At 43.1% G+C, this 144,179-nt stretch overlaps 3 protein-coding genes across 10 annotated transcripts in view; all 3 read right to left on the minus strand.

The window, feature by feature from the left end:
- Positions 1-11,253: 11,253 nt before the first annotated feature.
- On the minus strand, positions 11,254-37,403 carry RCC1L (RCC1 like). Its single transcript, XM_075120819.1, has 11 exons — positions 36,188-37,403; positions 31,715-31,844; positions 25,756-25,884; positions 24,768-24,834; positions 24,203-24,254; positions 22,344-22,428; positions 19,240-19,421; positions 15,805-15,889; positions 15,025-15,198; positions 13,183-13,268; positions 11,254-11,817 (listed from the first exon to the last, which is right to left on the minus strand). Exons 1-11 carry the CDS (start codon positions 37,226-37,228, stop codon positions 11,740-11,742), a joined length of 2,109 nt encoding a protein of 702 aa, XP_074976920.1. The 5' UTR covers positions 37,229-37,403; the 3' UTR covers positions 11,254-11,739.
- An 841-nt stretch (positions 37,404-38,244) lies between these two features.
- On the minus strand, positions 38,245-72,441 carry NCF1 (neutrophil cytosolic factor 1). 2 transcript variants are annotated; one of them, XM_048824040.2, is made up of 11 exons: positions 67,529-72,441; positions 61,626-61,706; positions 60,188-60,263; positions 55,208-55,373; positions 54,183-54,238; positions 52,844-52,966; positions 50,880-50,987; positions 49,690-49,807; positions 44,699-44,806; positions 42,590-42,726; positions 38,245-40,414 (listed from the first exon to the last, which is right to left on the minus strand). In XM_048824040.2, exons 2-11 carry the CDS (start codon positions 61,698-61,700, stop codon positions 40,296-40,298), a joined length of 1,086 nt encoding a protein of 361 aa, XP_048679997.1. In that variant the 5' UTR covers positions 61,701-61,706; positions 67,529-72,441; the 3' UTR covers positions 38,245-40,295. The 2 variants fall into 2 exon arrangements, with proteins under 2 accessions (XP_048679997.1, XP_048679996.1); XM_048824039.2 differs by lacking the exon at positions 67,529-72,441 and adding an exon at positions 63,068-63,273.
- Positions 72,442-80,546: 8,105 nt separating this feature from the next.
- The window catches only part of GTF2I (general transcription factor IIi), an 81,213-nt gene continuing 17,580 nt past the window's right edge, over positions 80,547-144,179 (minus strand). Inside the window, exons 4-36 of one of the 7 annotated variants that reach the window (XR_012665355.1) lie at positions 136,966-137,100; positions 136,090-136,273; positions 135,843-135,871; positions 133,617-133,671; positions 132,818-132,861; positions 131,556-131,633; positions 119,721-119,777; positions 118,814-118,870; positions 115,816-115,878; positions 113,729-113,830; positions 108,671-108,736; positions 104,984-105,167; positions 103,342-103,400; positions 101,018-101,089; positions 100,058-100,241; positions 99,667-99,725; positions 96,811-96,882; positions 96,074-96,257; positions 95,533-95,591; positions 94,658-94,741; positions 94,071-94,166; positions 93,156-93,221; positions 92,413-92,596; positions 91,670-91,722; positions 89,414-89,524; positions 88,487-88,570; positions 87,489-87,672; positions 86,170-86,198; positions 84,533-84,616; positions 83,951-83,989; positions 83,298-83,373; positions 82,732-82,768; positions 80,547-81,774 (exon numbers count right to left, since the gene is read on the minus strand). Coding sequence is in view for 2 of the 7 variants with exons in the window: in XM_048823981.2 (XP_048679938.2) it covers positions 83,315-83,373; positions 83,951-83,989; positions 84,533-84,616; positions 86,170-86,198; positions 87,489-87,672; positions 88,487-88,570; positions 89,414-89,524; positions 91,670-91,722; positions 92,413-92,596; positions 93,156-93,221; positions 94,071-94,166; positions 94,658-94,741; positions 95,533-95,591; positions 96,074-96,257; positions 96,811-96,882; positions 99,667-99,725; positions 100,058-100,241; positions 101,018-101,089; positions 103,342-103,400; positions 104,984-105,167; positions 108,671-108,736; positions 113,729-113,830; positions 115,816-115,878; positions 118,814-118,870; positions 119,721-119,780; positions 131,556-131,633; positions 132,818-132,861; positions 133,617-133,671; positions 135,843-135,871; positions 136,090-136,273; positions 136,966-137,100 (2,819 nt within the window). In the remaining 5 variants the exon portion in view is untranslated. Of the gene's footprint in view, positions 81,775-82,731; positions 82,769-83,297; positions 83,374-83,950; positions 83,990-84,532; positions 84,617-86,169; positions 86,199-87,488; positions 87,673-88,486; positions 88,571-89,413; positions 89,525-91,669; positions 91,723-92,412; positions 92,597-93,155; positions 93,222-94,070; positions 94,167-94,657; positions 94,742-95,532; positions 95,592-96,073; positions 96,258-96,810; positions 96,883-99,666; positions 99,726-100,057; positions 100,242-101,017; positions 101,090-103,341; positions 103,401-104,983; positions 105,168-108,670; positions 108,737-113,728; positions 113,831-115,815; positions 115,879-118,813; positions 118,871-119,720; positions 119,781-131,555; positions 131,634-132,817; positions 132,862-133,616; positions 133,672-135,842; positions 135,872-136,089; positions 136,274-136,965; positions 137,101-144,179 lie in introns of all 7 variants that reach the window. The other 6 variants (XR_007353155.2, XR_012665357.1, XR_012665358.1 and 3 more) reach the window with 6 other exon arrangements.

Raw genomic sequence — 144,179 nt, forward strand, 5'->3', positions numbered from 1 at the left:
AGGATTTGCAGGTATGGAAGTGCAGAAATGAATAGCTGGAGCGGAGCACAAATGAAATAGTCTTCCCGCCTGGGTAGCAGTCATTTTAATAACAATCCTGCAGCTGACGTTACTCGGTTCCCATGCCCCAGCTGATTCGCCATGGGCTGCGTGAGTCAAGGAGACTAAATTCCCCTCACCCTCAGAGATCGGCCATGTGCTGTACAGTATCTGTTGTAGGAATAGCTGAAGGACTTGAGCTTATAGGGCTATCAGCCCATTGTCTTACCCAAGGATTAAACTCAGCTGCGCGGACCCTGGGGTAGCACAAGCCAGGATTTGGATTTTCAAAACCAACTGATATCTTTGGGCTCTTCAAGTTGTTGGTACAGTGTAGTATTAATGATTAATAACTGTATCACTGGACAATCCAGATTGGGGCCCCGTTGTGCTCGGAGCTGTACACGCACGGGGGGACTGTGTTTCCTGCCCTGAAGAGTTTTCACTCTATTTTCAGCCAAAGCTGATAGCACGGTGGTATTTGTAAGGCAAATGACTCGTGCTAATCAATGCGAATCAAGTAGGTTATTTTTGTTCTAATTTAAGATGCTCCCGATGTGCCTTCCCTGTTCTCCCTCTCCTACCCCTTCCCCTTTACTGCAGGTATATTTATGGCTGTCTAATTTGCTACTTTGAAGGACAAAGTGCGCAGAGATTCCTTCCATTGTACTACTTCTCAGCTCCCTACCGTGGGACTAGATTGTTAATTATACTGACAGCTGTGTTCCTAAACAGATGTAATCTGTCATGGGGGGGGAGGGGGGATGTAAACTTTACAACCCCTGGATGCCTCCAACAGGTAAAATCTTTCTGATTTTCCTCGTATCCAACAGTTTTATCCTCTACTGTCCCTGCATGGGACAGTAGAGGATAATAGAAGAATATTGAAAATCAGGCATTTTAGTTACTGAGTGGGTGGACAACTGAAGGAAAGAAAAGGAATCCTCTGGAGACATGTTTATAACACATACCTGCTACAGGATACGGGATTTACAGGAGGATATAAAGCCTGATCTATAATCATGGCCTGGAGCTTGTGCTGTGGCGGAAAGTGCTGCAGGGAGATGCAATCTGAACAGCGTGCTCTGTGATGTGGGGAGGGGACCGTGCGTATGCAAATCAAGAGTGGCATGTCTCAATTCAGCAAGATGCTAGGAAAGGCATTTGCCTTCTTTCCACAAAACATGACCCGAGCCATCAGCTAATGCCGCCCTAGCCAGAGTTGGCAGAGACGATGCCAACAGGCCTAAAGGGGAAAGCACCATTACAAAGGACCCACCGGTCTGCAGCAAGAAAGGGGATTTCTCTTTCCAGGTTAGTTTTCTTTTATTATGCGCTTTTAACTCCTTTGCCTGTTAACACGCTGTAGCGGAGGGGAGAACTTCTTGCTTTGTTCAAGTTTAACCCATAATTGGTACCGTAGATGCTGTGACTCAGCTGTTCATTCTAGTCTGAAGAGCGTACGCTGGCTTGTTACAAATGCACCCCCTGAAAACTAGAGCAGAAGCCAGGTTGTCTAGAGGTTAGACCAAGGGATCGGGAGTCACCAAGGGATGGGGAATTCCTGGTTCTGTCACCTACAGACTGTGTGACCATGAGTTAGTCACTCAGCCTCCATAGACTGCTTCCATATCTCACAAGGGCCTTGTCAAACTTAATTCATTAGTGCTTTAAGATCCTCCATTGAAAGGGACTATAGACGTGCAAAACTATGGTGTTTTGTTATTAAGCAAATCTCTGAACTTCAGCCTGGAATCAACACAGATACATGCAGTGACTTCAACTCATAGGTCCTGCCCAAATCCCACTGCAAATTTTATAAAGATATAATTACATCCTTTATGTGTCCCAATGAGTTTATTTTGAGCTTGAATAGCTGGAAGATCAACTCAGTCAGTTGCAGCTTCAGCACTAACCATTAAAGGCATCACTTCAAGGAGCACAGGGTTTAAAAGTTTAACCAGACTCCCTCAGTTCATTGAAGTCGGGTTTTCTTGGAGCAACACTTTTAAAAAGATTCCTCCCCATACCTTCCCCCGTCTCATATAAGGAAAAACTTGCTTCTAACAGAATTTTAACAAACGTATTTTTTAAAAAAAACAAAATGACCATATTTTACAGAAGCGTGTCTGTGTGAAATTCTTCCCTGAGAGTTTCTTAGATACCTGCACTGAAGAATTTACTGTAAAGCTTTTGGGATGCAATGGATCTGATTGATGTGTGTGTAAATTTAGTGGGCAAGGTGCCGCAAATCAACAGCACTGGGAAATGATGCCCTGGTCTTCCACAGAAGAGTTCACGCAACATGAGGAGCAGCAATAAGAGTGGTATCAAGACACTCTCATTTAGAGACACTGCCTCATTATTATTTTGTTTGTCTTCATGTTTATAGTAGCTGCTAGATTAAGGCCCCATCATGCTATGTGCTATGCAAACTCATAGTAAGAAACAGGGCCTGCTCCAAAGTGCATAGAGTGTAGGTGTAGACAGCCTCAGATAAAAGTAGTATGACATTTCCTGTTATGCAAATGGCGAAACTGAGGCACAGAGTGATTAAGTGACTCGCCCGGGGTGTCACAAGAAGTCTGTGGCAGGGCCAGGAGTTGAATCCAGGGCTCCTGAGTCCCACTGTACTGCTTTAACCACAAGACCACTCTTCCTCACTACGTCAAGGCCATTCAATGGCTGATGAGCATGCTAGTTTGGATAAATAGTGGTTTAAGTGAGGTGGACACCTGTCCACTAGAGATGAGTCTGAAACCATCAATCCATTTCACACAGGCCAACACACCTGGGTGAGAAGGTAACAGCTCTCATTCCCGTAGACCTGCAGGTAGTGACCTGAAGGTAGCATGAGCTATAATCTCTGTGAGCCATCCAGGTGGGTACAAGTCTAATCTCACCGATTCAGGGCCAAGCTCACAACTGCAGTCAAGGGGCAGTGAAGAGGAAGTGGCAGGGCTACGCCCTCTCTCTCTCTCTCCCCCTAAGGAAAGGCTTCTCTCACACTAGAACACTGGGGTTTGTTTGCACTGTCTCCACATCCATGGCTGTGTTAACCAGAAACACCAAAGGAGCTCTTAGAGTATTTGGAGCCCTCATCGCTTTTTCCCAAGCACATTAGACCCAAGAAAAGTCCCACTGCATCTTAGCTGCCAAGTCCTGTGGCCCCCTGCGATGTTTGCCATCCTTTGTCCTCCCTTCTCCTGCACGGCACAAGGGGGGTTGGGTCAGCTGTGAAAGGTGTTTCACAAAGATGGATCTGTGTTTATCCTGACAGTGTATCACTATGAAAAATTGCCCTCCACGGACAAAATGAGTCAGTGCAACACTTAATTCAGCTAAATAGACCAGAGGTCTGTAAATGATCTGACACCAAAATGTGTATATATAGCCTTATTCTCTGTTGTGTTAACACCCTGGGCTTAGTAGCTACTGTTCTATTAATCATTCGTAATCATTATCTGTTTGGTTTTTTTGACCTCTGAAATATGTGATGGGCACATTGGGATTTAACCAGCCTGTGGCTTTTGTGATCAGCTCATACAGACTAATAGCTGCTTTTCCACATCTGACTGGCAGGTCTGTATGCAGATAACCACAGACGACATGTTCTTGTTTTAACTCCTCCTGTTGTGATGTCTTGTAGAGAGCGACACCGCAGCATGGGGGAAAACTAGACTCATCAGCAAGGGACTGGCCGTTCCTTCAAAGCCTGGCCAAACACACCATGCTTACCGAGGAACCAGGTAAGAGGCTTATCCCCATCCTGAATTCCTATATCATGAAGGCACCATGCTGCTGTGGTTAGATCAGATTATGACAGACGGTTCTCTTCCCAGCTGTGCTTCTACGATTGAGGGTCCATTGTGCTAGGCCATTTACACACACAGACAGTCTCTGCTGCAGAGAGCTTACAATCTAAGTGCATGCTGACAGTACACAGTATTATTATTATTTGTAGAGCCTAGGAGTCCCCAGTCATGAACCAGGGTCCCGTGGTGCCAGGTGCTGTGCAAACACACAACAAAAAGGAGCTTATGGGATTCTAATAAACGCTCTCTGAGAGTGTTTTGTCAGACAGGAAACAATTCCTGGCTCGGAATGACTCTCAAACTTTGCTTTGTTTCCGTCATTCAGGCCGAACAGCACCAGAATGGCATCATGCCCAGACTCAAGTGTGCAGTTCCATGGATATGCATCTGGAGGCACAGTACTGACCACTGCTGTGGGGAGACATTACTGAATGATATATTGCCAGTAAACACATTGGGTGAAATTCCTGCAGGCATACAGAAGATGTGACAGTGACAAGACCACTGAGCCCCCACAATGAAGTCTCCCTTAGCTTCTCTTCTGTAACTCTTCCCCAGCAGGGTTGTTGCCAAAGATTGTGCTGTAGGAGCTGGATAAATTATTCCAGGCGTTCAGTTCTTTGAACAACACCTCGCGGAAAAGAATTTTCTTCTTTTAGATGTTTCAGTTGAATAAGGGAGGCGTCCTTACCTTTATGGATTTATACCCCTGCCTGCCTTCCTACAGATCCACTGCCTCCTGGGAAATTGCAAGCATCTTATAAAGGCCAACTCAGAAAGATCTGAAGAGTCTGTACACAGAGAATTCTTTCCGATGTCATCAATGCAGTTTTAGACAATAGCCTCGGGTAAATCTGAAGCCCTTTGGCACTGGATGTCTGAAAAGGCAGAACATGTAGAAATGAGACCTCTTCAACCTCAGTGGCTCAGCCTACAAGATTACGAAGGAAGGGTAGAGTCAGCGGTGTCAGAGTACAACCCAGGAGTCCTGACTCCCAGCCCCCCTCCCCACCCCCCAACTGTGCTCCCTCCAGAAAATAACTCTCCAACAAAAATACTTTTAAACTAAACTTTGCTACATGTTTAAAAACAGTAACAGTAACAAACCCACCCCTTTCCCTCAGAAAAGAAACTCAGCATCTTATGTACCACAAAACAGATTGTAGTTTAGAAAACCGGCAGCAAAATCAAGCTCATAGTACTGCAGGAATAACCTTTAATCTTCCAGAACTGCTCTACAGGTGTCATAGGGGCCTTTTTCAGATGATTTATGCTTGTGTTCTTTGCAGAGTTTCTCTGGGATGAAATATAATGGCACTTGGAAGGAGACGTTGAGTAACACAGACAATGACTGGAATGAATGAGAAGTGCTGAGGAGAGATGTCCCGATCCTGAAGTGATCTTGCTACCAAGTTAGTCGAACAAGAAAAACAGCTTTCCTCTGCATCCTGGCCTGTTCTGATGAAACAAGCCCATGGTCACATCCCTTTGTGGGGACAAAGGTTGGTTCTAGCTCTCTGAATATGCGGTGTGGCCTCTCTCACGTCTCCCCTCCAGAGCAGCCAGTCTCCAGACTGCTTATTTTGAAGTGGTTTGGAGAAAGATGGGGGCTCTCTTGTTCTCTTGCCTTACGAGGACACTTAAGTCTGTGAAATATGTGTTGAATGGTTCTTGTCTGGGTAATATTCCACTGAATGTTCTGAAAAGAGCAATGCCAACATGTGCTGAGGGTGGTATGCAGAGGGGGATTTGTTGAAGATGTAGTGAGGAGGGGCATAGAGCTGGGAACGGGAAGATGTTCCCCTGGTCCTCTCTGCTGCTTGCTTTCTTCCTTCACCTTTATTTCAATAAAAAAGTGGGGTGGCTCATGAAGGCGAGGCTTGAGCCAGTCACAGCAAAGGCAGGAGCTGGGTGTCTCCCACCACACAATACACTTTTAACCATGAAGCATGCTGCCCTTTTCTGGAGAAGGGCCTCCTAGGAGTGGGCTCCCACTTTTGCCAGTAGTGTTGTAACGTACACAAGTAGGGGATAGGGTGAGGCCCAAACTATCTTGCATGTGTGAGAGAGGATTTGAAGTGAAAGGTGATAGTCACGCTTTTGGAAAACTTTTCCTATTCCTGGGACTAGTGCCCAGGAAACCCCCTCTGCAAACCCTTAAAACACCCTATGTTAAATCTCAGAAGTGCAGGCCTGGAAGGGACCTCAGTAGGTCATGTAACCCAGTCCCCTGCACTGAAGACAGGACTAAGTAATAAACAGACCCATCCCTGACAGGTGTTTGTCTAAACCATTCTTAAAAACCGCCTGGAATCTGCTCAGCGCCGTGTGGTGTAGGAGCCTGAACACAATGCAGGGAACTAGCAATGGTGCAAGCCATATTTTCTGAGCCTCAGTTTCTCTATTTGCAATATACGGATATTTACCTCCATCACAAGGGTGAGGATATATTATGCACTGTCTCCAATGCTGTAAGTGTGGCTGTTATTGACCACTGGAAACAGGCCTTGATCCAGACACCCCTGTCCTTGGGAAAGTTTGAATCTAGAGCAGAAATTTGTGGTGCCAGCAGTTATTATAATCGGTGATACTAAGGATGACCTGTCCCCGTGCAAGGAGCTTAGTTTTGCATTTCTTATGTGAAATGTCCTATCATCCCTATCCTGGAATTCCAGCCGGCCTGGCTTTGCTGTACTGCTCCCAGAGCAAACTGCATGGCTCTTCCTGGGGCATGCTCTGATTTCCAGGGCTGGCCCTTTCTCCCCTCCCCTTTTGCAGATGTACTTGAGAAGTGTGGACATGCCAGAAATACCAGTGTGCAAAGGTTTGCGCTGACCTCCAGCTTGGGAGGGGAAACATTATATTAAACTCAATATGGTATAAAAGTAGAATTGAAATAAATCTAAACAAAATGCTTTTACCATATCGAAATGAAATGTTTCAATGTTGTTTCAAAAATTTCCCATCAAGAATGTTATCGAAATCAACACAGTCCCCTGATTTCAGCAAAACTGCATTTTCCAACAGCAAACTGTTCCATCGTTCTAGTGAGTATCTGCATGTCTTTTTTATACAAGTCTCTGCACTCGCTAGCGGAAGCAGAGCTGGGCAGTGGCCTGGGGAACATCAGAGGTCTGTTTAAGGTGCTGTGTCCTAAGATATCGGCACACGTGTTAGACTTAGTGCAATGGGTTGAAATCCTGGCAGCATCCCCTCCACCCTTCATAAATGGAGATCCATGTGTTTTGCTGTATGGGGTGGTATTAGATGAGCCCTTAAAAACCAAAGCCTTGTCTGCACTGTGTGGGATGCGGAGGAGGAAAAATTTCAGGGGCATGGGGCACCCACTTTGCATTGACTTTGTTGCCATGGGGGATTCTATGGCATGTCCCCTAAGAAAAGGGGGTTGTCAAGATGTCTTTGGCCAAAATGTCCAATCTCCCATTGCTGTTGTGCTGTCTGACTAACTTCACAGTCTGCCACTTATTGCTCTAGCAATATCCCCCAAGCCTTGACTGTTCAGGCGAGCAGTTGTCCTGGGAACCCAGCTCCGTTAGTAACATGCCTTTGGATTTTACAGAGTGAGCTTGAAGGCTCCAAATATAGATGTTCCGGTTCACTGGCAGCTGTCCCTGCCTGTCTCACAAAGCTATAAAACAGTGTATTTACATCCTCCCCACACCTGGAGTTGGGCTGCCGATGATCCTTCACACATCAGCCTCCAACCAGGACTCTCCTTTCCTCACCTGCATTTCAATATTCACAGCATGGTGCCGTTAATTAGAACACAAGGTATTGCAAATGAGGACTCAAGCTACCTTCCACTCGGGGGTAACCTCCTGTCACTCAGATTTATTTCCCCAGCAGGCAGAATAGAAAGCTTCAGTGTTTCCCCAGCGCGGCTGTCACTGCTGTTTCACGCTCCCATCAGTACAGGACACCAGCACGATGAGCAAGTGACCTAGGAAATGCAGATCCTGGCCCAGCCAGTTCCCTTTCTGGCACTTAGGAAGCTGGTCTAGGTAGACAGTAAAGAGGCTGGAACGGCACTGCAAGCTTAGATAGAGAGACCTTGGCTGTATACTGTTGCTTTGTGTGCTCACATCTGAATGTTGGCTTGGTGCTTGGACGCTCCTGCCGTCTTATAAGCTGATCTGTTTAACTCCTTGTTTGTTTTCAGTAAAGGGAGGGGAGTAAGGAAGTCTGTTCTTTGCCTGCTAGGGTTACAACCAGCTAGTGGGCGAGAGAGAAATTTTAAAATCCAGGTTAAAGAGGGACCCCTTAATGAAAAGATCTTGTTATGGCTTAAGGTAAGTTCTGGGCCACTTGCGCTCATTAAAGATCCAAAAAGGAAAGCTTGTTCGTCCGGGCATCCTGCCTAAATGTTAACACTGCCTTCCTAAATTTCCCTGTAGTCGCAATAACATGTATTAGTCTGCCTGCTTCCCGTCCTGACCTGTTGCGTACTGTTGCTGCACACTGTTAAGAGTTCCCTGTTTGAACCCAGAGCGGGCTGCATTTCAGCAGTGAGGGAAATGACCCTCCCATATCGTTTGCACAGCAATTCATTCGCAAAGTGCAGTGACACTCTTCAGCCTGAATAGAGCTATCTATGAACGTACAGGGAACAAAAGCAACCCCAGTTACTATGGAGGGGTATCTGGGAGACTGCAGTGTTTCCCTATATTTAGAAAAGGAAGTAACTGAGGTATTTCAGATAGTGATTGCTGGATTTTTGATGGGGGAAGCTGTAAGGATTTGTCTACGCTTGAATTTTCAGTAGTGGTTAATTCACGCAAGTGTGAATTCTAGTGTAGCTGGACCACCAAAGTTAGTGCTAGGATGAAAACGTTCATTGCTTGTTGAGTTTAACCACAGACTGCAGCTTAACGCTCCTTACAAGTAAGTGGATAGCAAATCCTCTTGAACATACTGGGGATTTTAGGAGCATAGCATGTTTGTTAGTAACCCTAATTCAAACAGTCCACTGTTAGCTATGACTAGCAATAAACGTGTGTCTACACTTGTGTTAAAACATGACTGAAAAGTCAAGTGTGGACACAATGGGTAAAACTTTCAAAAGTACCTAAATGACCTAGAAGCCTAAAACCCAGTGACTTTCAATGGAGCTTAGTCTCTCTTGAAAACTTGAACCACCCTATATGATTTTTTATTTGTATTACCATAGCGTTTAGGAGTCCCAGTCATGGCGTATAAGCGTACACTGTTCCTGCCCCAAAGAGCTAACCAGAGCTCCCCTCTCTATAAAAAATTATACTGAAAAATACTCATCATCTTGCTTTTCTTATTTAATTCAATAGCACTGATGGAGTGTTGGATTAACACGACCTTAATACCGTTTCTGGATCAAACCTGTGCCTCTCTAAACTTGTTAAAGCATTTAACTGAAAAGAATAAATAGAGACTCATGTACCTGAAGTTTCCAAAACCTTTCATCATTATGACGGCTCACTAAGGAAGATATTTAAATAACTCCACATGAGTAGGAGGCAAAGTTTTGTTGTGGATTATAAACTGGATAATGACAGGTTTCAGAGGAATAAACTGGATAATGGGACCCTACCAGCACACCAGCAGCATGAATACACTGCTGTAGTCTAGTATGAAAGCTCCTATGGGAATCTGTCATTAAAACTCCCATTGACTTGCAATGGGAGCTGAGCACCTAATTAATTTAAGCTCCTTTGAACTCCCAGCTGAAAATGTCTTGATTGCCTGAAGCTTCATTACCATTCAAGAATGGTAAAGCCATGTTTTCCTACCAAGGTGAGAGGAAATGTTAATTAAATATAGCAGTAACCTTCTGCAACTCTTTCTGAGAGCTCCCTGTGGTGCTGGGACACTACAGCAACTGTGTGCTGAGACCCCTCCTATCATGCTGCCCAATACTGTTACCTTGTCAGTCTGTTGTCTTCCTCTGGTCTTAGATGTAGAGTGTCTTTTAGTACAGCACATAGGAATCCTGATTCATGACTGCAACTCTTAGGTACTATGATCTACTACTATTACAGTTATGTTACAATAGTGTCTTGATGGCCCCTTCTGACCTTAAAGACTATGAGTTATCTACTAATAAAAAGAGAGAATGCTGGTTCTTGTCCCTCTCAAACCTATTCCTGTAATAATGTCTTATTCCCCTCTAGGATTTTTACCCCCCTTGGAGATGGCAGTATCTGTTGTTCTTCATGTTTCCTAACTGTGCCACCTTTTGGTTGGCTGCCACTGAAGGACTAGAACATGGTGAGTATCCCCATTGGAGGGGCTTCATGAAATCAGCTATTTATGCCTTGCTGCTGGTCTCTGTTTATCCACAAAGAACTGAGAGGCTGATGCTGTTGGCTAAACAACTGCAGTGACAGCTCTTTGAGGTCATGTACAAAGAGGGAAGGTTGGTGTATGTTGGACACTAGCAGGCATTTGGAAGTATGTGGAGTCCATGCTGACAGGGTTGAATGGCATCAAAGCACATGAGCAGTCAGCATCCCCATAAAAACTGGAGCTGGGGAGAGTAGCTTAGATATGAGCGCTAGCTGGATGGACAGATGCATGGTTGTTTACTGGCAATTGCCTGAAGGGTTACAGCGTGGGTAGGGTGGAGACAGGACCCGCCAGTTGCAGAAGGGACTGCTGCGCTCACTGATGTCATGCCCTGCCACCTTCCTCTCGGTCTGGTGTGCCCTCTAGCATATCCAGAGGTACAAAGGTTGTGTCTCTGCTACCCTCACACCTGGGCTTCTGCAAAGATACTTCTACCAAGCTTCCCAAATCCACTCTATTCCATTACATTTGTGATTTCACTGCCATCTTCTCCCTCTGGACCTAGATTTTCAAAAACAGGAGTCTCTAGTCAGGAGGTAAACACTTTTGGAAATCTCACCATCTATTTAGGTTCCTGTCACTCCAACTGGGGGGGAGGGCAAAGGCAGTGTATAGTTAGCACCCATTGCAGCAGTTCTGCGTGGAGATGCATGTTAGGGTCTGGGGTAAAAGGCAGCATCCCATGAGATGAGTAGGAGGAGTTAGAACAACTACACTCATCCTGAACCCGCTTAAGCATCATACCTTTGCTGCTGTAGTGCAGACAAGGTATAAATTAATGTAGATCACTGCTCATTTCACTTTCACCCCACACTGCAGCATATAAATCACATGGGCAGGGGATCCCACTCTCTGGAGGAAGGCACTCTTATCTACCTGCACGGGGCTCTGCCTTCATCTACTCCATTTTTCAGTATAATTGAGAGGGGAGCTCTGTAAGCTCTTTGGGGCAGGTGAGTGAAACTGCATAGTGCAGCTCTGCTTCCAGTGTAACTCACAAGACATTGGCTCAAACACTGTATGACTGGTAATATTGCTGAAAAACAGTTCTGCCAGGGTGTATTAGCATATATTTATTTCAGCCCATACTATAACTTTCCCTTTCAGAAACATGGTTGGGGAAGACCATCACGCCCTCGCAGTGGCGTTTAAAGTTCTACTGCCATGTGTACAAGTAAGTGCACATAGCGTTACATCCTGCAATTTCCTTATGGAGGAACACAGTAAAATGGGCATCAGAGTATTGCTGCCTGGGAGTTTGGCAGCAGGACAGTTGGAATCTTTTCAGCAGCCCATTAAAAGTGTTTGATATGCACATCCCTATGGGAGAGAGCCTTACGTTCCTCCCAAAGAGTCACTGGAGGCTCTGGAGAAACAGTTAAAGTTCCAAGCATAGCCGTGGTTCTTCACACGCCAAGTGCGTGCAGTCAGTGCCATATTATATCCACTGAACATGAGCACAAAGGGTTCTCCTTCCTGAAAGAGCCGTCATGGGTGCATCTTTTACCATCCGTTCCCAATGTGTAGCTGAGGTACAGCACAGCTGCTAGATAAATGATTTAACCAGAGTTACCATATGATCAACTCCACAAGCCACATCAACTACCTCACCTGGGACTGTCACCTGAAAAGAAAAAAAAATTTGCTTTCAGGCTCTTTCTGCCACTTATGTGCACACACCCATACCAGCCAGGCTGAGCGCCTTTTAAAGTGCAAGCCTTTAGAACACCTTGGTGATGTTTCTTCAGTCTAATCTCCATCAGCTCCAACTGCAGGCAAAAAAGAAAAAAAAGCACAGAAACAGCCAACCCTACAGAATTCATCAACATACTGAAAAGCCCAGTGCATGCTCATGTACTGATCTGTTAGGAAATGCAGGGGATTGTAGCCCCAGCCCATCTGTTCAGAAAGCAGCACTGACTCAGCAAGATGATTTGTTAAAGCCTGGGAGATGCTTCACGTTTGGTCTCAGTTCAAGGACAAGGGTGGATTTTTGAACTGGGAGCATGAACAGGTTAGTCATTAAGTTACACTGAGGTCTTTAAGAACAGCTGAACACTAGCATTTCAAATGTGTAGTCCTCAATGGAGGACTGAAATAGCTGCTAGGTGGTGGAAAAGGCAACCAGCCACGAAGGGTAACAGATCCTCTACACTATATATGGTGCCCTATGGGAGCTCATGCTGCTGCTCTTTTAAAAGAACAGTAAGGTGCATTGCACCCTAAGATTCCTGACCATTTTAAATGGACACACCACTGCCATCTACTTTCCTAGTAGCTATGTCCACGGAGAAATGGGATAGTTAAAATTTATGCACTTGGCATTTGTGCCGTTTAATTTAGCAAATCTTAAATTAGGAAGAAGTATTCACAACTTTGATAAACTACACTTCTGTATGAAATTGCCCCTGCTTTAATGTTTTTTCCTTCTCTCCCTTTTTAAAAAGGATGTTTTATGTGCCTGTGACATGAAAGTTGAGAATTCAGGCAATTAAGTTAGACAGTTGTGCCAGAGAGGGTGATAGCTTGGCCCCCAAAATATATGAAAATCTTGTCTGAAAGGTGCGGACACTTTCAAACTCAATGCTCCATGAACATAGGTGTGGGGATTTTTCTTCTTTAATTTAAATGAAGTTTGACATAATCTTAGTGAACACAACAGATGCTGGACAGGGCTTGGGCTCTGACACTTGGTATACAGAACACTTAACTAGAGCCCAAGTCTCTCAGTTCTCCTGGTTCAGTATAGGCTAATTATAAAATGCCAGAACAATACTGGAGACAACATCTAGCTCTGACCCAACTCCATCCCTTCTGGTCAGGAAGTCCAAGGAGGAAGTGATAAGACCATCTTGCATTTGAAGTTTTCATGTTACTTTCAGTGCCAAAATCAACAACTAGGCCTAGTGAGTGGGTGAGACCTCACTCCTCTTTGTTATACAATACACTAAATACAGGGCATGTTTGTGCTTGAATGCTGTGTACTTACCCTCCATGGGAAATACTGGTCTTCCATTCTTCCAATCCCCAGGCACCCCCTTATATTCTTGCCCCACACAAACAGCTCTCCTCTGTCTGCAACAAGCAAAAAACCCAGGTCAGATTGCCTATGAACTAAGTAATTTTATGTACAAGGAAAGGGGTTGCAGCTATGCTGCTTATGGAGGTATGGCCTTCTAGTCAATCACCAGTAGGTCCTGTAAGTTTAGTTAAGAGAACACTTGATAGAGCAATGTTGTCTTCACAGAAGCGCTCAGGGAACAGAAGCAAACAAGAAGTTTTTGGTCTGAATCTTTTCTCCTCCACCCAAAGTGCAGGATTTTGTTTAAAGGAACAGAGTCCACCAGAAAGTTCTGAAGTCAGTGGAAGCTCCAGGTGTTCATTTTCAAAACTCAGGTTCAACATCCTCCATCTAGAGTCAAAGCAGGAGCAGCGATGTGACTTTCAAGATGTTTAACTTCATGCGTCAGAGCACACAGTGAGCCAGATAAGCAAAGATAGTGAAAGCCACCACTCCACATCTGATAGAGTGGTGGCTTCCAATCAGGGTAGGGCAAAACTGCATTCAGTACATCTGGAGAGGTCTTAGGCTTCTCAGTCACTGGAGGTGCTCTTAAACATTTTACTTGAGTCCCAATTTCAAAAATGATTTATACCAATGAAAGAACTCTGGGTAGACAAGGCCTAACTGTTTGTTTCAGCAGGGGGTGAGATTTTTTTTTTTTAACTGAAAGAGAGGAAATCGTCCCTGCAGGGACACAGTTCTACTGGTAAAAAGAAAAGGAGTACTTGTGGCACCTTAGAGACTAACCAATTTATTTGAGCATGAGCTTTCGTGAGCTACAGCTCACTTCATCAGATGTAACTACTGGTATATAGCTATTCCCGTATGAGCCTGGAAACACCAGTATAAAGCACCCTACACTGCTCTGACTATAGTGGGCAGTAAGAACAGTACAGCCTGTGTGCATGGACGAGCACTTTATCCACCTTGGTACAATGACATACGCTCTCCATTTCTTGGGTCAATGTGCCTCCACCATTATGGAAAGTCACTTCAAGGAGATGGGGTAAATGTTCTCTAATCCTTCCCATTTGGCTACAGCTCAATTCCAACATTATTTTACCTATCATTGAGGGAAGCTTTTACTCTTGAGATAGAGTACCTACTTCAGCTTTCCATGGTGCTGCCCTCTGCTGGGCATTGTCAGACTCCAGTTATTTTCTTCACATACAATCTTGATGTATTATAGTTACAGCTGCCCTAACAGTGCCGCTAAGATTGTCAAGTCAGTATTTGCACTGTAATGCCATGGTTTTTCTGCTTCAGACACTAGGTTAGTTAGTTCAACTTGCATATCTGGGCTGGTTGCAATTTAGAAAGCAAAAGGAAGGGGCACAGATTCGGGGGGGAGGGATAGCTAAGTGGTTTGAGCACTGGCCTGCTAAACCCAGGGTTGAGAGTTCAATCCTTGAGGGGTCCATTTAGGGATCTGGGGCAAAAATTGGGGATTGGTCCTGCTTTGAGCAGGGGGTTGGACTAGATGACCTCCTGAGGTCCCTTCCAACCCTGAGATTCTATGATTCTATGATCTGTTTTACTGAACCCAGATTAGGAATTTATCATCAACAGAGGCCAGGCTGTCATCTGTCATTGACATGGTCTGACTGAAAACATGATCCAAGCCATTGCATTGTTTCAGCATGGTATTTTTGAGGTTCACATTTCACATTTAAAGAGTGTTTTAGAAACAAACATCTCAGTAAGATTTTAAAAGGGGAACAAATTGAAAAGACACTTTCCCCACTGATCCATGGCCTGGAAACTTACTGTTAAGTGCAGCAAATTGGCTGAGTCCGCAGCGAATGCGAGAAACACGGGTGTCTGGACTGAAGTCTGACAAGCCAAAGAGGGTGGGTGGGATCATTTCTGGAGTTGCTGTTTCCATCAGGTTTGGTCCTTTCCCAAGAATTCCATATCCCCAGACAAAGACATTTCCTCCTTCTGCATTACAATAAAAACAAATTCTGTGAGTACATTCACTCTTATGAAATTAATACAGCCTCAGAAATCTAATTAGATCCAAATGGCTATTTTCTTTGGGCTTGGCAAGTCATTCCGACTATTTAAAAAAAAAAACACAATGTGTTTCCATTTGGCTCCTTCCTGCATTTGAATTCTCTCTAACTTTGCCGTCAAAGCCAATTTTCCTTGGATCATGTTTCCCAAATGTAGTTCTGCCTCTGCATTATTAAAACTGAGCGTTTTCAGTTTGTCTCTGAGAGAGAACAGGCCCACAGTGCCCAAGGTACAGAGACACTTATGTCCCAGCATTCCTACCCTCTTGGATTTGTGACTAGCCAGCTCTCTTTCTGGTGTGAGACTTCAAAAAGAATTCTTCAAGTTCAATACTCGTGAAAGCTGCCAGATGGACAGCGTGGGAGAATTAAATCATATCGACACAGCAGTGCATGCTCCCTGTGCCAACATGCCTCAGCTCTGACCTTCAGGAACAACTTCTAGGGCTAAGTATTTCATTCCTAACAGCCTGTCTCCTCACCCATCTTATTAAATCCAATGGGAGCCCTGCAACAGCAAAAATGAACTCACCATTTACAACAGCATTGCCTGTCCCTCCACATGCAGCATCCTTTATCTTCCCAATCTTGAATGGTAAGTGCCTCGGAACATTCACCTATTGAGAAAAAACAAACAATTCTGACCTCAGAGAATGCATACGCCAGCGATGAGAACCTGGACATTCACTGGTGTTTTTGGAAGTTTCTCTTAGGACAAAGAGAATGTAAACAATGTCTACAGAATGTCTATTGTTGTAAAAGTCACCTTTCTCCCCTGTATCTATAGGATTGTTCAGGCGGTTACATAAACTATGGATGCTTCCTCCATCTGCTGGACTGAGGTCACGGTGAATGTGATCCCACAGCAGGAAAATGAACTGTGTTCAGCTGAATGAGGCCAAAGGTGAAGACAACTGATTGGGGAAAGTGGCAAAGCTGAAAAAATCCACCTTGGACTACAAAACTGAAGAATGTTAAGGGGTGCACACCTAAAGGAATCCATTCATTCCAGAGCTGAAGAACTAGATAGGACAAGGAAGCTAGCCGCTCAACAGGTGTTTGCAAACAATCACAAGAGAGACCAGAAGGCCATAGGCTGTAGCCCTTTTGTGACAGAGTTTAAAAGGCACTGGAAAACCTATAGTTTAGTGGGTGTGAATGCTGAATGTTACAGATAGTTGAGCATTTCCTTTTCCAGAACAGTCATTACTCAGACTTGGCTCAAAGGCAACATCTTTGGTGACCAAGCAATCTAACCCCATTTCCAGTCGTTCTCAGTATCCCCTCCAGGAAGCCTCATATTGGAACAGTCTGACCCCATGCTATTTAACCTACTAATTATCTCAAAACATCCTTCCAAACTAGATAATTAGCCCTAAACTGGGGACACATCAGGATTAGCAAAAGGAACTAAACTAAAAGTTTACTAAAATGGCATTAATTTGATGGTCTGCTCTTAATTTTCCTTCAAATATAGCTGAATATTGATGAATGAGGCAAACATCTGCTTAATTGCCACATTCTACCTTGAGTCAGCATTTCAAATCTATTTACCATAAACATTTGCTCTAAGAAGAAATTTACTTTTGTGAAATGACCCTGTGGGATTTTTGTAGAAGGCTGTGTTTGAGCCAGTAGGGAGGAATGGATGCAGCTTGCACCTTTTATCCCATAAGTTTGAATGCGGCTAAATTTGTCAGATTACTTTTTGCTTGTGCATTTGAAAGCAGATTACAAATAAATTTGAAATGGATGAATTCTTTTAAAAAACTGAACTGTTCTAAGTATTTGGTCACAATATAATAGAGTACTCTTTATCACCAGGTCTCAAAGAAGATCAGTGTCATCATCCCCATCTTACAGATGGGGAAACTGAGGCAGCGAGCAGGGACATGCCTTGCCCAGAGTCATCCAGCAGGTGAGTAGCAGAGTCAGGAACAGAACCCAAGTATCCTGAGTCCTAGTCTAGTGCTCTCCGCACTAGGGTATACTGCCTCAGAAGTCAGTTTCCTGACTGGATGCCAAAATACACCCCACACCCATGACTCTGAGGCTGAGCTTCCTGCAAACCTTTGTCTCTGTACAAGCCATCTGCAGAAAGCCCATGTACATGAGAAGCAAGTTCAATTTTAAAAAGCAATTGCATGTCTGGACTTAGTCTGTTTTTTGCAGTCTCTGCTGTAGACTCAAACCTTAATAAAAAGGTTAATTAAAGGACTGCATTATTTGCACAAGGAATATTTTTCAAAAACTACAGATTAACAGCACAACTGTCCACACTACAGATTGCCTACCCCACTTAAAAGAGATTTATAAAACATTCACCATGAGCCTTTATGGTCCACTGAGTCATGGTATAATGAAAAATCTTTGTGAGCTTCTGGCACCCTGCAGCGATTGTTTATAATCTGACAGAGGAGAATTCCCCACTCTGTGGCAGGCAATAAGTGCCAATTCATCTTCTGTGGGGATTTCAGCAAGCCAGTGTCAAAATTAAGCTATGATGTTATCAGATGTGGCTATTTTAAGAGATGACTTTGTACTGAATTAGACTGACACTATTATTTCCTGCCTTAAAATTAATGATGGGATGTTGAAAAGGACTTCACTGTTATATATAAAAACATAGCTTAATTTATTTTACACATTTAATGGGTTTTGGCAGCTATATTTTAACATGCTTAAGTATTATTAATCAGGAGTCTGTGCATGCTATAGGCTATATAGGTTCATCTAGGAAACCATCAGCCCTGACATCAGACTAACTCAAGTATAAAACAGAAAAAAAAGTGTAAATTGAACACTTTGAACTTCTCTATCTGCAGATTTCAAAGTGTACCACAAAAATGATCCAAATCAATCTCCCCCTAATCCCTGTGAGATTCATTCAGTCACCCCAAAATATATTCAGTGAAGTTGGGTCCACACAGCCACGCCCTCATATGTTCTCCTATAGGTATAACATGCCCACTATAAGCAATGCAGTTACCTGGGCTGTCTCTCTACCCTTTATGGCTAGGAGTTTCAGAATTGCCTGAGGGAATTAGGTGCCCGACTCCTGTTGAAATTCCCAACATACAGCCTTCCAGTTGGATGCAGTTTTAAATCAACTTTCCCTCTGGGACAGAGCAACAGCAGGGCTTTGCAGAAAACTCAAGACCAGTGAGACACAACTCATTTGACAGACTTAGGTATTTAAAAACAATATTTTAACTACATTAAATTGGCTCCTTTGAGTGGGGCCATCTGCCACTTGTTATTCGGTTCACAATGTGAGGGGTGTGGCTGGATTCCCAGTCAGACCAGGAAGCAGCAATGATCAGGACAAGTTAAAGATCATTTGCTTCAAGCCCAGAACTCTCACTGCTGTTATCTTTGGGGACTTAGTACAAGTGGAGCTACACCTTAAATCCACTGAGAGACTGAAGCTAGAGCAGAATGTGGCCATCTATCTCCTCTGAGAGGGATCCTGCACTGAGCACATGATTCCAGAGTTCTCATCTTCTGTGGCTGCCTACTAGGTTTCAGAGAGGAGTTCAAGGTGTTGCTCTTTTTCCTGTGAAGCCCTAAATGGCATGTGACCTACCTACTGGAGGGGCTGATTACTGCCAGAAGAGGCACTCCAGTCAGACCATCCTTGGTTTGCAAGCTGGCAGGGCCTTCTCTAGGACACAGGCCCTCAACTTTAGAACATACTTCCCTTGCTTGGCCTGAAACAGCCCTAAACCATGGGCTTTCAGGGCAAAACACGAATACAAGCAATACGATTATTCCCAGACAGTAGGACTTAGTAATTGTGGGTGAAGATACACTGCTAGTTGTGTCACTTTACAGTGATTGTGTTATCAAAGGCACCTGGAGCAGGGAATAGGTGCTTACTTTATAGCTTCATGTACAGAACAGTTATTTACATAGTGCCCAAAGGTTGGCAGGCGAGTTGCAGATGGAACATCCGACCTAACCTAACCTGTGTCGTCTCTGTGATGGAAGCCAGCTGCATGTATTCAGAGTTTCCCCATCCAAAGAGATCTCCTTCATCAGATACAGCCAGACAGCTGTCCCCATAGGTGGCAACCTGAACGATATTTACTCCAGCAATATCTCCGCCCAGTTTGGTGGGCACGCTGGTGATATTGTAATGGCCAAGACCTGATAAGGGGAGAGAGAGATGTGCTGTAATGAAATGCTGTACTTGTTCATATTAGAAAAAAGGTAGATACCATGCGCCTCATGGTGCCAGTCATTCAAAGACTGGATCTTTTGAAGCAACAAGAAAAAAGTGCACCTGCTTCTGGGGATGTGTTATCTCAAAGCTAAAGCAAGATCTGACTGATGCATGCCTCCTGTGTTCTAGCAGCTTGGTGGCACAGCTCAAGAGCCCACCATGTATATTACAAAGATCAAACAGTTTGGTATCCTATCTGTCTCTGTAGAGGAGATAAATAGCAGAGCACTTCAGAGCAGGCTAATGCTACATTAAAATGCTTGATCTAAGAGGATGGTTAAACAGGAATTAACTCAGGGAAGCCCTGTGGTCTGTGTTATGCAGGAGGCCAAACTTAGATTATCACAATAGTCCCTTCTGGCCTTAATCTATGGAAGAGTTGCTGATGCTCAACATCTCCCAGGATTTGGTGCCAACAGGGCTATTTAAAAAAAGGCTCACCATGCTTTACCCATCTCAAGACAACAGTGGTGAGCCCCCCAGTGATATTTTTATTATGACTGGGCGGCTGTGAATCATTCTTGTACCAGCCCCACACTCTTGTTTCATGTTGAGCAAACAAGTTGATTTCTTACCTTAGTACCTAATGATCCAAGCCGAGGCCTATCACCCCAAAACATGCATTGGGAACTAACACAACTATCCCGAGCAAATTGTGTTGCAGCAGTTCTTCCTCTATCTGCTATAAAGCCAACCAATTCCTACTCCCTGACTGGTGACTATCAGCTCCGATGTAATGCAGAGGAATCTTTCTGCTCACAATTCAGACTGATGCGTGCCACCCTGTATTTTGGAGGTGGCTGTTAAAAACAGTGAGGCTAACATACAGTGGATTATGTAAAGCATGCATACTCCCATTCACCACTTCCCCTCCCTACTTTACACTCCTAAAGGTCCTTCATTGCTGTCACCAAACAATCAGGTTTCCCTCCAGAGTCAATTAACTCCACTACAGAGTGGGAGAGAGACCTGTTCAGCTGTCCTGTGGGTTGAGCACATTGAAACAATACTAACTGCACAGAAGTCCCATTCCTCACAACATCACACTGACCAATTGCCTAGAAAAAAGTAAATAAGCCTTCTTGATAGTATGGGTCTGGACAATTCAGGAACGAGACTAGGAACTGGATCAAAAATAAAATGACTCAGCATGAGAACTCCTGGGACTTGACGTGACTGGTCATCACGCTGTCTTCATTTACCTCAGCAGGCTCCAGAGCTAACGCACATGCCAGCATATCTAGGGCTCCTATGGGACCTTTCCCCCTGCTGTGGAACAATCTGCTCACACACCACTTGTGATTAATGCTGTGTGTGTACTTATGAAAAGATGCAAAAAAACTTGACAACATCTACTTAGCAGACGTTCGGTCCTGCTCTGCAGAAGCGGCTAAGACACAATCCACACTATCTAAAGAACCAGGTTTAATCAAGGCTGTGAAACATATTGTGACCCCCACCATATTAGAACATGGGTTTATCTTGCCTGTGCAGACAGATGTGTTAGTGAATGCTCTTTCAAACCCAGCTGAGACCCATGCTAAGATAGGGTCCCTAAAACCAGTTAGGTTTCCTGTGCCCTCAGAAACACAGCTGGGTCACAACATATTTCACAAGCATAGGTGGGGCAAGGTGAAGAGAATGGGCTGCCTGGGGCCAGATGGAAAGCTAGTCTGGGAGTAGGGGGACACAAACTGGGGAGAGCAGTAAGAGGACGCAATAGGCAATATGATGCAGCCAAATAGGAGGGAAAGAAGAAGGACCTTGGCCAAAGCTTCCTGCCTAGGACAGCAAAAGCAGCCAGGAAGGTGGTCTCAGTAAAGGCCGTTGTCAAGAGCAACAGGAACAGGAAATGTGGGGGGGGGGGGGGGGAGGAGGAGGAGTCTGGAAGAAGGACAGCAGCAGTAGGTAAAGACAATATAGAGCTGGATAGGTAACCCCACATCGGCGCAGACCTCCCGGTGAGGGGGCACAGACTCACTCAAGTGGATAATGAACTCTTCTGGGCTCAGCCAGCACTGACCAGACCGAGCTGTCAGCCTTGCTGTGCCTGGAGATTAGCATAGAAGATGACAGCCACAGACCTGGATGCCCCTGAGACTGCATGGACCAGGTACAAAGTGGGGGTGACCAAAAAGAGGAGTGGATTTTCCCTCTCTCAGGGGAAGGAGAGGGAAACGGACCTTGCTTTTGTTTGTTTGGAGAATCTCTTGTGTGCCAAACACAGGAAGGACTCTGTAAGCAACTCCAATCAAGGTCTGGTGGGGACACCTACCTGCCACACCCCAACCAGAGTCCTTCCCCACTGCCACTTCTCACGTGTCACCATGGGTGTGGGGGGAGTTTCAAGGTCAAACAGGGTCTAAAACTCAGCAAGGCCAGGGGACATTCAAACTTCTTCTCTAATTGCTCCCATCCTCCAAGAAATAAAAGGAATAGGCTTGGCTCATTCACATGAGCATGCAGAGTACTGTCTATACAGAACATGTTTTTATCTTGCATGTGCGGACAGAAAAGCATGTCATGGTTCAAGTCAAGGCTCACCAATACATCGAGATGGGATCGCTATGACTATTTCAAGCACTATACAGCAATCCCATACCTATGCACTGGAGATAAATGGCTTGAAATATTCTCAAACAGGTTTTGCTGGCAAGACAAAAACATCCTCTAACACAAGTGAGTTGCAATGTACCTTATCTCAACTTGCTGCCACTGTTAAATATCTGACATTCTGTCTTCCAGTCAGTTGATCAGAGCAAACACTGTTCCAAGCTTTTACTAGCACTTGTTGGATTTTCTGCACAGCAACTTCAGCTCAGCTTCTACTTTTCTGAAAGGCCTACCTGTTTGTCCATCAGCTCCCCATCCACAGGAGTAAACATCGCCTCTCTCCGTCCTGAACAGACTGTGATCCTGCCCACAGACAATCTACATGCAAGTGAAAAGCTAAGTCAGATCATGTTGAGAATTAGTGCACCATGACATCATGTGCGGACTTATGAATGTGAACCTCTTGTACTCAACATGCCTGTTCTCTTTAGCCAGAACTTGCCAATTTTGGGGCCTTCTGTCCAGAGCAAACAGAACAGCTACATGTACAAGAGGGAAGGTTAAAACCACCCCAACACAGGCCTTGGTGAACACAGTAGAATTTTGGCTTTGTCTGTAGTGAGCGCTCCCGAAGTGGAATTCCAAACAACATAGTGAACAACGAGGCCCAAGCAAACCATAGCCCAACATCATAAAATGGCATCAATGAACGATGGAAGAGAACTCTCATCACAACCTCCCTTCCAAGAATGATTATTTCCTGGTTCACGTGATGTCAGCTACACCTTGCAATTTGACTCTTTGACTTAAGAACTACAGCAACCCGGAATGTCCCTCTGCCGCTCCACATCTGTTCTTGGACTGATAATGTTTTACGCAATACGCACGCCTGTCGTGAGCTATTCCAGTGATACTCAGACTGGGATGCGCAAGCGGCTCTTTAACATGTCCCCTGCCGCTCTTTGCTGCACATGACATGAAAACACGGTGGGATTTAATTATTAACCCGTCAAAGTTATTAACCCATCAGGAGGCTTTTACTATGTTATTAACCAATTAAGTTATCAACTTGCACTAAGTTATTAACTTGTTTGCTGTGAGAACATATAACTAAATATTTTATTACCCTGTCATACTGTTTTAAATATGAATATCTAGTACTATAGTAAATGAAACAATGAATTCCCATGACTGTGGCTCTCTTGGGGAATGCTGATCGCTAATTTGGCTCCTGAACCACTGAGGTCTGAGTATCACTGAACTAGGGCCAAAATTTCCAAAGGTGAGGCTTAAAGTCTCTCCTAAATCACTGGGTAAATGTTCAAGAACAGCGAGCACCTAAGAGCTGACACCAATATCACAGGGAGCTGCTAGGTGCTCGGCCCACCTGAAAATCTGGCTAGTGATTTTTAAGAGCCTAAATGAGGATTTAGGCTTTTAACGTTAAAGGACTTATTTTGGAAAACTCTGGCTGAATATAATGCGGGCCTCTCCCATCCCACTGGCCTGGATTAGTTACCTTGCTTTCTAGGAGATCACTGGGTGGATTTTATGGGCCAAATTTTCTCAAGTGCGTACATGCAATCCAGGCAAATGAACACGCAAATGGCTAGTTGTGCAGTTTAACTGCAGCTGCATGAAACAGCAGGGCGATCGTGTGTGCTAATTAGGCCTCATCCAATCCTAGAAATCCTCATCTAGAATCTGACCGTATGTGAATCTAGCTGGCAATTTACAGGGAGAATGGTCTCATGGTTAAGGCATTGGATAGCACTTGGGACTTCATAAATAAAAGGTCTCGGTGCCCAACTGCTGCAAATTGGTGGTAAAAGGAGAGGTAGCAGACGCAAAAGAGAAGGCCGAGATGACTGAGAAATGGTCAGGGATAGGCCTCTCAACAGATAATACTCAAATGCAGCCAAAGAAATTCAGCAGCAGAGGGTGCCCATCAGCTAAGGTCTCATGTTTCCTGATCCTCCCAGGAATTCAGACCCAGCAAAGTCAATCACACTAGCTGGGAAGTGGTATAGGATAAGGGGCAATTGTTCAAGCCCCAAAGAATCAAGCAGTAGGGCCTCTTTCCCATTTTAGAAGACATCTGTTGAACGACCCCCATCCTCAGACAGGTTTTAGATTGAGAAAAGGCTCTTACCTGCACAACCCTGCCTTCAAACTTTCGCAGTCGGTGAATTAGATGGCTCTCACTGCATCACCAGCAGAGAAAGAGAAAAGGTAAAACAAAGGGAAGATTTCAAGGGTTTGCAACTGAAACTTCCAGAGGCTTGCGCTCTTTGCAAAATATCTGGGGAAGGGAGTCTTCACATGTACTCAGAACACTTAACACTATAGAGCACTTTCCATCTTCTGAAGGGAGAGAAATGATTTCCCCTTTCTATAGGTTAGTTTAAGTGACTAATCTAAAGCAATAGGAGTTCTACTTGGTAGAGATGGGACTTTTCTCTCAGGAGCTCCTGATTCCAGTCCCTGGATTATACCCAAACCACTAGATTATACTGCCTCCAAATTAATTTAGCACTAGTCTACCCGTTCTCACAGTACATTACCTGGCACTACATTAGTAGGGATGGAGAAAAGCTGTACTAAAAACCTTCACTGGGGAAGGGAGTATGAAAGTAAAGAAAATAGACCTGTAATTAATTATATGAGAACTTCTATTATGCAAAAATAAAGGGTATGAATTCGGGGGGTAGTCTCACCTGTAAATTTCACCTTCAGTAACTTTTCGGCCGCACTGCCCATAGGAATTGTTGCCCATGCTGAAGACTGAAAAAACAACAACTGCATGCATCTGACTTCCATTTAGCTATTCAAGTTAATATCAAGCATTTATTCTCTCTCATAGATGTTGGCTCCTAACTGCAACACGGCCTGCATAATCCCAACATACACCCAAAATGCTTAGTTCTCAAGCACCTACAAGATGATCTTGAACCTTCTCACCAGGGTTCACCTAAATATGAGAGATTCAAGACATTTCAGGCAACAGTATCTAAGCAGTAATGTCATATGCACTATACTAGTACCTGGAAGCTAGTGGCCATTCCTCCATAATTGACTAGCTCCTTCGGCTGTTGCCTAGGAGACTTAGAAATAAGATCAGCATTTCCACAGAAGCACCAAATCAAGTGATCAATTCTCTCAGCGATCAATAGCTGCACTGGGATGCTAAATACTGCACTGAAGTTGGTGTGCTAAAGAATTCTCAGGGCATTTGAGAGCCAGTCAACACAGGTTCCTCTCTATATAAGCCTATTAATTAATTACCTTTATGAATGCAACATTCTACCTAGCCAAGTAGCACTTAGAAGTTTCACAAAGAAAATGCCATAAGGTATTGGCATACCTGTCCGAAACCTGAATTAGAAAATACATCCAGCTGAAAGAGACAAATACCCTACACTTAACAAGCCCCAGGGCTAGACAGACAAACCATATTTTAGAATACTTGCAGAACAAAAACATCTACAGCTTGGGCCAGATGGAACGCAGAATGTGAAGAAGATTTAAACTTAAGAGTTTTCCCTTCACTGAACAATCCTGCTTTAAGGGTTGAAAAAACACTTCCATGTGCCATATTTATACAGTCAGGTTTGGGTTCAGCTTTTAAGGAAAGAAGAAAAGACAAGACTTGACTTGAGCAATCAGACTCTGTTGTCCCTTGCCACACTATAAGTGATACTGTACCTCCTTCCTTGTCCGTCAGGATCAGGGAATGAGCTCTCCCGCAAGACACCTGCAAGATCCGAGTCTCCTGGGGAGTGTCCAGTGGTAATGGAATGGGAGATGGTTCCAAGACACATTCATAGCTTTTAGCTTTAAGAAAGAACAGACAAATCAGAAATTACCAACTTCTACAAAGTGAACTTGGTGTGTGTTTGCTCGCGGATCGTATTTATGAACACATTGCCAAACAGATTCCTGTATTAGGTAAAGGACAATTTATGATCCAGAAAGCAAAGATCCTAACCAGAGTCCAGGGGTGACCTGGATCTATCTCACACTAATTGCTAATAGGGAAGGCTTGGAAACAGCAAGTGCTGGATTCTGCCCAGTGAGCAATTCACAGAATGCAGAAGTTTGGTGGCATTAGATTTCAGGCAGCCACATTCAGGGAATTTGAAAATTTCATTTCAGCAAAGCAGTTAAGCATGTTGGATGGATTACTGAAGAGCTTGAAGTTAAGCATGTGCTTAACTACTTTGCTGAACTGGGGGCTTTGTGACTCAGGCACAATGGGAGGAAACATTCAAAGTCAGTGTGCAAGGTGAACAGGGAACCTCACAAAAAGAAAAGGAGTACTTGTGGCACCTTAGAGACTAACAAATTTATTTGAGCATAAGCTTTCGTGAGCTACAGCTCACTTCATCTGATGCATTCAGTGGACCTCATGACACCATACTTAAAGCACAGCAGATTAAAATTCCTCTCGGAAAAAGGAATGCAGGAACAAGCAGCAGCAAATGTGGCTTCACAAGGGATCAAAGATCTAAAGTGTTTTTTTAAATATTGTACTAGAAATCAAAGAGTTGGTAACTCAACAGAATATACAATTAGTTAAGGCCATCAGGGAAAAGAAAAGAGCAGCAAAAAAGCAAAATATAATTAGCGCTAGACAAAAGGTTAAAGGGAGATGAGCTTTTACAAATGTATCAAAGGAAGAACTTATACTAGAGGGAAAATGGCTCCCTTAAGATCAGACGGCGATCTCTTTACACACAGTGAGTAGAAGTACTTTACGCCACAAGACATCCCACTGATTGCCTAGGATCTCTTGTGCGGCAAGGTACCCTCTTTGTAGGTATCAACAATCTGGATCTTAGTGACTGGAGGGAGCTTGCAATGCAAACAACAGGAAATGCAATCCAGGAGACTGCCTACACAGAGGCAGGTTTCACTGGGAAATAACAGCCATTCTATTGCTCTCTAATGCCGCTACATCTGCCCCTCAATACCAGAAAGATATTGACAGGCTGGAGGGAGTTCTGAGATTTAAACTACACTACAAAGCGAGCTCAGCCAGAAGTGTGTAAAGGAAAAAAAAAAAAGCACAACCCCTAGTGAATGTCATGACACTGGCAGAGCAGGTGCTAGCTCATGCCAAAATCCCCAGGTTTCAATTGAACACTGACACAAACATAGCTGGAATGAGGCTGGCTCACCTGTGTGTTAATATTGTTAAAATCATTCCAATACCTATAAGAATGTATTTCACAACCATTTCATAAATACTAGTTCCTGCATGCATTAATATAATTTACAGCATCTGTATCCCATACAGTAAGGTAATATTTGAGCAGTTGTATTGTAAGCCTTTGTGACTCTGTGTAAGTCACCAGACAGGAAAGAAACATTAATTAGTATGAAGAGCTGATCTGCAACACAAGATGTTACGTCTTTCCCAACAGGAAAGGTCCATCGACACCAGACAGACTATTGTGGGATGTTAAAGAGGACAAGAGACTACTGTTCTGCTCTCCTCCCATGAAGATGAATCATGCAAGTGGATTCCTCCCATCAGCCGAGTTTGCAGCTCAGAGCGCATGGCAGCAGGGGATGAAAACACCAAACAAATGGAACTAGGCATCTCTATGCTGCTTCAACTCTGGTGGTGGGGTGTGGGTGTGGTGGTGGGGGAGGATTAGGGATAAGAGAGCCGGAGATGGTTAGCTCTAAAGGACATATAGAGCTTGCTTATTGTAGAAGCATCTATTACCTTTTGATACATATGACTAGTATCAGAGGGGTAGCCGTGTTAGTCTGTATCCACAAAAACAATGAGGAATCTGGTAGCACCTTACAGACTAACAGATTTATTTGGGCATAAGCTTTCGTTTTCACTCCATGCATCTGAAGTGGGCTTTTTACCCACGAAAGCTTATGCCCAAATAAATTTGTTAGTCTGTAAGGTGCCACCGGACTCCTCGTTGTTTTTTTGAAACATATGACTGTTCCTCATTTGTGTGTGTGTGTATCTTCATCTGCTTTAACTTTACAAATAACTCTTTTCCTTTTCCTATCTAATAAATCTTATAGTTTTTATGGGATTGGTTACAAGTGTTGTCATTGGTGTGAGATCTAAGGTGCAGGTGACCTGGAGTAAATGACTGGTCCTTTGGACTGGGAGTAACCTGAATATTTCTGTGATTCTTGCTGTAAGGAACCATCTGTATCAGAGACATGCTCCCGTGGGTGGCAAGACAGATCAGAGTACCAAGGAGACTGACTGTGACTCCAAGTTAAGGCTGTTATAGAGCCTGAGGAGTTTACACTTGACAATTGATTGGTGAAATCTAAGTATATAAGTCACAGCCAATCTGGGGTGTGTGTCCTGGTTTCTAAAAATCTGCCCTGAGGTTGGTGCCCCCACTCTTGACCCACGACAGGCAGCATGACAGTTACGTCAGCTAGAAGTGTGAAAAAAAAATCACATGCCTTGGTCAGTGTAACTTTGCTGGCAAAACCTGTGGTGTAGACACACCTGCCACCAAAATAGTGATACTTACAGTTTAGCAGATATTGTTCGGAGAGATGACATACCTAGGCCAGCAAAAAAAAAAATTCGGCCTCCATTAGGGGGCTCTGTCAGCAAAGTTATACCAGTTCTGTTGTGTAGACAAGCCCAGAGAAGAGCAACCAAAGTGATCAGATAGCTCAGCATTTACTTTCTTTGGCCCAATTAATAGCTAATTGAAGTGGAACGGCTTCAAGAGGAAAGCCTGAGGGAGCCCCACACCAGGACCCCGCCTAGCCCAGCACTTAGGTGATGGCTGCTTACATCCCACCAGGCAGGCAGAGGGGGAATTGAACCCCATCTCCCACATCCTGAGCAACACCCCAAACCACTGGGCTATAGAACATTCATGAGACTAGCTATCGGTGGCCCAACTGCTATGTAATTATTTCATTAAAGTGGCCCAGCATCAACAAGAGAAGAAGAGTAACCCACATCACAAGATCCCTTAGATCAGCACTCAGGGCACGCACTTGCGAGATAGCAGATCCCTATTCACATCCCTTCTCAGTGGGCAGAGTGGGGAATCAAAGCAGACTCACCCCCACCCCAGGTGAGTGCCCTAACCAGTGGGTAAAAGTCAGGAGGGAGAGTGGTGCCCCCCGCTGAGGACACTCATTTAAGAAGAAGTGACAGATCGCTGTTCAAATCCCAGCTCCTCCTGAGGCCATGAGAGGAAACTGACCCAGGCTCTGCCAGATCCCAGATGAGTACCCTAACCATTAAGCTAAACATTGTAAGGGAGGCCCTGGCCTCCCCAACCGCCTTGTGTGGCATTAGGCGCCTACCCAGTTGAGCCCCCCAAGGGAAGATAGGCAGCACAATGGTTGGAGAAACATGCTGGGGTTTAGGCATGAGGATAAGAGGGAAGGTCCTCTCATAGATCAGTAACTGGCTAAAAGATAGGAAACAAAGAATAGGAGGAAATGGTCAGCTCTCAGAATGGAAAGAGGTAAATAGCGGCATCTCCTAGGGATCTGTACTGGGACCAGTACTGTTCAGCATATTCATAAATGATCTGGGAAAGGAGTAAACTGTGAGGTAGCAAAATTTGCAAATGATACAAAATTACTCAAGATAGTTGAGTCCAAAACAGACTGCAAAGAGATCTCACAAAACTGTGAGACTGGGCAACAAAATCACAGATGAAATGCAGTCTTGATCAATGCACATTGGAAAACATAATCCTAACTATACATATAAAATGGGGGGATCTAAATGAGCTGTTACCACTCAGGAAAGAGATCTTGGTGTCACTGCAGACAGTTCTCTGAAAACATCCACTCGATGTGCAGCAGTCAAAAAAAAGAACAGAATGTTGGGAACCATTAAGAAAGGGATAGATAAGGCGACAGAAAATATCATGTTGCGTCTATATAAATCCATGGTACGCCCACATCTGGAATACTGTGTGCACATGTAGTCGCCCCATCTCAGAAAAAATATTAAAATTGGAAAAGGTTCAGAGAACGGCAACCAAAATGCTGCGGGGGATGGAACGGCTTCCATATGAAGAGGAATTAAAAAGACGGGGACTGTTCAGAGTGGAAAAGAGATGGCTAAGAGGAGATAGGACGGAGGTCTATAAAATCATGACTGGTGTGGAGACAATGAATAGGGAAGTGTTATTTACCCCTTCACATCACACAAGAACTAGGGGTCACCCAATGAAATTAACAGGCAGCAGGTTAAAAAAACAAAAGGAAGTATTTCCTCACACAACGCACAGTCAACCTGTGGAACTCTTTGCCAGAGGATGTTGTGAAGGCCAAGACTATAATGGGGTTCAAAAAAGAACTAGATAAGGTCAGGGAGGATAGGTCCATCAATGGCTATGAGTCAGGATGGGCAGAGATGTTGTCCCTAGCCTCCGTTTGCCAGAAGCTGGGAATGAGCGACAGGGGATGAATCACTTGATGATTCCCTGTTCTGTTCATTCCCCCTGGGTCACCTGGCATTGGCCACTGTCAGAAATCAGGATACTGAGCTAGATGGGCCTTTGGTCTGACCCAGTATGGCCGTTCTTATGTTCACATGCACAGAGGCAGAAACGTAGGTGGCTAGGGAATTTTTAGAGCAAAAACTTAGGCACCTACAGGGTTGAGCAGCAGCTGTGCATGGGTTTTGTGAATTGTGGTGGTGCCTAAACTTGGGATTTAGGCACCGAGTCCCTTTATGGATCTAGCTAGGTGTGCCCATGGTGTGGAGTAAGTGTACCCATTCTTAGCTCCCCTGAATTCCACTTTGCATGCCTGTAGCAAGAACTGAGCACACTCCCCAGCTCAGCACTGCATGCCTGAGGCATCAGCACTATCTGCAGCTCCAATTGCTGGAGTTCTCAGGGTAGTTTGACCCATTGTAAAAACAGATCGGGGGAAGGGGAGCTCTAGTCACCAAGGGACCCCAGAATTGTAGCCCAGATGCTACTCTGGGTCTTCATCTGGCAGAGAAGTTGTCAAGCCAATCTGGCTCTGCATTTGCATGTTAGAGCACTTTACAATTAAAGACAGCTCATTTGCCAGGAGAGAAAGGGAGCTGGATCTCAGGAGCCCCTTAACCATGACCCCAAATTTGCACCACAAATGGTACCCAAGGCCTTCTACCAGCATACAAATTTACAAGCTAAGCTGCCAATTTTGGTAAAAATTTAACTATGTTTCCATGAGTTAAGGCCCATTTTGTGATTTTATGATTTGTTTGGATTGGATGCCCAATAACGTTAAAACATTACATGATACAGAAAAACTGCACCACTTCCAGCATCTATATCCACCCGGGCGATGGCAATGACCACCAGATACGTGCCTAACATGTGGTAGCAAAGACATTTTCCTAGCTGATGGGTTACCCCTTAACGCCCAAAATGGGTCTGGGCTGGTACACTACATACATTTATAAAACCACTCCATGGACAAAACTAAATTCTTTACAAGACAGAATTCTCAAAAACCCTCTCAGCCACCAACACTGCAACCCAACCCCACTGGCTCTCCATCCCCAGGAAATGCCTAGGACAGTTTGTCTTAAAGGTCACCCAACACCCTTGGGATTTAGACTTCTAGAAACATCTGCAATGTTTTCCAATAGCTTATTTATGATCCCTCAAATCCCTACAAGAGCTGAGATGCTTACTTTGATCCTTCCTGCTTCTCTGAAAGCCAAGCTGAGAATCCTTGTTCAGCCCCATGCCCCAAACTTTGGTAATGTCAGTGGTTTTTGAGGATATTAGAGTGAAGCCATAGCCACATGCTGCAGAGGATATCTTTAAGAAAAAGCAAAACATTGAGTTATAAATCTGTTTTGGAAAATTGAAGCTTATTTGATTTTATAAACTCAGAATCATGTTTATTTAGATTACTTCCCCCAATTCATGGCAAAGGAGTCTTCTTGGTACAACCCTTACAAGAGGGTCATCAGTAGTCCTTATGCTGTTGTGTTTTAAGAATAAAGCTCAAACAGCTGCTAGACAAGCTTCTAAACACTTGTTCTTTTTAGCAACTAGTCCAAAAACTTGGTTTGTTTTTAAAGACACAGCCTGATCTAAACTTAAAAATTAGATCAACCTAGCTATGTCGCACTGGGCTGTGAAAAATTTCACACCCTGATCACTGTAGTTAGGGTGACCTAACCCCAAGAGTAGATCAGAAGAATTCTTCCGTCATCTTAGCTACCACCTCTCGGAGAGGTGGATTAACTACACTGATGGGGGAAAAACCCTTCTGTCAACATGGGAAGTGTCTACACTAGAGTTCTACTGTGGCACAGCTGCACCACCATAGCTCCACCACTGTGGCAACTGTAGTCTAGACATGACCTAAGCAGTACGTATAACAACTCAGCAAAACCTATCACGTCTGTGGATATACGAGACAACCCCAAAGTAGTCCAGACTAAAGAGAGACTATGCACTGCTGACCCGATTCTTCTGGCTTCTTTTCTGAATAAAATCCAGGATGGAAATTAATTCTAAACTGTTTTTTTTTTTTTTATGCTTTCAGTAATAGCACGCATGGACACAGCACTCAGGTGCAAGTTTAGCACTCCACGAAGTAATGACTAGTCCCGGACTCTGGGCAGCCCTGGAGAGATTTAAAACCAAAAAGCTGTTCATCTCGATGAGACTACAGAGCTCTATCAACACACCTAAATTCACAAATGCAGCAACCCCTGCAATCCGTCCTGGAACATGTCAGTCATGCAAAAACTGTGCGGTCTTCAGGGTGGATAAAAATCAATGATTTTTTAAAAAGAAATAATCAAAAAAATTGGATTTTTTTTTAAATCGGATTTTTTTTTATAAAATGCTTTTTGAGGAAAAAACTTATCTAAAGATAGTTTTAATTAAGATACATTATAGCTCAAAGATATCTCATCATGGAATAGGGATTTACATTCTAATTCTATAGTATGAGACAATATATTCATGTAACGTTTGAGAAAAGTTCTGTAAATGAGTTCCAATAGTTCATGGATTAGAGACCCAATCTTATGGGGTTCCACGGGCTTCTGTATAAATTATTTAGGTTAATCTTTCTATCTACCGAATGGCAGTCTAGAAGATACCATCCGAGATGCTTAGTTTTGCAGTTCTCAAACTGTGGATTTGTGTCTCCAGAGGTAACGTGCTTGTTAACAGCAAAAAATGTTTTAAATAAATAAATAATATACAGAGGTGAAAAATAACAGACCTCAACTCTATTGTCCCTCTGCAAATTTGTGTACATAGAGTCAATCCCTTACCTCTCTCTTAAAGTGCAAAGTTTCAAAAAGTTCAATGAATAGAAGATTGTTGGGGGTGGAATAGATCTTGTCAAGGAGAAGAAGTCTAGAGACAAATGTGAGAAGTGAGGGACGTATGCTTGTTTTGTTAAAATATTGTATGTTTGCTGTTGAAGAAAAAAATCCAGAATACTTAACATTGTTGTTCTAGTTAAATAAAACCATTTAAATGTCTGTCTGGTGATGTTCTCCTCCTAATACAGCATGGCTAGAAAATCCTCCAAATATTAATGATTAACCTGTTGAATTGGAGATAGTTCACCTCCCAGTTTACCTTTGGTAAATGAAATAACCAAACAATCATTTGTTTTCTGATATAGTTGTAAAACTAATCTGAAAAGTTTTCAAAATAAATCACTGTTTAAAAATGTATAATGTGTACCTTTTAAAAATGAAACCTACATCTATCTCTGAGTTGTGAAGATTATGTATTAAGGTTATAACAACCAACAAGAATGCACTTTTATGTAGAAAACCATGATTAAATCGAGTCTTCCTGACTAGTGATTTAAATCATGATTTAAATCAATTTGATTTAAATCAAATCCACCCTGGCAGTCGTTTTGCGAAATAAAAGAATGAGAAGCAGGACACAGAACACTAAAACTTTTCCACTTCAGCACAACTTGAATAACAAAAATGAACAAGATTTTGTTTTCTAAACTAGTAAGTTGTTGGGTTTTTAAAAAAAAATAAAAATAAAGACTCTCAATTTACATAAATTTCAGCCCTCCTCAGGCAGAGTGCAAGCCACCAAGAATTAGGCTAAAGGAGACGAATGAATTTAAACTATTTCTTTAAGATGGGTTTCTAATTTGTTCAAAGTGCAAAGGTACAAAAGAGCAACCGACTTTGGGGATACTTTTCTTCTGTGGGGAGTTAAAGGAAATCGCGAGCTCTCTAACATTGTCATTTTCCCCATCTCGGTTATGGTTCTGGCAATATAGTACATACCAGAGGTGGGCAAACTATGGCCCGCGGGACCGTCCTGCCCAGCCCTTGAGCTCCTGGCTGGGGAGGCTTGCCCCCCAGGCCCTCCCCTCCCCCGTAGCATGCTGCCGCACAGGCAGCATGTCTGGCTCTGGCCGGGTGGTGCGGCTGCCAGTCCTAAAGCTCTGAACAGCATGGTAAGGGGGCGGGGAGTTGGATAAGGGGCAGGGAACCGGGGGGCGGGGGGTCAGGGGACAGGAAGCAGGGGGCAGTTGGATGGGGTGAAGGTTCTGGGAGGGCAGTCAGGGGACGCGGAACAGAGGGGGTTGGATAGGTGTGGGAGTCCTGGGGGGCCTGTCAGAGGGCGGGGGTGTGGATAGACGTCGGGCAGTCCGCAGATAGGGAGCTGGGGGGTTGGGTCCCAGGGTCCCATTGGGGGGCGGGGGTGTGGATAGGGGTCGGGGGGAAAGTTTGGGTACAGGGGGGTTTGGTCCTGGGGTCCTGTCAGGGGGCGGGTGGGTTGGATAGCAGCTGGGGTCCTGGGAGGTGGCGGTTAGGGGCGGGGGTCCTGGGAAGGGGAGGTCAGGGGACAAGAAGCGGGGGAGTTGGATGGGTTGGAGGTTCTGAGGGGGGCAGTCAGGGGGTAGGAAGTGGGAGGGGGCGGGGACCAGATTTTTTGGGGGGCACAGCCTTCCCTACCCAGCCTTCCATACAGTTTTGCACCCCAATGTGGCCCTCGGGCCAAAGTTTGCCCACCCCTCCTATATACCATGCTTAAGCTCTCTAGAGCAGGGGTGACCAATGTGTGGCTCCGGAGCCACATGCTTCTCTTCAGAGGTTAATGCAGACACCAACTTTCCAATGTGCTGGGGGGTGCTCACTGCTCAACCTCTGGCTCTGCCACAGGCCCTGCCCCCCACTCCACCCATTCCCACCCCATGCCCTCACTCCTTCCCCCTTTTCCCCAGAGCCTCCTGAAAGCGGAGGTGCGGGGGGTGGGGGGAGAGAAGGTGCTGATCAGTGGGGCTGCCTGCAGGCAGGAGGCGCTGGAAACCGGGGGGGGGGGGAAGCTGATGGGGGACTGCTGACCTATTACTGTGGCTCTTTGGCAATGTACGTTGGTAAATTCTGGCTCCTTTTCAGGCTCAGGTTGCCCACCCCACTCCCCCCACAGCGTACAAGCTCCTGTGTGTTTGCACAGGTCCGAGAACAATGGAATCCCATTCCTGTTGGGAGCCTCTAAGTATTATCACAGTGCAAATAATAAACAATGATTGTTATGACGACACAAACTCTCCTTAGGCACATTGACTCAGCTACATTGACAACAATGGAATTAAGGTAATGCTGATAAATTAACCCCCAAAAGCTTTATATTTTTGGACAGACACCTGCCAAATCTGATTCATTGAGATAAATGCTAAAATCAGTGGATAGAAGGAAGTTTTTTTAAATCACCTTCTTAGAATGAATATGTTGCTCTGCATTTTTCGACATGACATTTAAAATCTCAGACCTTGTTCTCTTTCATTCAAACAGGCTTAGAGTCCTGTTACACTGAGCTCACATTGACAGTCATTTGAACTTGGAGATTACGTCTCGTTAAAACACAGAAAAAAATCCTCATCACCAGAAGAAAATACTTCTTTGAAATGAATCCCCCTGAAAAATATCAGAGACAGGCCTAAACAAAATGATTAGACCAAAGCTTCGGAAAGTTCAGGTGCTAATTTTGCAGCTGGTCCCTCTCACTATAATGAGCTGAACCAAACATCCAAGCCAAAACACCTGTGATCACGGGGAAAGTCAGGATCTGAAGAGTTGACTTGGATGCATCTCCACTCCCAAGTGTCCTTCCAATAATACTTAATGAGTCTCCCAGCTGTTTTCACCCACCTTCTCAGCTGTTTCTAGGCGGTAGGGTGTGGGCTGGATCCTCCGGCGCTTTTTCCAGCCTGCATCAGGCATAACGAAGCTGGGGATCCCCAGGGCCCCAGCATAACAGAAACCCCAGACAAACACCCTCTCCTTCCGCTTGGCCCTCTCCCCCACATACTGAAAAACTGGGGCAGAGTCCTCAGTTTCTCTCACTTCTCTGCTGCTCCTGGTCCTGGCTACCTTGCCAAAGCCTCTGGACAGACCTTGCAGCGGCAGTTCCCTCTGGGGCCCCAATAACCCCCTGTGGGGCCTCAGCACCTGCAGCCTCCTCTGACCTACCTGGGACCCCAACACCTGCAGCCCCTTCTGGGCTACCTGGGACCCCAACATCTGCAGTCCCCTCTGACCTACCTGGGACCCCAACATCTGCAGCCTCCTCTGACCTACCTGGGACCCCAATAACTGCCCCTGGGACCCCAGCACCTGCAGCCCCCTCTGGGCTACCTGGAACCCCAATAACTGCCTCTGGGAACCCAACACCTGCAGCCCCCTCTGACCTACCTGGGACCCCAATAACTGCCTCTGGGAACCCAACACCTGCAGCCCCCTCTGACCTACCTGGGAACCCAATAACTGCCTCTGGGACCCCAGCACCTGCAGCCCCCTCTGGGCTACCTGGAACCCCAATAACCGCCTCTGGGAACCCAACACCTGCAGCCCCCTCTGACCTACCTGGGACCCCAATAACCGCCTCTGGGACACCAGCACCTGCAGCCCCCTCAGGGCTACCTGGGACCCCAATAACTGCCTCTGGGACCCCAGCACCTGCAGCCCCCTCAGGGCTACCTGGGACCCCAATAACCGCCTCTGGGACCCCAGCACCTGCAGCCCCCTCTGACCTACCTGGGAACCCAACACCTGCAGCCCCCTCTGGGCTACCAGGGGCCCCAACAGCCCCCTCTGAGACCCCTGAAGTCCCTGCACCAGCAGCTCCCCCTGGGGCCCCAGGAGCCTCTGCCAGCCCCGGCCCGCAGCGAGGAGCAGCGGAGTCGGGGCCATTGGCCCAGCAGAGCCCGATACGCCCCCCGCCGGGCCGGCAACGCCAACCGCCGCTCTACCGCGGCAGCACGAGCCGCGCGGGAGACGCCACCTTGGCGACCCTTCCCCTTTGACCTCCCGGGGCCCGCCCCCGAACCCGGGAGGACGGACTCGCCGCGCGACTTCAGCGCCGGGACGCGGGGCAGCGCGTGGGTCACGTGGGCAGAACGTGCGGCGGCCATGACAGCCGAGGCACGAGCACTCCAGCGGCCTTGGTCGAGACCTGCCAAATCTCGCGATGTCTGCGATTTAAAGGGGCCCGGCCCATAATTTGGCGGGGCCCTAAAGAGAAGCCCAGAAGCAGCCTGCAGGGGCCCTGCTATAGCCACCCACAGCAAGCCCTGGGTCCCTACTGGGGTGGTGCAGGCCCTGGTGCCCAGCCCCCTAAGCGCTGGGCATAGGCCCCCCAGCGCCCCTGCCACGGCGGGAGCAAGCCCTTGCCCCTCGGTCCCTGAACAAAGGCAGGAGGCCTGGGCCCAGCTGCCCCCCAAGGCCCCTCTGCCCCCCAAGCACCCCCGCTCCCCTTTTCTCCCCTCTCTAACCTACACCCCTTTGCTTCTTTTTCCACAGAGACGGGGACTGCGTCCATGGCTGCTCTGCACCCCGGGCACACCCTCTCCCCTGAGCTTCTCCCTCGGCCCATCTCGCTCCCGGCCTCCGATGCCGGGGCAGCTCAGAAGCAGAGAGTCTGAAAGGGTGGTGGAGAGGACCCAACGCAGGGAAGAAAAACAAAACACTGAACAGAGACTGAAAATACTTGGAAAGAGCCCACTGGCTCGCTCCCTCAGACCTACATCGCATGGGGAAGAAAGGGCCTACGTACTGACACTGCAGGCTCAACGGGGCAGGCACTGGCTTTTGGTTATATGCATAAAACAGCATCTATCACATTAGCTTATCCTGTCTGTAACTGAGGTCTGTAGGTGCTACCGTGCAGTTCTGCCAACTCTCGCCAATTTATCACAAGTCTCATGATATTTGGTGTTCGGTATTTTTTAATGAAAGCTGAGGTTCTTATGCAAAGTAAGCTTCTAGCCTTTGTGACTGCAGAGAAAAGCTTGAAAACTCAAAGCCTAAAGCCTCAAAAATCAGAAGGCAAATCAAAGGAATCTCAACTTTGTTGTGGAAAAATCTCATGATTTTTAAGACAATCGGTGATTTTCATGGGGCTGACTCACTGTTTTTAAACCCGGTACAAATAATAAATAAGAGTCTCTACACGTTTTTCTGTTTTCCCACTAGAAGGCAGGAGGGAGCCAAATTTTGTTAGACCATAGCAGCCCTTGGACACTTAGCAAAAGCTATCAGTTACAATTACAGCCATAGATTGTTACTGTAGATAGCCAGATGGAATTTCCTCTTTGATATCAACATCTTTTGTAAGATTTCAGAGTAGCAGCCTGGTAGTCTGTATTCGCAAAAAGAAAAGGAGGACTTGTGGCACCTTAGAGACTAACACATAAATAAATTTGTTAGGCTCTAAGCTGCCACAAGTACTCCTTATCTTTTGTAAGAGGCCTGTGGTAAACCCACTGTGCAACAGCCACTGCGTGTTGGAAAGGATCTGTCAGGAAATCCCTTTCTTCAGCAACTCTTGCAAAATGCCCCTCAACTTTTGTTGAACATGTAGCGTCTCTTGGCTGCAGGAGACAGACTGCAATTCAGCAGCTTTTTTCTCTGACTTGTTTATCAATCAGTCATTTAGGCACCATAAGTGTATTACAACCATAAAATGCCTTTTCAAACCACAGACGTATTTAGCTAGTAAAACACTGTAATGGATTAAAAGAGATGTATGTATTAACTTTACATGGGAGTCTCCTACAATAACAGTCACCAAAAATGGCTATATTACAAAGCAAGATAATAAGTGCAAACCGTATCATCTAGGTTCCAAGTACAAATGGTGGGAAAAGAATCAATTAAGAATCTCTTATTGCTCAATGCAATGGAATGCTGAGCACCTTCCTCTACCTTGAAAAAAAGTCAATGAGAGATGAGTTCACCCAACACCTCATATGATCAGTGCCATGATCAATTGTAACGAGGAATCCAGTGACATGTTAGCCCTGGTCTACACTGGGGGCGGGGGTTGGAGTGGGGGGTGGTCGACCTAAGATATGTAACTTCAGCTACACGAATAGCATAGCTGAAGTCGGAGTATCTTAGGTCAACGACTTACCTGGCCATGAGGACGGGCCCACATCGACTCCGCTTCCGCCTCTCACAAGCTGGAGTTCCGGAATCGACGGGGAGCACGTTTGGGGATCAATTTATCGCATCTATACAAGATGCGATATATCGATCCCCAATAGATTGATCACTACCAGTTAGAGACTAACAGATTTATTTGGGCATAAGCTTTTGTGGGTAAAAAACCCACTTCTTCAGCTGCATGGAGTGAATCTCCTCATCAATTATTGGGAGTGGACTACATCCATCCTGTCTAAATTGGCCTTTAACATTGGTTCTCCACTTGTAACTCACTTCTCTTCATGTGCCAGTATATATTTATGCCTGTATCTGTAATTTTCAGTCCACGCATCTGAAGAAGTGGGTTTTCTACCCACAAAAGCTTATGCCCAAATAAATCTGTTAGTCTTTAAAGTGCCACCGGACTCCTTTATTTTTGTGGATACAGACTAACACGGCTTCCCCTCTGATACTTGATCAACCGTATTTTGTGTAGTAGATCATAGTAAACTTTTTTTTAAAATGTAATCAGTTACTGAGAATATCTTGCCGAATTCTGTCCTAGTGCACCAATTCAACCTCATTGTACTCCCTGGGATTGCACAAGTATAAATGAAAACTAAATTTGGCCCATCAAGTTTAGAACAATTCATATTTGTTGAGAGACTGAATTATATGTGGAACCTTAATTTGAAGTGCCATAACCTGTAGCTCTGAGAAACTCTGTGAGAACTGCCACTCTTGTAGAGATGCCGAAATTTACCAGAACTGTCCAGTCTGGCTACAGAGTCCTGGCAGAGAATAAGCATCAGCTTTATTTTTTTCCCCAGTGGGATCATTTGATCTTGTTCTTCGTGCTCTCTGTACAACGATTCATGATCAGGTCCTTACTGGGTCGTGGTGGAACGGCCGGTTGGGCCTTGGACACATTTTCTACCATTTCATTTTTCTCTCCTACAAATGACAAGACATAAAAATATGTGAAAGTTCCATGCCAGGCCCACTTTAATATCTGTGCATATTGGTCTGGGACTTTCAGAGGAGGCCAAGTGACATAGGTACCCGAGTCCCAATGAATTTGATCCCAGCATAAAAGTGTTTGATGTCAGTGGGTCCAGATCAAGTACTGGATTGGCTCCTTCTAAAGGGAGCACAGCGGCTGAAAAAATGGTTTAGAATCTGTGAGGGATTTGTTAGTATCAACCCCCATAAAGCCATCACTCTCTTGTTCTAAACATTCAAAAACTTCCATCTGGGGAAAGTATTTTTCCCTTCCTCCTCTCTACGTTTTTCTGTGGTTTGCTTTATTCCTGGATTTCAAGGCTAGACAGGACCATTAGATCATTAGTCTGACCTCCTGTGTAACACAGGCCAGAGAATTTCATCCACTTATATCATATGATAATTTACTAAATATGGGCCCAATCCTATACGAGGTGAGGAGCGCATCTTGAAAGGTACTGAGTATCCTCAATTAGCCTCTAGTCAAAGCAAGAACTAAGCGCATACTTAACTTTAAGCACCTCCATTGAGTTCTATGGGAATTAAGCAGGTGCTTGTAGTCAGGCTCATGTTTATATGTTTTGCTAATAGGGATGGACACATGCTTAAAGCTCTTTGCTAAATCATGGCTGTAATGAGGTGCTCAGCGCCTTGTAGGATCAGGCCCTAGATTAGTTGAGGGGGGCTGATGTCACAACATTTAGATTCCAATACTACTTTTTGATGCACCAAATTGCAGGCAAAGGAGCCAGCAGCAGAGTTTGGATCAAGTTTCAAGTTGTCTCTTGGGTAGCTGGTTCTTGCTCAGAATCTAGCTGATCGCTGGATGTGGGGTCGGGATTCAGGAAGGAATTTTTCCCCAGGTCAGATTGGCAGTGACCTTGGAGGGTTTCACCTTCCTTTGCAGCATGGGAGTATGGGCCATTTGCTAGGTTCATTTGGGTATATCACAATCAATTCACTGCCATTGCAGGGGGCTCAGGCACTGGGTGCACCTGGGTCCCTCCTGTTCTCTCTCTGTGGCTCATGATACTCTAATCTCTCGAAGGCTATAACACTTTGGTTTAATTTCGGTTGTTGTGTATGGAGTGCGGGTGGCCTGTGTTAGACAAATCAGATTAGATGATCTGCTGATCCCTTCTAGCCTTAAACTCTAGGCCTATAAAGTCTGGATCCAGAGGTTTGGTGTAGGTCTCTCTCTGGCTAACTCAATGTGTCATTTAGCTTGCTATGTTGCTTCAAGATCATTGTATAGCTTCCCATTCACTAGGAATGTCACAAATGCATCACTGGGCTTTCCATACATTGCCTCCCATTATTTGCAGGCATTTAAGACATTTCAGAAATCGGAACTCACTAGTTTCAGCCCTTTGGGGGTTAGTACCTGCCCTTCTGGGGCCTGCCCTATTTCCACCTCCATGATTTTTCATTCGCTCAATGCCCTGCTATTCCAGAAACGAACCTATGCATCTCTTGAACTCATTCCTTCTGCAGTCTTTGCTTCAGTGGCCTTTCCCTTTTACTTTTTCCATATATGTCTAACGCTTTGTATGAAACCCACTTCCCTATTTACTACTTGTAGAAAACTGCTTTGTCAGGATTGCGAGAGACTGTAACCACCATCAGATTCATCGGGCCATTTCATAATGAAGACAATTTCTCTAGAGCCCCTCAGTCTGTACTGTTCTAAAGAGAATAAACCCAACTCCTTTGTAGCCTGATGCTTGTAAGCACTGAGTACCCATAGCCATCAGTGAAGGCAATGGGAGGTGCACATGCTTGGCTCCTTGAAAATCTGACTCTTGGCCACTCCTTACAGTCTGGATTTACCTGGCATCGATTTGGTTGCCTGTCACTGCTGTAGAAGTGCTGTCTGCAGCTCAAAATTAGACCAAGTGGCCATCATTAACTCTGGTGTGTGGATTCTCCCACTGCCACAAACACCCCTGAGCAACCTCAGCAAGGTATGAGGACTTGCCATGTGGTGGATAGACTAGGAAGCGTAGTGATGTCCACCAGCCCGGAGACCTAATGCGCATGAGGGTCTCCTTGAGTACAACCGTCCTCACCCCCTACCGTACATGACACGGGCTTTCAGTCTAGTGGGTACATCAGACTGAAACTTACTGATCATGTTGGACTTGTTCTGGAGATTGCTCTGCATCTTCATCTTCCTATACTTCATGCTGTTCCGTCTGTACATCTCCTGGCTGATATGCTTCCGGATTTGGTTGTGGATGCTCTTGACATTTCGGATGGTCGACCTGCGTAGAGAAAGAGTGAATCTTTCAGCTTTTGCCATTTTAGCTATCTATGCTTTCTTACTTACATGTCCCCACAGTGGGAACTCTCCCCTCTTGTAGGCCTGGCAGAGTCTCATCCTGAGGAGAGCATTCTCACTGGATGTAGCCTATGATTGCTTTTGATTATCCCAGGCAAAAGGACCATGGATTAATGTCAGCAACTGTGAGCAACCTTATGTGGTTTGTTCTGTAAAACCTGAGTCAGGCAGCATCTAGCTGCTATGAATGAATGGTTTAAAAATGAATAAATAAGTGTGAAGTCAGAATATAATTACAGTAAACAACAGTGACGCTTACTTAGTTCTTCCATCGAGCTCAAGTACATTGCAGAGGAAGGCAAGCATCAGTTACTTGCCCTAGATCAAATAGCAGGTGAGTGGCAGAGTGCCCCATCCATTGGGCCACACTGCTCACCTATGCCTATTTATATCCATTGTTTCTGGTATACCACCAGTGTAATTCCGATGTAGGAATTCATGGCTATCAGAGCATTCAGATTGCATGTGTCTGAGGGTGTGTGTCATACACACACTAAAATACTGGTCCATTTGATGTCAATGGTGAAATTCCCATAAATTTCAGTGGGATCAGAACCTGGCCCATAGAATGATCAGATTACATGATTTAGGAAGCCTGGTTTCAGCCTGTTTCCTGAGCTACACCTATCACACACAACTAAAGTACTGTACAAAGTGAAAATAAACACGAACACAAAGACATGGGGCCAAATTCCCAGCTGGAATAAGATAGCATGCTGCCCCTGGGAGTTCTGAGCAGGTGTTTGCCTCTCTTCTGGGATCTGAACTAAGACCAACTCATTTTCATAACCAGCGCATCAAACAGCTATGAGCAGATGGTCCCTACTATCTATCCCAGCTATTTTTTCACACTGGGTTCATACTGTTTACCTAAGTGTAAGAAGCTTCACACTCCATTACCATACCTCCATTCACTCCTAAAATTTCAACACTCTTCACATCTGTGAAATTACATGCACCCATTTCATAGCTGCCCTAAGTAGAAGGAATTATCTTCACAATGGGAGGTATGTGTTCCTTACAAGGGCTACTTTGTTTGACTAATGCAAGTCAACAGCAGAGCTTTTGGGTGCTTATCCAGATTGAACCCAAACTCATTGCTTTTCGTGGTTCATCCCTCACTTATAATATCTTTAGAGTCTCTCTCTCTGTGTCGTGACAACTGCATACTCCAGTGACTGGTGCCCTACAGATATTATAGCTTGACTAAATATTTACTGCATGGACATCAGTGAGGCTATGCCAATCCACACCAGCTCGGGATCAGACCACAAACTGGATTTGGGAGCTAATGTATGAAACCTGCCTTGGAATGATGCAGAAATGAAAAGAGAGGGTTCAACTCTGCACTTTGCAGCCGTATCAGCACCGGGGAGTTTTATTGCCTTTTATCTTCTCAATCAAAACAAAATCCCTTCCATGAGCTCAAATTCTCCCATCAGATTAGCTAGTTTGGCAGCTCTGATTCTTCAAATCTCTGCTCGCTTTTCAAAGCGAACGCAGTGAGCACAGTTTAAAAACAGAATCCAATCTGAAAATGAACCAAGATTATCCCCAGAGAAGAAACTTTGCATGTGGACACCTAGAAGTAAATCCAAGTAGAGAGAGTGCTCGAGAGAAGTCTGCATAGGCCTGTTCCGAAAAGAGTTTAGCATCCTCAGATCCCAGTAATGTCAATGGGAATTGAAGTTACTCAGCAGGCACCTTGCAAGATTGGGTCCTTTGTCTTTCTTTTCAGGAAGGAAGCCTTTTAGCAACCCTCTTCCCCCACCCCTCACATAGCACTTAGGTAGTTCCTCATTTCTAGGGAAAGCGATGGGCATTCCAAACCACAGTCTGGTTTGCTTCATCACACTGTCTCCACAGGGCAATCAGACCCTGTTTGCCCACCCTACCTTCGAGGAGGGGCGCCTTTGTTTCTCAGCGTATTCTTCACAGGGTTGTTCTCTTCCCCAGATTTCTGCAGATACATGGAGGGGTAGTAACCGGTGATTTCTTCCTTCCTGGGGTACAAAACAACATCACTTACACCTACAACTCCTTGACCAGCATGACAACATGTCTGCAAATCAGGGGAACAACTTACCAAGGGATTCGTGGAGGAGTCTCCATCACGGACGATTTTTAAATCGAGATGGGATGTTTGTCTAACAGGTCTGCTTGAGGAATGATTTTGGGGTAAGTTCTGTGGCCAGGGTTCTACAGGAGGTCAGACTAGATGGTCCTTTCTGGCCTTGGAATCTATAAATCTACCATCCTGGCAGTTTAGCAGTTCTGGGGGTATTATTTTTAACCCCTAGTAGTGGTGACAGCTGACAAAGCAACCTGCTCCTCTTCTCCTCCATCTCAAAACCTGCCTGCAGATACCTCAGAGAGTTTGTCTGGTCTAGAGAATGAGTGGATAAGATCACTACACTGAGAAATGCCTTTTAAGGCCTGATCTAAATTCCATTAACTTGTGTAAGCAGTGTCAGGATGAGCTCCACGCTGACATCTGGTAGTGAGGTGTGGCAAGTTGAGGAAAAGAACTTTAGGGGCTGATCTTATTTGCATAGGCACACCCACCCCGCCTAGAATGAGGCCATAGCTGCCCAAATGGTCACTTTGGCTGCTGTGGGATCCCCAGTGTCTCTGTTATTGGGGCAGGAAGAATACATTGTTATTACCCTGATTATGGGAACTGTGCTTGGAACTGTACTTGGCCTTTTGTTATGATGGAGAGACTCACCATCAACTAAGTAGCACTCGCTAGGCAAGGGTCATGGGTTTTAAAACTGTGAATTGAGAGAGGCTGGGGACAAGTATTGATACTTGGTAGCATGGGCCCCTTGGTGAGGGCCTTACATGCTAATTGCACTTCTTCCTCTCTCCACTGTGGAATATCAGAGTTAATTTTGATTCCATTAGGAGCCTAGTTACAGGCTGCTGAGCTCACCTTGGGCTAATGGGGCACCAGCACTGAGGCTCCCCTGCTACAAGCTGAATTCACCAAAGAGCTGAACTGACTAAGAGCTGAAATCACTGAGCATTGTGTTAAGTAGTGGGGGAGCCTGAAGATATATTGTGGAGCAGTTTGCAGGATGGCTGGGGTGCCTTGTGGACAGGCTGGTGGAGCAGTTTGTGGGACAGTGGGAGCTGCTGGTGGGCCGCGGAGCTGAGCGAAGGAGTTCGTGGGGCGGCTGGCGGAGCGGAGGCCTATGGAGCTGTGGGGCGGTCAGCTTCAAATCATGTAAGGTGCCTCTTACCCCTGTCCCATCTCCACCCAAAAACTTTCGAACTCTGGGGCTGCTCTGACCAGGGACAGAGACTTTTGGGTCATGGGACTTTGGGTGATTTGAGGTTAGAATCATAGAATATCAGGGTTGGAAGGGACCCCAGAAGGTCATCTAGTCCAACCCCCTGCTTGAAGCAGGACCAATTCCCAGTTAAATCATCCCAGCCAGGGCTTTGTCAAGCCTGACCTTAAAAACCTCTAAGGAAGGAGATTCTACCACCTCCCTAGGTAACGCATTCCAGTGTTTCACCACCCTCTTAGTGAAAAAGTTTTTCCTAATATCCAATCTAAACCTCCCCCACTGCAACTTGAGACCATTACTCCTCGTTCTGTCATCTGCTACCATTGAGAACAGTCTAGAGCCATCCTCTTTGGAACCCCCTTTCAGGTAGTTGAAAGCAGCTATCAAATCCCCCCTCATTCTTCTCTTCTGCAGGCTAAACAATCCCAGCTCCCTCAGCCTCTCCTCATAAGTCATGTGTTCCAGACCCCTAATCATTTTTGTTGCCCTTCGCTGGACTCTCTCCAATTTATCCACATCCTTCTTGTAGTGTGGGGCCCAAAACTGGACACAGTACTCCAGATGAGGCCTCACCAATGTCGAATAGAGGGGAACGATCACGTCCCTCGATCTGCTCGCTATGCCCCTACTTATACATCCCAAAATGCCATTGGCCTTCTTGGCAACAAGGGCACACTGCTGACTCATATCCAGCTTCTCGTCTACTGTCACCCCTAGGTCCTTTTCCACAGAACTGCTGCCTAGCCATTCGGTCCCTAGTCTGTAGCTGTGCATTGGCTTCTTCCGTCCTAAGTGCAGGACCCTGCACTTATCCTTATTGAACCTCATCAGATTTCTTTTGGCCCAATCCTCCAATTTGTCTAGGTCCTTCTGTATCCTATCCCTCCCCTCCAGCGTATCTACCACTCCTCCCAGTTTAGTATCATCCGCAAATTTGCTGAGAGTGCAATCCACACCATCCTCCAGATCATTTATGAAGATATTGAACAAAACCGGCCCCAGGACCGACCCTTGGGGCACTCCACTTGATACCGGCTGCCAACTAGACATAGAGCCATTGATCACTACCCGTTGAGCTCGACAATCTAGCCAGCTTTCTACCCACCTTATAGTGCATTCATCCAGCCCATACTTCCTTAACTTGCTGACAAGAATACTGTGGGAGACCGTGTCAAAAGCTTTGCTAAAGTCAAGAAACAATACATCCACTGCTTTCCCTTCATCCACAGAACCAGTAATCTCATCATAAAAGGCGATTAGATTAGTCAGGGTTGCTGGACTCAAGAACCAAAGGGAAAGGGGCATGCCCCAATTTGCTTGGGGTGGGTTTTTTTTTGCTCATGGGTTGTGTTATGAATCCTGTTGGTGGTGTTTCCCCATCATAATGCCACATTGTTTCTCTCTGTTATTAAAAGGCTTTTTGCTACACTCAGACTATGTGCTTGCGAGAGGGGAAGTATTGCCTCTTGGAGGCGCCCAGCAGGGGTGGTATATATTTGTCCCAGGTCACTGGGTGGGGGCTCGAGCCGGTTTGCATTGTGTTATTGGAATGGATCCCCTAGATATTGAACCCGGCCCTTGTTGCTGCCAACTCTGACAGGCAGAAGGGTTACACTTGTAAGGGAGTTGCACTAAGTCCTTAAATAAAACAGACGCTTTAAGACACCATGAGCAATGTTTTAAGCAGTAACAATTAAGGTGCAAAGCATTGCCTGAGGCTTAAAGACCACCAGGGAGTCGCTGATGCTCTATGGGACAACGCAGCTGATTAACAATAGCAGAAAATGCCCAGCACCAGGATTGCTATAGCAAACCAACAGCTTCCCCCCCCACCACCACCACCCATTACCCCCATGGACAGTTACAATACTTGGCACTTCTATCACACTTTATGTCCTCATTGTTTGTAACCATTAACTAATGAATTATCTTCACAACGTGCCTGTGATGTGGCTTTTACCCTTCCCATTTTACAAGTGAGGAACCAGGGCAGAGCAGTTAGGTGACTTGCCCTAGGTCATAGAAGTAGTGGGTATTAGGAGCCCGCATTAGAATGCCAGCATTCCTGGTTCACAGGTCTCTGATCAGAGCACACAGGACATCTCTCTGGATTGGGTGATACAGTTTCAAAAAGCATGTAGTGGGTGCTTTCAATGCCCTAAACGTTAGCCAATTAGCTGGCTAGAATCCATCTCAATGTACCATTAATTCTATGGCATACAATAGATCATTACACACACACACACACTTTGTTAGAAGAGCATCACTAAGGTTGCAAAGCCATGTACACAAATGTTAGGAATTGCCAGAATTAGGATGGCCTATGCAGCCTTAATTTTAACTCCCAAATGCAATATAATATACAATACAGTTGATAATTAGGTGCTGACATCCTATTTTTCCCACAGTCCCCTGCCTCATTCAGTGCACAGATGGACGGTGCTCACTGAATGAGCAGCTATTCAGTATTGTGTTGTTCAAATGTGTGGTGCTAGGCCTTGTTTACTGCACACGATTCAAACCTGGCTCTGAAGACAGAATTACTAATTTCCCTGTAGGCTTTTCTCCCTACTGGCTCCTAGTCCCAGCCTCCCTCCCTGGTCTCCTTGTCCAGTCTCCCTCCCCACGCTGTCAAGTCAGGTTCAGTTCTCCCCCAAACTCTGTCTCTTTGCCAGATCTTATTCTCCACCTCCCACATAGTCCCATTCTCCTTGCCCAGCAGGTCCCTGTCTCCCTCAGCTCCTCACCAGCCATCAGCCCCAGTTGTGATTTGCACCCTCTGAGAAGCTAGATATTCATGTTTCTTCAACCCCACCCCCTCGGCCCTTTTCCCCCTGGGCAGCTTCCTTCTCCATGCAACTTGGCGCCAGCCGCAGGGTTACTGAAAATACTTGAGAAAGAGCCTCCCTGCTTTCCATTCCTATGCCTTGCCCCAGCATGACCCACAGCAGAGCTGCAGTTTCAGGGGAAGTCCTGCTCAAATGAGGCTGGAATAGGCTCACTGTAAACAGAATCTTCAGGGCTTCTAGCTGTGCGATAGCAAGTCTCCACTGAGCAAGTGCCACCTGCTAGTTTTGAAAGGCTTATAACTTGGCCCAGTTTGTCACGGGGATGGCAAAAAGGCACATCCCTGACACAAAGGCGACACACGTTTCAAGGTCCTGCTCCAAAGCATGGGGGCACGAAAGCTTTTAAAGGAAAAGGTCTCCCAAACAGTTTAATACGGAGGGGGTGGGGAATCAATGTATTCTTCCCCAGCCTCATTCTTGGGAACAGCTCAATGTCTGGGCTGAAATTCCACCCTTCCGCCCCCAAAAAATCTATCTGAGGCAGACACCTAGCATGGCAAATTTCAGCCCAAATGATTAAAGTTTGGCAAAATTATAAACAACTGAAAACAGGGTCTTATAATGGGAAGTGTTAGCCGACCTTAATAATGGGTGATGCTACCAGCCTCATCTATAACAACCACCCTATAATTCATGTCGGTAATTAGATTGAATGGCCAGGTTCTCTCTCTATCCCTCCCCCAGAGTGGCCCAAAGAACCAAATCCGATTTATCCTGACATGTGATTTGGATTTTTCTTACCTGACAACCCACCAGCCATCAAGTAGCTTATGGATAACCTCTATGGTGTCTCCTTCTTTCAGTGTCAGCTCATCATCCTCAGCAGCTGTGTAGCCTTTTCTGACAACATAGAGCTCCCCTGAGCACAAAATAATAGAAACAAAGGCTTAAAGGGTGCATTAGGTGTTAATATCCAAGAAAAGGCTCTTCAGTGATCCAGACCACAGCTCTGGAATGACAGAGACAACACGCAAACAATGTATCCCATTTTAAACAAGACCCAGGATGCTTTGGGACTCTAAGCTGCATAGTTTGGATCCAGATCTGGACTTCCCCAAAGTTTGGGGAGGTTCAAGTGCTGGGGTTGGATTTGGGCCCCTCTCTAGTTTTGAGCCAATATGGCAAGACCTCCAACTTAGTTAGAAGCAGTCAACAAAAGCAGGGAGAGTCATTTAGCAATGCTGAATAGTAGTCCAGTAATTGAGCTTCCAAGGACACAATGAGGAACAAGGAAGTGCAATGCTGGTTCAAGCCATTACAATCTTTCAAAAACCACCAAAATATGATGTTACTGCAAAGAAGCATGAGCCTACGATAACTTACCTTCTGTTGTGTGAGATATGCCTTATGGATGTGAACACTGAAGGTTAATAAAAAAAACCTGTTACATCTTTCACTAGAAAAAAGCCTTTCCAAGGGTCTTGATTCCAGACAAGGACTTGGAGGGATCCTGCCTGTGTTAGCCAGTCAGTCTGGGAACTACAGAGCACCAAATCCACAGCATCTCTGACCCTCTCCGGCCTCCCTCTTTCTTGAGGCTCCATACCACACCTTGCTTATGTACTAACTCGTTAATTAAATATATGTGCAACTGTCTCATAGTAGCCACCAGCAAAAATACAAAAGAGACCCTGCAACAATTCCTAGAAGTTGAACAATCATCTATAGTGTGGAGTCTCAGGTTACTGGGAGCTCCTGAGGTCAGTAGTGAGGAACCTAAACTATAAGCGTCATTGATCATAGTGCCACTGCGTGGGAATTCACACTGCACTGGCTATGCTCCTGAAGTCCAGCCCTAGCACATACTGGCTCACTGTACATTCTGAGATGGATCATCTAAGTGCAGTTTCTTCTAGGATTACTCCAGAAGCCTGGTCAGGAACATGGAGATGTCCAGCGTGGATCGATTGGTGGGGGTTTGGGTTTTTTACCTGCATAGTTCGGATCCTGCTCTTCAGATTCATCAGGACCTTCCATAGGCTCCAGGTAAGCGGCTGGGACCCACCCACGTTTATTCTTTACCTGACAGAACCACCAGCCTGTAACAAAGCCAGCACAGCAGACTTTACCATTCACTGTAATGCCTTGTACTCGACAGGCTGCATCTCCAAAACCTGTACAAATAAACTCTCAGCGCAGGCCTGTGAGTGAGGGGCGGGAGTCATTAACCACATCGGAGAGAGAGGGGAAAGAGAGAAACAGAGAGGTTAAGGGACTTCCTTGAGGTCATACACAGTCACTAGCAGGGCGGAGAAGAGAATTCAGGCCTCCTGGCCCTGTTCTTTAACTGTGGGACAACTAAACCGCAGAACCATGGGACAACCTATCTTGATATTCATCTTCAGGGGTTACTGTTGTGCCTCTCCTACCAATGAAGCATCAGCAGTATAAATGGAACTGTCCATGGCTTCCAAGCCTATAAAATTTGATAAGATTCCCTAAGGCCCTGTCTACATTTGGAAGTTTACCAAAGTAGCTGTTCCAGAATATTCTAGAAAACATTGAAGGCAACCTAACAAAACCCAAACTCTGGATCTTTTAATTGACTACTGGACTGGTCATTAAGGAGCCTCTGTGTGGAAAGCAATAGGATGCAAAGGAGTGGAAGGGGGACAGGGAAGAGCTGTTGTAAGGATCATCGGGGTAAAGAGGCTACTGTGTACGTAAAAATAAGTCATGCATCTGCCTCTGAACACTTCACAGTGACTTGACTGTGCAGGAAGGGAAGCCCTCAGTGTTTCCCTGAGTAGCTCCTGTATGTCATGGTTTATAAGTGGTTCTTTGTGTCAATTACCATGACAACAGGAAAGGGGAAGACCACTTTTGTTTTGTAACCATATGGACCGTAAATTTAGGAGGTTATTTCCTTGCTGGGCACCAATCCCACGAGTCATGAGGAAAGCTCAAAGGGCTTTCTAGGATTGCATCACAGCCTCACTAAGAGATGTCCCCTACCATGTGACTCCCCGTTTTCCTCATTCAAGACAGAATTGTGATCATAGAGTGCTTGCTGTCTTTACATAATTGTGTGTATATATAAATGCTCTCAGCTTCCATACTTAGGGCACGGAATTTCTTAAAACACATTTTGATATACAGATGCTCACTTAATTACTCCCTTATTATTATCTCTTTGTCCTGCTGTAGCACCCAGGAGCCCCAGCCTGGGACAAGAGCCCTCCTGTGCTCAGTGTTTGTACAAACACAGAACAAAAAGATGGCCCCTGCCTCAAAGAGCTTCCCGTCCACACATCGAGTACATTGCGGGTCTAAAGCACCGTGCAAGCTTTCACTAGCTCAGCCACCCCTCAGGAGGGAGGCAGGGGCTCTGATTTACAGATGCACTGGGAGGAATTCCTCCCTGCAATGTGGCTATGTTGCCATGGTTGCACCTGTATAGAGTGGCTGGAACAATTCATACAGTGGGGGAGCCGAGAGACGTTGAACCACACTGTAAACCCTGGATATGATGGAAAGCACTTCAAGCACCCCTAGTTCCATCACCTATGCACAGTGGCCACAAAACAGCCAGAAGGCTTTCCTGGGGGGGTACCTCCAGCAGAGAGGTGGGTGCAGAGATTCCCCCATCCCAGCTATCCCTGCTGCCCTAACAGCCCAAAGCAATTGGAAAGGCATGTTGCCTCCCCACTTGGCCTCTGCTGGGGGCTCAGCACTGGCGCCCACAAAACGGTCACAGAATGAGTCAGTGGCAGAATCAGGAAGGGAACCCAAGTGTGCTTAGCGCTCAGGCCTGTTCCCAACCCATTAGGCCTCGCTACTTCTGTGAAAGCGGCTCTGCAGATCTAGAGATAGGCCCAAAACAAAATCCCTGTCTCTACAATGGGCTGAAACAACAAGCTGGATCTGAGCAGCCCTCCACAGCAATGGGCTTTACCACTTTCACTCTTCTCCACAACGTCCACCATGTCCCCAGTTTTCAGAGCCATCTCGGAGCCGGAGTTCTTCTCATAGTCTGCAATCGTTCGGTAAGTCTGCAGGATGATGGGGCCAGTAATGTCTGCAAGAGAAAAGCGGGGACAGAATTTCAGGAGCTCCTGTCATCGTTTTCCATCCAGCACAGTTCTGTTGATCGCCCGGGGAGAAGTCAGGGAAACTCCAAAGAACCTCAGTGGAAAGTCCAAAAGTTTCTCAATTCCTAAGGGGTCGCAGTTCTGGTGTTCTCACTGCCCTCGGCGGCAATGCTCTTGGAGTTCCTCTAGCAAGGATCAAGAAAAACAGCAGCAAGAACGATAACTGCACTAGCAAGACAGCCACTGCTGCTTAAGGACCCCAAACGATTGTATTCACAGCACAGTGAGCAAGCAGTAGCATTTAGCATGTTGCGTAAGTGTCCCAAAAAAGGTTTGCCCATCACAGGTTGCCATCACTCATGGCATTTGCAGAAGGGATGGGCAGCCCCACGAGCCGAGCAAGCCCCTGGCTGAAGATTTGAAACCTTACAAGTAAAGGAGAATGGATTTGACTTTCAAGGAGACCTCGCCTACCCACTCCAGTCATGCACGGGAAGCGTCTAGACTGAACATGTATTATGTACAAAAGGAGAGAGGGCAACATATCAATGCTCTGTAGGGTGCCCCAAGCATGAAGAGAGGAACTTGGTTTCTGTTGAGTTCTATCAAGAAATAATGCGACTGTGGCATAAGGCGCCAGTCCTGCAAACAATTTAAGCACGTGTTTCAATATATCCTTACTGGGCATGTGTGCTTTGCTGGATCAGGGTCGACTGTGCTGCCGGAATGCAACCTCCAATACAATGCATTCGCCCATGTATGGTGAGAGCATGGCCTGGAGGCCCCATTGACTCCTTCCGGGTGCATGAGTCTGGCACTTAGTGCCACAGTGGGGTCTGTATTGGACCCGCTTTGGGGCTGCCATTCCTCTAGGCTGGCATGGAACCCTCCATTCACCACTCCAGGAGCAGTTTCTCAATTCACTACACCCACCCTACAAGCCACTTCCTCAGAGATGGCCGTGCTGCTCTGTGTGCAGCTGGCACCTCCTGCCCCATGGCTGAGGATATCTGCCTTGCAGCAGGGCCAGCCCTACTGTACCAAGGGGCAAGGAAGCTGGTGCCCTGTGCTGAACACTGTCCCACCCTGGAGATTATTCTCCCTCTGTAGATATTTTCCCACAGTGCTGATGGAACCATGTGCTCACTGTGGCTAGAACGGTTGCTTATGAGCATCAGAATAAAAACCACAACTTCTTCTTACCTGCGACATTTTTCTTGGAGTCCTTTGGCACTAAATATGTCTCTGGTTTCTTGATGCTAGATAAACAAGAATGAAGTCAGTTTAATGCCAGTGGATGCTGACCCTTTGTTTTCTCCCTGGTCCTATCAGCAACAGGGTTCCCTTCCCTCCATACAAAGAGCATAAGAACAGCCATACTGTATCAGACCCATAGTCCATCTAGCCCAGTACCCAGTCTCAGACAGTGGCCAATACCAGAGCATCAGGGGAGTGTACAGAACAGGGCAATTTGGAAAGATCCATCCGTTTTCCCCTCCTGGCTTCTGGCAGTCAGAGGTTTAGGGTCGCCCCGAGCATGGGGTTACATCCCTGACCATCTTGGCCATCATCCCTGCACCTCCAGATCCAGTGTAGATGTACCCTTAGAAGACAGGGAAGGCCATTAGAGGGCTCACCAACTATTTAAAGAGATAGTACCCAATTCCTATGCAATACAACAATGAAAATAACCTCCTCTTTGGGCAGAGGCCAGGCCTGAAATACTTCAGTCCGATAGTCACTCAATCTTTCTGAAAATTTGACCTGAAAACAGGAGTTTAGAATGGAAATGTGCAGGCAACCTTAACTATAGCTGTTATTAGTGCTCTGGCTATGTAATATATTATATCATATCATATTATTTATATGTTCTAGGATGTTAGTCTCCTATTATATTAATATAAGGAATCCGATCATGTTAATCAGAACATCAGCAATTGAGTGGATGAGAATTCTTCCCATTCTCACTTGGGTAAAGACAAACATAAGGAAGTTGCATAGAAATGTGTATGTTACAAATTTAACATCAAGTTGAGTTAGATTCATAGATTATAAAGCCAGAAGGGACTATTGTGATCATCTAGTCTGATCCACTGCCTAACACAGGCTGCAGAATTTCCCTGCATTAATTCCTGTTTCAACTAGAGCGGATCTCATAGAAAAATACCTAGACTGGATTTTTAAGTGGTTAAGATGCCCTGAGTTCTTGTGGAAGTGGCCATACTCACTGGCTGTCTGTGGGTGGGTTCAAGTCATCAGGCCTGACTTTGAAGAAGTTCAGAACATGGGAGCATCGGGAAATCTTGTGTGGCAGATTCAGTAAGGCGTAGCAGTATTCAGTCAGCGTGCCTTGCCTGTTCTGTGTAGATCGCTGGCCATCAAACCATTTGGGTGCTAGAAAAGAGCAAAACCAGGGAGACTTATTTTTTGTGTCCAGCGCTTTTGGGAGAGCTGCCTCGGTAGAGGTCACCTTGATACCAAATATCAACCTGAAAAAAGAGCTGAGGAGAACCCAAAAGGTTCTAATCTACAGTGACTGTTAGTCAGATGGCTTCTTGCTCCCTCCTAAGGTAACGGAGTTTGGGAGCATCTCAAAGCATCCTTAGACACTACAGGGGACATTTTTGAAAGCAGTGGCTACTGCTGACATCAAATGGGTGCCATCCGTGCAGCTACATCCCAAGGGTGCTTTGGAAGAACGTGTCCTTGGCAAACATGTTGAAAGGCCCATTGTCAATACAGAGCTAAGTTTTAAAGAAGTTCTGCTGCCGGAACACAGAGTTCCTCCTTTTGTCAAGCCGGCAGCAGAAGCCCAGCGGCAGCCAGTTGCACACCCTGGATCTAAGCAGAAGCTCTGCAGTGAAGACAGACAGAGCAGCTTTGTGGAGAGAGTGCTAATCTGAGCAGATTACTTCCAGCCCCCACGAGGGAACGGGCTGACGAAGAGCGCTGTACAGACCACAAGAGGAAGACCCCATGTTAGCGCTGTGGAGCTCTAATGTAATCCCCACAGCCCATCACCGGGGTAAGCCCACCTCAATTTAGATTAGCCTTTGTTCTAAACGGTTCTGCTTCATTTATATGAGGCGGAGAGATCCCCTCTCTCTTTAATTATCGCAGCGCAGGCTGAAGCTTTATAAACACAGTCCTGGAGAAGGAAAAATATTGACCACCGCCTCTGAGCCACATCGTTATACCAACCTTACCTCCACCCCTGTAGGCAGCGCTAGGTGGAGGCGGAGTAACCACGCCCAGGGGAGAAGCTCTCCCGTCGGCGTAGGAGCATCGTCCTTTAAGCACTCCAGTGGCGCAGCTGCATCAGTGCCGACGCAGCGTTTTAAGCGGTGACCTACCCTAAGTAACGTGCCTAACGTCACCCGGGAAGAATGCGGCCGAACAGAGACGTGACCCTGGGTCTCCCCAACCCCAGTTGAGTGCCCTAACCACTGGCCCATACCACTTCTGAATTCCGAACAACTTCCCTATGCAGCAGGACCGTGCTATTACCACCGTTTGGCAGGCAGAGATCTGAGACACAGAGAGGCTAAGGGGAGGTCCAGCCTTAGAACACTACAGCAATGCAGCTGCAGCGTTAGACACACCTACGCTGACGGAAGGGGCTCTCCTGTCAGCATCGGTAATCCACCTCCCTGAGAGGCGGTCGCCTGATCAACGTAAGAATTCTTCCGTCCATCTTGCGCTGTTTTCACCCAAGGTTAGTATAGTTACATAGAATCATAGAATCTCAGGGTTGGAAGGGACCCCAGGAGGTCATCTAGTCCAACCCCCTGCTCAAAGCAGGACCAATCTCCAATTTTTGCCCCAGATCCCTAAATGGCCCCCTCAAGGATTGAACTCACAACCCTGGGTTTAGCAGGCCAATGCTCAAACCACTGAGCTATCCCTCCCCCCATCTTGCGGGGGCGTGGATTTTTCACACCCACAAGAGACCTACCAATACCAATGTAAGCTCCCGGTGTAGACCAGGCCTGGGTAACTCTAAGTTCACACTGGAAGTCTGTAGCAGAGCAGGGGACTGAACCCGGGTGTTCCAAGTCCCAGGTAGTGCTCTAAGTAGGGTCATCCTTCGTCTCGCTTCCATGCACCGTTGAATTGCCATGTGTCGCTAGCAGCAGTGATCATGCCTCAGACTTAGCGATGGGAGATGCCCTGTTAAGAGGAGCCCTACACCTATTGAACAGAAGCCTACAGCTCTCGGATTTAATAATCCAATTTAATCAATTGGAGGGGGAAAAAACCTCCTCAAACCAGAAGATGACCAGGAGTGGACAGGTCAGGCTGAACTATAATTCGTTGTTACATAATTATGTTGCTTACAGACTGTTCACACAGGATGGGAGAAAGGTGGGGCTTGCGGGGAGAGAAGGAGATAGGAGCATGTGCATTAATTCTTTAACTCTGCAGTAGGAAGACAGGCAGCAGGGAGGCTGGGCTAAGTTCTTGGCAGAAGCTAGCAAGAGAATAAACGAACTGTGGAGATAATACAAGGAAATTAATCTTCCTGAAATTTTGACTCACCTCACCCAGCATGTTTGCGTTAGGTAATGAAATGATCAGTACATTGTCTTGAGCGCTCTGAAGAATACAGGTGCATGCATAAGTTACAATCCAGTGCAACCACTAACTTCACCCATTAAGAAGGGAAATTCTTTCAGTTCCTCAAATCATTATTACTATGTGCTCTTTCTGGAGCACACCCATGTGACTTTAGGCAAATGAGCACTGTAAATATACTGGTGGTTACTGCGTTCAGGTGGCAGGCAGAGAAGAATGAATCTCAGCACTGTTACGGAGGGGTGCAGTTTGCATTTTGATTCATTCTTTCCAGGGAAATGAAGGTCTATCTTGATGTAGGTCTTTTGAAGGTCACCTCAGTACCATGCTGTCAAATGTTATGGGAACCTGTAGTTTATTTGTGTAGGTGGAAGCCAAGAAAATTCCCTTCTAACCTGTAGGGTTCCCACCCATCAGCATGTATTTACTCCTAGCCAGAGACTGTCTTTCCTTCCCGCACTCTATGGGCCACACGGCCAAAGAGCTTTGCTACCACATAGGCACCTAAATGGTCAGATTTTCAGATGTGCTCAGTACCTAGCCGCTCCCATCATTCTCAGCTATACTAGTAACTTCATGCCTATCCTGGCACAGACAACACGGCAGGCTTCAAGCTCTCTGGGTCAGGCTTATATTCATTTGGTGTCTTGTGCAACATATGGCACATTAAAGACAGCACATTGCTGTGGCAATTGTAATTCTCCAGCGAGTCCTTTAAATCTTATAATGGAGAGTGGTTTCCTGCTGTTTATTCTGCACCTATACAGGCCATATGTACGACAACAGGGCAGAGCTGCAGCCGTGGCTTCCCAACATACTATTAACTATTTCTTAATGAAGATTTTTGTCTGTTTCTTCAGTTTATTGAGAAAAGTGGAACAACGATTTTTTCCTGCTTGTGTTGCTCAGAAAGGTCTGAAGGGATTTCATTCATAATTTCAGCGACTCCTGTGTTTCACCAGTACTGCTATCAGTGTTACAAGCAGCTCTCCTGGCTATGCTGGTGGATCTTACAACTTCCTCAAATGTACAGATGTTGTTTCTGGGGCCTTTCAGCAAAACCAAGACACAGCCGCTGCAGTCTGACCAGAGCAACAACTTTGCAACAGAGCCAAGAATTTTCATGCACCGGGACAGGAGGCAGACAAACATACCACTTCATCTTTCCCTTTACGATCACCACCTTTCACTGCTAAATCCAACTGATCCGATGTTGGGTGTTCCTCATATCTAAGGGATTTCTTCATTAAAAATAGAGCAACAAATGCTGACAGAGAAATATGACCCCACCCACCACAGCTATTACAGTAACTAATGTCAGCAAAGTGAAATCTTCTTTGAGAAACTACTCATGTGTAAAATTCCTTATGAGGACAGGGGAAAGTACATTGGGGGCATTCCCCAACCAATGGCACTTAGTAGGTTTGCATTTACCCAAAGGTTACTCAGATCAGCGATAGGGACTAATGCCAAATCCAGCTCCCAGTAAAGTCCATGGGCAAATACCTCTTGATTTCTGTGTAAGCTTGATTGAGTTCTAAATCCTGCTCCACTTATTCACTCAGGTAGTCCCAAGGAAGTATTGTTAACGGCTATTTCTGTGCATGCATTGCCTCAGAAGCATTCATAAATTATTCCTCATAATCACTCTGAGGGAGATAGGTAGCATTATCCCCGTTTTACAGTGAAGGGGAAACTGAGGCACACAGAGAGGTGCAATGACTTGCCGAAAACTGGGAATGGAACCCAGATCTCCTGACTCCCACTGCCTTAACAAGTAACCATGAGAGCTGGAAAGCTTTCTGCCTGCCAAGGATGGTGCTTAGGCTGACATGGGTCTTTACAGCAGTCGCTCATCTCATCCCTAAATTGCAAGAGGGAGAAGTGGCTGGGACTGAAAATGAGTGTACATTAATGGGGAGCAGTTACACCACTTTCCCTGCATCTGCCAGAAGTGGATAGGCTATAGGCGGTTACTGATTTGTGATCTGAAACCGTATGTGAAGTGACTGTTTTATTTACAGTAATTTTGTGTTTGTTTCAAACAGAAGCCTGTCAGTTCACCTAAAAGCACCTCCCGATTCTGCTAAAATGCCTCTAAAAGCACTGGGACACTTTGCAGCTGTATTGTGTTTTTCTAGAGTTGATCACCTACACTTCAGGAAATACACAACAAGCCACCTGCGGTGGGTGTTCATTTAGTCACATCTTCCTCCAGTGGAGAGTTCCAGTTACTACAACAGTCTGCTACTTACACCTAATGGAGTTACTGTATACTTTTAATGACAGGTTTCAAAGTAGCAGCCGTGTTGGTCTGTATCTGCAAAAAGAAAAGGAGGACTCGTGGCACCTTAGAAACTAACCAATTTATTTGAGCATAAGCTTTCGTGAGCTACATGCATCGGATGAAGTGAGCTGTAGCTCATGAAAGCTTATGCTCAAATAAATTGGTTAGTCTCCAAGGTGCCACTAGTACTCTTTCTTTGTGTGTATACTTTTAAAGGTCTCAGGTCCCATCCCCACTGAAGACCCTGGTGTCTGTGTGTATGCAGATATATTACAGAGGGGCTGCCGTCCCTTTTCATTCCAGCTTCCTGCTTTGAAGAGAGTGGCTGCTCTATACATCTACTTACCTGGTAAGTGAGGGATGATCCTGTTCTCAATGTTGATGTCCCCAGATTCAATGGGAAACATTTCCTTCAAGGATTTCTAACATGAGAAGAGAAACCAGTATTAGGCGCACAGTCCAGTCAGCATATCCAGGCAAAATTCCATCCGATTCCTAGAGTGCTCATCCCTCAGGCTCAGATCGAGGACACCAGTAGAAGAGACTCAGGCCCTGGTTTTCCAAAGACCTCAACTTTGGCCTCTGACTGCGCATCCAATGGGGAGCTCAATTTTGCAAGCCCATTTTATAGCACCTAGACAGCTAGCTTGCTGGTTGTGGTGACAAATCAGGTAGCTAGCTTTAAAAGGTCAGATCCTGAGAGTTGATGGCACTCAGCATCTTGCAGAATTGGGCACCCATTAAGGACATTAGGTAAAATTTTCAAAAGTGCCTAAGTGACTTAGGAGCCGGGTCCTATTTTCAGAAGTGACTTTTAGGCACTTAGGTGCCTCAGTCCCATTGCCTTTCATTGAGATTTTGGCTCCTAAGTCTCTTTTGAAAATGGGAAAGTTTTACCCTTTAACACTGAGTTCTTAATACAAATTGTAAATAAAGGCAAAGAAATAATCATCAAATAATAGTCTGCCTCCATCTGGGGACCGGAATACTTTCCAAACTGGAATAAAGCTTCACAACACTCATGAGGGAAGGATTGTTATCCAGGTGTTACAGATGGATAAACACCGTTCATGATTAAGTGAACCTGAAACCGTCAATAGACTGCAGCGGCAGATGGCTCTTCTGGTGTGTGCCACTGGATACTGAGTTAGAGAAGCCACTCTCCCAGGAAGCCCTTGGACAGGACGTCTGTACCTTGTGGTAACAAGTTCTCCCGAAGGCAGTTTGTATCCAGCTTAACTTCTCACTTCACTGCAGTAAAACGTCACTAGAAAGAAAATCAGTTCCAGACTCCTCTGTCTGGTGAATGGCAAAGGCCCCCTTGGAAGGTTCTACAAAAAGGGATAAGTGCCTTCTTCCAAATCAGCCTAGCAAAGGCTGCTAATTAAGTGGCTAATGGGGTATCTAGGCCACTCAATTCCTGTCCCTCTCCTGGGGAAATCAGATCGCATATGATCTGAGGTCAGCTGGCCCAGACTGAATGCTACAAGTTTTATATTATGGTTCTGAAAACATAAGCGCAACTTCCATTGAAGTCACGTGAACCTTCCCTCACCATGCATAAAAGGCGTAGGCATTCCCGTACCACAGTGATGAGCCTGTTATAAAGGTCTAGCTAGACAGAATACCGCCGCAAGCCTTCATAACCACACCAGCACAATCTGTATAGCACTCTCCAAAACGGACAGAATTTGGCCTTCGTTATTGCCTTTGAAGCTCCTCCAGCCCTCTGCCCCCGCAAGCCAGACTTAGCCTGAACCAATACCAACCGAGAGTTGACTTACATGAAATTCATATATCTCCGTAAATTTTCGATAGACTAGTTTTTCGGTTAGATCCTGCCATTTCACCAGGAACATGTAAACCTATTGAACAACAAACAGAGTTCAGATTCTGCAGTTTATCCTGTGGGACCCCAATTTTTACCGCCATGTAGAAACAATCACGGTCTGTGATCCATTTTCCAAGAGATGCCAGGTAGATATTCTTGTTTGCTGGAACGAACACCACACACATACCTAGCTACAATCTATTTCCAAATCTGTGTCAGTAACAATCCTCATTTTTCTCTATTCATAGAAAACTCAGCAAGCATATACAGTACAGTAGGTTCTAGCACAGGATGATACAAAGGATCGATTTCCTATAAACATAGCCATTCAGCAAATATCACATAGGACTCTTCCCTCTCCCCCTCCCCCATTCACACTACCCATGGTGCCAGTCTAGACTACTGCTTGTCTGCTCCTCTCAAATACCCCTGTGCTTTCTTCCACACTGCCCCCACTAAGGGAATGCCCCCCCCCCAGAACTGATCCATGAGGCTAAAGTCCCATTCTCTTTCATCTCTCTTCCCAAGAAGACCATCTCCTGTGATGCTTAGAAGAAAATCAGCCACCTCTGTAGAGGCTCAGCTGTGGGGCAGTTGAGTAGAGGCAATATTTAACTACAAAAACCTAAAAAAAAAAAAAAAAAAGTAAAACTGGTTGAAAACGCCTATTTTATTTCCATTAAAATTTTCAGTTTTTTTCCATGACAATAATTCAGAATGAACTGACAATTTTTTTCATTTTGGTTCAAATCTTTTTTATAAAAAAAATTGAAAATTTCATCAATGCAGAACTGTTTTCACAGAAAATTTTTATTACAGCAAAACTTTTTTCCCCACCCAAAAAAAAAAATGTTGATTGAAAAATTTCATCTAGCTCTGTTGTATACAGAGAAAGATTAGGGATTGAAAAAGTTAGTCAGAGAATAGAAATGCAAGAGCGACTGGGGAGAAATGGAGAGCGGGGAGCCAGGAAAATTGCTTTTCCAACAGTGGCAAGTGATCAAAACCCCCCAGTGACACCCTCCATATTAAAGCTAGTGACAATTGTGAGCCAGGGCGTTCAGTTCCTATTTGCCCCAAAGTTCTTGGTTCTGAGCACCCCGCATTTTGGTTCAGCCTATTACAAAGACAGTAATCAGCCAAGCAGCTGAGATCTGGACCCAAAGTCTCCTGATGTTCTTGGGTGTTCAGGTCTGGAACAGACATTTCTAACTACAATCCAGACTGCTGTCTCAGCTCAGAAGAGCAGCAGCATTCCCCCAGAATTTTACTTTTAGAATTTCTCTTTCAAGGTATTATTTAAAATTGAAGGTAAAACGAAGCAGAGGGAAACTATACCTAAAGAAAAAAAAACCTTCAGTTTATTGCTCTGCAGTGCAATCTCCGAGTACTTACATAATGTTGGCTTGGAAAAAACCTTTTCTCGAAGCCAAGCAGCTCAATGTGTCTGATGTACGTATCTGCCATGGCTGAGGCTGGCCCCTTGTACTGAATGCTAGAATCTGGCTATTTAGCTGGTGGTAGGATGGAGCTGTTTGTCTGGACACTCACTGCTGCCCTCTCCTCCTTCTCTGCCTGTGCATCGGGTGACTTCTTGTATCCACCCTGAAAAGGGGAAGTTGCACTGACTATATCACCCTTAGTTGTTTCACCAATTGTTGGTTTTATTAGTGGGCTGTTTCCTGCTGTGAGTCTCAGGATCAGGAACTAAATAAATCCCTCTGGGTTCAGCTCTCTCCTTCTTTCTCATCGCCAAAAGTCTGCAGACGCCGTGGGGAGAAGGGTGGAGATGCTGTGAGAATCAGGATCCAGACACCTCAAGAGGAGAGTGAGGGGGCCTGAACCCCAAAGAATAAGCAAGTGAATGAACAGGCTGTCTACAATGTTATTGTGTAGCAAGAGATGTCAAGTAAGGTCTTTTGGGAAAGCATGTGATGGCCATTAGGAGATCTGTGTGCAGGTTGGGATCTGTGTGCAGGTGTACAGAACATTGCCACTGGAACCAAGATGCAATGCAGCATCACCGTGCAGGAGTTGTGGGGAGGGAGGGACGGACAAATCAGGCAGGGAGTGGTTGACGTGAAACTAACTCCAAGCACTGAGCATTGTATAATCCAGGGAAAGGCAATGGTGGAGCATGAAAGTTCATGTAAAGTCACTGACAAGGAAACCTGTCTTGGAAAACTAAGGAAGGAGGGAGCTTCCCCCACTCTGTGTAACCATGAATTACCATGGGCTGAGAGAAAGAAAACACCCGCTACCTCTGTTACAAGGGAAGGGTTTCTTTGAAGTGAAGGCTATCCACAAATATCTGAGGAGGGGGCTGCCTGCGAAACACTGGCTCCCCTCTAGGGCACAGGGCATGCTGGGAAACTGTTCCGAGGCAACAGGTAGCTTGTATTAGAAAAGGGAACTGAGCTAATACAGCAGTGTAAAGGCTGAGGTTGCATCTTTGTGTTTATTTTTTGTGTAACTTGGGTTTGCTTTTCCGCACTATTTCATCTCTGAATCGGTAACATTTCTATTACATAAACTTGTTGTTTATTTTTATCCTGTTGTGCAATCTTCAGCCCCATGGGGACTGATAAGTTGGGGCAGGTTTTACTCCCCCAGGGGTGATGAACCAGAAGGGAAAAGTCCAGGTGTCTGGTAGTTAAGAACTCAGGGAGACAGATCTGGGGGAGCTCAGGACCAAAAGGGCTTCTGGGGACACCAGGCAGGTGGAAGCCAGGGTGAGACCCTTATGCTTATAGGCTGGCTACTGGGGTCAGAGTTCTGACCGTTAGCAGCATGACATTAAGGCACGCAAAGTTACGAAGGAGAACCCCTTAGTGGTCGGGGTGATCCCCAAAACATCCCAGGGGCATAGTCGTTACAGAAGTTACACTATCAGCAACCAGGCCAAACACTTGTAGTAACAGACCCTAATGGATTCAAAGTGAGGGAACAAAGTCCAAGGTGTATTATTTTCTTTTGTGTTAAGGGAAACAGAACACGGAAAGGGGGAAGAGAGCCAGTTAGCGTGCTTGGACACCGTGGACAAAGAGCAGCATGGGATCTTATGTTTGAAATATGGTCCTTCCCCCGGGGGAAATCAGAGGATCAGGTGCTAAGTATTTTGAACGGGAGGAATAGAATGAGGGAGATGGACCAGAGCTGGGAAACCAGCCAGACCTTATTCCCTGCAGGGCTGGCCAGATGGCAGCTCTGCAGGGACGAGGTGGCATATGACCTCCAGATGGCAGAGCTCAGAATGCAAGAGGAGAAAGCTCTCTAGGGGGCAGAGGAGCGGGCCCACCAGTGATGAATGGAGGCGACGGAAGCAGAGGAGTGAGCATACCAGCAGCCGATGGAGGCACATAAAATGCAGCTAAGAGTGCTGGAGCAGCCGAAAGGTATTCCCCAGCCTGCAGGTAATCCCGACCCCCACCCCCAGCATTTACCTAGCTGGGACAGACTGCGTCCACCTTGCCAAGACTCAGCCTGTATAGATACTTAACTGCTTTTGTAAGAACATGCCAGGCCAGTGGCATGGTTAAGGACAAATAAAGGTCTCTACTGATCCCCAACATTTCAGTAAAGTTTTCCAGGTCTTCACTGGTTTGGGCCAGGAGGAAGCAATGAACTATGATAAATATAAGCAAGCTGTGCCACTAAGGTTTCAGATTACTCCTGAATCACACCGTGTAAAGTTTAGGGACCTAGAGAAGCAGGACAATATCCATCATGAGGAGTTTATGCATAAAATGTGGGATTATAGGGAAAATCTGGGCAAAAAGTAAAGGGCCAGAAGGCGATTATGAGAAATTAGTTGATTTATTCGCCCAGGAACATTTCTTTAATGCTTGTTCAGATGAAATCAGAGCTGCCCTATGGGAAAAGCGTCCTGACATAGCGCGGACGGCTGCCGGTTTGTATTGGGGATTGAAAGAAACCCCCAAAGGGAAGGAGAGAGGCCCAGATTTGTTCACGGGAGGAAGCCAAGGCCAAATATACCCCAAACAGGTACCCTCCAAGTAACCCAGTTACAAACCTCTGGCCCAGGACATAGGCCCAAGGACATGCCTATACCGAGCATACGAGGAGATACTGCCTCAAGCTCAAGTCCCATCCTGCCAGGGTTAACACAGCTATGGTGAACTCAGGACGTAAGGAGGGTGTTAGTAAACTTTGTAAGGTCTGAACCTATGGAGGTGGACAAGATGTTCATTGAGGATGTACAGGCAGATGGCAGGGTATGCTATTCCTGGAGAGAGACGGCTGTGCAGATTGCACAGGTTAAAAGGGAGATGCTCAGAGAGCTTGACATGCTTCCCAGGGGAAAATGTCAGACTCCTCTTTATGGAAAGTTGGGAAGTCACAGCACCCTGAGCCTACGCAGAGTTGGAGTGGAAGTGGGCGACATATGCTCTGACCGTGGGAATTTGGGATGGTATCCCTGCAGACTCTTTGGCTGGAAATGATGACATATCAGTGCCATGGGAAATTGTGCATCCGAGAAGCCCTTTTGCCTGGCCCAGTGGAGGAAGAGACTGAGGGGACAGGGAAAGCCCCTTTGCTGGGCAGGGACACGTTCCCAGGGAGGGGCACCAGCTCCTCTCACTGAAGCAGCCCTGCAAAGAGCTTTTGTTAATGGTCAGGACACAGACGCTTCCCTAAAGAGCATTAGGGAAGCAGTGCATAGCACCACCCCTGCAGAGGATAATAGGGAAGAGCGTAGGATATTTAGGGAAACCCCAGTGGGAAAGGAACAAGGGCCCCAGGGAGCCCTACGGACAACACCTATTGCCCCAAAAGCACAGGGCAGCGTTACTGTGGGTAGCTCAGGACTGCCATTCGCTGGCCATCCAGGAGTAGAGAGACATTGAAAGGCTTCAGAGGGATTTTTATTGGCCCACTATAATCCTGGACATAAAGGAATATTGTAAGTCCTGTGACTTGTGCCAAAAGTGGAAAAAGACGGGAAGTCTCTGCAAAGTTCGTTGCAACCATTGCTTCTAATTGGCGCAGCATTCCACAGGGTTCCCACGGCCATTATGGGTCCATCCCCTAAGCTGCCCAGAAATGGAAAAACATACAGTACATATGGGTAGTAGTTGACTTTGCTAGCAGGTCCTACGTATTCTCTGAGTCATGGAAAAGGTGCGGGGCAAGAATGATGGTCTGCCCCATGTCATCCAGAAACAAATGGGCTAGCTGGAAGATTTAATGGGATACTTCTATCCATGCTGACAATTTGTGTGGACAGGAAGGCAAAGGAACTGGGACGTGCTACTGCCTTAACTATTGTTTGCTTTCAGAAAAGTACTCCAAGAGTCAACAGGATTGTCCCCATTTGACCTCCTGTATGGATGGAAGCTCCAAGGTCCCCTAGACCTGGTCAGAGATTCACGGGAAGGTAACATTGAGAGCCAGTGACTGAATTTGTATTCAAATTCAGGGCAGAGCTAAAATCCATTATGGAGCTGGCACAGCATACCCTTGAAAAGAGCCAAACTGTACAAAAAGCGTGACATGGCAAAAGGCACGTGAAAGATCCTTTGATACGGGTGATCTGGTATTGGCGTTAGCCCCTGTAAAAAAGCATAAAATGCAGGACTCAGGGTCCTTTCGAGGTGGGAGAGAGACTACATGAACTCATGTACCAGGTACAGAAACCCTATGGCCAGGGCTTACCCCAAACAGTCCATAGGAACAGACTGAAAGTTTACCATAACAGAGCAGCTCTGGTAAACATGATATGCTGTGCAGATGAGGACCACAAAGTATCGCCTCTCCTAGACTTGATGTCCGAGAGTAAGGGGAGGACTTCAGAGAGCATTAATTTAAGTGAAGGTGTAATGGGATCACACCTACCTCCGACGATCGTCCCCTGGCTGGGTGCGTGGCTGCACCTCTCTCGGTTTCTGGTGACACCCGTCAGTGGTTTCAGTGACTCAGCCGAATCCCACACAGTCTGTAGGTAACACAAACAAAATGAACCCCTTCCAGGGTAGACAGTCCAACAGAGACCTATCGCAAGGCCTCTCTGTCTTTAAGCAGTCTCACAGTCTTTACCCAGTCCCGGCCCTGGTACCCAGCGCTGGTACCCAGCGCTCCCTCCCTGGAGACAATGGTTTTGCCCTCTCTGGGCCTTTATGGCCCCAGCTCTCCAGCTGGGCCACTAATAGTTCAGATCCTCTTCCAGGGGTGTGTCAAAGTCCAATATTCAGGCTGCTTCCCCAATGGCTAATGATGGGGAATCTGGGCCCACCCACTACTCCATGTTTCAGCCCAAGGACCCTATGAATAGCAGCCACCCACTGCATCCCTTTGATCACTCACGATGCTGCTACATTTCCCTGGGTCACTTCCCTGCAGCCCGTTCACCTTCATATATGCTTCACCCTTACCGAAGGGCATACAGCAAGTCCCAACAGCCAGCCAGGAGCTCCCTCTCACTCCCCTAGTCCCTGCCAGCAACTGCTCTGTTTGTGGTTCTGCAGTCCTTCAGCCTACCAGGAATGCCATGCACGCTCCTCCAGTTCAAGGCAGCAATGGACTCTGGTCTGCACTTCAGCTCCTTTTATACTAACCTGCAACCCTCTGATGGGCTAGCCCCTGCCCCTGCAGCCTCTCTAGGCCAGTTGGAGGACTCAACTCCTCTGCTCCTTTCTTTGACAGGGTGTGGTCAGACCCTGACGCCTCTAGCAGGGGACCTCTGAGCCTGCTACTCCCTGCCACAGAAGGGCTAACCCCAGTAGAAAAGAGAGGAGTCATGCTGTGTTACAAAGCCAAAAGCTGTCTTCTAACAAATCTGGTCTCACTCACCTCAGAGAGCATCACACTAACAACGAGGAGCCATGCCCAGTAACTAGGAGAGTTTACAGAATACAGACAGGGAGTCGGTACGGTTCTGTCAGAGACAGCGAGAAGTTCTGCTTCCAGGGTACCCCATAGCCTTAAAGGGCTCAAGCAAACCAGTCCCTGCATATGAAATGTCTTTAACACACTAACTGACCTTGTGTGACAAGCCTGTTGGTTAAGATGTAACGCCTCCAAGGTAAAGGATTTCAGAGGAGGCTGGCAGACCCAGATTCAGTTACACAGGTGTAAAACAGGGGTATCTCCACTGAAGTCACGCTGGATTTACATCTGTGTAAAAATCCAGATTAGAATCTGGCCCATCTTGTATAAGGGTTAATGTGCAGGGCCAAGAGCCCCTTGTGGTAGGCACCAGGCAGACCCTTAGTGCGGTCCATTTATGGACAGAACTGAAGGGGGAAGGTCACTCAGTAAAATCAGTTATTACCAATTAGTCACCCATCAGTCTAAGGCGTGCCACACAGTGGTCTGGCCCCGTCTCATAGCACATCCCATCCCACACAGTCCCACTGACATTGATGCATATTTCTTTACAACAACATGTGAGCTATGCAACTAAGGAAAAGGGGTGAGAAATGCTCTTCAGAGTAAGAGGCAGGGCTAGAGTCCATGTCAAAAAGGAAATGAAAGAGGGATGGAAAGGGGCAATGAGTTTGATCAAGAAATAGGCCCAGTCTGCAAAATTCATTTCTGGGTCTAGATCTGGATGTCTGACACCCCCAAAGTGCATGTGGGGAGAGGGATGCTAGATCCACAAGGGCAGAAATTCTGGGTTCAGATTTTGAACCATTTCTCGAAGCTCAGGCATACTTAGATTGGAAGTTAAAGCCTATTCTCCAGTCTGAACACATGAATGGCTTTGGAAAATTATCTGATATTGAATCCAGCCACAGCTGAGATTTTTCATTTCCTCAAATGTCTGGGACTGACCCTGTGGGTCACACCATTTAAAGCACAGCTGAACCAGGGTCTGAAGAACTGACACAAATTGCTTGCCTTGAATGTTCATGATGATTACCTTCTCATGAAATTTAAGCTATTATTGGATGACGTATGGGGGTGTCGTCTAGACTCCTTTGTTCTCCCACCGAAGGGATGGTCCTTTTTATTTTAATCTGGGTTTAGCACCTAATGGTGAGTGGAAATGGAAAATGGAAAAGTGGAAAGAAGACAGAGCAAGAGAAGAGTGTGGATAGATGGTGAGAGGATGTGGAAGTAGGCGTGTCAGAAGGGATAAGGAAAGAGCTGAAGTGTGGAGGGGATGAGACGGGATGGGAGGTGCATGGAGAGGTGACAGACAAATGGAGGAGAGAAGCCCCTCTCTTCTGTTCCTTTTCCAGTCTTCTCTTTGAAAAATCACCTCCTTCAGTTCTACTTGTTTCTCCTGCTCTTCTCCTCCTCTAAAAAGGGTAATTTTATAGACACCCTTACTTAAAACACACACACACACACACACACAGGCAATGGCTCATGATGCTGCAGCTGGGAGCTGTAATGTTTGGGGCCCATTAGCTTAAGAAACGCTAGCATTCTGATTTAGAAGGGCAGACCTGGGTCTCTAACAAGCAGCTTCTCTGAGCTGAAATTCCATGGTCTCTAAGCTATGCAAAACCCTCAGGGCCAGGAAGGACTAATGAAAGCGGGAGATTTCTGCTGGTTTGAAGGGCTTTCCAGACAATCTGAGAGCAATGGGTCCATGTGATCCCCAGCATAGGGATAATCCTGCAAGTCATCCTCCCACCTGGCTCTTGTTCTCAGGCTTGGGGAAGGGGTATTAGAGGACAATGCAGGTTCATGGGATAGAGCAGCTGTTTCCAGCCCTGCTGGACTGTGAGATATCAGACCTCAAAACAGTTTGCAGAAAAAAAAGCTATTTTCAGTTAGCATTGGAGGTTCATCAGAATTAATCATCATCATTCTCACCCTCCAAGAACAGGCTGAGTCACCGTCCTAATACAGCCTGGCTTTCCCGGTGGAAGGGATGTGAAAACATAGTTCTGTTAACATTGTGACAGTCTCCGAAAGTTACGCGGCCTATGCAGGGCACGATGTAGCATAAAGATTTCAGAGGCATTCATCTAGAAATACTGCCTCTGGTCAGCAAACTGCCACTCCAAACAATGCATCTGACCACACCAAGGATGCTGTTAGAGGTAAGAGTGAGATGTTCAGGCTTTCCCCTCTGCTAGGAGGTGAGGTTACTCAGAAGAAAAGCAGGAGTTTGCTGTCTTTAGCCTGGACTGGACTTCAGTGGGCTTTGGATCGGGCTCTCTCTTCCCTCAGCCCAAACCAGCAATGCAAATCAATCTCCTCTCCCCTTTGGGAAGAGCTCCAAAATCCTCCCATCGACCGAGGTCACTGGACTCACATGAGACACCCTGCCCTGAACACGCAGGATTCACATGCCCAAGCCACAGGCTGTGCCTTCTTCTATAATTCCCCTTTTCTTTTTGTTCTCTCTGCAAGCATCTGGGAATTTCATTTCTAACTGAGATTTCATTAACAACTGGACTAAACAACGGCACTGACTTCCCTGGGAGCTGCAGAGGTTCCCCACGTCTGGAAACCAGGTCACCTGCATCAATGCTGGACCTTGCTTGACCTTCAGTTTTGTATAGCCATTTCTGTCTTTAAGTATTTCCTGTCACCTAATTTAAATATGTTGGCCAATCTCTTGCCTTCAAGCTAAATAGTAGCTTCTCAGTGGGTTTTTTATGGACCCTACACAGCTCAAGTGAACCTTGTACTCCAGAATCATAGTAATTCAATGGGGGGAAAGGTGTGTTTGTCCCACAGGGAACAACCCTATGTAAACTACACAGCAGTGATTTGTCCAGACCACTTTAGGTGGCCCACCAAAAGAATCGCAATACGAGATCCCTGCTTTAGCCAGATCCCTGACGTGATATATGAGTTAACGGCTGGGGTTTTGTAACTCAGGCTGAAGGAAAATATTCCTGGTTTGGGAAAGAAATCAAAGACCACAGCAGGCTTGATGTCAAGGTAAGGAGGGGGTGGGGAGCTGAGTGGAATGAGGGAGTAGAGGTTCTTAGTGAAAGCAAATCCTTAGAGTTGGTAGCTAACAGGGATTTTACTGGGATTCTCCCAAGACTGATTTTTCCCCCAAGCTCCAGGGAGTTTGGCCCACACCGCTCTCATCTATGGTTCACAGCCTTTCCCATGTGGCATGGGCAGGGCCTTACAAATTTTCTGTCTAAAAATGGTGCTTTTCTGGCCCCTAGCACCGTAGCCTCCTAATCTTCAATGTCTTCAGCCTCACAACATCCGTCGGAGGCAGGGTAGTGCTCCTCCCCCTGTTACAAGCAGGGAACTGAGGCACAGACAGGCTCATTGACTTACCCACGGTCACACAGGGAATCTGTGGCAGAGCAGAGCATTAAAGGCAAGTCTCCCAAATCCTTGGCTAGTGGCCTAATCACTGGGTCCTCTCAGTTTTCTACATATAAGTCTATTATGATGTGTATAGTGGTCGTAGTACCTAGGAACACTGGGCTTGGGCCCCACTGGGCTAAGCCCCACGCAGAATCCCTACCCCAGATGGTTCACTAGCTACACGTCAAATAGGATGCCATAAAAGTAAATGAAACACACAAGCTGAGCAAGGGTGGGTTGGGAGGATGAGGTAACAATAAAAGTCTGCAGTCTGTCTTCTCCAGCTGTCCACAGATGAACCAACCGTAGCCCTGCTGCAGGAACTCCCTCAGCCATTTTTCCACCACGTGGGAAGGAACAACAGGGATTGTTCTGGGTTGAAGGATAAATAACGCCCCTCGGTCCTGCTCCCTTCCATAACCATGTGATATTTTATGCAGGCTCTAGAACGGGGTAGGGCGCTTCAGTGTGAGTCTGTGCAAAACTTCCTCCTGCGTTTCCTTCGCCTGGGGCTAGGGATGAGCACGGGCCAGAGGGGAAAGGTCCAAAAGGCTCAGCTGCTCTCAAAAAGCCCTCTGGGCTGAAACCTACCCAACTCCTTGGGCTGCAGCGCAAGCCAGAGCAAGTGAAAAGCGGAAGCAATTTTGCTGATGTTGCAATACCGAGAACCCTCCTCGCTCTGGGAGTTTCAAAGCTGCACTCCCATCCCATTCATACAGGACCTCAGAGCCACCCCATATGTCCTCCGACGGGAACAGGGCTCGATTCTGCTCCGGCTGACTCCAGCGGCAAAGGGCAGGGCAGGGCCACAGGAGGAATGACTCTGTTTAACATTTTAATTTGGCTTCAGCAAACTTACAGCCTCAAACAGAGAAAGGGGAACCGAGAGCACCTATTGGTATCAGGCCTGCGCTGACATGCAAGAGAGAGAACATGAGGTGTGCGTGCTACTGTGTCCAGAAACACCCCACCTGGCTAAGGCAGGGCATCCCAGAGGAGTGCCAAGAAACAGGGACAGTGCCAGGAATAGACCACACAGGCGGCGACCTAGGGCACAGAGTTTTTCGGGGGAGCTCCTTCCCGGACCTTTCCTTCTGCACCAGCTAAACGAGTCTGACGCTTTTAGGGCATCTCCACCACCTCACCCTTGGGAGGTGCCCCTAAAAACATCAGCCATGAATCTAGCCTGCCTTGCCACACCCTCACTCCAATCCCCACCCCACTAGATACTGCTGGGGTTTAACACCAACATCAGGGGCAGTGGCCATCGCCGCCAAGAAAACCTGTCTATGCCACTCAGACCAGCATGGATTTCAGAGGAATCCACCCACAATGCCAGACTTGGTAGCCAGTCCAGTTCTTTTCCCTCCTCCCACCTCTGTGCCCTTTTCCAGGCTGCACCCTATATATGGGATGAACTCCCAATGCCAGTTCAGTTGGCCACCTGCCTCTTGTTCAGAGATCTCTCCTCCAAGTCCACTCTGCTGCCCTTCAAGCAGCAAGCGCAAAACCATCAAGATAAAAAAACCCGACAGTTATTCTGTCTAGCTGGGGTGGGGGTGCTTACACGGCCCCCATTTCTGCAGTACCCAGGTGCCTCACAAACTTTAATGCTTTTATCCTCAATACTTCATGAGGCAGGGCAGTGCTGTCATCCCCATTTTAGAGCTGGGGAACTGAGACAGAGAGACTGAGTGACGTGCCCAAGGTCACACATGGAGTCTGTGGCGGGGGACTGAACCCAGGTTTCCCAAGTCCCAAGCTAGTCCCCAACCATCCTTCCTCTCTGGCCTGATTCCTGCCACCTGAGGTCTTGACCCCATAGTCCATGCAACAGGAGTAGGCCCCTGCAGTCTCCCTGACTTTAGTGAGTCCCACAGTGCAGGTTGGGTTTCAGTATCGGGGCCTACATTTCTCTCTGCTGGATTTCCCCACTTGGGGGCGGGGGGTGTCACTCCACTGACACCCTAGCTACATTTGGGCCTATACCCTTTGCAGGCCTCCAGTCCCTGAAGGGAAACAAACAAAAAGCCCTCAGCAGCTCTGCTCTTCTACCTAGTGGAGGGCAGGAGTTTACAGGCACTCCAGCTGATTTGTCTCTTTTTCCATGGTGGCTTCCCCCCCCTTGTACTAGAGCACCCTCTAACTTCATGAGTGCCATGAAGGGGGCTGGAAGAAGTGATGCAAGGACCTGAAGATAACCACCCCAGCATATTATCACCCACAACAGTAATAGCTAAACAGAGACTCCCCAAGCAGGACCCACCACATCTCTTAAAATGAGGTTCTAAGACTGGCTGACCAGGCCCTGGCCTGGTAGTGGGCAGCAGAGAAGAGCTGGCAGTCTCTCTCTTCGCAAAGTGGCGGGGCAGCCTGAGTGGAGAGGCCCTGGCTTTGGAATTCACTCCTAACGCTTGCGCCAGAGCTCCAGCGTGGCAGCCTTTAAAACTGGCTGCAAGACGCAGCTACACTGAGGCTGGCATTTTAACAGGTGGGGGATTCACACCAGTGGGCAAGAAGGGGTCTAGTTTTCGAGCCCAAAGACTGGCCAGTGGTACCATTTGATTGAAATCTTTGCATTAACTCCTACTTTATAATAGAGAGGGTGTGCTGAACAGCATCAGTACTGAGCAGGCCTTATAACATGGAGCAAATTTTGTTTCTTTCCCCATTTCTGGGTTGTAGTACAGAACACTAAAGGAAATGGCCAACCAAATGGGGTTTCCTGCCATAACCTTGCTTGTTTAGAGCTCCGGAAGGAGCAGGATGAGTGCACCCCTCTTCTCCTTCCTTAGAGGTTTTTAAGGTCAGGCTTGACAAAGCCCTGGCTGGGATGATTTAACTGGGAATTGGTCCTGCTTCGAGCAGGGGGTTGGACTAGATGACCTTCAGGGGTCCCTTCCAACCCTGATATTCTATTCTATGATTCTGTCCTTCAAGGGAAGGACCCCACATACCAACCACTCCAGCTGCCTAGCCCGCATGTATATGTGACAGGGATACCAATGCATTTAACTATCCTCTCACCTTACCCCTGTTCCCCTTCAGCAAAGGGAGAAGCAGTTTCCTTCCCTGGTACCCCCCACCACCACACTCCAAGATCTAGGTTACCTGATGGAACGGTGGCAGCAGAACAGCATCTCTCCCAGCTGGCTCAGCGAGTCTCGCTCTGTAGGGCAGGGACTCGCGCTCCGGCAGCTGCTGCCAGCAGGCTCCAGCTGGAGCTAATTTAGACTCTCAGGGGTGACTGTCAACAGCCCATTAGAACTCGGACAACGAGGGTACGGCTGCCACACAACACAATGAATATTTAGCACCTTGAATCAAACGTGAATCATCATCTTAACCCATGCCCCCAGCCCAGCACCTTAGAGATCCACATATAAATAAATAAGCTGCCTGATTTATCACAAGGAGCTAGGTAATGGTTTTAAATATATCCCCCGTAGGCTACCAGAAGACCTCAGTTTCAGGACTTGGTGACTGTTCACAAAGCCATCCAGGCCAGCAGTTGCTAGGGCTGCCTCATTGTGTATTGTATATGTGTGTGTATTATTTTCCAGTTGAAAGCAATGTACATTGAGTGTAAATGGAGCCTGAGATAATGAGAACAGATAGGAGTCCAGTAGAATTGCGTATTGAACAAGCCTACCAAATACATCTCAAGGTGCAGAACAAAAGTAGGGGAGGATGGAAGCAAAGGGTAAAGGAAGAGAAAGGGAAGGCACACATGGCCTTTCAGCAGACACAGTCTTGGCCTTGTAAATGGAGAGTTCATACTTAGGTGTTGTTTGCATTACAGAAATGTGCACTGGTATAAACACATCCCTATAATTACCTGGGTACAAATGCCTAATGTAGACAGATGGCACCTTACGAAATGGAACCACACTGCTAAATCTGGGTGTGTTACACTGATGCAGTTTCATCTAAAACTGGCACCAGCGTAGCTTCACTGGTTCAACCGCCCGCTCCCAGCAGCCAGGGCCTCAGGTTCTAGTATCAAGCAGCTCCCCCTGACGTTAGCTGCCAGGGTGGTGAGCAGGGTGAGAGTTCATCTTATGTAATAAAGTGCCAGATCCCTCAGCTTTAGAAATCAGGCCCCACTCACTGAATTAGACTCACAAGTGATCAGAAACTCAGCTTCTAATTACAAAGTTTCCAGCCCTCATTGTTGCAGAGGAAATCTTCAAAACATGGACCCTAAACACCACAAGACAAATTCCAAATTTAATTCTTATGATCTTTAAGCCAATCTTGTGATTTTACAGAGTTTAACTCATGATTTTTGAACCCTGGGAGTTGTCAGTAGTGAGCCAACAGAGATTGGAGCAGAGGTACGTACACATCAGCCTGCCTCCATAAAAGGCAGCTAACTGCATTTTGCACTACTAGCTGGGATGGCACCTTTGGGGGGAGGGATAGCTCAGTGGTTTGAGCATTGGCCTGCTAAGCCCACGGTTGTGAGTTCAATCCTTGAGGGGGCCATTTAGGGATCTAGGGCAAAAATTGGGGATTGGTCCTGCTTTGAGCAGGGGTTTGGACTAGATGACCTCCTGAGGTCCCTTCCAACCCTGAGATTCTATGAATTGATTCTATGATTCTTTATTATTTGGTTGCCACAAAGCCAAGTACAGCTGCAATTTCTTGCTGAATTTCAAGGGTATCCCTATAGGGAGTGTACTGCAGTAGTCTAGCCTGGTGTGGTAAAGATGTGGGTAACTGTTTAAACATGGTACCTTAGTGTAGTACTTTAAGATGGGGACTTCTTCCAAAGCATACGATATACAATTTTACAACTATGCAATATTTCAATCAAATTCAACTTTCTCTGCCATTTTCACTGTATTATTTGATTTCTACTCTATTAATAGCTGGTATTCCCATCATACCTAAAAACAGTGCAAAATATTAGAAACTAAAAGCATTTGTCTACAGAAAACTACTTTTGTCTAATTGCAGCTTAAGTCTGTGCCAAATTTAAAACTGAATTACAGAAAGTTATTGCGTGACTGGAAATTATTTAGTATCTTCCTTCCTGTTTCCCCATTCTTTCAGCATGAGGCAAGAAATGAAACTAGATTTCTGGCTCTAACAGAGGCAAGATGCTTCTATATTGGGACATGAAACATACCCTCATTTCTTCTTCATTTCCCTCTCCGGTGCATGAGTAGTAGTTACTTTAAGTTTCAAAAAGATAGGAAGCAACAGAATTTGAGTAGAGCAAGTTTTCAAGGGAGTGATGATACTGGCTGAAAAATAAACCAAACTAGTAATACAGTAAGTAATCAGACAGGCTACGATTTTCAAACATGGGTGCATAAAGGCACCTAAAGTGCCCTAATTTTTATAGCACCCGAGCACCCACAGCTCCCATTGACTTCAGAGTTTTACATATTTCAGTGAGGACCACAGTGCCTGCAGCTCTGAACAATCAGGCGGCTTATTTAGGCGCCCTTGTTTGAAATGTTTGCTCATAAGTTCTGAAGTCCAAGTTAAGCTTATTCATTTGAAATTAACAGCTGTAATTAAAGGGGTATTGGCAATATCTAGAAGGGGGGTTTCAGACACAGTGCAGAATATTTTCACTTTATGTTTCCCCTTTCAGCCTTCAGTTATCTTGGGTCTGGGATTTGTCATAAGAGCTACACAGGTAGAAATGCTTACCTGGGCTATGAACTGGGCACTATGGGTATGGGACTTTGGCTGACACAGGTTCCAACTGTATGGCCCCGTACTACAATCACATCCGTCAGCTTTTGCCTATGCATGGACACAGACATTTAATACTCTGGACAATTAATGAAGTTATTACAGACTGAATGCTGAAGCTTTAAAACCTTGGAGGATTAGAATTAGCCTCTCTTCTGTACTGATCCATCTGTAACAAGTGCTGAAAGCCTGGAAATTAAAGGATTATGGAACTCTGCTCTTGTCTGGTCCAAAGGCAATTTCTGTATATGTTCTTTAAGTTAAAGTAAAAACCTAATTCAATCCAGAATCACCGGGGCTTTATTTCACAGATGGCACACTGGGATGTGTGAAAGGCACTAAATGCTCTAAAGTCTGATGAAAAATTGTCAACATTTGGTGGATGCCTTCCCTCCTGCCCCCCCAACAGTGATGAGAAAATGAAATGGAGTGGCTGGTGCTCAGTTTTGTATCTGGGAATCTTCAAAGCTCCAGGGATAGACATGAACCCAGCAGCTGGACAGTTAAAGCTGAAATGTACTCCAGTTAGCACTGAGCATTAGCTGACACCTAGTGGCTAAGCATGATCTCATATAAAATCCATTAAGTGCAATGTTTTGAAGGTGAATATTTTCTCTAGAAATGTTAAACCCTAGACCAGAGGGGGGCAAACTACAGCCCATGGGGCACATCCAGCCCGCAGGACCCTTCCTTCTGGCCCCCGAGCTCCTGCCAGGGATCCAGGTCAGGAGAGGCTTGCAGAGGAGCCAGCCCAACTCCCCGGCAGCATGGTAAGTGGGGCAGAGCCTAGCCCCTGGCCCCTCCCCTTCTGCTCCCCTTCCTTCCTCCCAGTCACAATTCCCCCAGCACCTGGGCAGCATGGCTGCAGCTCCGGCCAGGCGGCATGGCTACAGTGCCGCCAGACCTGGTGCTCCAGGGAAGCACGGTCAGGGGGAGTTCCAGGGGGAGGCGAGGAGAAGAGGGAGTTGCAGGGGGGTGGCCAAGAGGCCTGGATCCTGCTGCCAGGGACAGGGCAAAACAAGCCAGGGCCCCTGTCAACCTCCAGCATGCTTGGCCCATCCCCAGCAGTCAAGCCCAGGCAGGGAGCGAGCCCTGCCCGAAGGCCAGGGAGAGCAGCCAAACGAGCAGGGGAAACGCACAGGGAAAGGACTGAGCCCCCCTTTCCCCCACCCCACAGGTAACGTGGGGCAGGGAGACCAGGGAGGGTTGGATAAGGGGCAGGGGGGCCCCAGAGGGATGGTCAGAGGGCAGAGAATAGGGGTGTTTGGATAGGATGCAGGAATCCCAGGGGGCAGTCAGGGGTGGGGAAGAGAGGGGTTGGATGGGGATGAGAGTTCCGGGGGGCTGGAATGGGGGCGGAGGCCAGGACACGCCTCGCTGTTTTGGGAGGCATAGCCTCCCCCAGCCTTCACTACCCGGCCCTCCATACAATTTCTGTACCCGATGTGGCCCTAGGGCCAAAAAGTTCACCCACCCCTGCCCTAGACGATCAGAAACAAGACTCTTGTTTAGGTGAAAAGGACTCCCTTAAGGAGGAGATGGAAATATTAAAGTGTGAGGCAGACTGTTCAATATTTCTGTACTATATGACTCACCTATTTGAAACAACCGAAGTGATCCTGTCCTTTCTGACAGTGTTGAACACTGAATGATGTGTACAGACTTTCATACAGCACTGTTATAAGCCATCAGATGGACAGATGCAATGTACATAAATCTATTTTTTAAATATAACTATTGCATTGGTTTTCCATTTTCAGTTCTTGTGTTGGAAGAGTATAACTTTCCCAAACCTCCGCAGCAAGCCGGACATAAATTCTGCAGTTTCCGTGTTATCTGATTTTTTTAAATTCTATTGATTTTGTGCCACACCCACATTTTGAGTTTTCACTCTTCTATATATTATTCCATTAGCAATATATAAAAATGCATTGCTGAGAGAAGCTGGAAGGCTTAGCAGCTGTGCAGAGGGCAGTTTAGATTTTTGGCATGCAGGAGGCAGCTGAGGCATGCAGAACGGATGCACCACTTTTGTCCTCCTTAGAGGCAGAGTCAGCGTTGACGCAAAATTTTTGAGTGGTACTTAAACTAGTTCCCCATTCTAGCAACCGCTGCTCCACAAATGGCTGTTGTCCCAATATCTAGCACTTCAAACAATTATGTAGAAGTACATTAATTGAACACTTCTATTATAATGATCGGCACTGAAATACTTAATGGTTAAATTCTGAAACAACATCAGCAGGGTTCAGAATTAACAAACAAATCTAGCAGAATGGGGCAGTTCACATGCGTCTGACTACAGTCCATCTACAGAATCAGGAAGGCAGCACATGCATCAATTTCAATTTGATTCATACCTGGAAGGCTTTCTTTGCAACTACAAGAATTAGAAACATAGAGTGGTCTTTTCAAAGGGGCTCAGCATGAACCTAACTCTGCTCCCATTGAAGTCAATGGTAGAACTCCCATTCATTTCACTGGAACCAGCTGGACCTACACTGAGCACTTCTGAAAAATCTCACCAGTTAAAAAAAAAAAAAAAAAAAGATTCTGCAGCTCTTGGAGGAGCTTGACTGCAGCCTATCTTGTGGCTTTAGAATTGCAGAAATCATGTGGTTCTGAAAATACCTTGGCAGTGACTTTAAAATATTTCCTCTGCTATATATTCCAAGTTCATACACATTTATTATACCAAATTAAACTAGATCCTTCCAAAAAGTTTAATCAAAGATGTAATAAAAAGAGACCTGTAAAGCTGGATTTGTGTCAGAAAGGCATGAATGGATTGTGTTTATTTAATCTGAATTTATAAATACGCTAAATCATATTTTACCTATCTTTTTTAAAAAAAATTATAGCTAAAACGATTTTCTTCAAAATACATCAATTTATACTGCATGGGTAGTCGTGAAAACCATGAGAAATTTATTTCTTTCTGCAACCTGGAAAGAAGATTTACCCATTTGTGCATAACGCAGTCATCCCCAAAAAGAAAATTTTACAATACTCCATATTTACTCTATAGAGCTTAATCACATAGCCAGCATTTTACATCTCTTATGGTTCGTTAAATTTTAAAACGCTTACATTTGTCTTTTACAAGATGTGGGGAGCAATCAGAAAGGACTACAGGTAACTTAACTCTCAACATACTAGGTCTTACAGCAGCTTAGTTGCTTAAGTGTCCATAACTGGTTCTAAGTGAATTAAAGGGCATCATCCAGCAGTCCTCACGTAAAACTCTCACATAAGTCCATGGGAGTTTTGCCTGCATTAGGACTGCAAGACTGGACCCTTCTCTTACATAAACCGTGTGATACCCTGATAAAACATACACTCTCTACTTTGAAATAATGGAACAAAATATAAGAAAAGGCTTAATTTAAATTTGTTCCTCATCCACACACTGAGATACTGACCATTTCATAGTCCATTTTATTAATGACAGGTTTCAGAGTAGTAGTCATGTTAGTCTGTATTCGCAAAAAGAAAAGGAGGACTTGTGGCACCTTAGAGACTAACAAATATATTTGAGCATAAGCTTTCGTGAGCTACAGCTCAAATGAAGTGAGCTGTAGCTCATTTTATTAATGCATACTAACGGTCAGGTGAACGAGTTCATCTTTTATTTATTTATGAAAAACATATGAATTGAGATAGATATCATAGGAAAAATTAGTTCAAATATACAGATAGTATTGTCCAATCAGCCATTAAGGAGAAAGAACCAAAAATCATTAATTTTTTTCCCAAAAACAGAAAATCAATGAACTACTGTAGGTATTTTTCTTCATCGTAAAAGCTGAGATGCATCCAGGCACAGTACAATTCTACTTTACTGGGAAATGTAGATGGCCTCTAAATTCCTGTTGATTTTTTTAAAATCTTAATTAATCCCTGTCATTTTTTCAGCATTGCTGCTTCAAATTTAATCCTTATAATATATAACCAGCCTTTCCAAATCTACAGTCACTCTTTGCTTTAAGTCAATTCACAGAACTGCTGAAAAAGTAGACATTTCTATCTAAAAGTACAAAAAGGGTTTGTATAGAAGGTACTTCTCTTATACAATTATATTACACAGCTCAGGACAGTCCCAGCAAGCTCTTCTCCAGACTGCATGCTTCTGACTAGATAGAAAAAAAGTACAAAGGTGAAGTTAGTTTCATTGCAGCTATGTATCCTATTGTACATACTAGTACTTGAGAAATTCATGTATATCTCTTCAAGTCCTCATTTAGGCTATGATTCGTGAAAGTACCAAATCACATGCTTTTCTGAATAAGAATGGGCTTAAGTATGTGCTTGAGTGTTCTCTAACCCAGGCATTTCACTTGATGTAAATTCTCTGTTGAATCCATTAGGTGGGCACAATTGTAAAATAGCAAGCGTGACAAAGAAACAGAGACCAAATTCTGCAGCCCTTACTCAGACAAAACTCCCACAAACTTCAATGGGAATTTAAACCAGATGAGGTGTGTAGAATTTGGTTAATAGAAGTTACAACAGGCCTTTAAACATCTGTTCGGTTAAGTCCATCTCCCTGAAAAGAAAGGATTATTCCCAACATTTTCTAATACTTTGTCTAGTCTATCTTAAATATTTCAAACAATGGAATTTCTACCATTGAAATACTACTTGACCAACCAACAGATCTCAGCCGTGGAAAATTTTAATTGATATCCAATCTCAAATTATCAACTTTGTGATGAATATAGTCAGTAGCATTTTCTTACTTTTAGAAAGGGAGATCATAGCATGACTGTATTAGACAAATACAACCCATCTTTATGTCAATCAAGTTGACAGATGTTACAAAAGTACCAAAGCTCAAAACTAAAAAAAGCTTGGTTGAGAGCTTTTTAATAAATTCAGACTTGGAAAAATAAGTGCAGCTGTAATAATTCTTAATATTTAGCATTTTTTCTGAATGGTTTATAACAAAGTAAATCCTTAAAAGTAAATTATAACTCTGCATATTTTTATTTGTTGGGATAACACCATAACTAGTACCGTTTCAACTGCCACCAGAATTCTGTTATGAGAACTAGAAATGGAAAAACTAGCTCAAATAAAATAAGATTTACCCTGAATCTTTGTCCCAAAACTTGAACTGAGATTTTTCTGAGGTTAAAAGAAAGTAAGAAACAAAACTTTTAAAATGAACAGCAATCACATTTTTTTTTTAATCAAAGCTAATTATTGTACCATGTGTTTCTCAAATTCAGGCAATATTAAAATGAAGAAGAAATACCATGCTTAATTACAATTTAAGGCTATACCAACAACAACATCCTTTGCACCCAAGCATGTCAAAACTCTTTACAAACATTAATGAATTAAGTCTTAGATCGACTTAGGTATGTAATCATAATTCATTTTTATTTATAGGTAGTACTATGGCACTCATCAAACTAGTATTTGAATGCCTCACAAGCTTTAATTAAGCCGGACAGTACCTGGGTGAGCCACAGACAGACAAAAGGACTTGCATAAAGTCACAGGCCAAAGCAATGACAGAGCCAGTAAGAAAGCGCTACTCTCCTGACATCCAGCCTTGTGCCTTAGCCATACGACGTGCACTCCCTACAAAGAGGTGTAAAACACTATTCCCTAATAACTATTAATTTTGACAGATACTAAATTATTTTACCCTAATATTGATAAGGTCTACCACGTTGGATCTGGCTCCTGTTTTATTTGAGAACTTTCTTCTGTTTCTGCTATGTCTGTTGAAAAAGAAACAAGAATTCTTTCTACAAAAGTTTCATTAATATCAATGACAGTATTGCACAGGAAAAGTCAATAACTGCTGAGTGAATATTAAGAAAATATCCATGTATCTTTTAAAATTCAAATCATGAAAATGATTAAATAGCAAAACGGCACTCAAAATGGTGCACTTCTATGGAAAATATTTTTTTCTCTGGTGATGGCAACATTCAGTCATGTGAATTGTGGGAAAAACTGCTTTGAATAAAGACAGACATCATTTAGGATACAAGTCATCACTCAATGCACACCTACGCAAAGTCATGACTTATTAAGAACAACAATTCATAAACTTCATTGTAAAACAAAATCTGAGTAACAAATTTTTACTGCAGAGTAAATTTCATATAGTGGCTGTATGATTATCATGCAAACCAACACTTCATGCAGAACCAGGAAGGGAACCAAAAGAGAATGACTTGTGTTTTGATTAACCACCACTTTATCTTTTTACTTTTATTAGAAGTGATGCAACCTTACTCAAAATCACCAAAAAATAAATAGTTTTTATAATAACTGACAGCAGTCACTTACCTTCTACAGATACTTCTATTTGGCTTGGTTCAGCTGGCTCTTAAATTAAAAAATATATAATAAAATTAATAAACATGTAGTTTAAACAATGTGCATAAGATAAATATTACAGCAAGTCTTGGGAAAGCTCGTGAATATTCTCTCCTATGACCACTTTCAAATATTGTGTCCAAGATACAACAACTGTGACCTGCTGAAGATAATTAAAAAGTAAAATCTGATGTAGTAAAATAAATGATCTGGAGAAAGGGGTAAACAGTGAGGTGGCAAAGTTTGCAGATGATACTAAACTGCTCAAGATAGTTAAGACTAAAGCAGACTGTGAAGAACTTCAAAAAGATCTCACAAAACTAAGTGATTGGGCAACAAAATGGCAAATGAAATTTAATGTGGATAAATGTAGGGGGAAAACACCTTTCTTTATACAGAAGAGCATACACTCTTTCAAAGTAAAATCTGGAATATCAACATCATCAGTCTTTGCATTCCTAGAATACAGCCTATTATCAGGCAACAATTTCATTAGTTAGCAAGCCCTATAATCACCCTTCAAAAAGCGATTTATTACACCTCTATATTCACCTTGTACTACTGGTGCTGGTGCTGGAGCAGGAGCCGGTGTTGGTGCCTTGGCTGGTGTTTCTGATTCAGTTTTCTCCATCAACTCTGAGAGAATAAATACAGTCAATTGTTTAGGTTTAAAAAGAAAAGGCCCCTCAAACTGTCAAATGGCATCTATATTTTATTATATGTTCCACCCGGTGAACCTGTTGCATAAACAAGTTATATTCACAGTAACTGAATAATATACCCTCTTCTGCTCAATAGAAGTGTTTTCCACTTCTCTTCCCTCAGAACCTAAAGATTCATTATAATCCCTGAGCTAACATCACCCTTTATAATGCTAAAAAATACTGGTTTTCAAAGGATAGTATAAAACAAATGGCAAGACCACTAACATTATTGAAGCAATAGACAAATCTCTCTGTATCTAGACACCTCAGACTGCCTTGACCATTGAGGACGTGATGGCAGACATTTGTATGGGAAAGAAATAGGACCTCATCTTATTATCAATCTCCTTCCAGTGGTGGAAGAAAATCAAGCGTCTATCAGCTGCTCTCAATTGCCAATGATGTGTTATGCTATTGACTCCTGCAGTTCTATGTAGCAGTGGACAGGGTTGCTCTTAAGTGGGTCCTTTCTTCCCCTCATACATTTCTCTGGAGCCCCTGCCAGGAATTGCTCTTCCGAATGGAGGGCTCTCTTTCGGACGGTGACACAGGATATATGGGGCCAATGGGAGAGACAGTGAGAAGATCCTGAAGGCACTCTAGTCAGTAGAGCACACTGACACTTCCAGGTGATATAATTGAGCATCTTACCCAGTGTAAAGGGGGTACTCAGCAATGGATGAGAGCTGGCTGACAGGCTCAATCCGGGTAAGAGAAGTAATGCTGGTAGGGGTTTGCCCTCTGAATCTGTAGTATATCAATGGCTCAGCGCCTGACAAGGAATGCTGTGCTACCAGAGGTACTGTTTTTCAAATGAGGCTTAAAACCAAGGTCATGACTATTTTAGATAACTGAAAACACCTGGGCATTTTTCACAATATTTGGGTGTCCTGGCCCAAGTCCTAATTGGTAATTACATTCTGTCTCCCTAAATTCTCACCTGAACACATAATTTTTCACTCCAATTTTTCCTTTGTGTGGCTATTGAAAAGCTTCTGCATGTCAACTGCTATTGAAATGCAGCCACACCTGAGGTGAAGAGAATCTTGTATGAGTCTGTAACTGGGCAAGTTCTAAACTAGCGCTGAGCTCATGTGGTTTTGTAAGTCATAGAATCATAGAATCTCAGGGTTGGAAGGGACCTCAGGAGGTCATCTAGTCCAACCCCCTGCTCAAAGCAGGACCAATCCCCAATTTCTGCCCCAGATCCGTAAATGGCCCGCTCAAGGATTGAACTCACAACCCTGAGTTTAGCAGGCCAATGCTCAAACCACTGAGCTATCCCTCCCCCCCCCAAGGTCCTTCCATAAATAAACCAAGCATGTTTACATTTCCTGACTAAGTACTAAGGAAATAAGTTATCCATATTTAGCAGTTAATGCTCTGGACCTTCTGCCACCCTGGGATAATGCTACAATAATCTAGCATGCCCTGTGGAGTGATACATTGAACAGAATTCAAAGTGACAAAAAATGGAATACTTACGGTTGTTAATCACAAGTCCTGGAAATGGTCTGTTAAAAAAACAAAACAAAAAAATAGGAATACTTAATGCTTTTAAGATCACTTTTACTGTACAATCTCTCTCTTTTATGGAGGGCCTCACCTGAGGGTTCAGAACAGAGCACAGTAAAAGGAGTGACTGCAATAGTCTCACATAGTTCCCCCCTGGAGCAGAGTGGTTTATCCAGCAGACTGTGTCAATTTTACATCGATAAGAAGGTGCAAGTTCTTCCTTCAACCAGTTGCTAAGAGAATCAAATCTTCACTTGGGCCCAAATACTGCATGTTCTTATATTGATCAAGACTCATGAGCTCAAAAATAATCTTGATTAAGAGCTGCAAAATTTGGACCTCTCTAAATTGACTTTTTAGAAACTCCTTGCTAGCTAACAGAACTGCTGGATTTGATCGCTTGCAAACCCGAATAGAATCTAAGTGTTTATGTTTTCACTTTCTTGACTCATCATCTGTACAGATTCGAAAATCTCATTTATTCCACAGTATAAGCAAAACCATTTATCTCTTGATTAAACTAACTTCCAGGGTAATCATCATATTTTATCAAAAGACAGTACCTGAACTGATTTTAAGAGGGACACATTCTCAAGAATGTTAGGCAAAACAGCAACTGAAAATCTTAAACTTCAGGAATCCAATCATGTACTCACGACTTTTAAAACATAGTCATGCTGATCTGGAAATTTAAACTACTACAGATATACAATTTACTGTTAAGAACAAACAAGCTTGTGGATCTACGAATTCTGTTGTGCAAAGGAAAGAATTCTCAATCTAACAGCCTTGACAGCAAGGTCCATAACTGTTTGAATAGTGATAAGCTGTACCATAGGAGCAGGTTTCAATTGGTGTGTTAGAAATCACTTACAAGTCAATTTTCAGAGAGGTAGCCGTGTTAGTCTGTATCAGCAAAAACAACGAGGAGTCCTTGTCGCACCTTAGAGACTAACATGTTTATTTGGGCATAAGCTTTCGTGTTAGTCTATAAGGTGCCACAGGGACTCCTCGTTGTTTTTACGAGTCAATGTAATCAATGTTCCTATGTATGCTTACTCCCAAGAATTTTCATGTTAATGCTGTGCACCCTCAATTATTTGAATTTAAAATAACCTCAACTGCTTGTTATTCAAAACAGAGTCGATGCCTCCCCACATTTATTATATTGAAGATTCCCTCAATTTTCTGAAACACTGATTTTTCCAAAAGTATTGGCTATTCTCATGACATCTGGATAATCATGGTTACATTATATAACCAATGACAGTAAAATGACAGTCACATACCGAATAACAGTAAATTTTATAAATTCTGCTGATTCCAAAATCCTTCTCATGGAGCTGATTTCCAGATAACTGGGAGCTTTAAATGCCACTCCAGGAGGCATTCCATCCACCACCACACAGCCAGGGTTTATGGTGATTTTTCTGTATGGGACTTTCACAGGGAAATTCATACCGATTGCTTCACCTAAATAAGAGACGCTGTGATTTGAACTGTGACCCAAGTCTACAAATCTCAGTTTACAAATACTCAGGGCAGTAAGAAAATCAAGTGATATGAAAACAAGCATTTAAAATAATCTCAAGTGCTATAACCTTAAAATGCACTTGCCATTTAAACATTACATTGAGTAATTTTCAAATGAACTGTGTTACAAGCTACACTCATGAAGGTTACGGTTCACGATAGTCACTAGTATCCAACTATCACAGTTCAATATATAAAGGACTAAAATTTAGGTTTTATAAAAATAAATTAAAAAAAAAGAATACTCAGACATTTTAATGAAGGGAAAAAGTGTTTCCTCTCACAATGAAAGCAACACAGCCCATTGCTAGTGAAGAACCAACAAAAAGAAACTAAGTAGGCGAATTTCATCATCCAATCTGAACACAGTAGAAAAAATAAAGAAAAACTGAACAGTGAAAGGGTAAATAAGACTTAAAAAATTCTTTCCACTTTAACATTTTAAGGTGTTAACTGATCAGGACTGTGTAGCTTTAAGCAAATTTTGGGTTTAAAAGTAAAATATTTATTAATCTATAATCACAGGAATTTCTTGGTTTAAAAAACACAAAACAATTTAGCCCTCAAACTAGATTTCTGTGGAAGCTGGGGCATATAATTACAGATTAAAAAAATTACATATTGGTTATATATACAGTGCAAAAACATCAACTGTAATGGATATTATATACTATAGGTTATACTTATTTAAAACCAAAATGTAAATCACTGGTTATTTTCAAAGCTATTTCAAATCAGAAATAAAAAAAATTACCAAACTTCCTGCTGAAGAGATCATTTACTTGTTCTCTCAGTTGTCGAGCCTTTTCTACTTTTGATAATCTTTCACTTTCATCATCTGAAAGAAATTGTCAGTGTCAGGATTTAGCAGGTGATTTTCCTCTTTAACTAGTGCAGTACTGACTGCACGAGTGCTTATTTAAAACAAGAATAGATGTTTGCTTTATTAAGCATTTAGTAATCAGAACAAAAATAGGCCTTTTCACTGTTTTTTTTGGTTATAGCAGTAATGGAGGATTTTGTAAATATGCGAACTATAAAAAGTTGCAGTTTTAAATAAGCCTGAAAATGATTTCAAAATATTTACAGGACAATGTTAGATTTATTAAAAGGAGAAAATTTATTGAATAAACCCATTATTTACAATCATGACTTATTTTAAGTAAATGAAGTGACAGTGTAAGACTGGGGACTGAAATCCTCTATTTAGCCACAGTGGAAGCTTTCCCACACTACCTAACCAGCGTAATTTATCCCTGAGCTAAAGTGACCACTTCTGGGGAAAAGAATCTCCATGATAATTTAATCCTAATTCTGTCTACTGAGACTGCCAACAAAGTTGCAAATTAACGCTTAATTTAGCATGTGATGGGGCGGGGGTGGTGCAGATGTGACCACCTGCAAATAGGAACTGAACTGAGATTCATTTTTCTGCAGATTTTACTTAGTACACAATCATAAAAGTTTAAAAAACCATCAATGTGACAACAGTGCAGACAAAGGCCACTTAAAAGAGGCTATTAAGTGATACTCTTTGTAGACTGTACTATATATAAGACAGGATGAGCCAAAGGGCAAATCAGGATGGGGGGGCAAGTGGTAACATTAGGCAAAGAGCTCCTGCCATGAAGAATGAGAGCTGTAAACAGTAAGCAGCAGTAAAATCAGAGCACCCACCTACCTGGTATAGTCACTTGAATGATGTTAAGATCTTCAACCCCTGCGGCTGTGTTCACCACTGGCTTTGTTGTGGTGCTTGTTGTATTTGATGTATTGGATGAACTGGTTTTTCCTTAAACAGAAACAGGAATTTGAAGTATGAGCAAAATGGCTGAAGATGGGCTAACACCTTTCCAGCATAAAAAAAAGGAAACATTGGGGGAGAAACAGATTTGCAGTAAAAAAAAATGCAATTTCCAAAAGGACTTAGTATAAATGACTAAGTCCCTTGACTGTCAATGAGACTTAGGCTCGGAAGTGCTTAAGTCATTACTGAAAATGGGACTTCACTTCTAAAAGTTTACCCTTCAACTATTTCTTACAAACTACCAAAGTCAAGAGAAAGGGTTAATGTATGTTACAAGGGCCTCTTTTTCCTTGCCTAGCAGGTTTTCCGATGACATGTTATTTTTAAAAAAGAATGTGTGGATATTTTCATGTTTTGGTCAAAGCAATAAACTAGAGCACTCAACACTAGTAAACAATATTGATCAAAAGCACAAATAGTGGAATATTAAATTCTCACCCACACAGGAAATCTTTTATCGCTGACTTTAATGGAGCTGTGCCTACAACAACTGAGGATCTGGTCCAGTATGTTTTGTTCCTGATCCTGCTCTCACTGACACTACCTTTACACTGGTGTAACTTCACTAACTTCAGTGGAGTAACCGGGGTGGGCAAACTTTTTGACCTGAGAGCCACACTGGGGTCGCGAAACAGTATGGCGGGCCGGGTAGGGAAGGCTGGGCCTCCCCAAACAGCCTGGCCCCAACCCCCTATCCGCCTCCTCCCACTTCCCACACCCGGACTGCCCCCATAAGAACTCCCGACCCATCCAACCCCCCCTACTCCTTGTCCCCTGACCGCCCCCTCCCCTAACCATCCCCCCAGGACCCCATACCCTATCCACCCCACCCCACCCCGGCTCCCTGTCCCATCTGCCCCGCTCCCAATCCACACCCTCGCCCCCTGGGACCCCCAACCCATTCATCCCTCCCCCACTCCTTGTCCCCTGACCGCACCCTTCCAGGACCCCCGTCCCTAACTGCCCCCCCAGGACCTTACCCCCTATCCATCACACCTGCTCTCTGTGCCCTCCCAACACCCCGGGACCCCACCCCCATCCAACCCCTCCTGCTCCCTGTCTCCTGACCGCACTCCCCACCCCCCCCGAACCTCTACCCCATCCAACCGCCCCCTGTCCCCTGACTGCCCCCAGGATCTCCTGCCCTCCCTCCCTCCCCTTACCATGCTGATCAGAGCAGCAGGACAGGGTTATTTGAAAGCCTGGGACGTGGGTGGGCTCAAGCCACGCTGCCAGCGTGGCTGCAGAGGAGAAGGGACGGGGGCGAGCCCCCCCTAGCCGGGAGCTCAGGGGCTGGGCAGGACAGTCCCGCGGGCCAGTTGTGGCCCGCGGGCCATAGTTTGCCCACCCCTGGAGTAACCTCTGATTTAAACCACTGAAAGTAGCATCAGGTCCAATGAATACACCCTAGAAAACCAACTTCTTCTATGGAATACCTGCTCCAGGTCACAATTTGGGAGTACAGTATGAGCCATTAACCAGTACCTCAATCCTTTTCATTGGATTGACACATGGACTTTTACAGCTCCCTGCATTTTGCTCCCTTGTCAAAGCTGCATTACAAGTTGGAGTCGGAGCAAAGTGGCTCCTCAGACCTTGGAGGGTGCACTCCAGCACTGTAAAGCTTTACCTGACCCACAGCCTCCTACTGCTTTGAAGGAGGCATTGTAACAGCCAGTGCAAAGGGATCTGAGTCTTTAGATTATACAAAGCTAACTAAAAGAACAGGAGTACTTGAGGCACCTTACAGACTAACAGGTCTCTAAGGTGCCACAAGTACTCCTGTTCTTTTTGCGGATACAGACTAACACGGCTGCTACTCTGAAACAAAGCTGACTGATAAACAAGAAAGCCATTACTGAAGCTGCATTGCTGAGTTGAGGAACTAGATAGAAGTCAAGAAAATATAATAGCTTTACAGCTCCTCAGAGTAGGGACATATCTTTATCATAGAAGTATACCAGTGGCACCATAGTTAAGGCTGTGTCTTGATTTCTACTTGGACAAGACTTTCCAGTAAATATACCGTGAAGTTTTCAGGAATTGGTTTATACTGGGCAACATTCCTGAAGTTTGAAAGCAGCCCAAGACAGATCACCATCCAAACTCCTTAGCTGTCGTAAAACTTACTCTGGGGACTTTTAGCAGAGCTTTCCTTAATCGCTGCCTCGAACATCTCAGGCCTGCAGATGAACAGATTTGAACATTTCATATAGAACAGTAAAATTACACTCAATCCATCATTTCCATCCAACAACAAAGGAAATACTAGCTGTCAAAACTGAGTGGTCAGGACAGGGAGAGCAAAGTTAGTATAATAATGCTAGCCAGGATGTTACACATAAAGTTAACAAGATGACTGATCATTTTGGTTTTCTACCTTCACCACAGTATAGCTGTCAAATCCCTAATATCAGTGTTTTTACTCTAAAGATCAGGGATCGGCACCACCATGTTGCAAGACGGACACTTGACAAAATTCTGAAAATTGGAGTTTGTCTCATCCATCAGAAGTTTGATTTAACATCCTTACTCCTTGCTGCAGTGTTGGTGACCTTTTAGCTACAAATGACTTAACTGCAAAGCCTGCAGCTCCCACTAAAGGGGAAATGCAAAGTCAACATTAAAATCGAAATAAGCCCAGAACTGTGTGCTACTCCCCATTAAGCAGGCTTTGAAGAGCATTCAGCATAGAAAAATATTAACATATCCTTCTCCAGATCTGAAAAATCCTCTGACGTTTCCCAGTTTGCTAGACATTTCAGTATATATACACTAGTGTGGTTAATGGAGGAATCTAGCACTCTTCAGGGCTTAATCTTTGTTTTTTAAGCTTTGCAGCTCATTTCCATTGACACACACAGTTCTCTTACTTTTTTATGATAAATTTTATCTTAGATTTGTTTCGCAGGATCTTCTCCAATCTTGGAATGCCAAAAGTAGATGGTCGGCGGAATGGCACCCCCTCAGGTAGTCCTTCCACGTAGAAATCCTCTGGATAGGATTCAAATAACGCAAATGGGACCTTGACAGGATCTTTAAGCCCCAGAGCTTCCCCTGAAATGAAAGAGAGCATTAAAATTAGAAAACTAGTATTTTATCCTGAAGAAGGGAGTTAGGTTTCCAACACTGCTGGTGGGCAGAAAGTGGGCCATGCTCCTCCGATACCTTCCACATACATGCAAGGGGGAAATCTCAAGTCTGCAGTAAATCAAGCAAGCGCCTCTTCCTGAGAGAGTGTTTGAGTCCCTAACAGCACAGCTCCTCTTGCAGCCATGTTGTCTGGCTGAGCAACAAGGAGTACATAGCAATATGGAACTAATGGGTTTCTGGTGGACCACAGGATGTCTGTGGATTTTTGAAGCCAAACCCCTGCACCACTCCTCCATTCCCAGCCTTACGTGGAAAACTTAGGGGGAATCCGATCATTTGGAATTTTCAATCTGCGATGTGAGAATCAATCTCCTCGGAGATAACAGGGCCCAGAGTCTGCAAGACTATTAGAGCCTTTCAAAATCTGTGTACGAACAGCACCATCAGACACAACGTACACGCCTAACCAAGTTATCTCATCAAGCTCTAAAAGATACATCTTAAAAAAGGTTGACATGCTTACCACATTTTTCATTAAAAAGATTTTCAACTTTTTGTTTTAGGTCAGTAATTTTGGCATTCCAAGCCTCTGTCAGGAAATCAGAAGAGTTAGATTAGCATTTGTATACTTGTATTGAGCAAAAAAATCTGTCTAGGAACTGTGTATTTATATATATATTTTTAAACATTTACAACAATTGTTTACCGACTACTATGAAGTCAAAAATGAACAAAATGGCTATCACACACTAAAGAGCATTGAACCATTCCCTTTTAATCCTAACTCATAACCACTACTAAGACTCTTCTCCTTGAAGCTTTACAAAAGATCTCAGTTAATGAATGAACCAAAGAGTCAACTGTAATGAATTCAACAGTGATATATTACAGTTCTCAGAGGCACACAGAATAATCTGAGCTAGCACCCAAACTTTGAAAAGGCCAGACAGACATGGTATTTCCTTGAGAAATGTGATCTCGATACTAGTTTCGTGAAAGGATAGATATTTATCACAAATCAATACTAACCCTTCTAACTCCATTCTAAACTTTATTACTAAGCAAAAGGAACGGTTTTTGTGTTTTACGTTTTGTGACTATCGTGTTGATAACCCTGCACAGGGCAAACCCACAACAGGGAGGAAAAGTTAAAACTCCTTCACATGACTGCCCCAAATATGTCTTCTAAAAGCAGGGAACCATGGTCAGAGACCTGCTCTCTGATGATTACTGTGAGCTGCAGATAGCCTAATCTTCTGAGTTCTGTGATCACCTATCCCGATAAATGCTTTTTGAATTTGCATGTAACTCAGTCATCAAATGCAGAAAGAAGATATCACTGTTAAAAAAACCTCTCTACTATTATCAAATCTCAAAAACTTCCAAATATCAAAATTAACAAAGGCTATCAAGACAGATTAAAACCCACAATATTTACCAAAAGAAAACTCTCTTCCTCGTGGCTTGAAGCCCATATTGGATCCATTGGTTTGAGAATTAGTTCGAACATCTGTTGTTTGTGGTTTATTAGGACCTGCAGAAATGAACACACACTTTATAATATTTAAGAGCGAGAGAGAGCATACAAGTAACCATCTTGTGAGAGAAACAAAAATGATGAAATATGGCAACTGATTATAAGTAAAACAACTGAGTCAACAGTGGAACAAAAATGCTGTTTAGAAGTGCTTTAAGGATTGTGGAATTAAAACATAACATACTTTAGCACCATTTAGTCATTGTCTACCCTTCTGTATTATTTTCCTTAAAACAAGTTCTCATTTCTCTCTTTGGAATGAAGGATCCAAATGTATTGTGAAACAACCTTTGACAGAGCCATCGTTCTGTCTATAATTTATGTTAATCAGAAATGAAAAATAGAACTGGTATCGTAAAGTTAAATTGAGTTTTCTACACAGGACCATTTTTTTAAAATAATATAATTGTATTGTGGATGAAAGGTCTTCTGCAGTTACTATTACAAGTTACTTTAATAAGAATATTCCCTAAAGGGAGATTTCCTACCTTCTTCAACAGTCACCTCAATCTCTGGAACCTTTGAATTGCTTGCAGGACTTCTTGCTCTCTTTGAGCTCTTTGGACTCAATGCTACAAATCAACAATACTGTTATTCTTCAGTAATGGACATACTGCACAGATCCCAAAAGACAGTATTTGGAAACATCCCACAAACAAAATAATCTGACATATAATGTGTATTGTTTAATGGTGTGCTTTATAAAATCAAAACAATGCAGGTAAGATCACAAACTTTAAAAAGAGAATTTATTGCTTGTGAAATAAGCAGGTCTGACAGACACTCATTCAATATCCACTACAGATTGTGAGCACTACACAAGATAAATACAGGTAGTATCTTCAGCATACTGGTTTGAAATGGAATTTACATCTTTGGTACTTTTTATTACCTAATCCAAAAAGTTAATTCATTTTGATATTTATAAAGATCTTTATTTTGTAAACAACTTGAAAGTTTCCCTAAGAAATTTTATTTTTTAAGTTCCAATTTACATACTAGATGATGGTGTTAACAGCAAAATCAATGAGAACCAAGAGCTTTGTCATTTGTACAGTTTACATCCTCCAGATTTGTGTTGCTCCAGGTCATAAAATAAATGAATGGTATAACTGGTGTGCTCTTAAGCAGATATTAATGTCTGACTTTTGTTATATTTCCCAATGTTTTAAAAGAATATAGGTTTTGTATTTTTAGGAAAACCCTTTGGGCCAGATTCTACCACCCTTGCTTGTGTTAGGTAGCACCTCTCTCTGCCAGTAGCCCACACAGTTTTCAAGTACTAAGCTGTTACTCAGCCAGGTAAGAGAAGCAGAATCTGGGCTTCTGGGGTGAGGGCAGTATGGAATGTTTAACCACTTACCTTTAGTGTTTACTTTACTAGCCAATCCAGCAGGCAAATAAGAAGTGACAAGCTCTGGCCTAAAAATGTAAAATATGTTACAGAATGCAGTCTAATAATTAGAGATACAAAAAAAAGTACAGTGAATTATTTACATATTTATTGGGATTCAGAAAAATTTATATAAATCATTGTAACAGTCTTTTAGATCTGAAGTATGGATGAGTCAATGTAAATTAATAGGAAAGAGTTCCAAAATCTAAGACTAAGTACCTTGCTTTTTGCATTTACTCTAGTGGGAAAAATGCTTCAAGATGTAAAACTACTATCTTCCCTAGATACACATTGCATGACACACTCCAATTACGCACATACACCTCATTTTGTGAAATTTAATCAGCAAGGCATGTCCTTTTATCAGAGAAAGTGAATGTGCTAAAATATGTCTTTTATAGATAAAACAAAGTGAACTTAGGCAGCATTTAAAAACCCAAAAGCCCCAGAAAGAGTTTCATATAATTTTAGCAACCAGCAGTTAAAAATAACCAAATGATAAACTTACTTTTTAACAATAAATTTGATTTTGCCACTTCCACGGACAATTCTTTCAAGGCGTGGAATTCCAAACCACGTGGGACTCCGGAAAGGGATTCCTTCTGGCAAGCCTTCCACGTACAAGTACTCAGGATTCGATTCAAATACAGGGTAGGGAACCTTCACTGCCTCTGAAAGACCCAGGGCCTGGGCTGAAAATAAAGATGATGTGACAAGCTCAGATGGGAGGCATTTTATTTTGATAGTTCTTAGTAAGGTTGGCATTTTTATTAGTTATAGTGGCAGCAGCATCCCTAATCAGAATCAGAAAAGGACGAGAGAAGGGGTTTAAAACAACTTTCCCACCATCATTCCACAGTTTGGAATCACTGCATGTAGTGATTTTGTGGATCTTACTAGGTAAGATCTTGCAATAATTATCAATCTAGGTCCATGGTACCTGCTACTGTTTTATAAGAGTTCCTTTCACCTAAGGATCTCAAAGCCCTTTATGAATTTGCATAAATGTCATTAATCCCCTTTTTAGAGAAAACTAGACAAAGAGAGTACGGATATGACTTGCCTCATGTCACATAGCAAGCCACTAGCAAGAGTGGGGAATAAAACCCAAGACTCCCACATCTGTTGTTCTGTCACATTTTTAATATTTGTTTTAATTTATTGTGCACCACAATTCTCCTTGAACAGAAGATTGTTTTAAAACAGAGTAGAACTACAACACAGTTTACTGAGGGTTTAACTCACCAAATTTCAGATTAAATATCTCTTCCACTTGCTTCCTTAGTTTTGTGATTCTGACATTCCAATCTTCTTTGACTGAAAATCAAAAATAGATGCATCTTGGGTTACTGAGTTATTAACAGATATTTGGGGAAAAGTGGTACTACTAAGCATATTTCTTTTATCACTGGAGTCTAAACTATTAATGCAAAAATTGTCTTGCTTTCTAAGGTGCACAATCACAATTTGGTATAGAAGGATTTACACATCTACTGCTTATTATGGTAACTGAAATTATATACAGAATATACATAATAATGGGAAAATATGTCTAAGCATGATTATAAATCTCTATCACTGCCCCCAAGTGTATGAACTTGTCCTTCAGGACCCTTAGCAGTGGGAAAGAATTATTTTAGTGGCTTTGACACAGCCGGAATTATTAATGATTTTAGCTCATGAGATTAAAAATCTTTAGAACAGAATATGAAGATTTAGAGCTTTGCCATAAATTTTGACTATCAAAAATAATTTAGTCTTGCTTTTTATTATAAATGAAAGTTCGTGACAGAAAGCAAGCCAGGGGCCAATTTTCTAAATTAGGTGTAGAGGGAGGGAGAGAGCACATTAGTGGAAATAAAAAATAAATACCATACGTACTCGTTCATTAGCCTGTTCTTTTATAAGCTGACCCCCCAAGATGGATAGGTAAAAACAGTAAAAACTGTATGACCCTTTCATAAGCCGACCCTATATTTCAGGGCTTTGCAAACTTTGGCTCCCGGCCTGTCAGGGTAAGCCGCTGGCGGGTCAGGACATTTTGTTTACCTGGAGCGTCTTTAGGCATGGAGCCCCTCAGCTCCCATTGGCTGGGAACTGCGAACTGCGGCCACAGGGAGCTGAGGGACTCCATGCCTGCAGGCGCTCCAGGTAAACAAAATGGCAATGTATTAGACATTCAATTCAATGATTTCAGTTTAAAATCATCAAATTTTGGCATAAATCCATTTATAAGCCGACTCCCGATCTTTTATGTGTCACTTTTTTACCAAAAATATTCGGCTTATGAACGAGTATATACAGTACTTAAATATACTCATTTTATTCCCCAGCAAACAGTGCAATCATAATTATTGATCATATCCACTGAGGACAGATAACTTGTACTGTAGCATTTTTTAAAAAGACATATGCATGAAACAAGCAATATGTACACAGGATCACAAGCTCAAAATCATATTTCAAATGAACAAATTATCTGGCCTGTTTTACTTCTAACTCCTTCAATTATGAAAACAAAGAATGTTCATAAACAACATAAATGGTGAAAATTATTAATTTAAAAGAGTTCACATGGACCCCAGCCCTGCAAGCATTTACCACAAGCTTATGTATACAAGAAAGTATTTGCACGATCGGAGCCTTAATTTGGCAAGTGAAAAGAATATACTGAACAGCTGTATTTTTAGATTTCTAGTGCCACCACACAAGAAGCACAAGGGAGTATTGTCTGGGCTGAACACACATGAGGGGAAGTTTTCTATCCAGCCAAAGAGCACCATATTATTCTTACTAACCAAAATAATTCTTGAATTTTTTTTTAAATACAAAATCAAAATGTTGCCCCCCTAAACTATCTGGTATAGGAACTACATTTATTTATTGCTCTGCAAAACTAACATTTTGAATTGTTCAAAAAATTGGTATTTGTGCTGAGACACACACAGTCTGCTTTAGCAACAACGGCACAGAGGACCGTCTCCAGTTTTGCCTTAGGACTAACTGCCAGGAAAGAATGATGCATCCAGTGGTTTGCACTAGCGTTCCAACCCAAAACCAACATTTTTTCTGTGTGTATTTGTCTAACTTGTACCCTGGATATGGCTATAGGCAAAGTTGTGTGTGTATTTACAGAACTAGTCTTTCCTAGCAGCTGATGATAGATATAATAACCAGTGGGAAATCAGCATGTCATTCTGATCACTCTATTAGGCATGATTGCTGCATGCCGATTCTTCCAGAAGTAAGATGCTATTAAAGCAGTTTCTTTCGTCACTGGTATTGTTCATACTTATTGCTGCAGTTATCTTGTCAACCTGCCAGATAGTTGTACAGTAGGACAATAAGCTAGGGCTTTGGCAGCAAGACTGAAATTAGATGCTGCCTAACTCTGCACTGCAGCTTTCAATGGGCTACCCTATCTCCACATACAAATCTTATCCCTGAAAGCCAAGAAAAATCCTCAATCCCACTTTGATAAGGCATGGATACTGTTGAACTGTAAACATTTGGAGGGAAAAGCAACCTGCATTCTCTGCTTAGGTAAAACCTAACATTTGTTGTGGTTCTGTGGATTGAAAATTGTTAATACAGCCCTCTGACTAAACCAAACTGTGCTTTATAAGTCATTAAAGTGATCAGGTACCAATCTGCACATACATGGTACCTCTGACCTGATGATAGCAACATGTTTTACAAATAAATTCAGTGTCATAACACTGCTGTTTGGTAGATATTGCACCCAGGTGGGTAAATGGGGCTAGAGAAATCTAGTAAAGCAGGTTCTTTTCCCATGCTCATCACCATAGTATTGGAATACCTTCTAATAGTGCGATAAACAACAGGATCATCATCTACCATAAGGTATTCTTTTCTCTTTCTTCTTCATGAGTAAACGTGCATATTTTACAAAGATTATCTAGCAAAACATGAAAGATTCCTTCAAATACAAATATATTCATTTAAAGAGAGTTTCTCTTCTGTATTTATACATATTTGGTACCACTTTTCTCATGCTTAGAGAGGTCAGAAAAATTCATTTAATTTATTTATTCTGCATATGGATATATAGATGGAACTTGCATACAGTATGTGTCCTACCTGGTGTATTTGATCTTGGTTGAGTAACTTCTGTTGGACTGAGGGTTAGTAGTTCTGGCCTGTAATTAGAGAGCAGGTTATCAAATTGTTCTATACAGTCTCTGAATAATGATTTTTTTGTTTGTTTTATGAATCTATGTTTTGATTTTAATATTATTTATTTCAAATTGTCACCAAAATGGGCTAGTTGCTATATAGATATTTAGGAAGATGATGGCCTAAACTGCGAACACCAATTTTCTTTGCAATGTGAAATATCTTCTGTCCGCCTGGTACCAGAACTCAGAATGCTTTATGGCATTATAAAGCTGAAAGCTTTTCTTTTGCTTCAGTCAATCTCCTGGCCTTTTCCTCTTGCTTTTTCAATTTATGCACTAAAATGTTCACCTACCTTTTGATTACAAATTTTATTCTGTTGCCCACTTGAATAATCTTTTCCAGCCGAGGGATTCCATACCAGGATGGGCTCCTAAATGGAATGTTCTCTGGCAGACCCTCCACATAGAGATCACTGGGGTGTGCCTCAAATTTCTGGTATGGGACAGCCTTCGGCTCAGTGCTCCCTAGGGCCTCAGCTGTTAGAACAACAGAAATTCAACAAAACAAATCCAATGATCGATCAGTTCAGCCAAACAGTTTGATTCAGCAAAAACTATATCACAAAGTCTCTGGGCCATCACAAACAGTAACATTAGGTACTAGCATAGCAAAGAATATTCAAACCCACTGGACTCCAAGTTGAAGACACAGAGTTTAGAGAACTAATTATCATAGTGTCCCATCTGATGTTCAGTAAGTAGCCCACCAACAGTGCCAGATTGAAGATTAATGCCAATGGGTTTGCACAGGAGAAAAAGTCAAAGCAGGATTGGGCTCAAAGTGATTTGAACTTATTTTCAGACAGTATCACATTTTCAGTGGTTTCATTCTTGACCTGTATATGTTCCTAAGTAGGCTGGGGAAACAGCATTCAAATTCAAGCCCGGAAATGCTCAGCTATTAATCCTAACAGTCCCACTGACATTATACTGTACATTGAAAAATAAGGTATTTGCTTTACCACAACTAGAGAGAAAAATCCAAATGCAAAAGGAATCAGAACCATAAAAGGCAACTTTACAGATGAACTTTATTGAACATTTACCCTTTTGACTAAACATTACAGCAATAAAAGATTTATTTTTGCTTAACAGTCAGGATTTCAAGCATTTGGAAAATTTTCATTCAAGAGTTTCATCCACTTATGCCTCAGAAGGATCCAATAAAGCTTTCTTAAGGATAGCTAATATGAAATCAACCTACTATGGATTAAAAGCCACAAAGGAAGTTGGAATACTAGCAGTGTACTTACCAAATTTTTTACAGAAAAGTTGATCTACCATCTTTCTTAATTTGGTGATTCGGGCATACCACTCTTCTTTCACTACAATTAACAGTAACAGAACAAAGATAACATTCCTTAATTATTTTGATTAACCGCAAGATTGTAAAGACAAGTCACACAGTTGCTATTCACTAACACTATACAACATGGCATGGGTTATTAGTTTCCCCAACCATAAGGCTATCAAGAGATCTGAGTACACCTTATTTGTCTTCATATTACTTCTATTAAACCCTTCAGTAAAACAGCAAAAGAGGGCTGGATTTAAAATCACAAAAGCAAGGATACAGTTATGTTTTGCACTCTATCCTTAGCGTATCCTGTGCCTACAGCCCCTTGAATTTGGTCCTCAAAGCCGGTGGGTGAACAGGTTCACAACAGTAGGTGATCTTTCTTTGCAGATGACATACAATACCTTCATGCAATTGGTTAAGGATGGAATGACATCCTTAAATCTTATTTTCTGTTCAAATATTACAAAAATAAGGGTTTATTTTTCTTTAAATACTAATACACAGCTGCATAAAGAACGCTACACAAGCTTCACCAATGCAGATTCTTACTCCTAGCCTCTCACGCCTCTGGACTCAGGAACTCTAATATTCCCAATTCCTTCTCTCAGATCAAGGTTGACAATGTGCATTTTTGGGGTGTAGGAGGCTTCTATGAGCTACCATCGCTTCAAACTACATTACAATTTGTATAGACTCTTAACATCTAGCTTTAGACAATTAGCAAAACCTGACCCTGAAGTGGAGACAGGTGGTAGGATAACAACTTAATCAAAACACATGTTGAGGAAAGTAATTTTCCAATTATCATTCACACAATGCTATATGCTTTTTATTATTATTATTAAAGAAAAATAAGAGTAATTCTTTGTCTTCCAGGTTTGGGGGAAAAGAAACTGATCAATATGGATTATAATGTTGATAAATGCTTGCATTCTTATCTTTGAGTGAAAATTTCTAGTATCTTTGAATGCGATTCGAGGGGAGGCAAAAAACGCAGGAGTTTTTACCTGTTGAGAATATTTACCATTGGAGAAATAATCAAGTGGTAAAAGGAATTACCTTTTGCATTACAACAAAGGAATTGTCACATTCTCTAAGTCAGTCTTGCCTTATGCCAGTAGCCATGAAGATAACCAATATCACCATTAATATATTTTTGGCACATATCAGCCTAATCTCACACTTCAGTTTAAATACATCATCAACTTAATCAAACATACTCTGATAAATATACCTCTCTAGCCACTAAAATGGGCTACCCACTAAAATCAACTGTGTAGATAGAAAGCCTGTCATACTAATAATCAAATGACAGCCTCTTTACGTGGCCTATTTCATCTCATCGGTTAGCTCAGTAAGACTCTGAAAAGCACAATGTTCCTTGAAGTGAAAAATGTGGTACAGCCAGTTTAGCCATTCACATCTCATTTTACCTTCACCACCTGTGAGCAAAAGGTTCGGTTTAAATTCAGGTTCATACATGCACTGTTCTGGGCCTCATGTTACAGTTTCATACATGCACTGTTCTAGGTCTCATGTTACAGTTTCTAAACACAATAATATCATCTGGCTCTTATGTAGTGCTTTTCATCAGTAGATCTCGAAGCACACCACAAAGAAGGTCAGGAACCAAATCTGTACGTGCTCATTGTGAATACACTTACAATTACGGATAGGGCATAAATGGATACACAGCATTTTTTGCCCATTCCCATTGTGAAAATGTGGGTGAGGTATGTTACCAAGGGTTTTGGTTTTTAAGCCCATCTACGCCTTCAATATCAAAATCATCATTTGACAGACCAGACCATCCCACTAGTGAGTTTTTCAAACTCTGAATTTGAAAAGTATTAAGTTTTAATTTTTCTGGCTTGACAACAGTATTTCCAGACCAGCTGTTGTATAGACTTACAACGTAAGCAAACACTGTTTTATACAGGCCAGGGTCTTTGCATCTTAGTTGTCAGATTTATTCTCTTTCTTAGTCAGTTTCAATGTGGACTGAGATGTGAGGTTGAGAGGGGAATAAATATTGGGGGTACTGCTCACTAATCACAACATATTTCCAGGAAAGCAGGCTTTTCATTTACTTGCTGAAAAAGCCTATATTTTTGAAAAACTCTTTTTCCAAAACCAAACGCTATCTTTGCCGTGCATTATACTAAAAAAAACAGGTTGTGACAGGAAGGACACAAAGTGAATACAACTCATGCCTCTATATATAGAAGATATTCCATCATATTGCTGTTATGCAACCCAAAAGTTTAGAAGTCCTACCTCCTGCAGCTGGTTTGTCCAGCGGTGCATCTTCTCGTGTTGAATTCAAAAGTTCATGCCTGAAAATTTTTAACAAATATACATTCTTCAGCATTAACATACCTTCAGATATGTTTTTACCAAATTTATAGCATTTATAGGAAGTTATAGCATACAGCTCTGTAGAAAATTCTACTGTTAGTTACCACTGTGGGACCAGAACAGTATTCAGTATCCCCAGCATACTGGTTATAGTCAATACCAAACCCTGAAGGCTCTTACTTGCCAAAAGAATCTTACTTACAGCTTGCCAAAAGAATTTTTGACACATGTTTTTTTGCTGAGATATGCAGTTTTGTTGAAGCCAAAACATTTCACAGACACATACAAACTTTGATGGGAAGGTTTCTGGTGTCCAGGGTGGACTCTCCAATCCCCATCACAGAAAGGGGCATAAAGAGACAAATCAAAAAACTGACCTTTTTGATGTGAAAAAGATGTTTCAATCTTATTAATTATTATTTGTATTACTGTAGCACCTAGATGCCCTAATCTTGGATCAGGACTGCAGAGTGCTAGGGACTGTCCGAACACAGAACTAAAAGTCTCTGCTCCAACAGGCTTACAATCTAAGTCCATACAATTTCATTTAGCAAAAATGTGCAAGGAAGTTCCTTTTTAAATTTTTTGTTTTTCTTCCCATGTGGAATGAAAAAAGATTTTCAAGTCTCCAAAGTTGCAGTTATAAAGAATGCTTGTTCTCCAGACAGCTCTAGTTACTACACACAACAAAAGTAAGGGAAAGGTAACAGAACTGCTGTACTTTATTAAGGGTCTTTGGCTTGTGACCAATTTAGGAAGGGTGTTCAGATATTTCCCCCCCCCCCCCAAAGTGAGACAAAGGTGGCAGATCTCAAAGATTATAATCAGTTGCAGAACAGAGTCTGTGCTCTCATCACAACCTCATCTTACTTTCCTGTGGACAGCCACGAAAGGCTCTGCACAGACATCAGTGAAACAGTTTCCCAGATTTCCAGGGTATATAACACCAATGCTGAAGGGAAGGCAACATATGAAAACAAAACATTTTCGTCCTCAGCTAATTATGGGCTTGATCCAAAGCTCATGGCAGTTAATGGAGAGATTTCCATTAACAGCATTAAACAGGTCAAAATGGCAGTTGTCTTGTATCTGAGCTTCATTTATATTACTTGCCCTATCACGTCCGTCTGAAGTGAACCACCAAGCTATTAGTGGTGAATGTCACACACCAGTCATTGGACAACTCGAAACAATATTCTGATAGGAAAAACAGAAGAACAGATCCATAAAAACTTGAAATTCACACCTAGATCCTCAGCTGGTGTAAACTGGCCGAGCCCCCAAGTCTATGGAGTTATGCCAAATTACACCACCCGAGGATCTGGCCCATGATATTAGAGAAAATTCTTCACCAGTTGGGATCTTGTACAATCACATTGTGGTGTCAAATCTGTGCTTGAATAATGCTTTAGTGGTTTGACCGAAAAGATTCCTTCTTGCTAGCACTACAAAAGCATCTGTTGGTAGTAATTAATTTGGAAATTCTCAGAAATAGTGAAGAATTTTGGTTAGAGCACGGTACGAAGAAAGGAAGAGTGAAAATAAATGCAAAGCTCCTTACTTCTTAATCACAAACCGTATCCGCTCCTTGGCCAGCAGTATCCTCTCAAGGCGCGGAATCCCATAGGTAGATGGCCTCCTGAAGGGAATTCCTTCTGGAAGGCCTTCCACATACAAGTCTTCTACATGCGACTGGAAAAGTGGGTATGGGATAGACACTGGACCTTTTGCTTTTATAGCTTGAGCTTTAAGATAAAAGGAAAATAAAAACATTAGCATAGCTCATCACCTTACCTAACCTATTTGCTTGGCACTAATCTGAACAATATAAACACAAGCAGATAAGCAGGCAATAAATGCTTATTATAATTTCTAACCACCTAAACATTCTATTTATGCTTTATTTACAGTGGGAACTTTTCCCATTCTCTCTCTCACCCCAGCAAGCTCATCTTTCCCCACTTCTCAGCAAAAATGTAGTAGCAGAGACTGCACCTGTTACTGCGAAGTTCCATCTTACTTTGGTTTCATTTTCTGGTACATTGTAGAGTATCAAATAATCAAAACAACTACAAACCAAGTAAATTTTTCGACGCATTAATTCTCAGTTTGCCAACATGGTAACAAAAATTCAGTAATTCATAATGGGCTTCCAGTCTTTGGAATGACTTAATGAAGTTCTACTTTATTTCAACAGTTAAGGAATTGACTGAGCAAACACCACATTTCTTACAAGGCCAAGAACAAAAATGTGGTCTTAAAAACAACCAGTCTTCAAAAATAAAAAGCCAATAGCTCATTCATTAGTAGCAGAAGCAGAAACTAACCTCAGTATACCTTTACAAAAAGAACATTAATCCCAAGTATTACCAACCAAGCGGTTTGGTGTATTTTGTTGTTTGAGGTTTAGCTATGAAATTAGAAGCAAGGTTAACTAGGGAGAAAGTTTTTTAATAGACCAAAATCTGCTCTGGGGTAACCATATACACACCTCACGGACTTCAATGATGTATCTGAGGGCAGAATTTGGCCCTGAAAGTACAGACAGTAATGCAAAGAAACCATCCTTCTAAGATACCACCTGCACTACAAGACAAACCATGAGGCTTCTCAAGGAAATTTAGAGTTAACAATGACACTGCATACTTAACTGGTTTTGTAACTATGTATTTCAAGACATGCTTCATACAGTCTATACTGAAGCATAGTATCTTAGAACAACAGTTAAGTTCATGAAAGCAGAGCACCATGTACCAGCTGCAACTCTTTCCCTAACTCCTTATATTGCCTAGATATTGCACAAGACTCAGTAGTGAGATTGCATGTTGTAGGCCTGATCCTGTTCCCTTTACAGGAAACAGGAGTTTTGTCAGAGATTCCAGTAGAATCAGGATGAGATCCAATAAGTGATCCACTAACTAGAAGTGCGGCAATCTGAGTTAAGGCCAAATCAGAGGAATCTCAGCTGCGTTAATAACTTTTGAAAGTATATGGCGGTCAAGGCACTTTCTCAAGTGACATAATTCAATGTGGAGGCAGCCAGTCAGACATAGGCTATGTTCAAAATAATCAAGTTAGCTGTACACCAAATGCTTAATCACTTTTTATATATGGGGAAGAGCCAATTGAGTATTTAAGGGCATTTAAATACACATTGTTTGAAGTCCTGTTTTGAAAGACACATATTATTATTATTTCAGGCAGCCCAATGTGCAAGTTACACAAAAGAGGAAACTTTGAAAATACTGTTTATTAGTCCTATATTCTGCATAAGGTTATAAAAATGATAGTCTAGTTTGAACACAATTATTGCTAATATGGTTTCAACCCTAGTATATATAGGCCCAAACTGGAATGGGACACTATACATATGAAGTAACAAAGATCCATCTGGAGAAATTTTTAGGAAATGGCATATTCAGAGATGATCTCCACAGAATGAGTCACATGGCAATCCATGAAACTTGCCACATATTATATTAATCCTTCATTAGGGAAGTTTTATTACAATACTACAGCTCTGCCAAGTAAATCAGTGGGTGAGTGGTGAGAAGCATCACAAACCCAAGGGAACAGCTTCAGAAGGAAAGAAATGTTTGTAAACTACAAATGGCATAGGGAAACAGAGATAAAGGTACAACACCAAAATTCTGAAGGGTCAGATCACAACAAAGCATCAACCAAAACCAGCTTTAACATAATAAGGAGAATGCTATTTCAATAAATAACTAACAACAGGTAAGTTTTTACAAGTCGAAATCTTTATTTTTCTTAAATCAATAAAATGTTTAGCAGATTCTCTTATCTCCAGACAGAGCAAAGACATAATCAGCAGTACAGTCTGCAGTGAAGCGTCTTGATTTGGATCCTTACAAGGTTTGGTATTCAAATTCTACCAGAACTAGATTTTTTTCATTTTTCAAATTAATCTGTATTCACCAGCTAAGGAATTGCATTTACACTATAATACATTTGTACATTTACTTTACATCCAAATACAAAAAGATAATACCCAAGGTGTCAGTAGTAAATAATAATGACTGACATTTGTAAAGCACCTTTCACCTAGAAATCCTGAGTAATATTACAAAGAATAGGCATAGTTCTGGACATCCACAACTCATTGAACTGTAGGAGATGTGCATACATACAGGAGGACAGAATTTGATTCTGAATATGTGATCACTTTACCCTTCACTGATATGCAATGCAGCCACTTCTAGGACATAAGGTGGCAGATTTTGAAGGATGCACCATAAACTCAAGCATCTATTCAGACACATGGCTGCACGACTGTCCTTCACTAACTGAAACTATCGGAGACTTTCAGGGAGGCTAAATGCAACCACTGAATTCAGAGTTAGGTGGTGTCACTGGGACTACAACTCCCCTCCATAGCACAACCAGGTATTATAAACCAGATTCTCAGCTGATTTATGTCTGTATAGCACCACTAAAATCAGGCCAGTTTAGTTAGCCATTATACTTGAGTTCAATGGTGCTATGCAGATTTATGCCAGCTGAGAATCTGGCCCTGGATATTTAATGACAAAGTGGTCACGACTCCAGTTTTGAATGACATCCAAAAAGATACTCCCATTTTTAACAGTAGATGGGTACCAGAAAAAAATATCAATTTCAAAGAACGTAATAGCCTTTTCCCCTCTGTCAACAAATGCAGCGGGTCATCTCTCTTGTACAGACACAGAAATGACTCTGACTGCAACACATGACAATCAGCCTCACAGTCAGACACATGCACTCCCTTCGCCTTTTAGGGATCACATGATTGTTGCTTCATTTTAAAAACAATCTGTCATCCACAACAGCAAAGCAGCAAATAATTATCTTAGGAAGGGCCTCCCAAGTAACAGATCTAAATATTACTTTATGTAAGGACTTGATTTGTTGCTAGTAAGATTAACAAAAGTAAGAGTCAAGGTCACAACTTTCAAATGGGGATGCCTAAGATTAGAGTTTATTGGAGATCAGGATGCTCTGCATGATTGAAGAATAAAGTTACTTAATTAGGTGCCTAACCTTAGGCACCCAATTTTGAAAATCCTGGCCCAAGTGTTCATTAAGAGCTATTTTCTCCAGCTTTAAGTCTTGTATGATATTAAACCCTTCAGTGCTGTCAGTCCTGGCATGTTCCAGAGCCAAAAACAGGATGCATGCCAAAAAGTTGAGACTTCCGCTGTCAAAGGGCTAGAGGCAATTGTTTGGAAAGGAGTTTGTTAACACATACCATATTTTCTTTCAAATAATTCTTCAACCTGCTTTCTCAAGTCTGTAATTCGGGCATTCCATTTCTCTGTAAGGAAAAAAGAAGGACATGTTAGACTACAAATGAGAGCAAGCCTTTACAAAGAGTGTTTTGCTACTGAATTCTGGAATAAACAGTATGCCTTTAGAGCTCACACGCACACAGATTCATGTGGGGGTGTGATACACACACTATATCTCAATATATATAGGGGATCTGGTACACACTCTACATCTCAATATACATGTATATCAAAGAAATAGGATAGAATAAAATGTTTAAGATTACCTCCAAAACTTGTGCAGATGTTAAACCAAGTTTAAAAAAATTAAAGGACAAAAATGGGCTAAAATTAGTCCAAAAATGGTTTTTCTTCGACGTTTCAGTCAGCAGCTCACACCACCATCAGGGGTAAAGTCAATTTTCAGCAGCTATTGACAGTTATTTAAATCCAGAGCATGAGAAGCTTAATTAGGAAAGCTTGATAAAGCTTACACCGAGTACATGAAGCTGTTTTGGCGCAAATCTGTAAAACTACATGGGTCAGGAGGCATCATGCCATCCTCTTCATTAATCCAGTATTTGCCAAAGTCCTGATGTTGGCTGGATTTGCAAGTCATCCATACAATTCCTATTTCTGAAAGAAGATGCAGACTGCAAGACATAGACATTATCCAAATCCAGTTGTGTGTTGTACGGATAAACTGGATTTAACAGCAGTATTTTTAAACAGTTTAAGTTCTGTGATAGAAATTGCATCTTGTTTTCATATCATTTCAATACCTTTAGGACTGGCTTTTTGAAGATGGTACCAGCTGCTGGCTGGCTTTTAGAGACTAAATAAGCAAGCATTTTTGTTGCCTATTTGCAGAGTAGACTTTTCTGACCTCTCCAGTTACAAGCCCAAAGTCAGACTGATAGGTTTAGCCGTTACACCTCCTTTTGCTGAAAATCATTCTCTCATGTAAGATGAGATACAGGGTTCAGCTTCAAGTCTATACCAAAATTGGTTTTAAATATTAAATCTCCTATTGGCAAATGAATACAGCTTCAGAGTCCATTTTTAAAGGTTATAATTGACTTTTATATGCAATTTCTTGGATGTCAAAAGATAAGCGTGAAATACACAGTGTAGGTAAGAATAAGGCCTTGTCCACATGGCAAATTTTTTTGGAATAACTGATTTTTTCAGGATAAATGCCCTTGCGGACACACAAAAACTTTTTTCAAATTATCTGGTATCTCATCCCGCACTAATCAATCTGGTTTGGATTTAGCAATTCACAGGGGAATCTCTGCTGGGGGCTCCCCACTCTAAGCACTAGTGGTGCTAGTCCCACTAGTGGTGGGACCCACATGGACTGTTTTGGGAGGGTGGCCTTGGAAATACCCAAGAGACCATCAAAGGCACTGAAGCAACCCTGGACTTCATCCAGGAGATTCTCCCAGACAGCCAAGATCTCTCTGGCATGCCAAACCCTGAGCCAGAGACCCAGGAACAAGAGAAACCCAGGCAGAAAGCCAGCCTGAAACTGCTGTGTAGGGAAGAACTACTAGTAAGTATTAGGTACTGTAACACAATACAACTATATAAGGAGATTTCTTAAACAACTGTGTTCCAGGTGCTGGCTGGATGCTGCCATTTTGCGTGGAGTCTCTGCCTCTCCCCAACCTTCCTTTAGTGTGCTCAAAATGGCATCTTCCCTTTAAGCCCTAAAGGGTTTATTTCCCTGAAGTATCAAATTCCACAACCACTGGCCAAACATACAACTCATTGTCCCATCCCCCTTCCTGTGTGATTCTCCCTCTGTTGCCGACCACCCTCCAAGATGGTGGTATTGCAGGGGTTAAAAGAAAAACCAGACACATTTCAAAGCACATGTTTATTGCAACGGCAGATACAGTAGGAGAAAAAGCCACAGAAAAAGTATTTTGGCTCACAGTTTAATCAGTGCCCCAAAGCTTTCAGCTATCTTTACATTTTATCACGTAAATTGCCAAAATTAGGCTAGAGACATTTCAAAACGAATAGGGATTATAAAGCATTCATGGTTAATTTTAATCAGACCTTCAGTATTAACCACCCCTTGGTTTCAAACCAATTACTGCTGAAGTCTGCTTATTTTGTAGTGCTCCTGATCTGCATCAGTTATAAAAACAGAATTTAAAGCAAAGATAGCCCTCTGTTTGGCATGCACATTGCAAACCAATGCAGCCTTTTTGGGGCTGCCAAGATAGATGGCATTTCCCTTCCTCTCCTGGACCAGCGTAGGGTGTGGGGGCATCATCCTAGGAAACAACAGCGCTGCATAGCTCCCTGGTTTGCCCACTGACTTTGAACAGTCATCCTCTACCTATTGGGAACACACATAAGGGTAACACGCTCCAGTGTAAGGTTGCCTATAGACACACACATGTAATTACTAACCTGCCCCCCACTCATTCTCCATTATCTACCAATCTCGCAGCCAGCACTGATACAGAGGTCCTATAGGAAAGGGAAGTAAAGTGGAAAATGTCCACGCACACCCCAGACTGGGAAGAGCAGATGGCAATGGCATTCCAAAAAATGAGAAAATATCAACTTACTGTTGTCATGGAGACCACTATCTACTTGCACTTTTTCTCTGTCCTCCCTACCACATGAAATGCCACCGCCCTGAGCATCTGAAAAGTCTCTGTGTGAAGCAAAAGATGACGTGGAAGAATACGCTCAGACCTTGCCAAATACATCTCTGCTAAGATGCATTTATCACGAGAAAATCAGTTGAGAAATCTCCCCCCCCGCAATAAAAACATCAGTTCCTAATAAAATGTTCTCTCTCTCACGCACACCCACCTATCATTCATTTGGTCACAGTATATTCATTTTCTATCCATTGCACTCTGGTTTCAAAGTAGGAGCATGTTTCCCTTGACACTGTTTCCCCAACAAGTTGTGGCACCTTAGAAGCACCGTCTTTGGCTACTCACAACATTGAGAAAAATCTCTTCACCTCCACCACCCAGCCATCAATGAGGATTTCTCCCTTGCTCTCACAGATGCTGGGCAAAACACAGCAAGCACCTATCTCACAGGGCAGATATGGCTCACAAGCATCCAGTCTTGTTAGGATATAAGATAATTCCACTTTCCCTTCCATCTTTCAAAAGCACATTCCACTGTCATACTGCAGCTACTCAGGGTATAGTTAAACAGCATCCTTCTCCTATCCATGTGTCCAGTAAAAGGCTTCGGAAGCCCAGGAAGCAGAGGATAAACTGGGTTTCCCAGAATGACAGGGGGAATCGCAACACCATTAATGTCCATAGTGGTCCTGGGAGCAAAAGTTCCTTTTTTCATTGGAGGAGTGAACAGGGCTGAGTTTCTACAGTTCCTGGCAATTTTGACCTTGCAAGACTACCCTGTATTAATATCGGTGAACCTTCCATAGTGATCAGCCAGGCCTTGCAGCACACCACGGACAAATACCCTTTTCTGATGAAGTCTGAGGGGCAAAGAATTGATACATGAGTCCCAATACAACGTGGGAACACCATTTGTGCAAATCCATCAATAACCTCCCATGCATTGCCAAGCTTTATGACAAGGCCCAAGAGCACCTTGTCAATAGCAGTGCACGCTTCCATGAGAACAGTCCAGACAGTTGATATGCCAACACCAAAGTAGTTAGCTACTGACTGGTAGAAATTAGAGACCGAGAACTTCCAAAGGACTTTGGCTGTACACTTCTCAATATGAAGGGGAACCCCCCCTGTTGGTGTTCCACCACTGCAACTCCAGGGGGAGGCTTTGCACAGATGTCTAGAAAAGTAGCTTTTGTCATTCCAAAGTTCTGCTGCCAGTGCTGGTCATGCCAGTTCTGCATCATTATCATGTCCTGCCCGTATGCGCTAGTTTGCTGAGTGCAGAAGTGGTGCTCCATTGAGTGGAGCTGCTCTGGGAAAGTGTCCTGCAGAAGTAACAGCTTTATTTCAAACTCCTCCTCTACCCATGTGGCTGTGGCTGTCTCGCAACCCATCCAAAGCCATGAACACGAACAGAGAGGTGCAGCAGCTCCTTCACATTCATGACAGGATCGTGGTGCTTGGCATGTTTTCTCCACGCTGTCTGATAGCGGTTTGAAAATGGTACTTGCCTCACAAGACACAGATGAGCCATGGAAATTATTTAGTCTGAGCCCAAACTCTAGTATGTTGTGGTAGGCATCCCACAATGTGCTATGAGAAAAATCCCAGAGTGCACACAGCCTAATGGCAGAACACTAGACTGAACACTAGAACCCACTGTGGTATCTGCCCAGAATACCGTGTGGCTAATTCAAAAAAATCACAGTGCTCTGTGGACACAACGATCCAAAATGGAAGTAGCTTAAGCCAGAATAAACAAAGCATGTGGATGCACTCTTTCACTACAGTTACTCTGTATGTGTTATAACAGAAAAAACAATGTTAAAAAAAACCAAAAAAACACTTTCCCATGGAGACAAGGCCTAAGCCAGGCTACTCACCATGAAGGAGTCTCCCTTCTTTTCCCAAGCATGGCTCCCCTTGGCACACCTTTGTTGTGTAACTTGAAGTGTGGAGAGAAACTAACTAGGACTGGCTCCTGAACTAGGACTCCAATTATCCATTAAGCTAAAGTGAAAGTGACCGGCCTCACTCTTTTCTCAGATTTTCTCTCAAGAGGTCAGACGAGAAAATGGCTAAACTGATTTCTACTTTGTTTTATCCTATTTCTAATGTTTATATTGTTATGGTTTCCTCCTCTCTACCACAATGGCTTCCAAATGGTTTATAAAAGCTACAACTTTGGTTAGTCCAAATTCTGGTTAGAGGATCACTTTACAGGTGAACAAAAACAGGTGGTTTACAACTGCTTGCACTGTAGCAATATATCTACAAAGAAATATAGGCTGTTAACTGAATGCCTCTATTTATCTCTTCAAAAGTCCCACAACCTGATGGTATCTAGAGTCATCAAGAAGGAAAGTTTTTCAGGAAGCAAATGACAAAGAGAAACTTGAATTTGTATCTTACCAAAATTGAATTCTCTCACTTTTCTTCTCCCAGCATTGGCAGCCTCATTTGCTGACTCAGTGTTCTTCGGTCTCTTGTTGGGTGGTAAGTAGTCCTCATCATCTTAAAAATAAACATGAGACACTTCACTGATGGTTTTATCCAGACACGTACTTTACAGCGTTGACATGGTTTTGGAGTCTCAGAATTCTAATGGAAGTATCAATCAGTGCCTTATTAAGGGCCCAAATCTGCAACCTTAGTCATGTGAGTAATCCCAGATTTAAAGAGAGTATCTGCCTGTGTTAAAACTACTTAGGAAAGTAAGAGTGCCAGGATGTAGCAAAGTTTAGTATAAGCAACATTTATTTCACATTTTGCTGGGGAAGATGTTAAACACAACAAGAACTAAGTGGCGTTCTGAACATATGCTTAGTCACAAAAAGTCATTATGGGACAGCAAAAATAAACATTTACTAAATGTTTATCTGATTAACTAGAAAATCTATCCACTAAAGCTATGCCTACCCTGCATAGATTATACTGGCATAGCCCCATAATGTAGCTGCAGCTTACACTGCCCAAAGAAGCTTTTTCTGTCAGTGTAGGAACACCATCTCCCCAAATGACGTTAGCTATGTTAATGGAAAGACTTTTCTGTCGACATAGCTGCATCTACACTAGGAGTTTGTCAGCAGATGTTATGTTATTATGTTATGTTATGCTTATGTTAGTCAAGGATGTGTTTTTTCACACCCTGGCCAATGGAGCCATGCCAATATAACTTTTCAGTGTAGATCAGGCCTAAGTCTTGAAATGCATTATCTAAACGTAGGGCCCACACAGAACTAAAGCATGAAAGTAAGCTCTACAGCCTCTTATGGTACATTTGTCCCTGCAGAGCTGAAGAGCTCCACAGAAATAGCGCTTCAAACCAGTACAACCCTGTGAGACATAAATAAGTTTCATTTAACAAGAGCTCAAAATATCAGGGGTTGTTCTGAAGTTTTTAATTCCAGTAGTTTCATGGGTATAGTTGCAGCAAGCAGGAAATAAGACCCTTTGACTCTCTCACTTCTGTGCTATAAGGCTCCCTTCTCCAGAGCCTAGTTATGCTCCTGAGGCCAAATTCACCTAACGGACAGAAAATGCAGTTAAGGAAAGCAATTGATGGTCTTTCTGCTCTGATGAAAGAGGTTTAGCACACCAATAAACAAATCCAAAACTATGCCAGAACTTGACTTTTTTTCTTCATGTTGTTATAAAAAAAATCCTTTCACCTTTGTAATATTTACAATCCTAGATAAGAGAACTCGATAATTAGAAAAAGAAAACTGAAGCCTGTCTCATGCTTGAGACAGCATTTTCCCCAGGATGTCTTGAGCGTATTCCATTTGGAAAGCACAGTGTATATTTTAATTTGTAGCCACTCGTTGTCTCTCTTTGGCTGTATGATAGGAGCCAACTTTTCAGTGTGTTTTTACTTGTATGGCAGAGGACTTCCAACCAGTCTTCTAGTACAAAAAAACCCCAACATTTAATTGCTTTAGTGTCACTACAGTACTTTCACTGCAGCTACATCACTGTACACACTTATTACAAATCAGAGGCCAAAACAGCTGTTATCTTGCCAATAGATTTTTAATCAGCATCAGACAATTAGTTTAAAGCTTCAGTTACAGTACTTGTACATGCAACCCACGAGTCCTTTCCACAAGCTTGTCTCAACTAGGAATTTGTACGTGTCTAAAATGTGTTAATAAAATGCCTTTTCTTTTTTTAAGAATGAATATGTTCTTCAGAGTCTTATATTTTACCTTACAATTAGAGTAATGAATATTTTGTACTATTAATGCTAGAAAAAAACAACAAGATTTAATCACTATGTTTTTGGTATGTTGTGTTTTTACTGAACTTCTTGGAGTAAGTGTGCTTAAGTGGTAGTTCTCATTTCAGACTCTAGTCAATGCTGACTGGTGATCAAATTTATTCTACTCTAGGCAGTGGGTGAAAGAAAACATCATGCATACTCAGCCAGACAATTGTGAAAGGCTTTTGTTACCAAGAGAACCCAAAAAGATTGGAACGCAGGAGTTGGAAAAACTAACCTTCAATGGTGACCTCAACTTCAGGGTCCTCACTTGTCTCAGAAGGGGCATGCTGAGAAGAATCTGAGAACAAAAACAGATCACAAAAGAACTTCAGAATGGCATATGCACTATAAAGTACTTTTACCCAAGCGTTCAGCAATTTAGCATTCACACTGCCACTTGTCACAGAAGCCTAATGGCATATTAATATGTTTGTTGCACACTGTGAATTAAAAAAACCCCAAGAACAGAGACACTTTACCACAGCCTTTAAGCATTTCTAGACAAAGGTAAGGAGGTAAGGATTATATTTGCTAAATTTCATATGCAGCAGTGTAGGAAATTTCTTATTCTTGGCTTAATAGGATTCATATAATCATAAATAATTCCTCATTGTCTTGAAGGATTACTTAAAAATGTAAACAAAGGCTTTGTGCCCTAATAGATTATATATTTTCTGTCGTCATTCATGGCAGACTTCCTCTGGTTGTGCTAAAATAATTTTCATTACAGATTACAATGTTAACAGTGCAAAATGATGGAGATGGGGGTCAAACTGACTTCAGTGGGGCAACATGCATCAGTATAGTGAACAGGATTTGCCTTAACAGTATAGAGTGGGGAAAAACATATACACTGGATAAAATTTTTTTTAAAAAGGAAGCTGATTCTTGTTTGAAACTGTTAAGATTTATGCAAATTCTCTAGTTAAAAGGCACTGTGTTTGTACACCTGGATGAACACTGTCTTTGAGATCTCTAAGCTAGAAGCATAGTAAATTGTTTTGTTCGATGGTCAGTAGGGAGCACTCTCCCTTCATCATTGCTTTTCACTTTATATCAGTCATCAGCAACAGCTACTGTAACACATTAAATAAAGCACATTTCACCTATGTCAAATCTATCACCTGGTTCAGAAAAACTGTATTACTCGTGAATTAAACGGAACGAGTGTAACACAGGTAACTGGTAAACTCAAAGCACAAAGAGGATTATGATGTCCTGGTCCTTTAGCCACAGAAGATCAGACAAGCAGTCCATCTAGTCCAGTATCCAGTGTCTGACATCCTTTAGAGGAACATGCACGAAGTCACATAGTGGACAGTTACGAAATAGTATGCCCAGAAGAGTACCGTAATTTCTTCTTAAACCATATCAGTGGTTGGCTTATTCCCTGAAGCAAGTCTTATCTAACTTGTAGATATTACCAGTATAAAAGAGAACTCTTTTTGACCTCTAAGCACCTCTTGACCTCAATGATAACTTTGTTGCAATAAGTTCCAGGTGTTCCATTGTGTGCGTATATAATTTTTTTTTTTAAATCATCTTTTCTATTTTAAATAGGTTACCATTCAGTTTCACTCACTGCCTCCCTCTACTTGTTTTCAAGGGTAAATTTAACTCTCATATACCAGGCATTTTTTAATATAGCATTAATTTTTTTGTCTCTTCAATATACTAATTAGTCCCAACCTTTTCAATCTCTCTTCATACAAACATCTCTCTAGCTCTGTAATGATTTTCGGCACCCCTCTAGATGTCTTCAGTATATGCTGTATCATCTTTTCCAAAACAGTAGGACAACTCAATACAATATTTTAGATGAAGGCATACTATCTTTTATATAACACTAGAATATTTTCACTACTATTTTGTCTACCATTCTTTATATGTCCTAACATGTTTATTTTACCCACGCTGCACATTTAAAGCAGGATAATGATGCGGCAAGTTCTTTCGGAGTGGTTTCAATCAATTTAGAGCTCAGTAATACATAGTTTAAATTATTCCCTCTGATGTGCAATTGCTATTGTGTTGTCCATTCACTAAACCTTGTCTGCCCTTAGTTTCCTTAATAGTTTCTCATAAGGAACTTTGTCAAAGGCTTTTCGAAAATCCAATCATCAACTGATTCTTCTCCCTTAGGCACTAATTTGTGGGCACATAAATAATTTTAATAGATTACAGATGCAGGATTTTCCTTCATATAAACCATCCTAGCTTGTCCATATCGTATGTCAATCTAGCCATTTCTTTTACTCCTTTTAAATCACAAAAAAAATGTCCTAGCAGTAAAGTAAGGCTTAACTTAATTGCTTGTAATTTTCTGAATTGCCCCAGCATCTTTTTTTAAACATACTAACTTAACTTGAAGCATGGATAGGTTTTGAGTTCTTAGCAAAAAAGGGTGCAACTTTCAATTCAATAGTTCTCATTTAACAAAAGAGAAAACAGATTTAAGAACGACATGGAAATAGAGCTCAGGTTTAAACTAGTAGAGGCCTAAATCAGGCATTCTTAGTGGAGGGTCTGTGGTTGTGGAGTTCAGTACTGCCAAAGATAAGGCTGAGCCTCCGTCTTATCCCTTTCAGGTTGCCCTGTAACACTCATTTCTTTCTTCTAGTTCTCTCTTAACAATTAAGTGTCAAAGTGGTCATGACACTTGCTTGGGGAAGCAATGCACCCAGATTATTTCCTCCTAGGCACATGGTTTTATTAATGCAGATCGGAAGAGCAGAGAACTTTATTCTTTTTTGAGGGACCTAATGCACTTCTAAATTTACGCAATGCCATCTACACACTATGTGATAGGCACCTTTGAAAGTCAAATAGTAAGGATTGTAACAGTGAGTACTGTTGCCATCATAACTTGCCCACAAAACCCATGAGTTTATGATTTGGGATGGAATAAAACTGGTTGGAGGATCATATTTCTGAATTCATGTAATAGTTTTTAGATATTATGGTGATGGGCACCTGACAAATGCAATTAATAATTTAAAAGAATGATCACTCCCATCACAATAAGTCATTCACGGTCGGGGGGGGGGGGGGGGGCCGGGGGGGGAGAAGAAACAACAAAACCAGCCATCCATTCACAAGGAGAATGGTTGAGGAGATAATCTACAGTTTCAATGTACTGAAGTTTCATTGTTTTCAAATATTTATTTAAAAAATGAAATTCTCTTTTCAATGCTGTTAATTCATGTTTATGAAAAAAGTTTCATATCTCTAACCTTCTACCGGTATTTCCACATCTGTTCCTTCACTGCAATCGGAACCCTGGTGGCTTCCTTAGATAAATATAAAGTAAAATATACCATAATAAAAATACAGAGTAACCTGTGCTAACATTAAATATTCAAAATAAGTATTTTAATAAGGCAAGTTCAAAACTATAAATATCTAAAATCCACATGAACTGAAAAAATGCATCTCAATTTCTGAATCTGAAAAATTCATTAAAGCAAAAGCAGTCTGACCTTTATACAGAAGTGTCTTTCTTGAGGTGCAAATTAGCTTTTTCTAATGTTTGTAAATGGGCATAATACACACACACACACCAACTGCTGATTTTGTGGGGGTGGGGGAGTTTAGGCAACACAATTTCACCAGATTTTCAAATTCTGCGAAAAACATCTTCCCTAACCAACCACAAACACTTTTCCCATTAAACTGCTTCCCCCCCATGCTTTCTTCCCCACTCCAACGTCCTAACCCATAATACTTTTAAAAAGAATCAAGTTTGAAATGTGGCATGCAAAGAGGGTTATTAAAATGTTTATTAATAGCATAATTTTACACACCAAACTGCAATGGAAACAAGGCTTAATTTTTCAAGAATTGCTAGTAATTTTTGATGCCTCAGAATTGGTCTTAAAAGGGCCCGATGTTAAGAGAGTAGATTAAGAAGGCAGAGCACCTCTGAAAAAGACAGGGTCCCCTTTTATTGTATTTTAAATTCGGCACCCAAAAATTCTAGCACACAAAAACACTTGTCCCTTTTGAAAATTTAGATATGAGATCTTACTTGTCTCATACCAAACACAGAACTCCAGCATCTTGAGAATCAGCACTCAGACATCCAAATACCAACACTGCTGCAAGAAAATGTTGCTGAGCGATACAGAATTGAAAAAATACCTGTGTACTTCTTTGCAAGAGCAATTTTTTCATCAATTTCTGAAGTTTCTGAAGGGCCTGCTTTGGAGACACAAATGTAAGTCTTTAAAAATCTATTTCACAGTAAAATTCACTTTTTCAGCCACTAAATTCATGTGTTAAACCAGCTCCTTTTATTAAGTATACCAATGAAGTACATTTGGTTTCCATAGTTTAAAAAACTATCACAACAACATTATGATTGGGAAACAGTCAATTCAATGAGTGTATGAAAGACTATACTCAGAAGAGAAAAATCTCTTGGAATTATATTAAAACAATTACGATTACTTACTGGTATCTTTTAGTGGTTTGGGATAGTTTCACTTAACGTGACTGGGCAAACTATATTTTCAAAAAGGTTTAAAATTACCACGACGAAGTGAGGGATTGGTGGGTGTGTGATTTTTACACTCTTTATCATCTCTTAGCATCAAGACACTTTCTGATTACACAAGTATGTAGCTCTTGCCTGGAAATAGGCGAGGACTTCACCAATTTACATGGGTAATGAAAAGACACAATACAGCTGCTACCACTTCACATGCATAAGAACCGCTGGCTACAACAGATTTGGCTAGAGGCAGTGAAACTACTCAAGCATTAATAAGAATTCATTTGGAGATTAAGTAATGACCAAGTAAAACAGAAAAAAGGCAGTGTCCAGTCCCAGGTTTCTTAAATCTATGTGACATAATTGCTATCAGTGACTCATTTGTCAATTACTACTATTCTGGTATTACATGCAAACTGATGGGGTCCCATCCCAGCTCCAAATAAGAGCTACATACGCATTACAGAGTAAAAGTCATTCCCCTTCCGGAGTCTGGTTTATTACCAAAACGATAATTTCAAAATAACTCTATATGAACTCAAACTCAATCCTCTTTCTAGGATTCCTTTCCTCAAGACCTGTCTTGTCACAGGCCCTGGATCCCTGTGCCAGAGGGATACTCCCACTTCATTTATATTATATTCATGGTGAAATCTTATGAGCCATTCCTGGCCTAAAGATGCAGCAACAACTGACCTGTAGATCCCTCCTGGATTCCCACACCTGCTAATAAGGTGGGACATTTAGGGCATACCTACACTTACAAGGGATTGACGGTGTGCCAATCGATCCACCAGGGGTCGATTTAGCGGGTCTAGTAAAGACCTGCTAAATCGACCGCAGATCGATTTCCCTTCAACTCCAGAACTCCACCGGAATGAGAAGCATAAGGTAAGTCGATGGGAGAGTTTCTCCCCATTGACCCAGTGAGGTGTAGACACTGCCAAAGGTCGACCTAAGCTACGTAGACTATTTTGGAGTTGCATGACTTAGATCAACTAAGCCCCATAGGGTAGACCTGCCCTAAGAGAGAGGAGAAGTCACAAAAGTAACAGGACACAACATGGGTGAAGTAATATCTTTTATTGGATCAACTTCTGTTGGTGAGAGAGACAAGCTTTCAAGCCACACAAAGCTCTTCTTCAGGTCTGGGAAAGGTATTTTGAGTGTCTCAGTTAAATGCAAGGTGGAACAGATTGTTTAGCATAAGTAGTTAGCACATATTATAAAAAGAAAAGGAGGACTTGTGGCACCTTAGAGACTAGCAAATGTATTTCAGCATAAGCTTTCGTGAGCTACAGCTCACTTCATCGGATACATTCAGAGGAAAATACAGTGGGGAGATTTATATACACAGAGAACATGAAACAATGGGTGTTACCATACACACAAATGAGAGGTTTCAGAGTAGCAGCCATGTTAGTCTGTATTCGCAAAAAGAAAAGGAGTACTTGTGGCACCTTAGAGAAATCTGTTAGTCTCTAAGGTGCCACAAGTACTCCTTTTCTTTTTACTGTAATGAGAGTGATCAGGTAAGGTGAGATATTACCAGCAGGAGAGCGGGGGGTGGGGGGAGGAGGAGGAACAACCTTTTGTAGTGATAATCAAGGTGGGCCATTTCTAGCAGTGGACAAGAACGTCTGAGGAACAGCGGAGGGTGGGCGGAATAAACATGGGGAAATAGTTTTACTTTGTGTAATGACACATCCACTCCCAGTCTTTATTCAAGCCTAAGTTAATTGTATCCAATTTGCAAATTAATTCCAATTCAGCAGTCTCTCACTGGAGTCTGTTTTTGAAGTTCTTTTGTTGAAGAATTGCCACTTTTAGGTCTGTAATCGAGTGACCAAAGAGATTGAAGTGTTCTCCGACTGGTTTTTGAATGTTATAATTCTTGAAGTCTGATTTGTGTCCATTTATTCTTTTACGTAGAGACTGTCCAGTGTGGCCAATGTACATGGCAGAGGGGCATTGCTGGCACATGATGGCATATATCACATTGGTAGATGTGCAGGTGAACGAGCCTCTGATAGTGTGGCTGATGTGATTAGTCCCTATGATGGTGTCCCCTGAATAGATATGTGGACACAGTTGGCAACGGGCTTTGTTACAAGGATAAGTTCCTGGGTTAGTGGTTCTGTTGTGTGGTGTGTGGTTGCTGGTGAGTATTTGCTTCAGGTTGCGGGGCTGTCTGTAAGCAAGGACTGGCCTGTCTCCCAAGATCTGTGAGAGTGATGGATCGTCCTTCAGGATAGGTTGTAGATCCTTGATGATGCGTTGGAGAGGTTTTAGTTGGGGGCTGAAGGTGATGGCTAGTGGCGTTCTGTTATTTTCTTTGTTGGGCCTATCCTGTAGTAGGTGACTTCTGGGTACTCTTCTGGCTCTGTCAACCTGTTTCTTCACTTCAGCAGGTGGGTAACTGTAGTTGTAAGAATGCTTGGGAGAGATCTTGTAGGTGTTTGTCTCTGTCTGAGGGGTTGGAGCAAATGCGGTTGTATTGTAGAGCTTGGCTGTAGACAATGGATCGTGTGGTGTGGTCTGGGTGAAAGCTGGCAAAGCCTCCAACCCCTTTTCACCCCCCTGAGCGCTGCAAGTTTCAGCACTGTAAGTGGCAGTGTAGACAAGCTCATAGAGGAATCATTTTGTGAAAAGCTTCAATACAGAAATAACCCCCCCTCCGACCCACACTGGAACCCATACAGGGTATTAAACAACTACAATTCATACTCAAGGGGACCCCATCCTGAAAGAAATCTTTCCTGAACCCCCTCTTCTGGGCTTTAAACAACTTCTGAACCTCTCCAAGCTTATCAGAAGCAAGCTCCCCAGACCCAGGACACACCAACTCCAAGTGGCATCAGACCCTGCCAGAACAACAGATGCAAAACCTGTAGACATAGCTCCACTGATAGAATGATCAAACCCCACCCCCCACCCCTTTCAAGATCCAGAAGTACTACAATGCCTATCACAAGATGTGGTGTACTTCATCCAGTGCACTAAATACCCCTATAGCATTTAGTAGCAACTATGTGGGTGAAACTAGACAATCACTACACTCTCGAATGAACTCACACAGGACAATGATAAAAGACAAAAACACCACAACACTTGTGGGTGAACAGTTTTCACAAAAAGAAAAGGACGACATGTGGCACCTTAGAAACTAACAAATTTATTTAAGCATAAGCTGTAGCTCACAAAAGCTTATGCTCAAATAAATTTGTTAGTCTTTAAGGTGCCACAAGTCCTCCTTTTCTTTCTGTGGATACAGACTAACACGGCTGCTACTCTGAAACTTTTCACAGTGATCACTCTATATCTGACTTATCAGATCTCATCCTCAAAGGAAACCTGTACAACATTTTCAAAAACAAGCCTGGGAGCTTAAATTCATCTCTGCTAGACACTAGAAATCATGGACTGAATAGACACACTGGATTACTGATTTAGTACAACAATCTATAACCCAACTACTCAACCCTATGCCCTCCCCCACTGCTTCCTCCCGCCCCCACTTCTGCCTTCCTTTCCTCCCTATGATTGAAGGGGTGTTAACAGGCCACTTCATCTAAAATGGTCCCTTGATATGCATATTAACTACTTATGCTAAACCATCGGTTCCACTTGTATTTAGCTGACATTTCCCAGACTTGAAGAAGAGCTCTGTGAAAGCTCGAAAGCTTGACTCTCACCAATAGAAGATAGTCCAATAAAAAAATATCAGAGACACAAGGTGGGTAAGGTAATATCCTGGGATCAACATGGCTAAAACAACACTGTATACAACAAAAAGAAAAGGAGTACTTGTGGCACCTTAGAGACTAACCAATTTATTTGAGCATGAGCTTTCGTGAGCCACAGCTCACTTCATCAGATGTTTACCGTGGAAACTGCAGCAGACTTTATATACACACAGAAATCATGAAACAATACCTCCTCCCACCCCACTGTCCTGCTGGTAATAGCTTATCTAAAGTGATCAACAGGTGGGCCATTTCCAGCACAAATCCAGGTTTTCTCACCCTCCACCCCCCCACACAAATTCACTCTCCTGCTGGTGCTAGCCCATCCAAAGTGACAACTCTTTACATAATCAAGTCGGGCTATTTCCTGCATAGATCAAGGTTTTCTCACATCCCCCCCACCCCCATACACACACAAACTCACTCTCCTGCTGGTAATAGCTCATCTAAACTGACCACTCTCCAGGTTTAAATCCAAGTTAAACCAGAACATCTGGGGGGGGGGGTAGGAAAAAACAAGAGGAAACAGGCTACCTTGCATAATGACTTAGCCACTCCCAGTCTCTATTTAAGCCTAAATTAATAGTATCCAATTTGCAAATGAATTCCAATTCAGCAGTTTCTCGCTGGAGTCTGGATTTGAAGTTTTTTTGTTTTAAGATAGCGACTTTCATGTCTGTGATTGCGTGACCAGAGAGATTGAAGTGTTCTCCGACTGGTTTATGAATGTTATAATTCTTGACATCTGATTTGTGTCCATTTATTCTTTTACGTAGAGACTGTCCAGTTTGACCAATGTACATGGCAGAGGGGCATTGCTGGCACATGATGGCATATATCACATTGGTGGATGTGCAGGTGAACGAGCCTCTGATAGTGTGGCTGATGTTATTAGGCCCTGTGATGGTGTCCCCTGAATAGATATGTGGGCACAATTGGCAACGGGCTTTGTTGCAAGGATAAGTTCCTGGGTTAGTGGTTCTGTTGTGTGGTATGTGGTTGTTGGTGAGTATTTGCTTCAGGTTGCGGGGCTGTCTGTAGGCAAGGACTGGCCTGTCTCCCAAGACTTGTGAGAGTGTTGGGTCATCCTTTAGGATAGGTTGTAGATCCTTAATAATGCGTTGGAGGGGTTTTAGTTGGGGGCTGAAGGTGACCGCTAGTGGCGTTCTGTTATTTTCTTTGTTAGGCCTGTCCTGTAGTAGGTAACTTCTGGGAACTCTTCTGGCTCTATCAATCTGTTTCTTTACTTCTGCAGGTGGGTATTGTAGTTGTAAGAAAGCTTGACAGAGATCTTGTAGGTGTTTGTCTCTGTCTGAGGGGTTGGAGCAAATGCGGTTGTATCGCAGAGCTTGGCTGTAGACGATGGATCGTGTGGTGTGGTCAGGGTGAAAGCTGGAGGCATGCAGGTAGGAATAGCGGTCAGTAGGTTTCCGGTATAGGGTGGTGTTTATGTGGCCATTGTTTATTAGCACTGTAGTGTCCAGGAAGTGGATCTCTTGTGTGGACTGGACCAGGCTGAGGTTGGTGGTGGGATGGAAATTGTTGAAATCATGGTGGAATTCCTCAAGGGCTTCTTTTCCATGGGTCCAGATGATGAAGATGTCATCAATATAGCGCAAGTAGAGTAGGGGCTTTAGGGGACGAGAGCTGAGGAAGCGTTGTTCTAAATCAGCCATAAAAATGTTGGCATACTGTGGGGCCATGCGGGTACCCATAGCAGTGCCGCTGATCTGAAGGTATACATTGTCCCCAAATGTGAAATAGTTATGGGTAAGGACAAAGTCACAAAGTTCAGCCACCAGGTTAGCCGTGACATTATCGGGGATAGTGTTCTTGACGGCCTGTAGTCCATCTTTGTGTGGAATGTTGGTGTAGAGGGCTTCTACATCCATAGTAGCCAGGATGGTGTTATCAGGAAGATCACCGATGGATTGAAGTTTCCTCAGGAAGTCAGTGGTGTCTCGAAGGTAGCTGGGAGTGCTGGTAGCGTAGGGCCTGAGGAGGGAGTCTACATAGCCAGACAATCCTGCTGTCAGGGTGCCAATGCCTGAGATGATAGTTGGAGAGATGATGCCTGAGAGTATAGTTGGATAGGTTAACAATATTGCTAGGTGGGGTGAGGGAACCATTGCTGTGGCCCCTTGTAGCATGTAGTAGTTTAGAAAGTTTAGTGTCTTTTTTCTTTTGTAGAGAAGCAAAGTGTGCGTTGTAAATGGCTTGTCTAGTTTTAGTAAAATCCATGCTACAAGGGGCCACAGCAATGGTTCCCTCACCCCACCTAGCAATATTGTTAACCTATCCAACTATACTCTCAGCCCAGCAGAAGCAGCTGTTCTATCTCGGGGCCTCTCCTTCTGCCCCTCCACCCCCACGAACATGATACAGTTCTGTGGTGACCTAGAATCCTATTTTCGACGTCTCCGTCTCAAGGAATATTTCCAAAATACCTCTGAACAACATACTAATCCACAGAGGTCTCCCTGCCAACACTACAGAAAGAGGGATTCTAGATGGACTCCTCCTGAAGGTCGAAACAGCAGACTGGACTTCTACATAGAGTGCTTCCGCCGTCGTGCACGGGCTGAAATTGTGGAAAAGCAGCATCACTTGCCCCATAACCTCAGCCATGCGGAACGCAATGCCATCCACAGCCTCAGAAACAACTCTGACATCATAATCAAAAAGGCTGACAAAGGAGGTGCTGTTGTCATCATGAATAGGTCGGAATATGAACAAGAGGCTGCTCGGCAGCTCTCCAACACGAGTTTCTACAAGCCATTACCCTATGATCCCACTGAGAGTTACCAAAAGCAACTACAGCATTTGCTCAAGAAACTTCCTGAAAAAGCACAAGATCAAATCCGCACAGACACACCCCTGGAACCCCGACCTGGGATATTCTATCTACTACCCAAGATCCATAAACCTGGAAATCCTGGGCGCCCCATCATCTCAGGCATTGGCACCCTGACAGCAGGATTGTCTGGCTATGTAGACTCCCTCCTCAGGCCCTACGCTACCAGCACTCCCAGCTACCTTCGAGACACCACTGACTTCCTGAGGAAACTTCAATCCATCGGTGATCTTCCTGATAACACCATCCTGGCTACTATGGATGTAGAAGCCCTCTACACCAACATTCCACACAAAGATGGACTACAGGCCGTCAAGAACACTATCCCCGATAATGTCACGGCTAACCTGGTGGCTGAACTTTGTGACTTTGTCCTTACCCATAACTATTTCACATTTGGGGACAATGTATACCTTCAGATCAGCGGCACTGCTATGGGTACCCGCATGGCCCCACAGTATGCCAACATTTTTATGGCTGATTTAGAACAACGCTTCCTCAGCTCTCGTCCCCTAAAGCCCCTACTCTACTTGCGCTATATTGATGACATCTTCATCATCTGGACCCATGGAAAAGAAGCCCTTGAGGAATTCCACCATGATTTCAACAATTTCCATCCCACCACCAACCTCAGCCTGGTCCAGTCCACACAAGAGATCCACTTCCTGGACACTACAGTGCTAATAAACAATGGCCACATAAACACCACCCTATACCGGAAACCTACTGACCGCTATTCCTACCTGCATGCCTCCAGCTTTCACCCTGACCACACCACACGATCCATCGTCTACAGCCAAGCTCTGCGATACAACCGCATTTGCTCCAACCCCTCAGACAGAGACAAACACCTACAAGATCTCTGTCAAGCTTTCTTACAACTACAATACCCACCTGCAGAAGTAAAGAAACAGATTGATAGAGCCAGAAGAGTTCCCAGAAGTTACCTACTACAGGACAGGCCTAACAAAGAAAATAACAGAACGCCACTAGCGGTCACCTTCAGCCCCCAACTAAAACCCCTCCAACGCATTATTAAGGATCTACAACCTATCCTAAAGGATGACCCAACACTCTCACAAGTCTTGGGAGACAGGCCAGTCCTTGCCTACAGACAGCCCCGCAACCTGAAGCAAATACTCACCAACAACCACATACCACACAACAGAACCACTAACCCAGGAACTTATCCTTGCAACAAAGCCCGTTGCCAATTGTGCCCACATATCTATTCAGGGGACACCATCACAGGGCCTAATAACATCAGCCACACTATCAGAGGCTCGTTCACCTGCACATCCACCAATGTGATATATGCCATCATGTGCCAGCAATGCCCCTCTGCCATGTACATTGGTCAAACTGGACAGTCTCTACGTAAAAGAATAAATGGACACAAATCAGATGTCAAGAATTATAACATTCATAAACCAGTCGGAGAACACTTCAATCTCTCTGGTCACGCAATCACAGACATGAAAGTCGCTATCTTAAAACAAAAAAACTTCAAATCCAGACTCCAGCGAGAAACTGCTGAATTGGAATTCATTTGCAAATTGGATACTATTAATTTAGGCTTAAATAGAGACTGGGAGTGGCTAAGTCATTATGCAAGGTAGCCTGTTTCCTCTTGTTTTTTCCTACCCCCCCCCCCAGATGTTCTGGTTTAACTTGGATTTAAACCTGGAGAGTGGTCAGTTTAGATGAGCTATTACCAGCAGGAGAGTGAGTTTGTGTGTGTATGGGGGTGGGGGGGATGTGAGAAAACCTTGATCTATGCAGGAAATAGCCCGACTTGATTATGTAAAGAGTTGTCACTTTGGATGGGCTAGCACCAGCAGGAGAGTGAATTTGTGTGGGGGGGTGGAGGGTGAGAAAACCTGGATTTGTGCTGGAAATGGCCCACCTGTTGATCACTTTAGATAAGCTATTACCAGCAGGACAGTGGGGTGGGAGGAGGTATTGTTTCATGATTTCTGTGTGTATATAAAGTCTGCTGCAGTTTCCACGGTAAACATCTGATGAAGTGAGCTGTGGCTCACGAAAGCTCATGCTCAAATAAATTGGTTAGTCTCTAAGGTGCCACAAGTACTCCTTTTCTTTTTGCGAATACAGACTAACACGGCTGTTCCTCTGAAACCTGTATACAACAGTGGAAGAACTTTTGATGAGTCACTTATGCTTTGAAATGGCCTGTATCCATTTATCTGCATTGTGCCAGTTAATTATATCTGATGGCCATTTAATTTCTATATTAAGTGTTTTGTCACAGTGTGGTTTGTTATTTACCTTTCTGTATGAATTCCTGCTTTTTCTATAATAGTTTTTAAGATGGATTCTATTAAATGCATTCCCAGTGACTGGGTCTTGTACCACTGAAGGTCAAGTTGTTGCAAACTGGATTTACAATTTTTAGCAAGATAAAATGAGACACTTCCTTCTCGCATTCTGGATGATCTCCACTGGAGAAAAAATATCTGTAGTTAGAACTGGACATCTTTCTGTATTTTTACGGTGAGTGTAACCTTTTGAATTTATCAGTCTAAAGTCAAGAGGGTCATTCTTCTTCTAGCTTCAGTTGGATGTCTCCCCATTTTAGTTGCCACATTTCATCATTCCCTCGAATTCCGAAACACATTATTATTATTATTATTATTATTCAGCCACTTTGTGTTTTGAAGGGAATTGGCACTGTGTGGTCCAAGCTGATTTGTCAGGTATAACTGGTTTACAAGCTCATTGGTCATTTTGTCAGATGCATTTTGTTTGCAGCCTTTTCCCTTTGTTTTCAGTTCTCTTTGTTTTAATTTCAAGGCATCTCTGGTATCTTCGAAGACTGCATTAGTTAGGCTGGTGGGATAATTGGCTTGTTTGAAGTAACCTTCAGTACTTTGGAATACTGATTGCAGAGTGAGGAATTCATAGTCAGTTATTTTTATGTAAAAACAAACTTTTCCATCACTTACTTTTCACCAGACAAACAATATTGCTGAAGATATACACAAACCTTTAGGGTGCAAGGCTTTTTTGCTCTGTTTGGGCAGTTGCTTTAGTTCTTTTGCTTAGTTCCTAGCAGAGAGTTAGTGAATATATGGTTTTTCCCTAACTCATGCAAACATACTGCATCACTATGTGTTGCTATGTATGGAAGGAGACTGGGGTAGTGGTGAAGTCTGTTTCAATACTGATTGTTAAAAATATAATCAGATTACATTTTATACTAAGGTCTAAATTTCCCTCCCGAGATGCATGCATACATCTCCCAGGGAAGCCAATGAGAGTTGTACATCATACAGAGGGCACAATTTGGTTCTAAAAAATAACGACTGATTACTTTTGTCAAAATCTGGATCTGATTCTTGTTTGTTTTATAGCAGCACCTAGAGTCCTTGGCTCCATTGTGCTGGGCACTGTATAAACATATCAAAGACAGTCCCTACTCCATAGATTTTACATCTAAATTCTGAGCATGTGCAGTAATATCATGGTTCCCAGGCTGAGACTAATATGCAAGATTTAAGCCCCATAGGCACAAGCTGGACAAAGCTGTAAACAGCTAAAAAAGATCCTTAGATTTATACGTAGGTCGAAATATCCTGAATAATTTTTTTCCTCCCATCAAAAAGTAGCCTCCTTTTCCAAAATTTGAAAAGTTTTAGCAAAAACTTTGATATATTTGAAGTTTTCTCTTTTTCAGAAATCTAACAGAAACCTTAACACAAATATTCTTGCATGACTTTGTTCTGCAAAATGTTTAGTCTTGGAATAAGCAGGTTTTTTTTAATCAGTAAAATGTCAATAAACATTGATTTCACTGATTTCACACCCAAAGCAATGAAAAAATATTTCCATCAATGATACTCAAAGTTTACAGACAGGCAAAGAAAGAAAAATACTGCTTGAGAACTTGAGTTTGATTTAAGGTTATTTACCTATATATTTTGACATATGATATTGACAATTTGTGTTTTATTGGTTATGAAGCTTTAACTTTTTGAATCTCAATATCTACCATCATTAAGTAATTACTGTCTAAGCCCCCATAATCTCCCACAACTGAAAATTTTAATCTTTCACACTAACTTTTACCAGAAATGGGAAAAAAAAGAAATATTACCTTACCCACCTTGTCTCTCTAATATCTTGTGATGGACACAGCTATAACACTGCATACATCAATATTATAGGTTAAAATTATAAAAAATAAAAATTGAATTCTACCATGCCTAAAAATGATTTTTGTTTGTTGGGGTTTTTTTAATTTGTTTTTGTTCTTGCCAATCCTGATCGGTCAGCTGCTTCACATGGTGGATTTTTTTCACAAATCAGAAAAATGTAAAAAATATTTGAAAATTCAGAAAACAAAATCAAAATTGGATCACTACAAACAGCAATCAATGAAAAATGCTGTCAGATTTACTGACATTTTTGCAATTAAAAAAATTTAACCAGTTTTAGGCAATTAAATTTTTATGGTAGATGAAGCTTTAAGCCAGACAGCCTTTAGCACACTGCGTAGTAAAAAGGTGACAAAAAGTTGTCACTGAGGTTACATTTGCAAGCCTGTCACCAAAGCAAAACATATTCTAGCGTTCTTCCACAATTCTACCAGCTCAATGTAGTTATTTAATACTAGCTTACTTTCAGTGATCTATAATGTCATTTACCTGCCGAGGGGAGGGGGGATTCTGTTGCAGTAGCTGTATGCCTATTTCCTTCATTAAGAGTTACTTAAATGGCTACAAGCATGGAGGTTTTGTATTAGAACAAATAAGTCTAGTTTAGCTACGCAACTACAATGTGTCTAAAGACAGGAAAAAACAGCAGTTGTCACACTTAGATATACCATCTTATGAGACAAAATATATGCAAGCTAATATTACCTGGAATATTATACTGATAGTAATCAGGATCCTCTGATTCCTCTTTTACTGTTACTGTTGCCATCTCTAGTGAAATTCCTGCAGAAGCAATGGAAAAGTCACCCAGTCACATATGCAGACACATGATAAAGGGATTCAAAACCAAAATTCTGGCTTGTCTTTATCACACAAAGAGGAGCAACCAGTTTGAAGTAATGTAATAAGTTACTATTTTTTAAAAATGGCATAGTGGGGTTCCAGGTTTCTTTCATCTCAATAACTTCCCTATCAAATAGGCTCAATTTACCCTATTTCTTTTTTCTAACCTGCTAGCCCTGCAAACTCAACCTTGGATCCAAAAAGTCAAGCTGGGCTCTTCCCTTCTTGTACACAATCACAAAAGTTTTGCATCCCCCTCCTACGCACATGGCACTTCTAAACTAATTTTTGCTCACTTATGTTTATACAAACTGAATTCATTTGAAATCTAGAGATTTCTGGAACTGAATCATTTTGCTGTGTGCAGCAGCACTGTAGGGCCTTGAACTGGTCTACATTCTGCTAAGCAATGCTCTCAGCAGGTCATCAAATTGGTTCCGAAATGTTTTCAAAACATTTTGACTAGAGGAAGATTACCACCCCAAGAGTCTGTAGAATAGCATTAATAATGCTGCAAATGTTCTAGCAACATTTGCAGCAAAGATTTGACAACTCTTCTTCATTTCAGTCTCTCTGACTGATTACTTTATAAAAACAAGAATGCAAACTAACTCTTTGTATGTATTAAGTGAGCTAAAAATCATCTATCTATACAGCACCTGTGAATTTACACTATCTAGGATAAACATGAAGGGATATTAAGCCCATATGTTAGGACTGAATATTATAGCTGACAGGGCTAGTTAATTCTTCCCTCCACCCAAACGATGTAGAAAACTAAAGAAAAATGGGAGGAATAGATCACAACTTCTTCCCCATCTACCTACAATCTTATGACATTGTCATTAGTACAATTTTATTAGACAACCTATAAAATTTTATAAAACATCATTTCTCAGTCCTCAAAATGGATACTTTTGACCGACTAAATCCTATAGTACTTAACCATTAGGCTATAGTTTGGTTAGATGAAGGAAGGGGTTTGTTAATATATTTATTGCAGTCAATTGCTGCTGTTCTCATGCTTTTCTGTTTGCACTCTCTACCGCTATCTAAATGCAACCACTTGAAATTAAGGCTGCTTGCTCAGAATGTTTTGCAAAGAAGTGCAAACAGTTACATACCAGAATCCTCATTTGGTTCTGTTTTTACTTGGACAGGAGGGCCACTAAAGGAAAAAAAAAAAAATTAAAAAAGAAGAAACAACAACATGCTTATGGAAGTTTCTGAAGTGCTTGTATTATCTAATAACTTGGAAGTGATATAAAGTAGTTAAGAGAAAAAATTCATAGTGCCACGTAATAGCTATTCTGGAGTATTTTATGTGGCTTTCAATATCATTCATTCCCTACCCAACTTCTTTAAGACATATTTAGTATTACAGAACTGCACTATTTTTAGTAAGATGTTTATTTAGAAGCACATAACTCCATTAAAATTTGCATTTTGCAACACACATTTTACATTCATGAATTTCCAACTTGTTCCAGACACTGCCAAATGGTAAAATTGTATGACATTCAATAGAAGAGACAGTGGGAAGGAATAAGCTTGATGGACATACTTGTGATATACTGCTGCATGAGACAAACTCCTTACTGAATGGTAACATATTAATTATGTTATTATATACAACTCATGTAGACTGAAATGAAACTGATATACATATACACATAGCCAAGAGTAAGAGGAAGTTTGACCACATGCCATTTTTGATCTTAGGTAAGCAAAGGTTATCCAGACAGAAAAAAAAAATGTATCCATATAAATGCCATATAAAAATACATACTAGACACTGAAAACCATAAAAGTTTATGGAGTGTTCTCATTTTCTCTCTCTTTTTTAAGGCGCTATATTTATCAGAGACAGAAAAAAAAGGTCACAACTGTTACAATAGTTTCAATAGGAAAAAGACATTTTACCTTCCACTCGGTGGTGTAACCGTGCGTGTAGAATCTGTAACAGTCACATGAGCTCCTGAAAATGAAGATACAATTTATAGTTTTCTTATATGCCATTTACATTATATACAAGTTTAAAATGCCACAAAGATAAATTAATACTGTTTTGCTAAACACGATTTAATTTCAGTTTCACAAATTAGAGAGCTTGTGCTTTTATAAGAGATTCGTTGTTGTTACTGTTTACAGCAGGGGTGGGCAAACTTTTTGGCCTGAGGGCCACTGGGTATGGAAACTGTATGGTGGGCCATGAATGCTCATGAAATTGCGGTTGGGGGCGCGGGTTCTGGGGTAGGGCTGAAAAGAGAAGTTCAGGGTATGAGAGGGGGCTCTAGGCTGGGACAGCGTGGGAGGTGTGGGATTGGGGGGGTGGGCTCTGGCTAGAGGTGCAGGCTTTGGAGTGGGGCTGGGGATGAGGGATTTGGAGGGTGATCCGGGCTGGGACAGAGGGATTTGGAGGGTGGGAGAACAGAATCCCCTGGGGCATGGGCTCTGGCTGGGGGTGCGGGCTCTGGGATGGGGCCAGAAATGAGGAGTTCAGGGGGGCTCCAGACTGGGGTAGAGGGTTGGGGTGCGGAGGGGGAGGGGGAGGGAGGGAATGAGGGCTCCGGCTGGAGGTGCGGGTTTTGGAGTGGGGTTGGGGATGAGGGATTTGGGGTGCAGGAGGGTGATCTGGGCTGGGATCAAGGGGTTCAGAGGGAGGGAGAGGGATCAGGGCTGGGGCAGGGGCTCAGGCGGTGCTTACCTCAAGCAGCTCCCGGAAGCAGCGGTGTGTCCCCACTCCGGCTCCTATGCCGAGGTGCGGTCAGGCGGGTCTGCGTGCTGCCCAGTCCTCAGGTACCGCTCCTGCAGCTCCTATTGGCCACTGTTCCCGGCCATTGGGAGCTGTGGGGGCAGTGGCGCTGGGGTGGAGGCGGTGGCGCTGGGGTGGGGGGGCAGCACGCGGAGCCCGGGCTGCCCCTAAACATAGGAGCTGGAGGGGGGACATGCTGCTGACTCCAGAAGCCGTGACATGCGTGTGTGGAGCAGCCCCCGACCCTGCTCCTGAGCAGGAGCTCAAGGGCCGGATGTGGCCCGCGGCCGTAGTTTGCCTACCTCTGGTTTATAGCCTAAAAAGCAACACTAATACAATATTAGAATGTCTTTTATTAAATGTAAACATTTTATCTATCCCCATCATCATTGTTACTGGAAGTCATAACAACAAAGCTAAACTGATGCTATGTCTCAACATTATTAAACTATCCAGTCTGTTTTGGCAATCTTGCTACCGTTTCTATATTGCGGTTAGGTGCATAAATATTATTGGAATAGGAATTATGGACGTTTCTACATAGTTCTTAAGCATACTGAATCTTACCTTTACATCATTTTGTTCATTAAGGGAATCTTTGCCATTTCTATTACATCAAGATCTTACATGTCTAAAGGTGCGTCTACACTGCCCTGCAAATCAGACTTTGTGTGGAGCAGGACATTGTTTTCAAAAGTGAAATTTATCCCTAATGGAGAACCTAAGCAATGCCCTCTGCAAGATGGAAGCCCTGTGGTAGCCCTTCACAGTGGGGAGCAGCAAACATGGGGCTTTGTATTGGCTTTAAATACGCTGGCATGAAATTCTTGCTCCTAACAAGTCAGCTGTTGCTTAAAGAAGTCCCTTCCCCAACACATACAAACACACTTGCATTGATTCTTGGAATCGGCATACTCCATTACGTCCATAAAACACATGTCTACAGATGATGCATGGGCCTCCAAGAAGCAATCAGAGAACCGTGGTCCAACTGAAGCACTGGGAGAGAGGAACCCAGGAGTGTTAATCCCCGGTCTGACAGTGACTCTCTATGGAGTTTTAGGCAAGTCACCTGGCCGTTCTGTAGATCAGTTTTCCCTTCTCTATAATGGGGATAATACTTGATTTACAGTAAGACGAGTACTGTAGGAGGATTGAACGTATTGGAATGAATTCTCTCCCCAGTCAGTGGTTCTCGGTAGAAGGCACAAAGGAAAACAGAATGGTTCCATAACCGAGTGAATAGTCAAACCACAATCTAGGCATTTCTGCCAAACAGAATACTTATAGATGTGTTTATAGGTGCCCTAACTCCCACAAAGAATTGAAGATAAAAATATATATTCTAATGATAATTTTCATGTTTTGTTTACTGCAAACGACTTGATACTTACCTAGGTGTTTCTTTGGCTCTAGGAAAGGCCTGCATTAACACAAAGAAAGAAAAATCTCTTACCTAAAAAGTAATATCATTACCCATTTGGTAGTAAGACATTTAAATACAAACACTGAATGCTTCATGTAACAGACAGTATATGCGCATAATTTTTAAAAATTGTAGAATTTAAGGTACCCACAGAAAAATATCAATTAGCTGTTCTGATTTAAATGGACAAACCCATAAAAGGGAAAGAATGTAACCTTTTGATCACAAATGAGATCCCTGATTTGTTTTCCAAAATCCATTTCAGTGTTGTCACATCATAATTTGCAGGATGTTTAAATGCAAGTCCTTCAGGAAGGCCCTGCACTACCACTGCAGACTGGTCCCTTTGAATCTTGTCATATGGCACAGGGACTACCGTGGACTTCCCTAAAGCTTTACCTGTAAAATAAATTGTTGGGAAACAAAAAATACGTAAGATTAAATACAACAAATTAGGCTTTCATATTTTTGCCTTCCTTCTTCCAAGTCCTAAGTTTCTACCCATGTCTCTGAACCATCTTCTTCCCTGTTGTACATTCCCACCCTATGGTCTGCTATTTCTGTTACCATTCTTCTCAAGGGGGAATGCAGCATGAGGCTTCCTTCAAAGCCACTTCCTAATTGACCAAAGAAGATCTTCACTGAGTAACATGATGCAATGTTAGCTAAAAGATGGAAACCATAATTCTTCCTCTGGAGAGGAACATACTTCCCCTACAACACTCCAAGACCTTGATTGCTTTGGGGATAGGGTAAAACAGGACTCAGACATGGATCAGAAATTAAGCACAAGTTGCACAGTTGACCGTGCAGAGAATTACCATTAGGTTACATATTTCATTCTTGCTTAAAAGAAAGCTGCTCCATGGAACATTCAGAATGTTCATGTGCAGTGAAACATGTATAAGACAGCAAACTCTCTGGAGTTTAAATACACTTTAGAACTACTGAAAAATTAAGCTCATTACCTCAGCAGTAGTCTAGACTGAAGGCAGAAACTATAAGCCACTCTCCATCCTACTTTAATGATGGTTTAGTTGTCCCAGGAAGAGTGTTATTTCAGATTTTTAAAAATTAGTTTAAGCGCTTACCATAACAAAAGCAGAAGAAATCCTCTACAGACTTTCGGAGAGCTTCCATTTCTACAATATCCACTGTCAGCCTGTTTACAAGTGACGTCGTCTTTGTTTTCTGTAGTTCAGCAGCCTTTTCCTCTTCAGAAACACCTGCAAATTATTTGGTAACAATCAGAACACAAATCCCAATCCCAAATCCCTTAAAAACTCATCTGTTGCCCATCTGGAAGAAAGCGGTTAATATGACATAGAACAAGAACAGTACATATGCCTTAAAAGCAAATCTGTTCCTATGCTGATAAACAGGTGGGCCACAGGTGTTTATGCCAGCATTATTATATTGTATTCATGAAGGTCATAAATATCATCAACATTAGAACAAACTGCAAAGATGATGATGAACTAAGAGACATCTAAGCTGGTTGTTTTTGCATAAAGAGGTAAAAAACACGGAGGAACAGTTTAACAGAAAGGCAGTGCAATACTACCAAGTAAAAAAAGACTCTGAAGCAGCCATGAAGGAACTTAAAATGCCTATATCTGAGGAGCATGTCAGCCGTCAGGTTTTAGTTCTGACGTCTTATTCGGTAGTTACATTAAACCTTGTTCTGTTTATGTTGCATAATGCTTAACTGATTCTTTCTGAAGGAAGGGATATGGCTTTCTCAGTACAACGGCTTGTATGCAGTGCAGCTCTTTCATCTTTTCAAAAGACTTGTTAAATTAAGCATGTGTCTGCTATGGCTGAATGGGAGCGAGTACTGTCAAGCTGTTAGCGCATAGAACTGAAAATAACCAGATCTAAACTGTATTCATTGTCCTATTCTCTGAGCAAAAACAAAATAAAAAATACCATCCACCACCCACATGAGGTGTGATGGATGTTAACTCCCTCAACCATATATGATGGATAGGAGAGAGCTACATTTCAGACTGCAGCTTTGTGTTCTATTGACATCATTCATGTATTCCAAACATTTACTAAGATCCTTCAGCAAAAAGAAAGAAATTAAAATTTAGTCTTTCTAATTTTTGAAAGAAAAAAAAATATCAGAATGCCTACACAAAGTTGGGCATCAAGAATAGGCTGTGGATCCAAGTTCCCTCTAAACTGCACGGCCACGTGGCTGTGCAGCTGCCTATTAAACCCTGTGCAGGGGCTCAGGGCTGTGGCGAGGAGAGATGCGTCTCTCGAAGCTCCAGACCTGCCGCAGCAGGGAGAGGCACCTCTCCCCGCCGGCCCCAGCACAGACCTGCCCTGGACATGCTGTAGACGGGGTAGAGGCGCCCCTGTCCTGGCCCCAACCCAGCCCCAGCACAGGGGCCGGGGAAGAGGTGCATCTCCCCGCCCCAGCCGAGGTGCTCTGCGGGGACAGAGAGCTAGGAGGGTGGATGCGTCTCACATAACAAAATTCATTCCACACGTGTGGGAAAAGTTACAGGGAACACTGTTGTGGATTGATCAGGAATAGGTGATGTATATTTAATAAAAATCTACAAGTAATCTACATAAAATTCTACATAGTTAACTATACATATCACCTCTACCCTCCAAGTCACTTGCCTTCTTCATGTCTTTGAAAATCTCCAAAGGGCACTGAAGTGTCCAGCTCCCACTCAGAGTACGGGAGTTGAACACTTAAATCACCTGGGACTGTTTCTTCCTGCGTAGAGACAATACCGAGCACATTCTATGTGCTACTACAAATAATAGAAAAGGGGACTAATACTTACCTACCTCAGTGAAGTTCTGTGGAGATTAAATTAATGACTGTTTCTAATGTGTGCTCCTAGATTCTTGGATCAAAAGGTACTATAGAAGTTCAAAGTATTGTTAGCTGCACCACTGATTTTTTTCAGATGAAAAACTATTCTACTGAAAAAGAAACAGTAGCTTATTTGTTAAGTGTCAATAGTGTGCTTAGCATTTTATTATAAAAATCAAAACAAAACCCAGAAGATTACATTGTCCCTGCCTCATTAAGCTATAATCTAAATAGGGATAATGCAAATATAAACTTCCCTTGTCAACCAAATGAAGATATTGTTGTGTGATTTTATTAGAGTGTTTAATAGCACTTTGCAGTTACTTGAGACAAGCAATGGTAGGCTTAACAGAAGACAATCAATTATGAAGAGAGTTGTTACATTCCGCTATGAATCTGCATTATACTTATTGTAGAAATCAGTTATTGCCATAGGTTGTCTTATGACAAAAAAAAACAAAACAAAACATGAATGGCTAGCACTGATTAGCCAGAAATTTGAACCCAGGTTGATAGCAGGTTGATAGCACTGAACCTTGTTTATCATTTTTTAGGTTGCTTTATTTGGTATACTAGAACGGAAGAGTTCTGAGCTAGAATAAGAACAATGTACCACTGATCATATTGATCTAAAAGGAACATTTTTCTAATAGAACGTACTATTTTAGAGTGTTCTGACTTTCAAAAAGATATTTTCCTTTTTTTAAAAAAAGGTTTGTAAGGGTTCTTCTGCTATCCTAATTTTGTTCAGGAGGGTTCTTCTGAGCGTACCCGAGACAACCAACCACCACCAGATTCAGGTCCACTATTCTTTCTTTTCTCTCTGCACGCACACCTGCCTGCTTAGCACCATCTTTATTGCTGTTACTACCAATAAAGCTTGAAGATGAGTGTATTTACAGTAGCTTTCTGCCTGCTACCTCTATAACAGTACATGAGAGTGAAATTAGCCTAAAGTCTGGAAAAGGAAGTGAAAAGAACCAATAGCACCAGTCTGGAATGGACTGTGCAGAAAGTACTGTCAAATGGAGGAAGTAAATAAAAGTGATGGGGGGATGGGAATCAAAATCCTCCAATTTCTTTCATTTAAGGTATTCCTAGGTGCTGCTTGTAACAAGAACAGATAAAAACTTCAGCTGCCACTGTGATTTTCAAGTTGACTCTGTCCCTTTAATCATCTTGCATTCTTGCTGTACAGCTGAGAGTCAATGTCTGCACCCTATGTTCTGCACACAGTCAAGATACCTGTGGTGAACTACAGTTATCTAGTATTTTATTTGTTTATTTGCAGGTGTTCTTCAATGTGCTGTGTTAACTTGATAAGTGGGTTTACAGTTAAAATTAGCTTCTGAGTGACATAAAAGAATGCCAGTAAGTTACAGAATGGTATGTCACTATTTGCACTAGTAATATACGCACACAAAGTAACTCCAGTAAAAGCTGTTTTAACTGGCATGTTGGGAGAATCGGGGGCGCCGGTAAGTGAAAAATGCTGGTTAACTAAGAGGGACAGAGTTTGGGTGCAGAAGGGGATGTGGGGCACAGGCTCTGGGCGCAAGCCCCCTCCTTCACCCAAACTTCCTCCCAGAGCTCGTGCTCCACACCCCTTCCCACGCCCCAACCCTCTGCCAGCCCCACACCAATGGGACTATAAACTGGAATTTCAATGAAGATCAGAAATGCCGTGTATAAAGCTTTCTGATTGGTGAAGTGACGGATAAAGCAGCTTTTACTGTACAAAGAATGTCCTTTAAATATACAGCAAGGAAATCCAAATTGATCAACAGGTATTACAACTAAAAGCTCTACCCATTAAAATAAAGTGCTTTACACTGAAAAGTTTCTAAATAGCTTTACTTACACGACGGGAGCCATTCCATATTCTTGATTTCAAACTTGAGACATTTTACTCCATCTGAATCCCAAAATCCTGATATACTATGATATCCTATTACATTCAATGAGAACTTTGAGTGAGCAAGCTAAGACTGGACTGGTGCCTTAGTATAAAAGTATCTGGCATGAAACTAATCCTTAAGCTTTTCTCTTATGCTCCACTGGTATTCTGACATTATGAATAAGTTCCTGGTTCAGTGGCTATCTTTGTAAAATTCAACGCATCTGCTAATGGTGAAATAATGTATATTCAAAGACCACCACAAGTTTAGCACTGTCCTTACTATTCCAGAAGGTTTACAAGAAATAATAAGAAAAATATGCTATTGGAATGAGGTAGTGGTAGTCATATTAGCTAGAAGGGAAGAATCAGGTGTTGTTGCACTTCATTTACATAGTTGTTAGCAGGTGCAACTAAAGTAGCATGAAGAGGTAATGGGGTTAATCAGGGAAAGCCCCTGGTGGGCCAGGCCGGTTTGTTTACCTGCAATTTAAACTCGTTTCCACCACCAGAGCCCCACTAAATTACACCCATTACTAATAGTCAAAAATGAGTCTCAGATACTGAGCCCTGCTAGTTATCAGACACTGCCTATATTTACAAAAGATGCAAAAAGGGACCAAAAAAAAAAGAGTGAAGCAGTGGAAACAAAGGAAAAAAAACACTGGCTCTACAACATAACAGGGAAGAAGAGCAAGCAAATCTGACATGAAAAGAAACGCAGAAATACTTAACAGCCACAATGTTTTAGTCCACACATACTTTAAAAAAAAGAAAACTAGTTGTCCGACATATGTAAAAGCAAATCAGGAATCAATATTCTCAACATACAGAACACAACTGGCTTAAAAGGTGACCTGCAAATAATTATTTTTAAACACTGAGCTTGTGCCTTTTCGGCTCTTTTATGATTAAAAATATGGCTTCCAAGAGATTTTTATTTCCACTGCCCCCACCCCCCTTTTTTTTTTAACCTGAGAAATGGCACGATCAATTCTGGCCTTCCCTGGTTTTTCTAGAGGACCTACTAATGTCTCAAAACATGCTTATTGCACGTTCACATCTTAACTGAAAGGGAAAGGTGTGGGTGGGGGGAGAAGGCCTCCCTGGTTTTGAGTTTCATATTAGGACAACTGTTATAAACCCTAGTTACAAGAACAGTTCAAGCTGCCAAGGGAGATGGTGGAATCAGCATCACTGGGGACAGTTAAAGCTAGAACAAACATTAATTTATTAGGAATAATTAAATCAACCTTTACACAGAGTACTAGATATGAGTTATTTGACCTTTTCTCAGTCTTGCTTCTCCCCCCCACCCCAAAAAATAAAATAAATAAATAAATCCCTTCTTCTGGTCTGTTTTACATCCCTTCTAAACCAAAATGATTCCACGAAGAAACATCTATTAGGTTTGAAAAAGTTTCATCCAATGAAGCACTGCAATTTTAACATTCTTGACACCAAAGGTTTATTGTTTGTACAAATACCACTGTGGGAAACTAGAAGCACTGAACAACTAGCAATATATTGCCAAGCAAACAAAAAGGGTAAAGAGTCTTGTTTACATCTGGTAACTTATGAAAGAATTCCACAGCGCCTCAATCTTGGGTATCGTGACTCGTTTACAGACTAGGCCGCCATCAAGCAGAAAGAAAAATCCCAAAACTGTTATCCAAAGGTAACAGCATTTATGGTACCAGATGGCAGGTGGATTTAATGAAATCAGCACCAAATAAAAACCAGACACCCCAAACAACAAAAATCCCCACTAAGTCAGAGAGGGCCAATTTCCCACAAATACAGGTTGTAACACAGATTAGGAATACTAACTTCATGAAAAGTTAGCACATCTCCTTTAAAATAAGACAACTGTTTAAAATAAAAGAAATCACTGAAATCTAGTATGGGAGCAGAACGCCTGGTCCTTAGGTTGGCAAAGACTGATCACATCTAAATCATGAAGCCTTTGGGGAAGGATACCGGTAACACCACTATTAAAGTCCTGTACTGGTTGATCCTTTCTACTTAACACAATCCTCCCTTGGTTTAGTGTAGTAGACAAGAACACTTTACAAGTATGAATACCCTGTAAACTGGAGTGAAACAAAGGAAGTATCTGGATAAACTGGACATCAAAATATTGTGCTTCCATAAAAAAAACCTATGTTTACACTATGCACAATCCAATGCAAGGGAGGTATGCTACGAGTCTCTTGAGTGCAAAGCCTTATGAGAAGATGGTCTTGTGATTAAAGCATGGTTTGGGACACAAGATCAGAGTTCATTTCCCAGCTCTTCCACTGACTTTCTGCATGACCTTGGGCAAATCACAATCTCGCTGTGCCTGCTTGTCTCTCTCCCTTTGTCTGTTAGATGGTAAACTTTTCATGGTATGGCCTTTCTTTATATTTACATCAATGGTTTTCAGCCTGGGATCAGTGGAGCCCTGGAGGTCCGGAGACTATGTCTAAGGGGTCCACAAAAGGTGACTATGAAAATAAACAGGTTTCAGAGTAGCAGCCGTGTTAGTCTCTATCCGCAAAAAGAAAAGGAGGACTTGTGGAACCTTAGAGACTAACAAATTTATTTGAGCATAAGCTTTTGTGAGCTACAGCTCACTTCATCAGATGCAGTGAGCTGTAGTTCACAAAAGCTTATGCTCAAATAAATTTGTTAGTCTCTAAGGTGTCACAAGTCCTCCTTTTCTTTTTATGAAAATAAAGTTTTAGATTCCAGAAAAGGCATTCTGTTTTTCTTATCAAAAGTATGTGAATACCCCCACCTACAGGTCAAAACCTGGAAGTGTCGTCATTACCATAGAAGCCCACAGTTTAGCCCCAAGCACACGCAAACATTTATAGTTAAATACTGTTCAGTCCGTTTTTAATCTAAGACTTCTATGGTAGGGGTCTGCAGACCACAGGTTGAATTTCCAAAGAGGAGTGAACCTCCATTCAAAATCTTTTAGGGATCCGCAAATGAAAAAAGGTTGAAAACCACCGAACTATGTACTGCTCATAGCACAATAGGGCCTTCAAGTGCTACTACACTACACACAAAAATAGTAGCTTCATGTTGCCACAGGAAGTGGGTAGGAATAGAAATCCGGTGGAGAGTTAAGCCTCCTTGTGGCCTTGCTGCAACAGACACTGCCAGACTTGAGCTGGAAGTTTTATTCATAGAATTACGCGACTTAACCAACACAAGGAGCAACACTACTCTTTCATTCCGCCTTGAGAACAGGAAAGCACAAGCTGCAGCAGCCATTATCACTCAAAGGTGGAAAATTGAGATAATTAAAGGACAGTCATAATGACAAAAGTCATGCATAATCCAACTCATTTGCCGTCAAGTGTTTATCATACTTATTCTTAGTGTTTCACATTTACCAGAGCTATTTGTGTTTAAATAAGGACTTGGGTCAGTAACACCTCATCTACTATTTGATTCTTCAATGAAGTTATAATGCTGTATGTTGAACAGTAACTTCACTGCGGATCAAGCAGAATAATTACTTCTATAGCAGCTGTGTGTGTATATAATTCTGTATGACAGTTAAACAACTG

Source organism: Caretta caretta, chromosome 17 (assembly GCF_965140235.1).
Source record: "Caretta caretta isolate rCarCar2 chromosome 17, rCarCar1.hap1, whole genome shotgun sequence".
In the NCBI taxonomy this organism is placed as follows: Eukaryota; Metazoa; Chordata; order Testudines; family Cheloniidae; genus Caretta; species Caretta caretta.

Coding starts and splice junctions, on each gene's coding strand:
- NCF1 (XM_048824039.2), bottom strand. CDS start 63,139: ATGGCAGATACGTACATCAGACACATTGAGCTGCTTGGCTTCGAGAAA. Junction 54,239..55,207: donor AACCCACCCACAGACAGCCA/GTGAGTATGGCC, acceptor TTGTTTATCTAG/CATCAAGAAACCAGAGACAT. Junction 44,807..49,689: donor GATGGCTGGTGGGTTGTCAG/GTAAGAAAAATC, acceptor TTTGTACCCCAG/GAAGGAAGAAATCACCGGTT.
- RCC1L (XM_075120819.1), bottom strand. CDS start 37,228: ATGGCCCCGACTCCGCTGCTCCTCGCTGCGGGCCGGGGCTGGCAGAGG. Junction 25,885..31,714: donor GAGAAGCAGGAAGGATCAAA/GTAAGCATCTCA, acceptor TCTTTCTTAAAG/CTAAAAGCTATGAATGTGTC. Junction 24,255..24,767: donor ACTGAAGGTGAAATTTACAG/GTGAGACTACCC, acceptor CTGGTGATGCAG/TGAGAGCCATCTAATTCACC.